Source organism: Marmota flaviventris, chromosome 6, assembly GCF_047511675.1.
Source record: "Marmota flaviventris isolate mMarFla1 chromosome 6, mMarFla1.hap1, whole genome shotgun sequence".
Lineage (NCBI taxonomy): Eukaryota > Metazoa > Chordata > Mammalia > Rodentia > Sciuridae > Marmota > Marmota flaviventris.
This window is the reverse complement of record NC_092503.1, coordinates 76,313,561-76,439,779: the sequence shown is the minus strand read 5'-3', so window position 1 is coordinate 76,439,779 and position 126,219 is coordinate 76,313,561. Positions and strand designations below refer to the sequence as shown.

General features: G+C 35.9%; 1 protein-coding gene across 5 annotated transcripts; it reads right to left on the bottom strand.

Moving 5' to 3' along the window:
* Positions 1-22,513: 22,513 nt before the first annotated feature.
* Positions 22,514-111,581, bottom strand: Cep162 (centrosomal protein 162). 5 transcript variants are annotated; one of them, XM_071613228.1, is made up of 28 exons: positions 111,519-111,581; positions 110,525-110,635; positions 105,750-105,864; positions 101,782-101,928; positions 101,256-101,439; positions 99,097-99,164; positions 87,357-87,475; positions 85,769-85,799; positions 84,982-85,098; positions 80,346-80,537; positions 79,740-79,821; positions 78,049-78,198; positions 75,754-76,033; positions 74,505-74,763; positions 70,211-70,329; positions 69,235-69,462; positions 68,583-68,723; positions 66,730-66,842; positions 64,831-64,936; positions 59,691-59,817; positions 57,720-57,883; positions 56,830-56,934; positions 53,309-53,521; positions 49,554-50,203; positions 46,809-46,950; positions 45,194-45,292; positions 24,946-25,080; positions 22,514-23,888 (listed from the first exon to the last, which is right to left on the bottom strand). In XM_071613228.1, the coding sequence occupies exons 2-28, from the start codon at positions 110,579-110,581 to the stop codon at positions 23,679-23,681; spliced, it is 4,353 nt and encodes a 1,450-aa protein (XP_071469329.1). In that variant the 5' UTR covers positions 110,582-110,635; positions 111,519-111,581; the 3' UTR covers positions 22,514-23,678. The 5 variants fall into 5 exon arrangements, with proteins under 5 accessions (XP_071469329.1, XP_071469332.1, XP_071469331.1 ...); XM_071613231.1 differs by having other exon boundaries at positions 105,753-105,864; XM_071613230.1 differs by lacking the exon at positions 111,519-111,581 and adding an exon at positions 111,399-111,447.
* Between the last annotated feature and the right edge of the window lie 14,638 nt (positions 111,582-126,219).

Sequence of the window (126,219 nt, the reverse complement as noted above, 5' to 3'; positions counted from 1 at the left end):
TTGCTGAGAAAAAACTTTTTAGTTTGAGTAAGTCCCATTTGTTGATTCTAGTTATTAACTTTTGTGCTATGGGTGTCCTATTGAGGAATTTGGAGCCCGACCCCACTGACTGTAGATCGTAGCCAACTTTTTCTTCTATCAGACGGCACGTCTCTGATTTGATATCAAGCTCCTTGATCCATTTTGAATTCACTTTTGTGCATGGCGAGAGAAAGGGATTCAGTTTCATTTTGTTGCATATGGATTTCCAGTTTTCCCAGCACCATTTGTTGAAGATGCTATCCTTCCTCCATTGCATGCTTTTAGCCCCTTTATCAAATATAAGATAGTTGTAGTTTTGTGGATTGGTTTCTGTGTCCTCTATTCTGTACCATTGGTCCACCCGCCTGTTTTGGTACCAGTACCATGCTGTTTTTGTTACTATTGCTCTGTAGTATAGTTTGAAGTCTGGTATCACTATACCGCCTGATTCACACTTCCTGCTTAGCATTGTTTTTGCTATTCTGGGTCTTTTATTTTTCCATATGAATTTCATGATTGCTTTCTCTATTTCTACAAGAAATGCCGTTGGGATTTTGATTGGCATTGCATTAAACCTATAGAGAACTTTTGGTAATATCGCCATTTTGATGATGTTAGTTCTGCCTATCCATGAACAGGGTATATTTTTCCATCTTCTAAGATCTTCTTCTATTTCTCTCTTTAGGGTTCTGTAGTTTTCATTGTATAAGTCTTTCACCTCTTTTGTTAGGTTGATTCCCAAGTATTTTATTTTTTTTGAAGATATTGTGAATGGAGTGGTTGTCCTCATTTCCATTTCAGAGGATTTGTCGCTGATATACAGGAATGCCTTTGATTTATGCGTGTTGATTTTATATCCTGCCACTTGGCTGAATTCATTTATTAGCTCTAATAGTTTCTTTGTAGAGCCTTTTGGGTCTGCTAGGTATAGAATCATATCATCTGCAAATAGTGATAATTTAAGTTCTTCTTTTCCTATTTTGATGCCTTTAATTTCTTTCGTCTGTCTAATTGCTCTGGCCAGTGTTTCGAGAACCGTTGAACAGAAGTGGAGAGAGAGGGCATCCCTGTCTTGTTCCAGATTTTAGAGGGAATGCCTTCAGTTTTTCTCCATTCAGAATGATGCTAGCCTGAGGCTTAGCATAGATTGCTTTTACAATATTGAGGTATGTTCCTGTTATCCCTAGTTTTTCTAGAGTTTTGAACATAAAGGGATGCTGTACTTTGTCGAATGCTTTTTCCACATCTATCGAGATGATCATATGGTTCTTACTTTTAAGTCTATTGATGTGGTGAATAACATTTATTGATTTCCGTATATTGAACCAGCCTTGCATCCCAGGGATGAATCCTACTTGATCATGGTGTACAATTTTTTTGATATGTTTTTGTATCCGATTCGCCAGAATTTTATTGAGGATTTTTGCATCTAGGTTCATTAGAGATATTGGTCTGTAGTTTTCTTTCTTTGAAGTGTCTTTGTCTGGTTTAGGAATCAGGGTGATGTTGGCCTCATAGAATGAATTTGGAAGTTCTCCCTCCTTTTCTATTTCCTGAAGTAGCTTGAGAAGTATTGGTATTAGTTCTTCTTTAAAGGTTTTGTAAAATTCTGCTGTATCCCCATCCGGTCCTGGGCTTTTCTTAGTTGGTAGTCTTTTTATGGTTTCTTCTATTTCCTCAATTGATATTGGTCTGTTTAGGTTGTCTATATCCTCCTGACTCAATCTGGGCAGATCATATGACTTAAGAAATTTATCTATGCCTTCACTATCTTCTAAATTATTGGAGTATAAGGATTCAAAATAGTTTTTGAATATCTTCTGTATTTCTGAAGTGTCTGTTGTGATATTGCCTTTTTCATCCCGTATGCTAGTAATTTGAGTTCTCTCTCTTCTTCTCTTCGCTAGCATCGCTAAGGGTCTGTCGATTTTGTTTATTTTTTCAAAGAACCAACTTTTAGTTTTGTCAATTTAGGTTATTAATAGTGTTATTGAGTTCTATAGTTTCCTTATTCAAATTTTGTTTGGAAGATCTGTCCAGTGCCGAGAGAGGTGTGTTGAAGTCTCCCATGATTATGGTATGGTGGTCTATTAGACTCTTGAACTTGAGAAGAGTTTGTTTGATGAACATAGCTGCACCATTGTTTGGGGCATAAATATTAATGATTGTTATGTCTTGTTGGTGTATGGTTCCCTTAAGCAGTATATAGTGTCCCTCTTTATCCCTTTTGATTAACTTTGGCTTGAAATCTATTTTATTTGATATGAGTATGGACACTCCTGCTTGTTTCCGAAGTCCATATGAGTGATATGATTTTTCCCAACCTTTCACCTTCAGCCTATGTATGTCTTTTCCTATCAAATGCGTCTCCTGTAGGCAGCATATTGTTGGGTCTTGTTTTGTGATCCATTCTACTAGCCTGTGTGTCTTAATTGGTGAGTTTAAGCCATTAACATTTAGGGTTATTATTGAGATATGGGTTGTTCTTCCAGCCATATTTGTTTATTTCTATTACTAAACATGGTTTGTTTTCCTCTTTGATTATTCCCCCCCCCCCCCTTTACTGTCCTACCTCCCACTGTTGGTTTTCATTGTTATTTTCCATTTCCTCTTCCTGTAATGCTTTGGCGAGGATGTTTTGAAGAGATGGTTTTCTAGCTGCGAATTCTTTAAACTTTTGTTTATCGTGGAAGGTTTTAATTTCATCTTCCATCCTGAAGCTTAATTTCGCTGGATACACAATTCTTGGTTGGAACCCATTTTCTTTCAGTGTTTGAAATATGTTATTCCAGGATTTTCTAGCTTTCAGAGTCTGTGTTGAAAGATCAGCTGTTATCCTGATTGGCTTACCCCTAAATGTAATCTGCTTCCTTTCTCTTGTAGCTTTTAAAATTCTTTCCTTGTTCTGTATGTTGGGCATCTTCATTATAATGTGTCTAGGTGTGGATCTCTTATGATTTTGCACATTCGGCGTCCTGTAGGCTTCTAGGATTTGGGATTCTGTCTCATTCTTCAAGTCTGGGAAGTTTTCTCGTATTATTTCATTGAATAGACTGCTCATTCCTTTGGTTTGGAGCTCTGTACCTTCCTGTATCCCAATGACTCTTAAGTTTGGTCTCTTAATGTTATCCCATATTTCTTGGATGTTCTGCTCATGATTTCTTAACAGTCTTGCTGAGCTGTCTATGTTCTTTTCCAGTTGAAATACTTTGTCTTCATTGTCTGATGTTCTATCTTCTAAGTGTTCTACTCTGCTGGTAGTATTCTCCATTGAGTTTTTCAGTTGGTTTATTGCTTCCTGCATTTCTAGGATTTCTGTTTGTTTGTTTTTTATAACCTCTATCTCCCTGTATAGTTGATCCTTTGCTTCCTGGATTTGTTTGCGTAATTCATTGTCGAAGTGATCTTTCATTGTCTGATTTTGCTGTTTAATGTCTTCCTTGATACTCCAGATCATCTGAAGCATGTATATCCTGAATTCTTTATCTGACACTCCATCTGCTGCAGCTGTTACCTCTTCTAAAGTTGCGTTGACCTGCATTGCTTGTGGTCCTTTCTTTCCTTGTCTTTTCATACTGCTTGCGTATCTTTCCTGCAGGCGCGGGCGGCGGCTCTGCTCTCTCCTTATTCCAATTGGGGTGTCGTGGCTACCACGCTGGCAGGTCACTGGGCCTGTTCTGGGCGCTGGCGGCGGCTCTGTTCTGCCCCTACTCCAATTGGGGTGACGAGTGTACCACGCCGGCAGGCCACCGGGCCTGATCCGCCGGTCGGTTGCAGGTTTGCCTACCCTGCAGGCGCGGGCGGCGGCTCTACTCTGCCCCTACTCCAAATGGGGTGACGTGTCTGTCGTACCAGCAGGCCACTGGGCCTGTCCCGCTGGTCGGTCGCAGATCTGCCCACCTTTCGGGCACGGGTGGAGGCTCTGCTCTGCCCCTACTCCAATTGGGGTGTCGTGACTACCCCGCCTGCAGGACGCTGGGCCTGTTCCTGGCACGGGCGGCGACTCTGCTCTGCCCCTACTCCAATTAGGGTGGTGTGTGTACCACGCTGGCAGGCTCCTGGGCCTGATCCGCTGGTCTGTCGCAGGTCTGCCTACCTTGGAGGCGCGGGCGGCGGATCTGCCCTGACCCTCCTACCACGCCTGCGGACCCCTGGGCCTGATATGCAGGTTGGTCACAGGTCTGCTCACCCTGCGGGCACGGGTGGCGGTTCTGCTCCGCCCCCACTCCAATTGGGGTCACGTGACCACCACACCGGCAGGGCCTGATCCGGGCGTGGGAGAAGGATCTGCTCTGCCCCTACTCCAGTTGGGGTGACATGTGTACCACACTGGCAGGCCACTGGGCCTGACCCGCCAGGCTGTCACAGGTCTGTTTACCTTGCAAGCGCGAACGGCGGCTCTGCCCTGCCCCTCCTACCACGCCCATGTACCACTGGGTCGCGGGTCTGCCCACCTTGCGTGTGCGGGTGGCGGCTCCGCTCCGCCCCCTCTCCAATTGGGGTCACGCGGTCACCACGCTGGCGAGCCGCTGGGCCTGCTCCGGGCGCTGGTGGCGGCCCGGCTCCTTCCCTCTGGCTTGACGACAAATTGAGGAGACTCGGGTATCTGTGCCTCACCCCCCCTACCAGGAGACCAACTGTTTCTGTCACCGCTGGTATTGATGAAGTTCTCTCCTCCGCCGCTTTCTGATGACATCAGATCTCTGCCATGTTGGTATCCTATGCGAATGGCAGCATTTCGTTCCCCTTGCCGGGCAACCAAAGCAACGGGTGAGTCCTGACCGGCCCTCAGCAGGACCCGGACCGAGAAGCAGTTTCCGCGGGCTCCTAGCCCCGGGCCAGGGAAGTTCCGGGAGCCGGAACTCGGCCGCTCCGTGCTTGGTGTAAGCTCCTATAAGTGTAGGCTCCAAGAAGCAGTCCCCGCAGGCTCAGTTCTGGGAGCCGGAATTCGGCCACTTAGTGCTTGGTGTATGCTCCGATAGGAGCAGGGTCCAAGAGGCAGCCTCCGCAGGCTCCGCGGCCCTGGGCCAGGGTGGTTCCAGGACGGTTCCAGGAGCCGGAACTCGGCCGCCCCGCGCTCGGTGTTCGCTCCGATAAGATCAGGTTCTAAGAAGCACCCAGGCACTGAACCCTAGCAATCTGTCTGCAAGCCGCAGGCGAATTGCAGCCTGAAATTACCTGTTCTATGGGTGAATGAGCTGCGGTCAGTCGAAAACAGGGATGGTGACGTCAGCTTTCCAACATGGTGGCTGTTGGCCTCCTCTGTGGTCTGACCGGTGTGGAGAACCGAGATGGACCGCTTCCTTCCCCCGTCTCGAACCCAGAATTCAGCCCTAAGTACGGTGCTTGCACGGCTGGCAGAAACTGCAGCGCTGTATCCCTGCGTCGCTATCTCCTCGTTTCCCAGCGCGCGCTGCAGAATCTAGCCGCGGGGTGATTTGCTGAATAAGCAGTGTTACCCTCCGTGCGACAAACCTCTCGCGTTTGAGTCCCCGTAGCCGATCCTCGTGCGATGGAAATCCTTCCTCCAGGTTCCGGAGCACCCCACTATTGCTGGAAATTCCTAACAAGATATCCTTTAGCCGTCCTGACTTGTCATACTCCCACACAGTGAAGCAGCACACGGGGGCAATGCACTCCCCTCGCCGCCATCTTCCGATTTATTTTTTTAAATTGTTTTTATGTATCAATTAATTGACTTCTGGTCTTATTTTAATTATTTCCTGTCTTCTGCTGGTGTTGATTTGTTCTTCTTTACCTAAGGCTTTGAGATATAAGGTTAAGTTATTTATTTGGTGACTATTCTTTTAATGAGCTCAATGAAATAAACTTTCCTCTTAGCTCTGCCTTCATAGTGTCCCAGAGATTTTGATACGTTATGTTGTATTCTCATTTAGCTCTAGGTATTTTGTTTTAATTTGATCCCTGTTATCTGCTATCTACTGTTCATTCAATAGCATATACTTTAGACTCCATTTGTTAGAGTAGCTTCTATTTTTTATTTCATTGTTGATTTCTGATTTCACTCCATTATGAGAGGATGCAAGATATCATCTCTATTTTTTTTTTTTTTTTTTTTTTGTATTCGCTAAGTGTTGCTTTGTGGCCTAAAATGTGGTCTATTTTAGAGAAGGATCCTGTGCTGGTAAGAAGAAAGTGTATTCAGTCATTGATGGATGAAATATTCTATATATGTCTGTTAAGTCTAAATTATTAATTGTACTTTTTAGTTCTTTTTTTTTTTTGAATTTTTTTAATATTTATTTTTTAGTTTTCGGCGTACACAACATCTTTGTTTGTATGTGGTGCTGAGGATTGAACCCAGGCTGCACGCATGCCAGGTGAGCGTGCTACCGCTTGAGCCACATCCCCAGCCCCAACTTTTTAGTTCTATAGGTTCTTTTTTATTTGATTTTATTTTTTAACAGCAGAATGCATTACAATTCTTATTACACATATGGAACACAATTTTCATATCTTTGTATATAAAGTATGTTCACTCCAATTCATATCTTTAAATGTGTAGTTTTTTGCATTATAATTGTTATTACACATATATACCACAATTTTTCATATCTCTGTTTGTATATAAAGTAGGTTGACACCCAGTTCGTGTCTTCATACATGTACTTTGGATAATGATGTCCATCACATTCCACCATCCTTGCTAATCCCCTGCCCCCTCCCTTTCTCTCCCACCCCTCTGTCCTATCTAGAATTCATGTATTCCTCCCATGCTCCCCCTCCCTACCCCACTATGAATCAGCCTCCTTATATCAGAGAAAACATTCGACTTTTTTTTTTTTTTGTCATTGGCTAACTTCACTTAGCATTATCTTTCCCAATGCCATCTATTTACCTGCAAATACCATGACTTTATTCTCTTTTATTGCTGAATAAAATTCCATTGTGTATATATGCCACATTTTTTAATCTAGTTTTTGTTTGGAATATCTGTCCAGGGATAAGACAGGCATGTTAAAGTCACCCAGTATTATTGTGTTGTATTGTACTCTATTTGATTCTTGAAATTGAGAATGTTTGACATATGTAGATGCTCCATTGTTTGGGGCATAAATACTTAACAATTGTTATGTTTTGTTGGTGTATAATTCCATTAAGCAGTATAAAATTACCTTCTTTGTTCATCTTGATTAACTTTGGCTTGAACTCCACTTTATCTGATATGAGGACAGAAACCCCTGCTTGTTTATGAGATCCATGTCAAATGTTTTTTTTCCTATCCTTTTACCTTCAATCTGTGGATGTCTTTGCTTATGAGTTGAGTCTCTTGGAGATAACATATTGTTGGGTCTTGTTTTTTAATCCAATCTGCCAGCCTGTGTCTCTTGATTGAGTTTGGGTCATTACATTCAATGTTATTATTGAGAAATTATTTTTATTCTCTGTCCTTTATTCTGGTTTTAAATTTTAATGAGTTTCTCCTTTGATTGACTATTCTTCTAGTGTAGTTCCTCCCTTTGCTGGCTTTCACTTTTATTTTTCATTTCTTCTTCATGAAATATTTTATTGAGAATGTTTTGTAGTGCATCGTTTCTAGTTGTGAATTCTTTTAACTTTTACTTATCATGGGAGGTTTTTATTTCATCAAATCTGAAGCTTAATTTTGCTGGGTGAGTATTCTTGGTTGGCATCCATTTTCTGTCAGAGTTTGGTATGTATTATTTCTGAGACCTCCTAGCTTTGAGGGTCTGGGTTGAGAAATCAGCTGAGATCTGAATTGATTTCCCTCTAAATGTTTTACTCTGGCAGCCTTTAAAATTCTATCCTTATTCTGTCTCTTAGGCACTTTCATAATAATGTTCCTTTGTGTGGGTCTGTTGGAATTTTATATATTTGGTTTGCCTCCTACGTTTGATTATATATTCCATTCTTAAAGTATGGGAAATTTTCAGATATTATTGCATTGAAAAGATTGTGCATTCTTTTGGTTTGTATGTCTGAGTCTTCATCTATCCCAATAAATCTTAAATTTGGTCTTTTTATCCCATATTTCTTGCAAGTTCTATTCTTGGTCTCTTAACATCTTTTCTCCATGGTCAACATTATTTTCAAAATCATATATTTTGTCTTGAAACCCTGTCTTCCAAGTGGTCTAGTTTGCTGATGATGCTTTCCAATGAATTTTAAATTTTGTTTATTGATTCCTTCATTTGGAGGATTTCTGCCTTTTTTTTTGTCTTCAGAATCTCTATATTGAAGTGATCTTTCACTTCCTGTATTTTCTTTCTCTAATGTCTCTCCTTACATCACCTTTTACCTCGTAAATCAGTTTAACTATGAACATTCTAAACTCCTTCTCTGACATTACTACCAGTGTGGTGTTGATGGATTCTGTTGTTAGAGTATCTTGGTTTGTTTGGGGCAATTTGTTCCCTGGCTTTTTCATGTTGTTCGTGAGTCTATCCATCTAACAGTATAGATTTGAGGAAGTAGAGTTTCTACCTTGGGTTTATAGTGTCCCTGAAGTTTTCCAGTACCTCACATTTTAGGGGAGACAGATAATAACAACAACCAATGCAAACAATTTATAGCATAAAACCAAATAATTCCTGCTATGGCATTTACAATGTTAATTGTCACAATAAACAGAAATGATATAATCAGTTATTGCCATGGTAAAAACAGTAAGTTTATAAAAGTATTTACAGTTTCAAGTGGTGAACAGGGATAGAACAGAAGTGATGTAGGATGTGATGCTTATGAGAGAGGAGGAGAGAAAATAGAAGTAAAAAAATAATTAAAGGAAGAGTGAAAGAGATCAATAGAAATTGATTGTTAGCAGAGAAAGAGATTCAAGGGAAACAGATAAGTAAAATAAAAAAATGTATAAAATAAAAATTTAAAAATACAACAATACAAGAACAAAACTGAAATATAACATTCATTCTTAGTCCCCAAAATACTGACCTATGAAAAATAAGTGTCTTTTAAAAATGTTAGAAATGAGAAAAAAGAAATAGATATGCTATTCTATTATATATGTTTATAATTATGCATGTCCATGAACCATTCAAGTCACAATTGAACAGAGGGGACGGGGAAGAAGGAAAAAAGATCTCAATGAAAAGTTAAAGAATTATTTCTGTTGGAGTTCAAAAGATTCTTGGCTTCCCTTCTCTGCAGGGTAGGGAGGTGGACTATAATGTGATATCTTCTTAACCCTAGGGTGGGGTCTCTGGAGAGTGAGAGAAATTTCCATAACCAGAGCTACTGGAAGATGGGTTGAGGCTTAGGTAGGCTCCAGGTTCTTCATTGAAGGGTCATTGGCCTGAAGATTTTAAATTGGCGCACACCTCCTGGGCCTAGAGGTTGCCGGTCCACACTGGAAGACTGTTCTCCAGGGAGCTCCCCTGGGTTCCACTTCTGAGGTGGAGGAGCCAATCCATACTTCCCACTGTCACCTGGGGACCCCGTGTTTTCTGGTCTTTTGAGTTCAGTCTCCAAACTCATCAAACTCATCCCTTCCCTTTCAAATTCCCAGCCAGGCTTGTCTCTCCCAGCTGGTCTTTCCAGGGGCAGGGATGGGGTATTTCCCAGATCTGTATTCCTCTGTGTGTAACCCTCTATTCACATTTGATTTTCTCCTGGTCACTTAGGCACACTCTATGTCTTGCCGTGTGGGTTTGCCAGGCCTGTTTTTGGGCCAAGCTCAGTTGCCAGGAACCAGCTTCCACAGCTGCTGGCCCCTGTGCTGCAGCTGCAAAGTGGTTCCTCCCTCTGTTCTCCCAGACAGCTGGGAGAGATGTGGCTTATTTTCCTTACAAGGATCATGTGCAACATACCTTTCAGGATAGTTGGGCATTGTCTCTGATCTCAGATCTCTCTGTATGCCTTAGTCTTCCTAAAAATGCTGGTTTCTCTAATTGACTTATCCCTCCACTTTTGTTGTGGGGGGAATTGTTCTGCCAGAGGTTTGCTTTGAATGTTTGTTTTGAATGTCCAAAATTAATTCCCAGTAAAGTGCCCCCCCCACCTTTTTTCACCCATCTTGCTAAAAAGCTGCCTGTTTGCTTTCTTGGTTTCTCACCCTGGAGCAACCAGGAAAGTGACCTTTTCTATGCTACTGTTTTGGTACCCATCCCCAGCTGTTTTTAAACATCTTATTTTAAGACAGGGTCTCACTAGGTTGAAAGGCAGGACTTGAATTTGTGATGCTCTTGCCTCAGCTTTCCAACTAGCTAGTACTACCATGCTTGGCTAAAGTACATGCGTCTTTGATTAAAGATTTTTCTATGAAAACTGAAAGATATTAGTGGTTTCAGATACTAAAATAGAATTAACAGGAAGTTTCAAACATCACTTCTTCCATCATTCATAGCTAATGAGCTTTTTAAAGCAAGATGTCCACCAAATAGCCAAATAACTACATAATATTTATCTTTTTCTGAGTAGGAATATCTCTGTTGAACAGTGTGCCTGCAGATCTTAGACCTAATTAGAGGCGTAAGTAGGTGTGGGTGGGAAAGAGTAATCTCTGTTTGATATTTAAAATTATTTGGTATTTAAAACAAATTTAGGATTTCTGTAATGTGGAATAACACTCTACTTTTAAAAACCTACATTGCTCAGGGTTTATCAGTAAAAGCTAGTTGGAGAATATTATGTACTCACTATTAGAAAATTAAATCAGAAGTGTCTCTGCACAAAAGCAGCAAGTTATTTTACTTGCTAAGTTTCTTAAAGGCAAGAAAGGTGGATGCAAGTGCTTTGAGGCTTGGTGAGGAAGATGAAGTTTGTGGTGTCTTAGAGCTCTCTCTAGAGGCAGAACCAATAGGATATATAAGATAAAAGAGGTTTTTTTTTTTGAGAGAGAGAATTTTTTAATATTTATTTTTTAGTATTCAGTGGACACAACATGTTTATTTTATTTTTATGTGGTGCTGAGGATTGAACCCAGTGCCCCGCACATGCCAGGCTAGCGCGCTACCACTTGAGCCACAGCCCCAGCCCCGAAAGAGTTTTTATTATGGGAACTGACTCACTTGATTATGAAGGCTAAGAAGTTTCATGATGTGTCGGCTGCAAGATGGAAAACTAGGCCAATGGCAGAGCTCGGTCCAAGTCTAAAGGCCTGAAGACCAGGGCAGCCTGAAGTGAAACTCTGTCCAAGGCCAAAGGCTTGAAAAATTGTGGGTCTGCTGGTATAACTCTGGGAGTCTGGTGGCCCAAGAACCTGGGGTTCTGATTCCAAGAGCAGGGAAAGATGGGCTGCTCCAGCGTCAGAAGAACGTGAACTTTTCTTTCCTCTTTCTTTTGTTCTTTTCAGGCTCTCCTGAGTCAGTTGGATGGTATTCTCTTACACTAGATGAGGATAGATCTTCCTAGTGCACTGATTCAACTACCAGCCTCTCGTGGAAACAATCTCATAGACATACCCAGGAATAATGCTTTTCTAAGTATCTGTGTATTGTTTGACCTGGTCAAGATGATACCCAGAAATAACCATCACAAGTCTACCTCTTTTTACCTTTACTCTTTTTATCTCCTTAAAGATCTCCAAATAAAAACAAGATCATAAATCTATTGAACATTTTAAAATTATTCTGTATACAACCAAAAATGCACTAATTCATTCCCCAGAAGTGGAGGTAAAGTCCTCTTCTCCCAATATCCTGAAACTTAAATACTAAGATGTAAAATTAACAATACTTAAATACTGCTGTATAGTCAAGACATCTTAATTTATATGATAAGGAATAAGAAAGGAAACAGATGTCTGTTTAATATTTGTATCTATACACACAAACATATTTATAACAAAATAGTGAAATACTTATGCAATTATACTTGTTTCTATAATTGATCATGAGGTCACAGATGATAATTTATAACTACTTTTTTTTTTTTTTTTACTGCCTAGTCTGTATTCACTTTGCCTTCAGCAAGCACCTCTAGGGGCTGTGAATCTTTCCCAGTCATGGTGACCCAAACTTTCATTCCTGTAGGGTCTGGGCCATATGTAGTCCTGCCTGGATTGGATTGTAGTTTTTCATTTACTTTAATCACAAGTCATGGTTATACTAAGAGAGTCCCAAATGGATCTCTTGTATTCCAGATATAGTCATCATTAACTCCTTTGTGAGCGATCCAATTTCCCTTTGGTGGTAAGGCTCAATCATTCAGTCAACACTATCTCTCATCTTGGCCTGTTGACCTGGCATGAATAAACCAAAGTGTCTGAGTTAACTCTTAACTTCCAGTTCAATGAAATCTTTGTTTCTTGGTGGAAGTGTTCTTTCCTCTGGAACTCAGAAAGACCTCTAGCCAGGAGAGTATTAAGTTGTGGCAATAAGAAGCAAAAATTTGGCTAGTGACCCCAGAGGTAGTGGGGATTGATGCTACTCCCACTTCTACCCCTTAATTTCTAGATCCATGAATCCTACCAATGGGAGGGATGGTACCATATATTGAAAGCTGATCACAAAATCTAATTTACCTCTGAATGTTCTTTTATTAACAGACTCAGGAAAACCTTATCCTAGCTTTGCAAGGTATTATCATCTAGCCAGCACTATAATTACATCTTCTATGAAACCAGCTGCTTCCAGATGTTAGAGAATATGGTAGGTCAGTGAATTTCATGAGCATCAGTCCACTACCACACTTTGTAAAGTGATCTCATTAGAAGCAGTGCTGTGTGGAATACCATGGTGGTGAATAAGTCATTCTTGGATGGAAGTTATGCAGAAGCATCACATGCAGGGATGTGAACTCTATATCCAGAGTAAGTGTCTATTCTACTAAGAACAAAATACTGCCCCTTCCACAATGGAAATGTCACAATGTAACCAACCTGCTATCAGGTACCTGACTGAACATCCTGAGCAATAGTGCCATGTTGGGGGCTCAGTGCTAATCTTTGTTACTGGTGTATTGGGCAGTGGTCATAGACAGGTAGACCTTGGTAAGTAGGAATCCATGTTGCTTACCCAGTGCATAACCTCCAACCTTGCCACCATGGTTGCTTTGTCCATGAGGCCATTAAGTGATGACAAGGGAAAGAGGCAGACTGGTCTTGATTATTAAAAGTTATCCTCTGCTGAGGTCACACTGGTGAGCATTCATATGGGACACAAATGCCTTCATGTATTTTGCATGTTTAGAGAAATCTATACCCATACTTCCTTTCCAAATATCTGTTACCAATGTTCTAGTCCTGTTTCTTCTGATTCCCTGACCATCCCAGCAACCATGGTTACAGCCCATTAACTGGTATGTAATCACACATCTGGTTCTTTCTTCTTCTAAGTAAAGTACACAATCAGTTGAACTCTACAAAGTTCTGCCCACTGGGAAGATTTCCCTTTGCCACTGTTCTTTAGGCACGTCCTAGAAAACAGCTGGATTATTTCAGCTGCCCCCTCTTAGGTGTTGTCTACATATTGTGTAGAACCATCTGAAAGTAAGAGTAGGATTTTGGGCATTTGGGCCACTGCTTCATGTAACATATTGTGCCTTCAGGACCTGCTTAGGTCCAACCACATATATATCCATCATCAAATGGAAGTGGTGATATATATTTATGACTTGGCAGGTTAAATAGCAAGCAGTTCATTACGGGAAGCTCAGGTTGCATAGTAACTTGCTAGCTCACTCTCAAGTGTTGAGCTTCTGCTAAGGTTTAGTAGCAGATCAAGAGTTGTCTTTCAAAAGGACAGGAGTTATCTGTGAATGATGGCAGGGTCTTGCTTCAAAATCCTAAAAGCCTATATTATGTATGATTCACCTATTATTTTAGTCAGCTTTTAGTTACTGTGACAAAAATACCCTACAAGAACAACTTAGAGGAGGAAAAGTTTTTTTGGGGATCACAGTTTCAGAGGTCTCAATCCATAGATGGCTGACTCCATTGCTCTGGGCCCAAGGTGAGGTATCACATCATGGGGAAAGGCCCAGCAGAGGAAAGATACTCAGCTCAGGGAAGGAGAAGGAGACAGAGGAAGGAAGGGGTCACAGGAAAGATGCACCCTTCCAGGACATACCCCCCAGTGACCTATTTCCTCCAGTCAAGCCCCACCTGCTTACAGTTACCACCCAGCCAGCCCATTCAGACTAGGATATACTGATTAGGTTATACTGTCAAAATCTAATTTACCTCTGAATGTTCTTTTATTAACAGGAGATTTGGGGGGACACCTTCTATCCAACCCATAAAAACCATGGGGCCTACCAAATACCCTAACAGCATCTCTATTTTCCACCGAAACCTGGTACCATTGTGTCTGCTGAATCATAAGGCCCAAGGGGCAGAGCAGCCTGGATAGAACCCTGAACCTTTTGCAGAGCCTTCTTGTGTTCTGGGTTCCACTTGAAACTAGCAGGTTTCAGGTCACTTGTGATACTTCAGCCTATTAACCATCTAAATGAGGAATATGTTGCTTCCAAAATCCTTATAGCTCCACTAGGTATTATGCCTTTGTCTTGTTGTAGAGGGGCCAGAAGAAATAACAGCCTTTACCTTAAAGGGACATCATAGCATGCCCCTTACCATGGGGGTTTCTAAAAATTTAAGTCAGGTAGAAGGGCCCTGAATTTTAGTTTGATTTATTGTCATCCCCAGCACATGAATAAGTTTTGAGTTTTTGCTGCTTCTTGCACCCTAGGTCCAATCAGCATAATATCAATGTAACAGACCAGTGTGATATATTGGAGAACAAAAAAGCACCAAGATCCATGGGAACTAAATTTTGACAAAGAGATGAAGAGTGGATAACCCTAAGGTAGTATAGTGGAAGTATATCACTCTTTTTTTCTGGTTGAAAGCTGCTTCTCATGGGTCTATTTTATAGATATGGAGAAAAAGGCATTTGCTATATTAATGCTTCATACCAAGTGTCAGGAGATGTGTTAATTTGCTCAAGTAATAAAATAACATCTGATACAGCAGCTATAGTTGGAATTACCACTTGGTTAAACTTGTGATGATCCAATGTCATTCTCCAAGGTCCATCTATCTTCCACACAGGCCAATTAGAGTTGAATGGGAATCAGTGGGGATCGCCAGCCACTCCAGTGTATTTAGGTCCTTGATGGTGGCACTGATCTCTGCAGTCCCTCTAGGTGTCTGGAGCCACCCTGGACAGGAGCTATGTACACTTATGTAAGCCCTGAGTAAAAGAGCTACTGGATTGGTATTGTACCCATTGCAATGCAAATGGACTTTACCTCAGGGCTTGGATAAGAAAAATGTGGGTGTGGGCATCACTGATGGAGTTGAATTACACCCATCTGTTTGTTGTAACCCTATCCTTTGTCCGTTTTGGATCCAATGTTCCATGGAACAGCCTCTCCCAATAAAACCCAAGTTTGAGGCATGCTCTCTCTCTCCTTGCCTGCCTTGCCTGTTTTGTGGGAGCTGGCTTAGAGGGGCCATCACAGAACCCAAAGGAAAAGGTATTTTCCTGTTTGTGTGTCATTAATTCGTGCCAACCTAGTTCTCCTGGAGTGACCCTGACTGATTTAGTCCTGTGTCCAGGCACCTCCAGGAATGCAGTATTGCTTTTTGTTTACTATTTTCCTGAATAGAGGAATCTCTAATCACTTCCATATGGCCTTTCCTACCATAATAGCCCCATTCCATCAGTTGGGAAACCAATGTATGAATTCGGACAGCTGCTAAGTATGTCCAGTTACGCATTTTGGATTTAAGAAAATAACCATAGGATGGGTCAGGGATCCACCGGATCTATTGTGAGTCAGACCTAAGCTAAAACCCCATTGATCACCTGACCCCATAACTCCATAAACTTACTCTGATTGATGTTTTTGAGTTCCTTATAATTAGTGTCAGAGTCTTGTAGTCCCTGAAATGTTTGATTATTTCCTTTTCCACACTGTAAAGTTACTCTGTTAAAAGGTCATATTTCCTTTGGGGGTAGAATGAGAGAAAGAGTAACAATAGGCATTTTTAGTAGTGTATAGGGGTCTTTCTTCCAAGAAACCCAACCTCCTTTAATTCAAATGTTTCTGGGTCTATAAACTGGCATCATGTCTCGAAATTGAGAAGCCATAATTCTATTTTTATAATTCCAATTATAGTTTTTATGTATTTGACCTGGAAGTTTTCTGCTTATAATAGATCAAATAAGAAGATGGTAGTTTTCTTATCTATTTCACTTCTAGGAAGACCATTATTAGTGCCACAGGTCTTTATGAGTCAGGCTATTCTGATTGCTGCTTTGACTCTACTGTTTAATAAGGTAACTATGCCCCACCTACCTTTGGTGACTGAGTCCTGCCTCTTGGTCCCTGTAGCCCTGGGATCCATTATGATGTTTTCTGGTTGAGTAGCTATGGTTGCCACTTATAAGGTCTGACCTAAAGATATCTTTCAGAATGCTGGGGCTCCCCCTCAGAAGCTATTTTGAGTCCCTTCCTCTAGGTTAAACAGAGAGATTGGGCATCTCCAATTTGCTCACAATGGGCCATCTTTTGATCCATGTTTTAGCTGACTAAACAGGAGCCCTTTATTAACTCCTTAAGGGCTACACTACATATACAATCTCTTCTTAGTGCATATTAATAAATTTGTCTTGATCCAACTTCTTACATTATCCCATACCATTTGTATCCATTCTCACACAAGTTCCTTGGATTTCTACTCGCATAACTTATAAGATTCAAGTAGTTCTTTTGAGTGTACCATACCTCTTTTGGGGTCACACTTTGTAACTCATCTTTAGGGGCTTGGTGGGATGTAAGTGTAATTATAGGTTTAGAAATGAATTGTGTGCCCTGAGGAGAATCATCATTGTCTTGCTTAGCAAATGCCTCAGGGAAGGCCATTTATTATGGTTTAGATATAAGTGCCCCCCAAAAGCTCATGTATTAGAAACATGATCTCCAATGTAGCAATGTTCAGAGATGAAATGATTAGATTATGAGAGGCATAACCTTATCAGTGGATTGATTCATTTTATGGATTAACAATTTGAAAAGATTACTGAGTGGTACCTGCAGGCAGGTGGAATAACTGGAGAAAGTAGGTCACTGGGAGAAAGGCCTTGGGGATTATTTCATGTCCCCTTGTCCCTCCTTCACTCTCTCTGTTTCCCAACTGTCATGAGTTGAGCAGCGTTCCTCTGTCATTCCCTTTTACCATGATGTTCTGCCTCATCTTGGGCCTATAGTAATGGAGCCAGCAGAATGTGGACCTCTGAAAATCTGAGCCCTCAACAAACTTTTCCTCTGCTAAGTTGTGCTTGTAGGGTATATTTGTTACAGCAATGAAAGATGGCTAACATACCATTACTGTTTTTTCAGGTAATGCAGAATTAACCCCCTGAGGCAGATAGGAGAAAGTTGCTAGCACTGGGGTGAGAGGGGCCACTTCTGCTGGCAACTCATCAGAATTTAGGAGTTCAACATTGCCTACTTCATCAGGGCCTCTTCACACTTACTTCCCCATCACAAACTACAGATCTCTACTTTTTCTCAAGCAACACTCTCATTTGTCTATTTTTTATTTTTAGTTAACAAATAATAGTGGATATTTATGGGGTATGTGATGTGATGTTTATACACATACGATGGAATGACTAAAGCTAATTAACATCCCCTCAATTTTTTTGATGGTAAGATATTTGAAATTTACTCTTAGTAATTTTGAAATATACATTATTTGTGATGGTTAATCTGAATCATTACCTGGATTGGCTTAAGAGATGCTAAATATTTTAAGAGGCTTCTGGGTGTGTCAGTGAGGGTGTTTCTAGAAATGATTGGCACATGGGAAAACAAACTGAGGAGGAGCCCCACCTTAAATGTGGGCAGCACAGTCCAATAGGACAGAAGTCTGGATGGAAAAAAAGTGGTAGACAATTAGAAAGCAGAAGCAGAAGCCATTGCAAGCTCCATTCACCTTGAGTGGCTGTTATGATTGGTGCTATGATTGCCTGAGGACATCGGACTCTGACCAGAAACTCTCCAGGAGGTTTCCAGGCCTTTGGGATACACTGGGGTTACGTCATTTGGTCCCTCTTGTTCTGAGATTCCAGCTTCTTGGACTGAGCAGCAACTGGTTCTTTGAGCTCTCTAGTCTGTAGACGACCATTGTGAGACTGTCCAGTTCCCTGTTATGTAGGCCAATTTAATTAATCTCCATTTTATAATTATCCATCTATCCATCCATCCATCCATCTATATCCATCTATCCACCCATCCACCCACCTATCTCCTGTTGGTTTTGTTTCTATAGAGAACACTAATACATTATTGTTAACTCTAAGTCAACATATTCTGCAACAGCATAATGTTTTCCATGATCATCCTTGTCACAAATGACAGAGTATACCCAAGGCTCATTAGTATTCTGTTGTGTGTGTATGCCACATTTTCTTTATTCATTTATTTTTGATGGACACTTATGTGGATCTTGGCTACTGTGACTAATGCTGGAATGAGCATAGAAGTGCAGATGTCTCTTCAATAAATCGATTTTTATTTCCTTTGGATATACTTAGTAGTGAGATTGCTGGATCATATGGTAGTTCTATTTTAGGTTTTTTTTTTTTTTTTTTTGAGGAATCACAATATCATTTTCCCTAATAGTTGCACTAATTTACATTTCCCAACAGTGAGTGTGGTCAGGGTTCCCTTTTCTCCACAGCCTCCCCAATGTTTCCACCTTTTTGATAATAGCCATTCTAGGGAAGTGTGTGGTTTTAATTTGTATTTTCTTAGTGATTAGTGATGCTTAGCATTTTCTCATGAACCTCGTGTTAGCTTTTCACTGCAGACAAAATATCTGATATAAGCAACTTAAAGAAAGATTTATTTTGGCTCAGTGTTTCAGAGGTTTCAGTCCATGGTCTGCTTGCTGCATTGCTTTGGGCCTGAGGTGAGGCAGAACATCATGAAAGAAGAGCATGAGGGAGGAAAGCTGCTCTTGTAGCAGCTGGGAAGCAGAGAGAGAGAGAGGAATGGATTAGGAATAAGATATTGCTCAAGCCTTCCCACTCCCTTCAAACTGTAGGTCCCACCTCCTACGGTTTCCATCACCTCCCACTAACTCATCTGAGTCCATCAATGGATAAATCCACAGGGTGGGTCACGGGGGCATTCTCTGTTTCCTAGCCTTCATGATCTAATCACTTCTGAAAAGTCATACCTCTGAACATTGTTGCTTTGGAGACCAAGTCTTCAACACATGGACCTCTGGGGGACATTTCAAATCCAAATAATCATAAAGCTGTTGTCCATTTCTATCTTTTTGAGAAATGTTTATTTATTTACTTTGTTCAGTAAATTGGGTTGTTTTCTTGGTATTGAGTTGATTTTCTCATATATTGTGGATTGTCCCTTCATTTTGTTGTTTTCATTGCTGTTCAGCTTTTTTAAAAATTGCTTTTATTTTTTAAATACATGACAGCAGAATGCATCACAATTCTTATTACACATATAGAACAAATTTTCAGATTTCTGGTTATATACAAAGTATATTCACAACAATTCATGTCTTTGGATAATGATGTCTATCACAATCCACCATCATTGCTAACCCCCTGCCCCCTTTCTTTCCCTCCTACCCCTTGGCCCTATCTAGCATTCGTCTATTCCTCCCATGCTTTCCCTCCTCCCTACCCTCCCTACCCCATTATGAATCAGCCTCCTTATATCAGAGAAAACATTTGGCATTTTTTTTTTTTTTTTTTGGCAAGGGCATTGGCTAACTTCACTTAGCATTATCTTCTCCAACTGCATCCATTTACCTGAAAATGCCATGATTTTATTCTCTTTTATTGCTGAGTATATATGCTGCATTTTTTTTTAATCTATTCATCTACTGAAGGGCATCTAGGTTGGCTCCACAATTTAGCTATTGTGATTTGTGTGCTGTGCACCTTTTTAGTTTGATGTAATCCCATCTGTCTATTTTTGCTTCTGTTTTCTATGCTTTTGGGGTCATACCCAAGAAGTCATTGCCTAGATCAATGGTTATGAAGTTTTCAGTTTTCTTGAGTGGTTTTAGTTTCAGTCCCTATATTTATCCTTAATGAGATGATTTTTGTATATGGTATAAGGTCCTGAATTCATTTTCCTGCATGTGGGTATCCAGTTTTCCAAATACCATTTACTGAAGAGACCATCATATTTCCTTTGAGTATTCTTGGCAACTTTATTGAAAATCATGTTTGTAAAAGCTAGGTTTACTTCTGAACATTATCCTGTTTCATTGGTCAATGTGCTTGCCTTTAAGCCAATACTATTGTTTTGATTAAGATACCTTTGTAGTATATTTTCATATCAAGTGTTGTGATTCCTTTAACTTTGCTCTTTTAGCTCAAGATTCCTTTAGCTATTTGGAGTCTTGTTCCATTTGAATTTTAGGATTATTTTTTCTATTGCAGTAAATCTGCTTTGGGTAATTTGGTCATTTAACAATATTCTTTCAACTCACGAACACGGGATATCTTCCTGTTGTGTTATCTTCAATTTCTTTCACCAATGTTTCAGTTTTTAGTATATAGACTGTTTACTTCTTTGGTTAGATGTATGCACATCTTATTTATTTAAATTCCTTGATGTTATGGTTTAGATATGAAGTGTCCCCCCAAAGCTCCTGTGTTAATGGAGGAATATTTGAAGGTGAAATGATTGGATTGTGAGAACTCTCACCTAATCAGTTCATCCTAGTTTGCATGGGCTAGGTGGTAACTATAGGCAGGTGGGTGTGGTGAGAAGAGATGGGTAACAGCGGACATGCCTTGAAAGGGTTCATTTTCCCTGTAACCTCTCTTTCTCTCTGCTTCCTAGCCATCATAAGGTGAGCAGCATTCCTCCACCATGCCCTTCCACTATGTTGTTCTGTCTTTCCTTGGGCCCAGAGAAAAGAGTTAACCTACCATGGATGAAATCTTTGAAACCATGAGCCAAAATAAACTTTCCCTCCTCTAAGTTGTTATTGTCAGGCATTTTGGTCACAGTGACAAAAAGCTAACACACTTTGTTAAATTTACATCTTATTTAAGTTGCTCTTCGTCAGTGTTCTCACTTTAACAAGAGACACCCTTTGAGGCTGAGAACTCTGATTCTTATTGCAAAATTCAGCCAATTCCATGACAAGGACTGTGCTTGATTTTCAGTCCTAACTTTAGGGAACTGATTCTCCTTCTGGGCACACCTAGAAGCTCTTAGATTATTTATGTAGCATCTGAGCTCCTATAGGAATTTGAATTTCTGAGTGCATCCTTTCATCATTTTGCCAGAACAACTGTAACTGTATATGTATTTCTCATATACTGAGTCACTATGTCACTTGCCTCTTGTACATGCATGATCAGGAGTATCCAATGTAGATATTTTGTGTATCTCCATAGAGTTCATGCCGTGGCTATCAGGGCTCTCTGTACTGTTGGAAATAGTCTTTAGTGTTTTTTTTATAGTCTAATCACTACAAATTCCAGAAACCCCAAAACCTATTCAAGAAACTCATACTGAAATTTCGGCTCCACAAAACCATTCCTCCTATCAAAACTGTTAGGGTTCTCCAGAAAATAGGAGATCAAATAAATTATATGTTGATTGTTAGATACCAGAGAGGATTTATTACAGCAATTGGCTTATGCTATCATAGAGAACAAGTCCTGTGATATACCATCTGCAAACTGGAAAACTAAATAGGCTAGTGACATATTTCAGTCTAATTTCAAAGACCTGAGAACCAGGGGGCTCCTGGTATCAGTCCCGGAGTTTGAAGGCCCAGGAAGGGGTTTTGATATCCAAGATGGCTGCCCTTGTTCCCCAAGAAAGTGAATTTGCCTTTTGCTCCATCTGGGTTCTCCTCAACTGTTTGGATGGTGCCCTTCCACACTGGGCGAGGGTGGATCTTCCTCCTTCAGTCCACTGATTCAAATACTAAACTCTTCTGGAAAAAACCCTCACATTCATACCTAAAAATAACCTATCTAATTATGGCTTAACCCAATCCAGTCAACACCTAAAATTAACAATCACAGTAGGAGAGGATCAATTATCTCTGGAGCTTTAATCTTCATGAAAGCATTCCTGTTTGAAATAGCCTAAATGTGTCTATCTTCTGTGCTGTCATCCATGCACCCTGAGAACAATGACTAAGACATAGGGTATGGTTCCTGATGTTTTTAGTTGTAACAAATACCTCTGATGATGCTTACAGATCTTTAATCTGAAAATATACCAATCTGTGCAAAGCTTATTCCAAAATAGAACATAGGTTATACTTTTTCTGTAAGGAATTATTTGATATTCTACACTTCTTTGTGTTTCAGAACCAGCTTTTTGTGCTTGGAATAAATGACCCACGTACAAGTGCAGTCAAAAGTGCAAAGGGTGGGATGGGAGCAGCTATATGTAGATAGAACAGGCATGCTGATAAAAGACGACAACACAAAAAAAGCACACACAAGTAATAATGAAAATAAATTATTTATAACTTAAAATTCTTTCTTTCACATAAAAACAATAAACTATAATAATTTTACTATCTTTTTAGGAAAGATACATTAAAAATGTTGAATGTTAAGACAATAATTACATCCTTTATATTTAATAACTTTCATACCTTACACGGGTTGTCCACAATTTCACCAAGATCTAGGTTACCAGTCCTTCATAAAGTATTTACTCTGTAATTATTATTTTATAATTGCACTTATGTAATCACTAAATACTTGGCTGTGGCTTTTCCAAATTGAAATGTGCTATAAATATATATTCTGAAGACTTTCTATGAAAAAAATTCCCAAATTCAATTTTTATTTCTTACCTTTTTAAGTGTTGCTACTACAAAATTACAAATTACACGTATAGCTCATACATATCATTAGTGCTGGTCTAGAACTTTTAGAACAAACTGGCTAAAGCTTTGACTTATCACTCTCTCACATATTTCCTATCTGTTTTAAAAATGGGAATTGTAACATAACAGTGCAGCTACTTTTATGCATATCTGTATTTTTTCTAATGGACAGATATTTTTCAACAGAAAAGATAAAAATTATATTGTTTATAATTTTAGAATTACAAAAAATTAGGACTAGACACAGACTAAAACAATGGAAAATCAAACTCCCCTACTACTTGTTAAATGTATTTTCCACTTTATATCAGGTTAAAGAAAAAAAGCCACCTGGAGGAAGTGGCAGAAAACTAGGAGGACATAAGAATTCACCATCTCAATTAGAATTGTCATCTCAATTACTAGGGAAATTCTAACTTGGCTAGGATCGATGAGATGTCCATGCCACTGGGCTTACAAGCTTTTACTCATTTTCATGAGAAAGAGGAAGTGTTTTTCTGTCACAAAGAAATTTAAGAATACATACTTGGTCAATAATAATGTGGCAGAGAATGTGCAATTTTTTCTTTCCATTTCTAGAATGTGAGACCTTTTATAGTAAATCTTAACTAGTTATAAGCATCTGACATTAAGGAACCTGTCCATAGTCATTTAAAATGTGATTAGTTAATGCTTTTTGTTAAAACATACCATGACGCTTTTATTTACTTATTTTCCCTGTTGGTGCAGATTATTTTGGTGGTGTTTGCTTCTGGCAACAGACTGGAACACTTAATTGTCAAAAGCTGTCTTTCCGACAATGGTACATTTTCATCCATTTTTATACCTTTCAATGAGGTCATATGAATCTGAGTTTCTAGCAAAACTTTGGTGCATTTACTTGATTTGCAAAAGCAACTGGCACAACCACCCCCTGCCGGTGCAGCTCCCGAAGGACATCCAGTATTGAGTCTAATTCTGTGCGAAATTTGTCCAGCTCGTAATTCTTCAACTGTGCGAGTTTTTTCCATTTCTCAATTTCTTTGTTTTGCTCGGTTTCTACAACTTGGTGTGTTTGCTGTATTATCTGCAAATACAAAAGCCTCACATTATTTTTAGTTTACAGTGGGAGTGAAGAACATTTCAGTCATAAAGAGCTAAAATTGGACAATGCTGGCGTTTCTCTGGGATACTCAGGCCAACCATAAAATTATGGATGTATACATTGTTTTCTGTCTCTTAAGGGGTATATAAATTTTCATTGTTATAGACTAAATGTCTGAATTCTCCCCAAATTTTAATGTTTTAAAAAAGTCCTAACCCTTGGTGTGGTTATATTTGGAGCAAAGAAATAAGACTAAATGAGGTGACAAGGGTGGAGCCCTGATCTGATAGGACTGGTGTCCTTCTAAGAGCCATCAGAGAGCTCTCTCTCACCTGTTCTCCCTTTCCTTGGTGTGCATGCACCAAGGAAAAAGAAAAGAGAACACAGAAAAGACTGCCATCTGCAAGCTGGGAACATATCCCTTACCGGAAACCAAACTGACCAGCATCTTGATCTTGGACTTTTGGCCTCCAGAACTAGTAATGGTCGTTTTGGCCACCCTAGTACACACTATTTTTTTATGGCAGCCTGAGCAGACTACACACTGTTCAAGCAAAGATAAATATCAGCACCAAGGCAAGTACCTTAAAACATATCATATCCTTATATATGCTATTTTAAATTTCTATCAATTTATCTGTTTATAATTAAATGCAGTAAATATATTACTAGGTATATTTTAATGATTACAATTTATTGGAAATTTGTTACAAATATTTGTTGAAATCACTTGAATATGGAATATTGTTCCCATCCACATTCCTGTTCCCCGGGTAAGATGTAAAACTTCTTAGGCACTAATCAATAATTAAGAGCACAAATTTTTTCTTTCTCCAAATATAAGGCAAATCAATCTTCAAAGTATTTGAGATAAAGGCTTATTTTCTCTTACAGAGCTATAATTTATTTTTTAACAAGATCAAAATAAAACAAAACACTCTAAGAAGTAACTTTTGGTAAGGGTATCTTAAAACTATAAAAAGTAAGGCACTTAAAAGTTAAGGATTATAAAATATGTAAATGTGATCTACTACTTTACCTGCTGAAGTTCCTGTTCTCTTTGCTTATGTCTCATTTCCATCTGCTTAATTTTCTTTTCTAAGCTCATGAAATGTTTCATCTCTGGTGTATGGTTTTCTTTGGCTTCTCTCAATTCTTCTAAGAGTTTTGCAATCTAAAATTAAAATTAAAGTATGAAGTAATTGAGAAACTATGATCATAAGAAAATAATTCCTTTTTAAATAGGTAATCTTAAAAATCAAGAACAATTGTATAAAATTTATCTAGATAGAGGCATCTTGGATTCTTTCATTAATAACTTCCATTCCTTATGTTCAGGAAGTAAAAAACATCTTGTTCTCACATTTCAAGAAGTTCTAGATGATTAGAGCACCTTCTCCCTCCCACATATTAATCCAGTTTAGGGGCTCAAAATGAAGTTGGGCATTTTCTTTAGTGCATTCATCCTGCTACAAAATATTAACAAGGTGATTACTTTTAGGATAAAAAGGGGGAAAAAACCATGTAAAGCACCCAACCCACTATAGTGTCCAATGTACAGAATTCAACTCCATGTAATTTTATTTGTAATTTTCCTACTATTGTTTAAAAATAATTTTTTTTGTAGATTATTTCACAAGTAAAGATATGTATATAAAGGAAAGATAATGGAAATCTGAGTTCTTTCTGTGTTGATTGCTGTCTTAGGACCTGGGGATGTAGCAATTGATCAAAGATATAGTCCCTGACCTTCTGGAGTTACAATCTACTTCAGAACCTGTGTTTTTATGCCACAGCCCACATAGAAAATGGTGATGTTTAATACCACTTAGGAGTGAAAGAGAGGGGATTTTAGGGGCTTATATATTAGGCTTAGTGAAAAAATTAACTGCATTTTATTTATGCCATATAATCTTGAAAAGAAATTCCGTAAGGAATCAGATTCAGCTAATTGTTAACATCAAAAGGCAGTAATAATAAAAAAAAAAAAAAAAGAAAATGGGTAAAATTAACAAATTCAGTCATATAATATGGAAACACTATTATTACAATTATAGTGATACTAAAAAAAAGTCACAAACCTTACCTAAATTAGTTGGGGGAAAAAAGTGAAAGTAAAGGCAAATTAAATTAGAAGCAAACTAAATATTTTAAATGTCAGCCCTGATGATATCACTAGTCACCAAAGAAACATGCAGTCTTTGAGATGATTTGCAGAAAGTGCAGAGGACTTATAGAACATGCTACAGTGATGGGTTCTGGGCATAAAATTCTTTTGTTAAAAACAAAAACCAAACCCAACGATGATTACTGAACTAAGAAAGTTGATATAGGCCTAGTCACACACAGAATGATCAAATGTTATTTCAATGTCTACAAACTTTTTTTGGGGGGAGGGGGGGTGTTGAAGATTGAATTCAGGGCCTAGGCAAGTGCTCCACCACTAAGCTGTATCCCCAATTCTCTAAACATTTTAGTGGATGGAAAAAAATTTTGAGTTTTCTGTCATATAACATTCTCAGACATTTATATTTATAATATATATATATATATATATATATATATATATATATATATATATATATATATATATTTACACCTGTAACCCCTTCATGGCCTTAACAGTAAAGTGAATGTGAATTCTTTTTTTTTTTTTTTAATTTTTATTGTTGGTTGTACAAAACATTACATAGTTCTTGATATATCATATTTCACACTTTGATTCAAGTGGGTTATGAACTCCCATTTTTACCCCGTATACAGATTGCAGAATCACATCGGTTACACATCCACTGATTTACATATTGCCATACTAGTGTCTGTTGTATTCTGCTGCCTTTCCTATCCTCTACTATCCCCCCTTCTCTCCCCTCCCCTCCCCTCTTCTCTCTCTCTACCCCATCTACTGTAATTCATTTCTCCCCCTTGTATTATTTTCCCCTTTCCCCTCACTTCCTCTTGTATGTAATTTTGTATAACCCTGAGGGTCTCTTTCCATATCCATGCAATTTCCCTTCTCTCTCCTTTTCCCTCCCACCTCTCATCCCTGTTTAATGTTAATCTTCTTCTCATGCTCTTCCTCCCTACTCTGTCCTTAGTTACTCTCCTTATATCAAAGAAGACATTTGGCATTTGTTTTTTAGGGATTGGCTAGCTTCACTTAGCATAATCTGTTCTAATGCCATCCACTTCCCTGCAAATTCTATGATTTTGTCATTTTTTAATGCAGAGTAATACTCCATTGTGTATAAATGCCACATTTTTTTTTATCCATTCGTCTATTGAAGGGCATCTAGGTTGGTTCCACAGTCTTGCTATTGTGAATTGTGCTGCTATGAACATCGATGTAGCAGTGTCCCTGTAGTATGCTCTTTTTAGGTCTTTAGGTAATAGACCGAGAAGGGGAATAGCTGGGTCAAATGGTGGTTCCATTCCCAGCTTTCCAAATTGGCCGCACCAATTTGCAGTCCCACCAGCAATGTACAAGTGTACCCTTTTCCCTACATCCTTGCCAGCACTTGTTGTTGTTTGACTTCATAATGGCTGCCAATCTTACTGGATATTAGGGCTCTATCTGAAGTGTGAGGAGTAAAGATTTGTTCCCAGGATGTAGGATCCCTATTTACCTCTCTTATTGTTTCTTTTGCTGAGAAAAAACTTTTTAGTTTGAGTAAGTCCCATTTGTTGATTCTAGTTATTAACTCTTGTGCTATGGGTGTCCTATTGAGGAATTTGGAGCCCGACCCCACAGTATGTAGATCGTAGCCAACTTTTTCTTCTATCAGACGCCGTGTCTCTGATTTGATATCAAGCTCCTTGATCCATTTTGAGTTAACTTTGGTGCATGGCGAGAGAAAGGGATTCAGTTTCATTTTGTTGCATATGGCTTTCCAGTTTTCCCAGCATCATTTGTTGAAGATGCTATCCTTCTTCCATTGCATGCTTTTAGCCCCTTTATCAAATATAAGATAGTTGTAATTTTGTGGATTGGTTTCTGTGTCCTCTATTCTGTACCATTGGTCCACCCGCCTGTTTTGGTACCAGTACCATGCTGTTTTTGTTACTATTGCTCTGTAGTATAGTTTGAAGTCTGGTATTGCTATACCGCCTGACTCACACTTCCTGCTTAGAGTTGTTTTTGATATTCTGGGTCTTTTATTTTTCCATATGAATTTCATGATTGCTTTATCTGTTTCTACAAGAAATGCTGTTGGGACTTTGATTGGCATTGCATTAAACCTATAGAGAACTTTTGGTAATATCGCTATTTTGATGATGTTGGTTCTGCCTATCCATGAACAGGGTATATTTTTCCATCTTCTAAGATCTTCTTCTATTTCTCTCTTTAGGGTTCTGTAGTTTTCATTGTATAAGTCTTTCACCTCTTTTGTTAGGTTGATTCCCAAGTATTTTATTTTTTTGAGGATATTGTGAATGGAGTGGTTGTCCTCATTTCCATTTCAGAGGATTTGTCGCTGATATACAGGAATGCCTTTGATTTATGCGTGTTGATTTTATATCCTGCCACTTTGCTGAATTCATTTATTAGCTCTAATAGTTTCTTTGTAGACCCTTTTGGGTCTGCTAGGTATAGAATCATGTCATCTGCAAATAGTGATAATTTAAGTTCTTCTTTTCTTATTTTTATGCCTTTAATTTCTTTCGTCTGTCTAATTGCTCTGGCCAGTGTTTCGAGAACTATGTTGAACAGAAGTGATGAGAGAGGGCATCCCTGTCTTGTTCCAGATTTTAGAGAGAATGCCTTCAATTTTTCTCCGTTCAGAATGATGCTAGCCTGAGGCTTAGCATAGATAGCTTTTACAATATTGAGGTATGTTCCTGTTATCCCTAGTTTTTCTAGAGTTTTGAACATAAAGGGATGCTGTACTTTGTCGAATGCTTTTTCTGCATCGATCAATATGATCATATGGTTCTTATCTTTAAGTCTATTGATGTGGTGGATAACATTTATTAATTTCCATATATTGAACCAGCCTTGCATCCCAGGGATGAATCCTACTTGATCATGGTGAACAATTTCTTTGATATGTTTTTGTATCCGATTCGCCAGAATTTTATTGAGGATTTTTGCATCTAGATTCATTAGAGATATTGGTCTGTAGTTTTCTTTCTTTGAAGTGTCTCTGTCTGGTTTAGGAATCAGGGTGATGTTGGCCTCGTAGAATGAATTTGGAAGTTCTCCCTCTTTCTCTATTTCCTGGAATAGCTTGAAAAGTATTGGTATTAGTTCTTCTTTAAAGGTTTTGCAAAACTTTGCTGTATACCCATCCGGTTCTGGGCTTTTCTTAGTTGGTAGTCTTTTGATGGCTTCTTCTATTTCCTCAATTGATATTGGTCTATTTGAGTCAGGAGGATACAGACAACCTAATCTGGGAGATCATATGACTCAAGAAATTTATCGATGCCTTCACTATCTTCTATTTTATTGGAGTATAAGGATTCAAAATAATTTCTAATTATCTTCTGTATTTCTGAAGTGTCTGTTGTGATATTGCCTTTTTCATCCCGTATGCTAGTAATTTGAGTTCTCTCTCTTCTTCTCTTCGTTAGCATGGCTAAGGGTCTGTCAATTTTGTTTATTTTTTCAAAGAACCAACTTTTAGTTTTGTCCATTTTTTCAATTGTTTCTTTTGTTTCGATTTCATTAATTTCAGCTCTGATTTTAATTATTTCTTGCCTTCTACTTCTTTTGCTGTTGTTTTGCTCTTCTTTTTCTAGGATTTTGAGATGAAGTATGAGATCATTTATTTGTTGATTTTTTTTTTCTTTTTTTAAGGAATGAACTCCAAGCAATGAATTTTCCTCTTAGAACTGCTTTCATTGTGTCCCATAGATTCCGATATGTTGTGTCTGTGTTTTCATTTATCTCTAAGAATTTTTGAATTTCCTCCTTGATGTCTTCTATAACCCATTGAGCATTCAATAACCTACTGTTCATTCTCCAAGTGATGCATGATTTTTTCTTCCTTCTTTTATCGTTGATTTTCAGTTTCATTCCATTATGATCAGATAAGATGCATGGTATTATCTCTACTCCTTTATAATGTCTAAGAGTTGCCCTGTGACATAATATATGATCTATTTTTGAGAAGGATTCATGTGCTGCTGAGAAAAAAGTGTAACTGCTTGATGTTGGGTGGTATATTCTATATATGTCAATTAAGTCTAGGTTATTAATTGTATTATTGAGCTCTATAGTTTCTTTATTCAACTTTAGTTTGGAAGATCTGTCCAGTGGTGAGAGAGGTGTGTTGAAGTCTCCCATAATTATTGTGTGGTGGTCTATTAGACTCTTGAACTTGAGAATAGTTTGTTTGATGAACATAGCTGCACCATTGTTTGGAGCATATATATTTATGACTGTTATGTCTTGTTAGTGTATGGTTCCCTTGAGCAGTATGTAGTGTCCCTCTTTATCCCTTCTGATTAACTTTGGCTTGAAATATATTTTATTTGATATGAGTATGGACACTCCTGCTTGTTTCCGAAGTCCATATGAGTGATATGATTTTTTCCAACCTTTCACCTTCAGTCTATGTATGTCTTTTCCTATCAAGTGCGTCTCCTGTAGGCAGCATATTGTTGGGTCTTGTTTTTTTTGATCCATTCTACTAGCCTGTGTCTCTTAATTGGTGAGTTTAAGCCATTAACATTTAGGGTTATTATTGAGATATGGATTGTTCTTCCAGCCATATTTGTTTATTTATGTTACTTAACCTGGTTTGTTTTTCTTCTTTGATTATTTTTCCCTTTACTGTCCTACCTTCCACTGTTGGTTTTCATTGTTATTTTCCATTTCCTCTTCCTGTAATGTTTTGCCAAGGATGTTTTGAAGAGATGGTTTTCTAGCTGCGAATTCTTTAAACTTTTGTTTATCGTGGAAGGTTTTAATTTCATCTTCCATCCTGAAGCTTAATTTCGCTGGATACACAATTCTTGGTTGGAACCCATTTTCTTTCAGCGTTTGAAATATGTTGTTCCAGGATCTTCTAACTTTCAGAGTCTGTGTTGAAAGATCAGCTGTTATCCCGATTCGTTTACCCCTAAATGTAATCTGCTTCCTTTCTCTTGAAGCTTTTAAAATTATCTCCTTATTCTGTATGTTGAGCATCTTCATTATAATGTGTCTAGGTATGGATCTCTTATGATTTTGCACATTCGGCGTCCTGTAGGCTTCTAGGATTTGGGATTCTGTCTCATTCTTCAAGTCTGGGAAGTTTTCTCTTATTATTTCGTTGAACAGATTGCTCATTCCTTTGGTTTGGACCTCTATACCTGTATCCCAATGACTCTTATGTTTGGTCTCTTAATGTTATCCCAAATATCTTGGATGTTCTGCTCATGGTTTCTTAACAGTCTTGCTGAGCTGTCTATGTTCTTTTCCAGTTGAAATACTTTGTCTTCATTGTCTGATGTTCTATCTTCTAAGTGTTCTACTCTGCTGGGAGTATGCTCATTTGAGTTTTTATGTTGGTTTATTGCTTCCTGCATTTCTAGGATTTCTGTTTGTTTTTTATAACCTCTATCTCCCTATATAGTTGATCTTTTGCTTCTTGGATTTGTTTATGTAACTCATTGTCAATGTGATCTTTCATTGTCTGATTTTGCTATCTAATGTCTTCCTTGAGACTCCAGATCATCTGAAGCATGTAAATCCTGAATTCTTTATCTGACATTCCATCTGCTGCAGATATTACCTCTTCTAAAGTTGAGTTGACCTGCATTGCTTGTGGTCCCTTCTTTCCTTGTCTTTTCATACTGCTCGTGTTTCTTTCTGCTTGGTGAAACTGTTGTGTTATTGAATTTTCCCCCTATATATTTATATTGCTCTTCTATAGTTGCAAAGTCTCCCTTGCAGGGGCGGGCGGCGGCTGTGCTCCTCCTCCAATTGGGGTGATCTATCTTGCTGGCGGGCCGCTGGGCCCCTTCTCCAGGTCGCGTGGTCTGCCTACCTTGCGGGCAATGGCTGGGCCCCTCCTCCAATAGGGATGATCTGTCTACCACGCTGGCAGGCCGCTGGGCCTGTTCTCCAGGTTGCAGGTCTGCCTACCTTGCAGGCGCTGGCAACGGCTGTGCCCCTCCTCCAATTGGGGTGATCTTTCAACTAGGCCGGCGTGCTGCCGGGCCCCTTCTACGGGACGCGCGGTCTGCCCACCTTGTGGGCGGCAGCTGGGACCTTCTTCCAATTGGGGTGATGTGTCTACCACGCTGGCGGGCCTCTGGGCCTGTTGTCCCGGTAGGTCGCAGGTCTGCCTACTTTGCAGGTGCGGGCGGCGGCTCTGCCCCTCCTCCAATTGGGGTGATGTGTCTACCACGCCGGTGGCCAGCTGGGCCTTTTCTGCCGGTCGGTCGCAGGTCTGCCTACCTTGCAGGTGCGGGCAGCGGCTCTGCTCTGCCCCTCCTCCAATTGGGGTGATGTATCTGCCACGCTGGCGGGCCTCTGGGCCTGTTCTGCCGGTTGGTCGCAGGTCTGCCTACCTTGCAGGCGCGGGCGGCGGCTCTGCTCTGCCCCTCCTCCAATTGGGGTGATGTGTCTACCATGCCGCTGGGCCTGCTCTGCTGGTCAGTCGCAGGACTGCCTACCTTGCAGGCGATGGCGGCGGCTCTGCTCCGCACCTCCTCCAACTGGGGCGATGTGTCTACCCGAATGTGAATTCTAATATGGTGTGCATGATGGAGAATGGTCAAGGAGCAGTGAGATGGTCAGTGAGGGATACCTAACTCAAAGAAGCAGCAGGCTGGGGGATTCCTAATATAGCTGTAACTGGATTGAATCCTAACTGACAAATCTTAATAGGTAAGCACTAGTGAGTCAGTGCTAGTCACTATGTTAACAACATACAGTTGTGTCATTTAATTTTATTTATTGCCTGATTCCCCAAATAAAATATAAGTTCCTCAAGAACAGGAATTTTTGTCTACTTTGTTCTCCCGAGTATTTGTAGCATCTATAGTTGTGCTAATGCTAACGTTTCTTTCTATATGTTGGTTAGTAACTGGGCAAGTTATTTCATGTTCTTAGCATCACTCTCCATCTAAAAAATGAGAATAAGAGTACCTAGCCTTTTGGGTTGTGGTAAGAATCAAAGTAATGCATATAAAGTATTTGACACAGACTAAACACTAAGTATTTATTACTATTATTATAACTCTTCTATTTTCAAAAATATTAAGTGCTAACAAAGATGTATTCTGATTGCCATGAAAAAATAACTGGATTAGCTATTATGTTAACAAAGGCTTTAAAATCACATACATGCACATATATACAATCATATTTGTTTTTACATGTATGTACACATAAGCATTTAACCTTCACACTATTTGTACCTTTCTATGTATGTATGAATAGAAAGAATTCAAAAGTATATAGCAACATCTATCTCTGAGTAGTGGGATTATGTATAATTTATATCTAATTTATAATACTAATTAATATTAGTATAGGAAAGATTATACTGAATAATGAATATTCTACAGGAATAGAAATTAGCATCAGTAAAAAGTATGAAATCATGTGTTCATTAGTGAACAACAGTCTCAAGTTACCTTCTTAGTAGTTTATTATTTTACTAAGGGGAAAGAGTTAGTCATTTAAATGATGTCACTAAAGGTGGGTGAAACAGAGGTCATTGACTGTTTGCAGAAGGTGGCTCAGGTGGGGGAGTTAAATGATCTGAGTGTAGCCCAGAGATAATTCCCAGATAACCCTTTTATTCTGTACCACAAAATTATTGCTATTTTTATCATTTTTAAAAGAGGCTGGTTTCTTTTGTGTCTATATAATTTTCAATCATTATACAAAGATTTCCTGCTTTATAACTATTGGCATGATGAGTTTTCCTGGTTATTTTGCAGAAGGAGCTGCTAGTGACCATGAGCAATTAGTCCAGATGGTTGAATCTAATCCCAAAGATAATGAAGGAGATACTGGACACTGCCTCTTTAACTGACATTCCCTTCCGTTGCTTTGCTGGCAAGTCCCTGATACTGTTTAGGTGTTCATGTGTCTCTAGGGTAAATTCTGTTTAGTTTAAGCCCATTAATGCTGTCCAGTCTCCCTTGGAAATGATGGGTTTAGGAGTTAGAATGTGACTCAGTTCTAATTCAGAGGAAGTTAACTGGGAAAACATTAATCTGCTGGGTCATTTTTCTTTCTCATTGGCCAGAATACAAGATCCTCGAGGAGCATGCTCTTTCCTTTATCCATGTACTAGGTGTGTCTAGAGTTATGTGAACCTGCTAGTGAGGCTGAAGAGTGATAAATACTACAGTCTGGATCTTAAGTCCTCCTCAAAGGCCCATGTATGTGTTAAAGGCTTGGTATCAAGTTTGTGGTTCTGCTGGGAGGTAGCAGAAACTTAAAAAAAAAATTAATAATATTTCCACATCTTTATGGGGCACACTATGATAATCTGATACAGGTATACAATGTGTAATAAATAGGTAGTAAGTACTTGTATCTCTTCAAATGTGTCTTAGGAGTTTTGTACTCTTTAGTCATTTTGATATATGTTATTTTAGCTAACAGTTACTCTACTCTAGTTCTACAGAAATCCAGAACACATTTCTCTGCATTTTGGTGCCCATTATTGAATTTCATTCTGTCCTCTTTTTCCTTCTCAGTCTCTACTGACCAATATTCTATCTGTTCTTCTGTACAAATGACATTTTAGTTTCCACAAATGAGAATATGAGGTATTAGTCTTCCTGTGTCTGGCTTATTTCACTTAAAATAATGATCTCTAGTTCCATCTATGTTGCTGCAAATGACAGGATTTCATCCTTTTTTAAAGCTGAAAAACATTCCATTATGTAACTTAATTGGTGTGGCAATGAACATGGGGGTACAATTTTCTTTTTGCTGTAATGATTTCATCTCCTTTTGATGATAACCATTCTAAATGGTGTGAGGTGGTATCTCAGTGGTTTTGATTTGCATTCCTAGATGATTAATGGAGACTGAGCACTTTTTTACCCCATATACTGTTGGCCATTTATGTTTTCTTTTATTGAGGACTGTCTGTTCAGTTCTTTCACTATTTATTTATTTATTGGTGCTGGGGATTAAACCCAGGACCTTGTATATACTAGGAAAATGCTGTACCACTGGCTCTATCCCTAGCCCCTGTCCATTTTTAAATTAGAGTATATTTTATTTTTTGGTGTTCAGTTTTTTTGAGTTCCTTAAATATTCTGGATATTAATCCTTCTTAGATGAATAATGTTCAAATACTTTTTTCCCATTCATGGGTTGTCTTTTAACTCTGTTGATTATTTCCTTTGCAACAAGCTTTCCTGTGCAGAAGCTGCTTAGTTTGAGATAATTCCATTTGTCTCTTTTTACTTTTGGTACATTTGGGGTTCTATCAAAAAAAAAAAAAAAAATCATTGCCTACACCATTACCTTGAAGTTTCCCCCATTTTTTTGGTAGTAATTTAACAGCTTCATGTTTTACATCTAGGTTTTTTTTTTTTTTTTTTAATCCCATATAATGTTGATTTTTGTGTACAATGATCTACTTTCATTCCTCTGCATATATACATCCAGTTTTGCCAACTGAAGACACTGTTCTTTCTCCACTACAAGTTACTGGTGGCTTTGTCAAGTAAGTTGGCTGTTGAATATGGTTTAGTTTGAGTTCTCTATACCCTTCCATTGGTCAATGTATATGTTTTTAGAGCTCTGTAGTATGTTTTGAAGTCAGGTATTACGATACCTCTAGCTTTGTCTTTTTCTTAAACTCAGGAGCAATTTGGTTATTTTGGGTCTTTTGTGGTTTCACAAATTTTAGAATATTTTGTTTGTTTGTTTCTGTGAAGAAAATCATTGGTGCTTTGGGAATTGCACTGAATCTATAGACCACAGTGAACATTTAACAATATTAATTCTTCTGATCCATGAACACAAGATACTTTCCAAATTTTTGTGTTATCTATAATTTGTTCCATCAGTGTTTCATAATTTTGATTGTAAAGATCTTTCAGTTCCGTGGTTAAATTTATTGTTAATTTTTTTTTGTATTCATTGAACATGGGGTGTTTTAAAAATTTTTTTCAGTAAGTTCATTATTGGTACATAAAATGCTATTTTTTATGTTGATTTTTGTATCCTGAAATTTTACTAAATTTATCAGTTCTAACAGGTTTTTTGATAGTGTTTAGTGTTTTTTTTTGCATAAAATTATATCATCTGGGAACACAGATAACTTAACCTCTTTCTTTTCAATTTGGATGCCCTGTATTTTTTTTAAACAAAATTTTCTTATTCATTTTAATTAGTTATACATGACAGCAGAATGCATTTATGCACTTGGATATATCATATATAAATGGAGTATAATTTTTAACATTTTTCTGATTGTATGTTGTAGATCACATTGGTCACGCAGTCATTAATGTACATAAGGTAATAATTTCTGTTTCATTCTACTATCATTCCTATTTTCCATATACCCTCTCTCTAATCTAAAGTAACTATTCTTCTCTAGCCACCCCACTCTCATATTGTGAATTATCATCTGCATGTAAGAGAAAAGATTGGGCCTTTGTTTTTTTTGGGGAATTGGCTTATTTTGCTTAGCATAATATTCTCCAACTCCATCCATTTACTGGCAAATGCCATAATTTCTAATTTCATTCTTCTTTAAAGCTGAGTAATATTCCATCAAATATATATATATATATAAAATAATCACTTTTTTTTAATCCACTCATCTACTGAAGGGCACCTAGGTTGGTTCCATCATTTAGCTATTGTTAATTGAACTGCTATAAACGTTGACATGGCTGTGCTACAGTAGTATGCTAATTTTAAGTTCTTTGGGTATAAACCAAGGAGTGGGATAGCTGGGTCAAATGGTGGTTTTATTCCTCTTACCTAACTGCTTTTGCTAAGTCTTCCAGTACTAACTTAAATCACAGTGGTGAAAGTAGATAACCTGTCTTTTTCTAGATCTTAGAGGAAACACTTTCAGCTTTTTCCCATTCAGGATAATATTGGCTGTGGATTTTTCACACACAGACTTTGGTATTTTGAGGTATCTCCCTTATATACTGAATATGTTGAGTTTTTAATCAAGAATGGATTGTTCTGGGGCTGGGGATGTGGCTCAAGCGGTAGCGCGCTCGCCTGGCATGCGTGCAGCCCAGGTTCGATCCTCAGCACCACATACAAAACAAAGATGTTGTGTCTGCCGATAACTAAAAAATAAATATTAAAATTCTCTCTCTCCCCCCTCCCTCTCTCACTCTTTTTTTTTTTTTTTTTTTAAAAAGAATGGATTGTTGGATCTTATTGAATGCCTTTTCTGTTTTTATCGAGATGACTTTTTTTTTTCCCTTTCTGCTGAAGTGGCATGTCGTGTTTACTGATCTGCACATGCTGAACCATCCTCCCATCCCTAGGATAAATCCCACTCGATCATAGTATATGATCTTTTTGATTCAACAGCACTGCTGAATTGTTTCCTAGCATTTTGTTGAGAATTTTTGCACCAATGTTCATCAGGGATATCTGTCCATAGCTTATTATTATTATTATTGTTGTTTTGTATTTGTGTCTTGTTTTCGTGTCAGATTGGCGCTGGCCTTACTTTCCATTTCCTCTTGATTCAATTTTGGTAGGTTGTGTGTTCAGCAATTTAACCGTTTCTTCTGCATTTTCCAGTTTTTTTTTAGCATATAATTTGTTCATAGTGGTTTCTTATTGGTTTTAATATTTTTCATCTCTGGTTTTATTAATTTGGGTCTTTTTTTCCTTTGGTTAGTCTAGTTAAAGGTTTGTCAATTCTATCTTTTCAAAAAACCAATTGTTACATCAAACTTTGTATTTTGTTTTAATTTTACTTATGCTCTGATCTTCAATATTTATTTCCTTTTACTAATATTGGGGTTGGTTTGTTCATGGTAAGTCCATGAGATGTATTAGATGTTTTTGATGCATGCATTTGTTGCTATAAACTTCTTTCTTAGTATTGCTTTTGCTGTATTCCACTAATTTTGATATGTTGTGCTATCATTTTTGTTCAAGAAACTTTAATATCCTTTTAAATTTCTTCAATTACAGACTGGCCATTTAGAAGCACATTTTTCAATTTCCATTGATTTTTATATTTTTCATTATTTTATACTGAAGAAAATTCATGTACTGATGAGAAAATGTATATTCTCCTGTTGAACAGAATGTTCTAAAAATGTCTGTTAGGTCTATTTGCTCTATAGTATGGTTCAGCTCAAGATGTTTCTTTGTTGATTTGTCTGGATGATCTTTCCATTGAGGAATGTGGGGTTGTTAAAGTCCCAAAATATTACTGAATTGATACTTACCTCTCCCTTTAGATCTCATAACATTTGCTTTATATATAGTTGGGTGGTTCAGTGTTGGGTGCATATCTATCAACAACTGTTAGATGTGCTTGCTGAATTGACCCTTTTATTGATATGTAATGACCTTCGTTGTCTAACAGTTGATATAAAGTCTGCCTTGTGTGACATAAAAATAGCGCTACTTGTGATTGCTTTCTATGAGGTGGTGGTGATAATCTTTTTCTAATTCTTAACTTTCAGTATATTTATATCTTTACCAGAGAAGTTTTTTTTTTTTTTTTTTTTTGTAGCCAGCACATGGTTGGATCTTTATTACTTTTTAAAAAATCTATTCAGCATGACTTTTGATTGGAGAATTTAATCCATTTATACTCAAGATTATTGCTGATAGATATGAATTTACTCCTGTCCTTGTGTTAACTGTTTTCTGTTTGTGTATTCCATATTACTTTCACTTTTTCATGTGTTTTCATGATGGTGGTTATTATCCTTTTGTTTCTAAGGTAGCACTCCCTTAAATATTTCTTGTAGGGCTGAAATTCATTTCAGATGAATTTCCTCAAGTTTCTGACTATCTGGGAAAGGCTGTATTTTGATTTTATTCTGAAGGACTATTTTTCTGGGTATATTATTCTTGGTTGACAGTTTTTTCCTTTCATGACTTTGAACATATCATGCTATTTTCTTCTGGCCTGTAATATTTCTGCCAAGCAATCTGTTTAAGTTTAATGGGCATTCTCTTATATATGACTTGACACTTCTGCTTTTAGAATTCTCTGTCTTGTACATGTGACATATTGAACATAATGTGCCTTGGTGAAGGTCTTTTTCAGTTGAATCTAGTTTGGGGTACTCTGAGCTTCTTATGTTGGGAGGTTTTCAATGCTTTTCCCCGTGTTTTCGCCTTTTCGAATTCCCATAGTGTGAGCAGTTACTTGTTTAATGGTGTCTCACAGGCCTTCTTCATTTTCTTTTCATTTATTTGGGGAAGGGTCTGACTGAGTTAATTCAAGATATATTCTTAAGTTTAGAAATTCTTTCCTTATTCTAGTCTGTCTTGGAAGCTCTCAACTGTATTTTTTACTTCTCTCAAGATTTTTTTTTTTTTTTTAATGATTTGTATTTCTGGTGAATTTCTTATTCATACCCTGAACTGTTTTTCTTTGTTCTTTGTACTATCTCTCTGTATTCTCTTGCATCTTACTTGAGTTTCTTTAGAAGCATTATTTTGAATTCTTATTCAGGTACTTCATTGAGTTCCTTCAAAATTGGACTTGTCTCTGGAAAATTATGACATTCCTTTGGAGATGACATATTCCCTTTCATGTGTTAGGTGTGCCTGCTTTGACATCTAAGCACCTGGCATAAGAGTTACTTCTCCTAATTTTATATAACAGCTTTTGTAGGAAGTTTTGTTCATATAGATGGGATAGAGGGTGTCAGCTGGGTAGGTGCTATGGCTTTGATTACAGCTAAGCTCAAAACTGTAGCCGCTGGGGCTGGGGATGTGGCTCAAGTTCAAGCGGTAGTGCGCTCGCCTGGCATGCATGCGGCCCAGGTTCGATCCTCAGCACCACATACAAACAAAGATGTTGTGTCTGCCGAAAACTAAAAAATAAATATTAAAATTCTCTTTCTCTATCTTTAAAAACAAAACAAAACTGTAGCCTCTGATTTCTTCATCTGTATTTTACATCAGCAGTAGCTATGAGTACCTCAATAATCTAGACTCAATAATCATGAAGGCAGCTGCATAACTTTGCAGTGGACCTAGGTTTTCAAAGGTGTGTCTCAGAGTCAAGCACTGATGGTATTAGGGATTGTAATGGCAGTTGCCATGGTCTTGCGGATGTGGATCAGACTGTCCTCAAGTACCACAAGAATGGGTGGCCAGGATTGTACCATCAAGCAGTCATGATTCCAGAGCCACAGGGTGTGAGGGAGACCTTCCCCAGGTCCTTCAGGATGAATGAGGGAGATCCCTGTGGCCACAGTTCTTGAGTTACAGGGTTGTATGGGACCTGAGGAAGGTCCCCCAGGATGAACATAGGTGATGATGAGGTCTGTGGTCTTTGTTAAGTGCAGATCTGAGGTTTTAGGATACAAATAGGATCCTATACAAATAGGCCCTGATTGTGAGTAATGCAGGAACTGGTTAAGAGATTCTCTAGAACCCAAGGGGCAAGTGCAGACAATGCATGGGCTAAAACCTTTAAAACTATGAGCCAAAGTAAACCTTTCTATAAGTTGATTACCTTAGATAATCAATTAACTAACTTAACCTAGATCTTAGAAGCCCCGCAATCATTCCACTGTTTGTTCATAAAATAATAGCAGCTTGTTACAGAATATCTGAAGTAACTTATAATAAGAATTTTGATGAATGGGCCCAGTCCCTCAGAGCTCATATTAGAGATCAGTCTTACATGGTTTCTAAAGATTTTTATATATTAAATAATCACACTAATGACAAAGTTCTATAACCAGTAAAATGCATATATTCAGTAACTGAAAAAATAAGGAATAGTAACATCAATCCTCTCAGTTGTCTCTAGGGAGTGAATAGAGACTCAAATCATTTCAACTGACGTTTTTGCAGTCAACTAGGAGTGGGAAAATAAGATTTGGAATCTAATGAATGCTAAAACATGAAAGATTAACACTTTCAATAAAGTATTAAAAAATCCCCCCAAATCTTGAGAAATATGTGCCTAAGTTTCTGTCAACTGACTGAAGACAAACTAAAGGTTTTTTTTTTTTTTTTTTACCCCACTGCAGCACATATGCTTTTAAAGAGATATGGTCTGAAAACATTTAGTTACTAAAGGCTTGAAACAAAATACAGAGCATAGAAGAAGCTTTCAGGTTTTCATAATTAACATGCTAAGGAAAAGCAGTTCACTTCCCAATGATGAGGGTATTTGCTGTAACTATGTTGGAAACTTCTAGGTCACTGCTCAGTTTTCTCATGGCTCTATACAATATTTTTTAAAATACAGCTAACTACATTGCTTTAAAATTTATAATGTGCTTTTTTACTTGTGGAATAAATGGGACAGGGATTTAACCCTCCTTTCTTAATGCAACTAGCAGATAACACAAACAACAGTTTTCAGACACTAGATAACATGCAGGACTATGATTCCTGCAAGAAGGGAAAGAAACAGGGAGAGCTCTCCAACTGCCCAGTTTGTTGCCTGGTGGCAGTTTTGAAGTCAATGAAAGTAGCCTGAAAAATTCCTGATGCCTCATACAGGCATAGGAACATTTCACATTTCTATCAGTCTGAGACAGAATGCCTCATAATATACAGAATATCCAGGATAGTGCACTGAAGGTTATCAGTAATAGGAATAAATTATTCTTGTTAGAATAGCTACAATAAATTAACACCATATTAAAAGGTATTCAAAGAGTAGTATTATCTTTATTCAAGAGACTCAGTACTTTAGTTTTACAGTAACAAAGTTTAAAACCATGTGGCTGTGTTCCCCACAATTTATGAGTTGAAAAGTTAATCCCTAAGGCAATAGTATTGGGAAACAGGGCTTAATAAGAGGTGATTAGCTCTGAGGGTTCTGCCTTCATGATTGGATTAATGCTGTTATTGCAAAACTGGGATAGTTATCTTGAGAGTGGATTGTTATAAAATGAAGTTTGGGCCTCTTTCTTTGTCTTGCCCTTCCACCTTCTGCCATAGGTTGATGTAAATGAAGACCATTCCCAGATACTGGCACTATGCACTTGGACTTCCCAGCCTCCAGAACTATGAGTCAAATACATTTATTTTCTTTATAAATTACCCAGTCTCAGGCATTCTGTTATAGCAGCAAAACATATTTGAAAATAAAAAAGCTCTTATTTTAGTCTATCTTGAATTCTCTTGACTATCATTATATTGCTAAATTAACAACACTAACTTGACTAAAATCAGTCTTTTAATCTCATAAACATGAACACATAATTCCTTTTATTGCTTGTCCTAAAAATTTCAGGTCTTTGAAATTCTGTAAACTTAATGCTTATGTTAACAAGGTTTTGTGTGCATCTTAAACACTAAACAGGAAGTGCAGTGTTGAACTACATAGCTCTTCAACTACTAAAACAAGACTTAAAAAATTGATTAGTGGCATAATTATAAAGTGTTTTTATATTTATCTCACAATAATGCAATTAACTGTTTCACTTATGTGACTTAAAATATTCTTGAATAATAAAAAATGGTGCATATGGTTCAATTAATAGAATGTACAGGTTTTCTAGTTCTTCATATTTTCTAGAATCAAAAGGATCATAGAGTAATAAAATGGTAGGTTTTCCAGAGACAGCTTCCTTGTAATAATATCATTATTGGTGACCTGGCATGGTTGCTTTATTTCTAATGAAACAGTATCAGTACTAAAGACAACTCGAAAAATATGTCATTCTAAAATACTCTTAATTGTCTTCAACTAAAAAATTTTATGTCAATTAAGAGGCAGAAGCTTTCTTCATCTTTCACCTTTTCCTGTCTGAAGGCAGGGTATAAATTTTTATTGGGCTCTAGAGAGCACTCTTATTAGTGCAGAGAATGCACCAGAGGAATCCTCAGACAAAGCTATACTATTAGTTTTCTCCCATATATTTATCTTTCCACAGTTTCCTACCTTTGGAAACCTGATTTCCTTTCCTGTCATTTCTCTATAAATTTATTGCTCCTTATTGGAGATGCTATGTAAGCTATAGTTTTAAACCACTGCTTTGAGTTATTTTTGATTGTGGTTTCTCTTGCATGATGTGTACTGAATGTGTTAAAATCTGTCATTTATTGCAAGGGTCTGTCTCAACTAGGAACTCATGAGAATTGAAAGAAAAAGATTTTTCTTCCCTGACAGTTTGTGGAGACCCCAATTAAGGACTTTCTGGAATACTCCAGTTGCTCTAGAGCCTATAGATAGGATTGTAGGAAAACTGGCAGAAACTGGTAAAAGGTACGAATTGTCACTACTTACTTCTCCCAGATCTCTGTCTATAGTACCTTGTTGAGAGGGAAGTAAAAATTTCCCTTTGTCCTTTCTAAATTCAGATTAGCAGTGAAAAAAAATCAGTTCTTTGATTTTTTTGTTTTTTGTGGATTTGGTTTGGGTAGCTGCTGGTTATCAATGAATAGCCTCCCAGAGATGGCCTTTTGCATTACTTGCCATAAGGATGAGAATCATAGGGTAGAATATAGACATAGATCTTAAGTCTATTGTGAAAACCAGGCTCAGACTGGTGAGTTTGGATAAACAATGCTGAAGCTATTCTAAGAGCCTCCTTTAGTAAGATTAAAAAATAAACAAAAACAAAAATAAAACGCAAGTAAGACTTGATGAAATTTAAAGCAGGTATAGATTTTAATTTTTTTACTCAATTCCCTGACTTTGACCATCCAGAAGATCTTCTGGATTTCTGGTCCTTCTTTCTCAAAATCTGGTCTCATCCTCTCAATAAACTCCTAAAACTCCAACTTCCTGGGAAAATCCTCTAAATGCTCAGCTGTCCGTTTTAACTTCCCCTTTTCATAAAGATTTACAAAAAGCCCTCCAGCCTAATCATCAGGACTAGGGTATACAGGATATTTATGTAAATGCTGATAACCAGGAAATAAATCTGACATAGGCTCAGGAACTTCCACTCAAATTTATAGATTTGAGGCAAATTCTAATGACAGAACTTTGGTTTATCCTTCCTAATCTGGTGATGCTTTGAAAGTCCAATCTGAGATTCCTCATTAAAAGTTCTAGCAAAGCAGACTTTAACAAGAGCCTGGTCTTGCTGCATTTACGTGGATAATCAAGCTAATGAGACTAGACTTATTTTTGAAAAAAATTAGTCTATGATTATCTTTGACAGAAACAGATGTGATGTAGAGATAAAGCTGGGTTTCAGTAGCAAATTATAATGCCCCCTGTGGTTATCAGATTCATGCCCTTTTCATTTTCTCTTGAGATTTTGTAATCGAACTGCCATCTGGCCTAGATTCTGAATTCCAGTTTACTTTAATATCAGGCTATATACATATAATTCACCAAAATAATATTTCATAGTTTTCTCACCTTTGTGGCTTGAAATCACTAAAACTTAGATTGTTTAAAACTGCATTTTTTTCTAAAGTTCTGAGACTGAATGATGTGATATAAACTGCAGAGAATCAACACAACTCACATGTGGATAATTTTCAGGCCTGTTGCTGCATGGGGCATTCAGACATTTAAACAGCCAGAATCTAGAAATCTTCTTGATTGGCTTGCCCTCCTAGACTCAGAATGGTCTTTAAAGCAGTTTCTAACCATAATCTTTGTTTTTTCTTTTAAATGTTACTTTATAGAGGCCAAACTTTGGGAGCCACCTCATGGGACAATGTACTTGAATTAAGACAAGCAGAGAAGAACAAATTTTTCTTTTCCTCTACCAATCTTTTATCTTACAACTTCTAATCCAAATCTCTCCCAAACTACCAACTTGGAGAGTTCTAAGCCACTGCTTTGAATTGCCTGCGCCGCATAGATTAACAAAAGGAAAAACATACTTATTAATCTCTTGTTACAGGGGAGTCCAAACTAAGAACTCATGAGGACTGAACAATAAACTATCTTTCTTCCCTGATATTACTTAAAGCAGAAATGGCTATTCCATTTTACCTCCTAAAAAACCCCCAAAGAACCAAACATCTCTCATCCCACTGGACCATAAAACTTTAACAGCAAATACAAACATATAAAAACTTACTGCTAATAATTTGAGCTTCAGCTGGGCAAAGCAGACATTATATAGCAAGTTACTAATATTTTTGTGAGCTGTGATAAGTTTCAGTTTATATCTATGTGTACATTAAAGTTAAAAAAATTAGAGAAATATGAATAATTTAAATACCTAACCAAAATAGTATGCTAAGATAAATTTTTGGTATTTCTTACCTCTTTCTGTAGGATTTCTTCTCGAACTTGAGAAACTGTAAGAGATTCTTGATTACCCTGCAGCTCATTAATTTGACTTTGGAAATGTTTTATAAGTACCTAGGAAATTGTTAAAGAGAACTGTTAATAAAGCTCTCCCTTGAGCACTATTTGAAAAATATAAGAAAGCCAACTCATGACTGAAAAATCTTTAAAAATAAACCTCTATAATGTCGGAGCTTTTGAAAAAGAGTGGATTTTGTATTTTGTAATTAAGCAGAATGCTATATTTTTATTAATTAAAAATAATACAAGTCTTACAGTATCTGTAATGTTAGTCTCATACTTTAGGCAAAGAAATAGAAATACAAGAACAGATATACATCAAGAAACTGAAAACATGAAAAATAACTCTAATGATGTATTTTTACTATTAAATGGAAATCAATATAATCTGATCATTAAACTCACAATTTTACAATACTGCATTTATAACTGAGAAAAGAACATATTTATGGCCCCATGGTATCATCACATTACTATTCCCACTTCTTCCAAAATGTTCCTTACTACAGAATCACTTAATATAATTCTTACAACTTACTCTGACACCTACTCTTTTGAAAACAAAGTTAGAGAGGTTATCTGAGAGTTTGTATGGACAGTTACTTTTGAAAAGCACTTTAAATACTTCTGGAATAGTACTATTTATAAGTCATTTGCAATTAAGATGCAGATTTCATTACCCTTCACCCCCTAAATATTTCAACAATGCCTCTTATACTAGGGGCATTTCTCAAGAATCTTAGTAACATCTTTATACTTAAGAAAGTCAGTTTTTTAGTAGCCAGTCTATACACTTCTCTAATTGGAGAATTTGTTTTTTCCTTAAACTTGTTTTATTAAAATTATAAACAGGATAAAGAACAAAACAAACATTCACATATTCTTCATGGATTTTTTTCAAACTTTTTCCCCACTATTTGGGTACACGATTTTTAAGTTGCAGATAAAAGTTCTATTTAATGCTGTTTTTCAACCTACTAACATCATAGAAGATAAGCCACATGGTAAATAAATATTTTTAGATATTATAAGCAGATATACTTATTATCCAAGAAGGAAGTCATTTGTTAAGGAAATTGCTGATGAGTTGTCAGCATTCCTCAGGTTCTTAGACTGTACTTCATAAGGGCTAGAGCTTTGTTCATTATTTTATTTCTAGTACCTGATTGTCCACAGACTTTTAATATTTGCTCAATGAATGAAAGACAATAGGAAGAATGGCTGAGGATAATTACTTGTCAGTTGGGACTTGGGAGGGAGGTAGTTCAACATTCAAGCTCAATTACTAATGTCCCAATCATGTTAGACTCAACCATTTGTTACAAACCTTTTAGAGGAAGAGTTAAGAAATGTAGAGTTAATTTTTAAAAAAGATATATTTAACTTTTCTCCTTTAAAATTATATGATAATGGTATCTTTTTTTTTTCTTAAAAGCCAATACTAGTTTCCCATTTTTATTATCAATCTTCAAAAAGTGAAATTAAAGCACTTACAAATTAAAAATTGTTTTGCTAACAGTCCTAAAAACATCACATTAAAGTAAAAGATCAAAACAAATTTGTCAGGTACCTCTTGAGTTGCTATTTTACGATTCAGTTCAGCTACTTTGGAAGAAGAATTTTCGACGGCATTTTGACAAAGGAGTTTCTCTACTTCCCTCTGATGAGATGCTTTGAGGGATGCAATATGTGCCGCAGTATCTTCCTTGACCCTATGGAGCAAATGCAAATCACATATAAAAGTAGCTCTTCAATCTCTAACTCAGAGTTATGCTATTTTTGTGCTAAGTCTAGAAATTAAAGAAGCAAAGGGTAAGAGGGGATCAATATTGTGCACCATGCAACACGATTTACAACCTGTAAGTTCTTACAGAGACTCCATGAACACACTATTATTTACTGTATTTTAAAAGGGCAAACTTGAGTTTAGGAAAAGTGATATATCTAGGACTCCAGATCAATAAACTTTAGAGCTAGGATTCAAGTCTAGCAAACTGGACTTCAAAGTCTGGGTCTTCTACTTGATCCCCAACCTGCAGTTACATTCTTTGTGGGAATCTAAGGTTCCAAAATATCTTCTTGAATTTAAAGCAAATTGCTTGACCTTTTTATCTTCTAAGGTAAACAGAGTTCTTCCTTAGATTTTTATTTGGATAATCACAGCTGCTTGCTTTAGAATTTTCACTATTTGTGTCCTGATAGCATTGACCAATTTTTGATCCTAGGGCTAGTTGTGAGAATAAAATGATCTTTATGATAATTCTCAGGACACAAGGGAAAAATCTGAATTTAACTTTGACTGTAAATGTGTCTGTCTTTGACAAAATTGATGAATTCCAAAGCAGCTTAAAAGGTAATGACTCACTGTAGATACTTAAATATGGCAATTTAAAAACTACAAATTTAATCGGTTGCTTATTTCACTGTATAATATTTCTTCATGGAATGGTTAGAGTTCTGGGAAAAGCAAAAAATCCTAACTGAATTATTATTTTAAAAAACATCCTCTGTAATAGGAAAGACTATTTCTTGGGCTCCAAGCTATCTGAGGAACAGACTAGGAAATTTAAAAATTATGTACAGGAAAATTTATAAGAAAAACATGAATTTTAAATTATTTCTAAGAAAGTATGTGATTCTTCACAAACAGCTTCATACCACTATCATATTCAAGATTGAAGAAACAAAGTTTCGATTAGGAGCAATATGGCTGTCACAATGATTCAATCGCTGACATGGCTGCCAATCAGTCAATAAACACTTGTTAGGTGCTTCCCATGCTCATTCTGCACCTATACTAGGTTGCTGGCGGGGATGTAAAAGAAGCATATTCTTATATCCATTCTCAAGGAGGCACAAGGCTGTTATGATTAATGCTTCCTTGGTACATATTATAAGTCATGTAGGAGATGGGGGTGGGAGCTGGCAATTTTCAGGAAAGGTCCAAGAAATGTTTGGTAGAACAGTAGGATTTCAAACACAAATGAGCAAAGGCATGAAGAATGTGGCAGGTAAGTCATGTAGAGTAGCATCAGAATGGTGATGGGGCTTGAGATCTGAGGCAGTGAAATTTAGTCTTGATATTTAAGGAAGTGTGGACTCACCGGAGGGCACAGTGACTTGGATATAGGAGTATTTAAAGAATACTAATGATTTTTAAGCAAAATGATTGGGGGAGTTAGAAATAAAGTCAAGGTGATCAGGGTAGGACGACTAGAGTCAACCGCGTAGGCTACTCTGGTTTACTATAGTAAAGAAGCCAAAATGATGAGTATTTATAAGGAAGCATTCTATAGACCATGAACCCAAGGAAAAGAGGAGGTAAAAATGGGCCTGAAAATTGGCATTAGTATGGCTACTAGACAGCGATAGGGAACTTGGAAGGGGGGACTAGTTTTAAGATTAAAAAAACAAAAACAAAAAACAAAAAACGGGGGGGGGGGGGGGTGGAGAGCCTGAAGTAATGTTGATTCTAAGAGGAGCAATCCAATAAATAGGCTTCACATCTGAGAATAAGCTTTAAAAAGTAAATCATGAAGCTATAAGAACAGATAAGCTTAGCAATGGAGAAACAGATTTAGGGAGAAGAAAGTGGAATCTGAAGTCAGAAAAGCCAAGTCACAAAGGTTAATGTGAGAAACCATTTCAGAAAAGGTTGTGTAGTCGACACTTTTGAGGAAAATGGAGAAAGACACTGGGCTGGGAAAGGTCATATTGAAAACAGGTTGAAAAGAGTGAAGGCAATGAGAGCTACATTTTAGAGGTGGAAATAAAAAGTGGCTACTTGTGGAAAACTGGCACTGACAGAAAGAGGACCAGAACGTGGTTTGACTAAGGGAAAGAAACATCTGAGGTTGACGGAATGCTTGGAGGATGAGACCATGGACAGCAGCGGGAGATTCTAAGGAGGAAAGGAATAAGTACAAAAGTTCCCCAAGGGATGCACAGATCACAATGACAGTTTGAAGAGTTATTTTTGAAAACAGAATCTTTTCCTGTTAACCTGCCTATAGTAATCACAAATGATAATTTCTTTGCAAGAAAGGCTCAAGGGGCCAGCTTATTAACATCATTTGGGTATATGCAGAAAGACAAGACTGGTCAGACCAAAGACAGTTTGGGTTGACATGGAGATTTTGGTTTGTCAGAATCTGGTCCACCAGCAGGTAGAAGACCCTACACTGAAACAAATCTTATCACAATTTCTTAAAATTCAGTTATGGATTCAGTTTGGATCCAGAGAAAAATGTTTTTACCTTTTTTTTTTTTTAAAAAAAGTCTTTTATGTTCCCATATATTATAAACAACATTTTACCTCTTCATGGAGTTTTCAAATTGGTTCACTGCTGCTTCAGATTCCATCTTCAGCTTATTTCTCTCCAAAACTAATCCCTCTAGTTCATTTTTTAATCTGTGGTTTTCTTGCAAAACCTCTGAAAGATGAGAATCAGTAAAAGTTTGTGGCTGGTACAACTTCTTATCCATGGTTCCAGAGGAGTTTGCATTTCGTTTATTTGGATGCAAAACATCTTTCTTCAACCTTTTGACATTCATTTCTTCTCTGCCCTTTGAGTTCTGACTAGACAGCATCATTCTTCTCTCCTTCTGAAGCCTCTCCACAGTTTTTGAAAGGTCTTGTATTTCTCTTCCTTTTGCAGCCAGTTCTTCATTGAGTCTCGCCAGTTTAGCTTTAGCATGAGCCTGCTCCACCTGGAATTCTATAGACTGTAAATCTTTATCATCTTTGCTGTTTTTCTTGAGCTCTAATTCAGCATTCTGGTGTTTGAGAACATTTATTTCTGCTTCAAGGTTCCTTACAGTGACTTGATGTGCCTCCTTAATGTCCTCAAGTTCCGTCTCTAGTGCTTTAACCCTTGAGGAGCTGTCTCGTTGGTTTTGGGGTGTTTCTTTCAATTTGAAAGCAAGTAACTGTTCCTGCTGCTCTAGTCGTTGTTCATACTGAATCTGAGGAAAAGAATCTGTGTAATATCAAGCCCTTGCTCAACACTTTAGTTACTGTAGTTCTGCATTTTACCAGGCCCTACCCAGTCCTTCCTTGAGGCACTCATATATTCTGATATCTCCAACTCTAAGTCAAAAATATTGAAGTCCTACTCTCTGAAGGATATAACATTATATATTCTTATATATCTTCAATAATTTCATAATTGAGAATTTGCATCATAAATATTAAATCATACATGTAATTTGTATACCCCCAAATTAACTTTTAATAAGCTCTAAATTTATTTTTAAGATTTAATCAATATTATTAATTTTAATTCATGTAAATAAATTATAACCATTACTAATTTGATATGAGCAAATTAATATTAACCTATTTACATCCTTCTCCATGTCAAACATCAAATAATCTTTGAATTCTTAGAAAAACAGCACATTTTTACTCTTCCAATATCAATTTATTAATCTCATAATGAGTAAGACAGAATTTGTATACCTAAGCTTTAGTATGCGAAACAAATTAAACAGTCTACTCTATGGAGGGAGGAACTAACAGTGTTTGCTCATTCATTCAATATTTATTGAGCTACAATTCCATACCAGGCATTGTGCTAGGTTCTAGAGATAAAAGAAAGTTCAGTTCTAGTTTTCAAATAGACCAAACCCTAGTGAGGACAGCAAAAGACCAAGTTACAATGTACACTGCAGTAATGGGCCTATGAACATGGTGCAGAGTGGGAGAGGCATCCCAGTTCCTGGAAGTCTGAGGAAGGGGGGGAAGAATGCAAAAATAGCACATTTAAGTTTGACCTTGAGGGATGAGCATAAATTTGTGGATGAATAGAAGGGATATTTTGGAAGTAGGAAGAGGATATGTGAAAGTGACTGACTGCTTGGTGTGTACTGAGAATCAGAGAGGAAAGAAGGTAGTGACAGGTAGGGACTGGAGGCAAGAGTAGGATGGTGGATATTGTAAAGAGGGAAAAGTTATTGGTAGATTCAGATACATAAAAATGGCCGAGGGGTTGGAGTTCATAATTGAGAGCCTTCAGCATGGTACTAGGGTGTTACATGATACTTGATCCTCCTAATAGCTCATGACTTAGAAACTAATTAAAATAGTAGTATCAACTCTGCGCCAAGCATCCAATTGAATAATGGAATATGAAAATAAGAGCAGAACAGTCCCACCCATCATAGAGTTCAACATCTAGAATGGGACAGAAACTGCTACCGATCCAATCCAAGTGGCTACAATTGTGGTAAATGACATCAGGGAGTGCTGCATGGGACTGAGAATGCCTATAGAGGTAATTCATCTACCAGGGAATCCAGCGGAGGTTTTGCTGGGATTGAAGGATAAGAACACCTTCACTGTGGGAAAGATGCGGGCTGTAGGAAAATGGGAGAAGCAAGCTGGTGTGAATGAATAGAAACATGGTATTAAAATAAACAAACAACAAAACAGAACACTGGAAACCAAGGAAAGGTCTGGACTTCTGTGGGTAAATGCCATTTACTTACACTAAGAGCAACAGGAAGTTGTTGAAGGATATCAACAATGGGTGTGTGTGTGTGTGTGTGTAAGACGGACATAAAAATATAATTTTTAACTTTAGTGTCAAGAATTAAAGGATAGGGCAAAGTGGTTGTGTGCAGAATAGTCAGGAAGTTATTACAGTAATCCAGCCCCCCCTGCCTTTTAAATTAATGATTGTATAGTGACATGTTATTAAAGAAACTGCAGAACTGAAAGATAATTGAGTAAAAGTAAATAATTGGCAGTAAGTTTATTTCTTTTCCAGACAGGTTATGTAACTAGCAGAGTCATACTGGAACTGGGCCTCAATTGAAGGTCAGTCTGATGCTAACACTTATTTTTCCCTTTATGTTATATTCTCTTGATATATAGGGGACATGGTCTGCTAAAAGTAGAATAGGGGTAGAGATGGGGGGCAATATAAACTTGACAAAAAGTTGGAACAATGACTAACAGGGAAGAAGGAAGGATCAGATACATGCAATAGGCTTGTCAAGTAGCACTGAAAGACTTCCTGAGACTGGACTACAGCAACCCCGCTCTTTCAATTGTGCAGTCTTCAGACATACAAAGTAGCATGACTGAAGGAGATGGGGTAAATGGGGGAACAAGGTGAGGACATTAAGGTGGGTGAAATGGGTGATAAAGAACATATACTAGGAACAGTGAGAAAACAAAGTGAACCAGACAGGGGCTGAGAGATTTAAGAGGGTGGAATAGAGGAAACACAACTTGCTTGATATGACATTAATTTTCAGGTCTTTGTATTTGCAGGTTGTTAACCTTTTATTGTCCCTGGAATCTAATATTCTTTGTTGCTTCTCTCAGGATAGAAATCTGTGAGGCGCAGGACTAGCTTCCTAAAACCATTTGTGGCATAGGGTTTGGGGTTGGAGGCCTTGGATTTGAGCCCTTGCTTTGCCCCCTCCAGCAGTGGCACTCTGGGCAAGATGGTAAAATTGTGAACATCCAATTCCCTCATCTGAAAACCAGGGGAACAATGACTGGAAGAATTGTGCAAGGTGAACTGGCATATTCTTTAAAGCACCTAGCACAAACTCCTGACAAGAACATTGTGCTCAACAAATATTTAAAAGTAAACTAAATACCTCATCCTTGGTCTGTTCAGGCACTTACATTTTGATCCATTCCTACTTCACAAAGGAGTGGAAGATGCTCCCCTGGCCTAACCCACAAAATGTATATTTTTGTCTCATTTTTTTACTCATGGACATAAATTTCAGTGAAAATATTTTTAATTTTGGTAATTTCATTTTACACTGAATATGTATCAGGTGTTTTTACTCTGCTTCATCCTTGACTTACTCTTAATATTCAAACTAATGGAGATTAACAATGAAAAGATTATCCTATGCCTTAAATAAAAACACATTGCTCAAAGAGGACAAGATAGGATGGAGCTGGTTTTTTTGCACTTACTGCCACTTGTGGTAAGGAATTTTGTGGGCAATGATGCTTAGAGCTAATTGTTAAAAAGGATTTAGGAAGGGCCATCTCCTTGGTCCCAGCTCTGAGCTCCATCTCTCCGGCTAACTCGCCCTTACCTTCATTTTCTGAAACTGTTGTTCCATGGTACGCAGGCTTTTCTTTGCTTCTTCATCTTTACCCTCCAGATCAGCTTCTAGATTTTTTATCCTTTTTTCCATAAATTCCACTGTGTTTCTATCTACTGTATCACCAGCTGCTGATGCAGCCAATATTAAAGCAGGTAAAGAATTGGGATATCTTCTCTTCAGAATTCCTTCCATTTCCTTAACCTATTAAAATATTTTTTGAACATATGTAAGGTCACAAATATGTACAAAAATGAAGTAGTTTAATGTATAAACAGATGATTCTCAGTCATTTTTAAATCTCAAGACTGCTTGTAGCAGGCCTCTAGACTGAATCAAAGGCACAGAAGTACAAATTAATTTCAAATTCCTAGATTATCTGATTTAAAAATATCCTATGGTAGTGTCTAATTACTGGTTAATTTACAGAAATCCTTTTATAGTCACTTAAGACACACTTTCAGCCTTTCTTTTAGTAAAAACCAGTCTGAGTGCAAAGTTGTTGTTCTCCTACCTCTTTTCCCCACAGACCCCCTTATGTGATAGTGTTGTTACTAGTCATTGATTGCATGTGCACGTAACTAATATTTCAAACTCTGGCAATAAACATAGAGCTTCTTAAGCATTTGCTCATCAGCAACAATCTTGCCCCTGCTTCAACATCCCCCCCCCAAGGTCCCCTCCAAAAGAAGTTGAATCTAATTTAAAATAATTTCTTTTAATTGAGAATCAAGGCAGATTAATAAAGATTTCATTAAAAATCATCTAAAGACTAAATACTTCTCATTTCATTGATATATTATATGGTCTTTCTATAAGACAGAACTGTATCAAGAGTCCACAGAAGTTACAGCTTGGTATTATATATGACTGTGTGTATATACCTGGCATTTTAAAAGGTATTTTGGTTAAGATATCCTTGAAAAACATACATTAAAACATTAAATTTTTTGTTATTAATTTTCTAGGCTATAAGCATGCAACAAAATACACCTGAGAGGCAGATTAGTACTATGGTTAAAAGCATGTTTGGTTTGACTGTACCACCAGCTTAGGACCCTGGGTCAACTCCTTAATCTAAACCTCTTGCCTTGTGGGTAAAATGAGTATGCTAACAGTATAGTCATAAGGTGATAGAATTAAGTGAAGATTAGATGGTTTTCATCTTGGGCACCTGGGAGAGGGCCCAGCATTTACTGGGGAACTGATAAATGTTGGCTTTTATTATGAATTTTTCTAAAAAACTACCTAAGGCAAGATGAGTTGCTGGTGCTCAAAATCCTGCTTATATACTAAATATTATTCATATTAGCTATTTAAGGGTCATACCATTTGCAAAATTAATAGTAAATGCTTGCATGTTCATTGATGCACTATAAACTGGGATATATCTAGGTACAAATACTAATACCTTATTTTATCTATAAAAATTCTTAAGCTTTGTTTCCTCTGTATTAAAAATCTAGTTATTTGATGAAGTTGTAAGCATATGCAAATATATGCATAGAATACATACCACATATATTAAAAAGAACTAGATTTTCTTAAATGAATTTGTTAAAATATTTATAATTAATGTAGTCATTTAAAATTTTAAGAGAGCTGGGCGAGCCAGGCATGGTGGCACTTGCCTGTAATCCCAGAAGGCTTATAAAGGAGGATCTCGAGTTCAATGCCAGCCTCAGCAACTTAGTGAGACCCTGTCATTTAAAAAGGGATGGGCTCAGTGGTTAGGCATCCCTAGGTTTAATCCCTGGTTTTAAAAAAAGAGGGCTAGGGGAGTAGTTTAGTGGTAGAGTGCTTGCCTAGCATGCATGAAGCTCTGGAAATTATCAAAATTAAATTGAAATTTTTTTCTTTTTTTGTGATATCTTAAATTTTAGTTTTTCCTAAAAATATTATAGTTTATTTCTATCTTTAATTTTGCCTTAAAATATTCTTTGGTCAATGGGACCAATATAACTGGTATACATAGTTTAGTTTTCAGTAAGAGTTTTAAAAAATATACTATGAAATATTCCATTAAATAAAAGTGAACAAATACACATAATTTGAAATCATAAAATGTATCTAATTAGCCCTGTTTTTACTTATGCTCTATTTAGAAAAATAAATATTTATAATTGATCTGTTTCTGAATATACTGTGGTATACCTTAATTATAAAATACATATTCAGGTCTGCAATTATTAAAATGCTAAGAAAACAGAATACATAAAATCTGAAATGTACATGCAGTATTATAGCTACACAAAATACTATTAAATGATGAACGTTTTACATAGATATAATCTAAGGTGATAAAAATCAATGAATATTTTATGAAAGTGTTAATAAAAGAGGTTACTTTTATAAAACAGTGTATTTCTGGTCAATATAGATCACTATTTGAAGTCTTAATTTTGATATTTAGTATGTTTTCTTTCTTTACTGTCACACGTTCAGTTCTACAAGATTTCTCTTTAAAAAGTCATCAAATGGAGAGGTGATTTCTTTGGTCTTTTTTCTCCCATAATTTTTGATTTCTTCTACATTGGCTAATTTAAATTTGAAGCAAAATCTTGGACTACACTCACTCTAGAATATTTTTAGCTTTTCAAACCTCTTTTTTTCCTCTTCGTTTCTTGTCCCCTGAATCAAACTACTAAATCATACCTTTCAATGTAAGCAAATGTCCTGTAAAAGTAACAAAGTTTTTAATTTTCCTCCTGCTCACAAAACTAGGATAATTTTCATCCCACTGATGACCTCACAGTTTGAGATTTGTGATGGAATAATAGCCATATGTTATTGACTACAGAATCATGCTCCTTTATGAACAAGGCTGAAAATTCTTATTTTAATGTTTAGTTAAGAATATAAATGCTATATTAAGGTGTTTTTTAAACAGATGAAAAAAATAATCGTAATTTTTGGTGAAGGCAGAATTATATTAACTACAAGGCTCAAGTCATCCTCTTGCCTAAGCCTTTCCCAAGTAGCTGGGAATATGGGTATGTACCACCATGCCTGGTGGTGACATGCCTAATTAGATCCTCTGTATGATTTTAACATTTTCCAAGCATTATCAACATGTTCCCAACTCAAGGACTTTTCTTCCTGTGCTCCTCTGTCACCTATCTTTCTTTGGTCAGAAGTAGTAGTAATTTGTTTGTTTTGAAAGATATGAGGTCTGGCTATGTTGCCCAGGTTGTCCTGAACTCCAGCCACCTTTTGTCCTAGGCTCCTGAGTAGCTAGGACTACAAGTGTGTACCATTGTGCCTGGTTTATGAGAAGGAATACCTAACTCTATATCCAGAACTTTAAAATTCTGTTTCTTTCTTCTTTTAGATGTCTAATAGACCTGGAACCAAAATAAAAATTCTTTATAAAGCTATAGATTATACAGTGATTTTTAAAAATTAATGTTACTTTAAAACAAGATTCTCCAGGTTAACTACATCTAATGCAGACTCCTCAAACAAAATGCCCTGTACACAAAAATGCCTTAAGATTTACCCTTAACACATACTTGTCGCTCCAGATCTTGAATTTTTTTGGCATCACATGCTCTATCTTTTGAACGTAACTTTTGCTGAGCAGATGAATTCCCAGATTCGGCTTTCAATTTCTCAACCTGTCAATAAAGAAAGAACAGGTTAAGTATTTTTAAAACCTACCAGGAAAGGCCTGGGGGAAGCATAATTTTGGTTCATTCATTGATTAGTTCCTCAACAGACACTGAATGAGTGTCCTCCTTGAGTGCCAAGTACAGCCCGGTGCTGCTGAAGATAAAGAGGGCAAAGAAGACAAACTGGGTCTCTGCTCTCATAGTCTACTGCTTTGCAAGATAGTAGACAAGCTAATAAATCAATCAATTAGTAAATAAAATTACTTCAGAGTGTGACAAGTACTATGAAGAAAATAGTGAAAAAAATAAGAACAAAGAGTCAGAAGGGGTGGGATTACAATACCTAAGTACAATAGATAAGTGAGTCAGGAAAGGTCTTTTCTGGGGGATAGAAATTTGAGCTGAGACTTAAACAGGAAAGAACAGTGAACATGGAAAGACTGAGGCCAGAATATTCCAGGACAAGGCAATAAGTGGAACAAGGCTGGCACATGCCAAGAATGAGAAGAACTCTGGTGTGGCTGGAGGAGAGTGACTTGGGGGAGTAGGTATTAGCCAAGGCTGAAGAGGAAGGCAGGGTTCAAACTACATGGCAATCTGTCAGGCTGTGATGAGGAGCTTGCATTTATTCTCAATTCTAATCTAAAATTGACTATCTAAACCTGAACCTAAACCATCTATTTAAATTAACAGGCTTCAGATTAATAATGCAATGACACAGGGTTATATAGAACTGACAATGAGGACAACAGGGTTCATCTGCAGAAATACATCCTGAAATGGTCTATTACCTCAAGTTTCAGCTTCTCAATTTCTTCATTTGCTTCCTTAAGCCGAGCTGCATCTTTGTCCAGAAGTTCCTGATTTTCAGCATACCACTGTAACCTTTTTTGCAGACGACTGATTTCTTGTTTATGTGTTTCTTCTAAAATTTTTATTTCATATAATTTTTCACCTATAGAAAAAAATAACTCAATAACCTGATAGCAATTTTTTTAAGTATGGAAAAGAGATTTTGAATGAAAACCACTGCCCATTTAATTAAAACATTATGAAGAAATAAGAGACCTAAAATAACTGATATACAATGTAGTGTATGTATCTACTCATTATGGGAGACAAGAAACTGTATTTATAACCCAAATCTTCAATCTCAAAGTTGTTGATATGGAAATTTTGAAAAAAAAATCTATTTTTTTCTCCACTGACTTTTTTTTTTTTTTTAATAAAAGTAAAGTTGTTTTCATGGAAAACTAAAGGTTGATTAAAGAGATAAAAATGAAGAATGCCTACAGTTATATTTAAAAAGAACACTGGCAAATGTTCCTGAGTGCTTAGCATGTATTAATTTATTTACCACAATAAACTTCAAGAAAAAAGTTTTAAAACATTTAAAAAATTTTTTTAAACTCATTATCATTATTCTATTCTACAGAGGAGGAAAGCAAATGTCATTTTCTTACAAACAGGTAAGAATGGATTTCTTTGTGCATACCTTACACTGAAGCTAATGACCCTGTAGAGGAAAGATCCTTACTTTGGCAAACAAGAGTTCTTCTGATTTTTCCAGCCATGTGTTCTGCTAGCCTAAGCTCCCATCCACAGGTGCACTTAACAATGTGCTCAGGGTACACACTTAAGCAGCTTCCCTCACTTTCCAATCTTAATATCTGTGAAAGTCCAGCTCAAATGACACTCTTCTCTGAAAATTTTATTTAGCACTCCATTTCCTCGTTTAAGAAAAAATTTATGAAAAAAAGTTACAAATAAAGTTATCTGCATTCTTATCTTATACTCCCTTTTGACAGTGGAGACTGGCATTCTCTATAAAATACAGTGCAGTATTATGTGTTCATTTGGCAAATACTGAAGACCATATAATGTTTCAAACCCAGGGATAAAAAAAGACAGATCCTGCCACTGGGAAATTTGGTCCCACTGAAATGACAGACATGTAAACAACTAACTATAAAAGTTTATAAATTCAAAATCTTGATTCTTTGATTTTTGTAACTATTCCTGTTAAAGCTAATTAAAAACTTGCTAAAAAGTGTAGTACCTTTAAACATGTTTCTGAAATTACAATATACGTCAAGGAATAGTCTTAATTGTATCATTCTGAGATAGGAGGGCTCTTTGGGAAAAAGATAAAACTCTTATTAGATGGAGACCCAGATCTATACCATGACTGGCCATGCTGTCTCTTCAGTTAGATGAACAAAATCTCCAGTGTATGCTTGTACTAGATCATTTAGGACAAAAACAATCACTTGTCAGCAGATTCAAAGACCTAAGATTCAATGTACCCACGATCAATTTATAGCTAGACTACTTAACCAAGAAGATATATTCTGAACTGCAAATATCAAATGATTGACATAGGGTTTGATTTTTCACAAGTTTGCCTGGGAACCTCCACATTTCTTCCCAGGAAAATCCTATATATAGTCAGAGAGCTCTACTCTGGGTGCATCACTTTGTCTTTTCTTGGAGAGATGAGGGGTATCTGCATCCTGCCTTTGGGATGTGTATACCTTTACTTTGTTGTCCTTTAATAAATCTTTGCTTGTGCCTTGTTTTGATGCATCTTGAAATTCTTTCCAGTTGGCATAAATCAAGAACCCTCCTGGCTCAAGTTGAAGTTCCACTGGCCCCTTAGAGGGACCTCTCAGATTCATGTCCAGTGATAATTAAATTTATACTACTTAAAGATTACATTTATACTCATAATTGCTCTAAACTGTTTCAACTCAGTGTTTTACCAGTGGCATAAGCAATCTGATCTTTGGCTTGGTCCCGCTCTTTCTTCATTTTTTCTAAGTCTACTTCAAGACCTTGTTTGTCTTGCTTCAATCTTTTGATGTCTTCTAATAAACCGTATTTTTCTTTCTTGATAACAGAGAAACACAAAAGTAAATTACTTTCAAACACAACAGATTTTTGTATAGATTTTGCAATCAATCCATCAAAAATAGTGCTGTTAAATTTTTTCTAAATTTTAGTTCTGATTTTATTACTATCACCTGCCCCACCCTGAATCATGAGTAGCTTCCCAGAGCCTATTAAAATTAGCTCTAATCTTCTCAGCATAGTATTAAAGATCTTCCAATCTATTGTTCTAATTACTAGCCATATTGATGCTCATTTGCCTGAATTGCTCATCTCTTGCTGGATTGTTGCAATAACCTCCTATCTAGTCTGCTTCTTCTACCCTGAGCCACTATAGTTTATGTTCCTCAAAGTAGTTGGCAGAATTGTTGCAGTCAGTTCACATTATGGTTTGGATATGAGGGGTCCCCTAAAAGCAGGAATATTCAGAGGTGAAATAATTAGATTATGAGAACTGTAACCTAATCAGTCCATCCTAGTTTGAATGAACTAACTGGGTGGAAACTGTAGGCAGGGGAGGTGCAGCTGCAGGAGGTAGATCACTGGTAGTGTGCTTTCCTGTACTTCCCCTTTCTCTCTGCTTCCTGGCTACCATGATCCAAGCAGCCTTCCTCCACCAAGCTTGTCATGTTTTGCCTCACCTCAGGCCCAGAGCAATGGAGCTGGATGATCATAAACTAACCCTCTGAAATTATGAGCCAGAATAAACTTTTCCTCCCCTAAATTTTACTTATCAGGTATTTTGATCACAGTGAGGAAAAGCTAACACAGTTAATATCATAGCCCTAAAACACTCAGGTGGTTCTTCTTGGGATTAACACAAAGTCTTTAGCATGACTTTCAGTCACATAATCCAGCCTTAACCATGACTGACCAAATATTTTCTCTCCTTTTCCATTCTAGACACAGAGACCTCATTGGTGTTCTTTGAATACCCCCAGAACTCTCCTACCTCAAGGAGTTTGTACTTACTGCCTCTTTTGCCTACAGCATTTTCTCCCTGGATAGCCAGGTAGCTTGCTCTTCATTTTATTGGAATTTTGGCCTAAATGAAGCCTCAGGAAGGCTTACTCTGACCATCCTCTATGAAACAGCAAGCCTTATCCTGGCCCCCAGGTACAGTGTTTCATTTTCTTCACATAGCACTCATTACTTTCTGACACATTAGCTATTTATCCAAAAGCAGAATTTTATTTTGCTACTCTTTGCATGATAAATGCATAAAAAATGCCTGAGACTTTAAAAAAGCTAAATGGATTCTCAATGTCCTGTATTCCTCTCAATACTCAAAGTGCCATGCCCCATTGCTTTGCTTGACAAAAATCATATTTACCCTTCAAAACTTAGCTCAAATTCAGCTAAATGACTAGTGATAATACCCTCTTCTGTGCTTCCACAAACTTTTATACTTTTAACGTGGCATGTATTACTTTTTATTTCATGTAACATTGATTTGTGTACATGCCCCTTCTCTTTACTAGGCTAAAAGCTCAATGGAGATTAATTGCTACTGTTTACTTTATGGTACTAAGCACATGGCATGTAGTCAATAAATGTTTAATGAACCAAATCCACAACTGCTAAAACAACAACAACAACAAAAAAAAAAACCAATAAACTCTTGGGACTCATGGCAGTATACTTGGTAGCAAAATAACAAATTTTAAATTAGTACCACTTTAAAAATCTTGCAAATAAAATGAGTGTATTCATAAAACATTGTATAATCTTTTTTTATAGCTACCTTACAGATTTAACTATCATTTTAATTGTCTATGGATGTCTTTTCAGGAGCACTGATAATTGAGTTTTTGAATATTTGGGTATCTTTTTGCAAATGCCTTGTTTAATTAGTTTAATTTAGAAATGTTCTCTAGGAGTTCTTACTTGATAGAATTACATAATGCTAGAATCCAAAGGATCTTTAAACGTTTCGAGTTTAAGTCTGGCAATCAATGCTTAAATGGGTGTCCACTCTGGGCCTGCATATATCCAGGGATGGAAACTGCCCACCTTCAAGAAAACCTGAATGCCTCAAGTTAATCTTGTGGGCCATAGGTAGGTAGTACTACTTTCCTTCTCCTTTAACTCATTATGCAGACATTCAGAGGTCTTTGTCTGACTTAATCTTCCACGGCTCATATTTTCCCACTCATTTCTGCTTCCCAGAAAGGTAACACATTCCTAACTCAGGGCTTTTTCATTTACTCTTATACCTGGCTAAAGACACCATCTAAAGACTCCACCTCAGCATGATTGGCTGCTGCTTCTCTTAAGCTCTCAACTCACATCTTTTTCAGAGAGCTTCCTTGTCCCCATTATTAAAGGCTGCCTTACCTCTACCTTGCTTCTCATTATTGTTTTAATTTTCTTCAAAGCACTAATTTCTATCTGTAATTATTTGTGTACTTAATGCCTATCTTCTCCATTAGCTTATAAGTTCTTCATGAGAAGTGGAGACAGAAAAATTTTCTTGGCATCTCAGTCTCTAAGTAATGTATGTATATACAGAGTGATTAGATACACAGGTAGATTGATTGGAATTTTTTCTAACTCCACTATTTTGCTTAAAGATGTGGTCCTTTTTTAAAAAATTCTTAAAAAATTATTATTTATTTTTGCATTACAATTCTTAATACACCTTTTAAGATATCCTGAGTATATTGTGAAAGTTGCTGATACCAAGATGAAATTGTTCTTGTCAGGCCCAGACAAAAGTAGTGTCGGGAAATAAATAAAGGGGTAAGGGCTCATGTCTGAGACAAGGACTTTTGCAAAAAATCAAAAACAACCATTAGAAATTCCTTCATCTTCTATGTGTAGCCATGCCTGTGCAAGCCTCACATATATCACATAATTATGTAACAAAGTTTAACTGTAGTATTCTTTAAGACTGCAGAAATTCAGATAAGGTACTTTCCACAGGAGATAATTGCCCAGCAACAGCATCTCCACTAATGAGCTCATGCCTCAGGTCTCCAAGACCAATGAACTTTAAATCCAAGTAAGTTACTTGGATTTCTCCTCTTTGAATTTCAAAACTACTCCTTCCCTGGGTTCAATCCCCAGTACCCCAATCAATCAATCAAAACTTCCCCTTTCCTCAACCTCTTTGAGTAGTCATAGTTTACTATGAATATATTTCCATTGCAATGCTCTGCATGTTCCAAATAAACTTAATTCTTTATTAAGGAATCTTTCTCTGTGTTGTTTAGCATGACAATACTTAGCTGTTAAAGTTCAGGCCTTGACAGTGCAGTGGTGCACACCTGTAATCCCAGAGATTGGGGAGGCTGAGGCAGGAAGATGGCAAGTTCAAAATCAGCCTCAGCAATTTAGTGAGGCCCTAAGCAACTCAGCAAGACACTGTCTCTACATAAACTACATTAAAAAAAAAAGGGCTGAGAATATGGCTCAGTGGTTAAGAAACCCTGGGTTCAATCCTTAGCATAAAAAAAAAAACAAAAAACAAAGTTTAGGCCTTGTGGTTACTGAACCGGAGACCTGAAGAGCAAATACTTTTACTGCCAGGTTTTTACTCCTCTTTATTTTTTGGCCCCCTAGAGATTTTCCTTACTTTTGTGTTATTTACTATATTTTATCCAGTACTTTTTTTGGGTATTTTGGTGGAAATTCAATCTTTTTAATTTGTCATAAAAATGTTCAAAACAGAACTTTTAAAAAGGTCCCTAAACAACAATTTTTGAATGAAGACTGTACTATATTATAGTATATTCTTCCAACCTTTCATCTAAAGTATGGCAAAACTAATTTGTTTTAACTTGATAAATTTTTGAGGCTCACTAATAAAGGGTAGTAGGTATCCAGTCATTTATTTTTTTTTCAGTCATTTATTCTTTACACCAATGTGCCTAATCATTCTATACATGCATGCACATATGCTTCTGAAGTTCCCTCATGAATTCATATATGAAGGTGCATTTTACATGCTACAAAAATCTGTTAAACATCAATTATTAAATTATGTTACATTTAGATTTCTAAGTGACCCAATTGTACAATAAATTTCTTACTAAAAACTAGTACATAATTTAAATTTTTCTATTTACATAATCATTCGAACAGATTGAAAAGGTTTTTTCAGTTTAGTGCTGTGCCTTTTTATGGGAGGGGAGGGGAGAAGTAACTCTACGCAGGATGTTTGAAAAATGTGGCAGAGTGGCTTTGTTAAAAATTATTGGGTGCTATAAGCATATAGTTCCTGGGGACACATAAAGCATGTAAGTATACAATACTTCTGTTTAAAACAGAACTAGTTTTGATATAGTTTCATGTCATAAACACCTGATGAAAGAAGATCCTATCTAAACATACAGTATTATGTTGATTGCGCTAAAGTTAAGGTTACATGTAAACTAAATGCTAATCAAATATTTGCTCTTAATTTTTATTTTATTTCTTTCCGGTACTGGGGATAGAATAAAGGCCTCATGCCTGGTAGGCAAGTGCTGAGCTACATTCCTAGTCTCTGAATTTTAAAATGGCATAAATTTACAAACTGTCTTATGGTTTATACATAAGGTGTCCCCAAGTGAGACAATGCAAGAAAGTCTGCAGGTGAAATGACAGAGTTATGAGAGTTGTTTTAACGAGTGTATTAATCCAATAGGGATTAACTGGGCAGATAGGATGTAGCAGGAGGAAATGGGTCATGACTTTGGGGTATATATGTTTTCCCTGGTGAGGAACTCTTTGCCTCCTGGTTGTCATGTCCTGAGCGGCTTTCCTCTGCTACATCTTCCACCACGATGTTCTGCTACATCTGACGCACACAGCTATGGAGATGGCCATCTATGGACTGAGACCTCTGAAACTGTGAGCTCCAAATAAACTTTTCCTCCTCTAAGTTTTCTTATGCTTACAGTAGTGAAAAATTTAAACAAATACCTTACTCATCTAAGTATTATAAAAACAGGGTTTTTTTTGACACATGTAGGGATTCTTATAATGATCTTTACTGTCACTAATAGTTAAAATCCTTATGCAACTTACCTGTTCCACCCGTAGTTCTGCTAATAGATCTGTAAAACTCTGGTTTCTGGTGGGTTCTGAATCTTCAACTGCATGAGACAGGAATCGACTTCTGTGTATCTGTTCTCTAATTTATTTTTAAAAAAGAGATCTCTTTTTTATAAGGTACTCCTTTAAATACAAAATATTATACTCTAAAAATTAAATACTAACCAATATTGGAATTTACAAATCACTGAAGATAAAAATTTCATTTAATTTAAAGGTTAAAATACTAACCTATAAAAACAGAAGTATACTTTAAGGGAAATGCTTAATTTCATCTAAAATAATTGAAATCCTAAAATTATTGGTTTATTTGTAATACAAAAATATTTTCTCCCAATTTTCAGAGGAAAAAAAAATCAGTGGTGCAAAAAAAAATGTGCTGGCTGTTAATTTTCTTTGGTGTTAAGATACTCTTTGTCCCACTGTTCTACACTCCTTTCTGTGGAACAAAAATTGCCAATTTTATTCATGGAAACCAAAAAAACCAAACATTACTATTTAGACCTCAGATTCAATTTTTCTGTTTTTCCAGATACATTATATAAAGAGTTTAAAAATTTATATAAGACCACCAAGCTCTAGTACACTAAAGAAACTATTTCATCATGAAAGTTCACTTAGAGCTTAGCTTTGGCATCCTACAATAGTTCTTTTTACAAGCCAGGTAGTGTAAGATGTGACAATTTAAAACTCGTTATGGAAACATCTAGAAAGAAAGCAAATATAACTGCTTTCATGTATTAGAACTGTGCTAATCATCATACTTGGCTTTGGTTATACTACCCAGAAAAAATGGGCATTTTTAATTTTTTTAATTTACACAAAGGTGTCCTGTTTTGCAACCCATGTGGCTGCTAGTGTTGTCTGCTATGGGGTGTGCCTTCTTCGACTTTACATGAAAGACCAATATGAGCTAATGGCAGCCATGCCTTTTTTGCCCCAGGCTCATCTAACAACCACTATAATGGAAGAAGACTATGAATAAACATAGTCAACTTATAATATTTATGATCAAAGAAATTTTTCCTAATAATAGTCCTGTCTGAGTGATTTAGTGTTTATATATAATAGTGTACAAATACTAATCATTTGCAAAAAGAAGACAGCATCTTAGCTTTTCCATATTTGTGGGTTCAGCATTTTTACTTAATATTTTAAAGCTGGAAGTAGTAACATTCAAAAGAGCTTATAATCAGAAATATGAGTAGGGAGGTGCTGGTACTCTATTGCCTTCTGTGGTAAGTGTTCACTGATATCAACTCACAGGTGTCTCCTCCTCTGGAGAAATGCCCTCAACCAAATGGTAATCCCTAGCTCAGTGGATATCTCCTACTCCTTCCCAGGGTCACCCAGTAAGTGCCTGAGGATGCCCTCTGGTACAATCTATTCTCCCGAGCTTCCTGGAGGAAATAGAATGAAGCCAGGCTCCATCCAGTAGAAATCATATTCTTACCTACTTTCTCTCTCCCTTTCCCAACTTGTCTCTCTTGTTCCCCTTTTCTTGAGGATAAGTTATTCCACAGCACATCACCTTCACAATGATCTCCATCTTAGGTTCTGTTTCTACAGAGCCTGATTTAAGACTGAAGTGATCTTGTGGACTTGCATCTCAGGCTTAATGACTGATCAAGAGAAACACTATCTTCAATTTTCTGAAAATGATGTCATACTCAAGTATGAATATGTTGAAATAGTACTAAAATATGTACTAGTCATCCAATATGCAAAAATTACTAAACTGGACATCAGTGTATAAATAAAAATAAATGTGAAAATAAGTAAATATTATTTCTAAGTAAAAACTAGTATATTATTAACATACTAATGCTTACAATGAGTATATTTGATTGTAAGAGTTTTAAAAGGACTTACTTTAAGGAGGCTAACTCACTGAATAAACTCTGGTTTTCCTTAAACATTCGCTCTTCATTTTTCTTGTTTTGGTCTTGGAGATCTTTCACTTGATTATATAAACGTTCATTTTCCTTTTGAAAAACAGAAAATTGCATTTTAGTTAAAAGTCAGTAGTACTTATATAATATACTTGTAATAGATAAATCTTTTAAATATTTTTATCTTTTAAATTTCTTTGAGTATGTAAAATCTTTTTCAAATATTTTACATTGTCTTAGAAGAAGACTTTGTGTCTAAAAACAATTATTTCCAAAATGTTTAAAATGCTTGGCTGAAAAGCTGTGAAATTTCATAAAGCTTAAGAGCTCAGTATCTTTATAACACACTGAATTTCAAGGGGTAAGTGAGAGGGTCTCTGAAGGTATCATAACATCCCAACTGTGTTGGCCAGGGAAGGAAGGCCCAGTGGGACACTGTATCCTATTGTTTCTGTCCTGAAAGCCGGGGGTGGGGTAGGGGGATCAATCCTGGAAGACTCTGGAAGGCTAGCTTCCAGCAGTGAGATAATCAGACAGTCGGATGTATCCATAATGGGTATTCATTCCTATATCTGAAACTGATAAGAGTTAAAGACCTAGTGTTTCTGAAAGTTGTCAGGACAAGGCAGAGCAAAGAACAGACCCATTTAACATTGGTGTTTGAGCTAAAGAATGACTCAAACCAGCTGAGATCAGAGGGAGAAGAAAAAGTTCCAACTGGCATTTAAATTCTCTAACTTACCAATCTCTTTAAAATTAAGAATGTGATAAAAACTAAGGGATTTTGAAGATTCAGTGAAAATTATGGACTATCTGTGTCTTAGAATAGTGCCTGGAAGATGGCACTTACATATGTACATAATTAATGATACCCTCCAAGTGCCCAGATAATATTGTATCATCTTCATGGGAGAGATGGTTGACATCCTTTGGGTCTCATGAAATATTATAAATTCCTGCTTTATATGGCAAGATTAGAGGGCAGATAAAGAATCTGAACAGTTTTCACTCACAGATGCAGTGTGTTTGATAAAATCTATTTAGAGTGAATCATAGGTGTAGCAAAGTTTTTGTTAGAATCTGTGTGATAATGCGTGGTTCAGTGCTCATATGCTAGGCATCAACGGAGACAAATGTAATAAATGATGAGGAGATGTGGAGAGGAATAGGGAAAAAGTGGATGGGAGACAGGGAAGGAGGATACAGTTCATGCTAGAGATCACTCAGCCTTCCTTATCTATTAGGGCAGCATTACCAAGATTCCATTACACATCACAGACATGTGCCTTTGTAAACAGGTCTTCTCACAGTAAACCAAAAAAACTGTTACCTTCAGGGCCTTACCAACTGATTTCAGATTCATATTTCTGAATATAAGAGCAAACTAGCCAATATTTTTACAATGAAGCATTATTGGAAACTAAAGAAAAATATGATAGTTTCTAAGGAACATGGCTATTAAGACAAGTAATTGATTACTCTACGCCAGGCTAAAAGTGTACCTACTAGAAGCTAAATTATACTGTCTTATTTGATTTTACCATTACCTTATGAGGGAGTACTATTACTGTTATCCCTCTTTCACCAATAAAGAATCCAGCTTAGAGAGGTAAGGGGATTTTCCCATGTGTGTACTCTTAGTGGCAGAACTAAAACTCAAAACCAGGCACTTTGAATCTAGAACCTATGTGCTTAGCCACTAATTCTGCCACTTTAGTCAGAAATAACTAAATAGTCTAATTATTACATGGGCACAGAAATATTTTAATATGCCTCACTTTTATAATGTAAGGATTAAAAGCAAATCTGCCATATCCTAAAGAATTGCCATACCTGTTGATATCCTTGAAGAAGTGTCTCTTGTTCTTGTATTTCTTTTTGGATTTGCTTCAATTTTTCTCCAGTGACAGGATCAGTTATGTCTCCAAAATGTAACCATCTTTGTTTTCTGTTTGTTTCTTCAAAGCCACTTAACTTTGAGAAAATGCAGAAATTGTTTTATTTGGGAAGGGAAATGATGCAGCGAGAAGTTAAGAAGAATAATAGAAAACACCAAGTGCTTAGACCTAAACTGTTGTAGAATACTGACCACTCTGGAATGTAATATAACTATAGTTAAATCATCAGTGATGTTTTGTGCTGATGTCTCTGGTAAGTGAAGGATCAGAAATGTTAGAGAAATTCTCAGAATCGAGAACTTCCATATACCTTCTTGAAACTTAAGATTTCTCTGAGGGTCACAATGAACTAACAGATTTGTTTTAAAAAGGACTGCTAACAGAAGAAAGTCAATTAAAATTTAGACCCCTCCCTGCTGTGGTTCAATTTACACTCTTGTAAGGAAGTACACTCTGGCACCATTTCCATATCTTCTATAGCAAACACAACAATTTAACAGAGCCCAAATCAAGGATGATAGTGTGTTTAGCAAGGAGTACAGGGTTTTTCTTTTTTAATAAATAAAAATAAAACAATGTGTTAGTACCTTGGCTTGAAGAATATAATTTTCTTGATTCAATTTGAGTATCTCTTTTTCTTGCTCTCTTTTTTGTTCTTCCAACTTACTTTCTAGTTCTTTTTCTTTTTCTGAGAATATGACTTTAATTTGCTCAATTAGGGCCTGTGCGCCCCTCCATTTCTCCTCTGCTTCCTGAACTCTTTTAAACATGAATGATTCTTTCTCCTTGTTTTCACCACAGTATCCTGAAGAATCCTTTTAAGGAAAAACATTACTTCATTATAATGGTTTTACATACAAAATTCAAACACTGGTACTTGTAAAAAAAAACAAACAAAGACACAAAGAATAAAAATAACAGGACTAATAATGCTCTGTTACATAGAATAGCATCAAGAGGGCTTAGAATATCAGTCTTGAAGGAAAAGAAATTTCACATTAATATTGTTATTTTTATATATTAGCACATTAATCATATATAATGGATTCAATGTGGTATTTCCATATATGTATATAGCATGCACTAATACACATTGTTATTTATTTATTTAATTTCCCTTGTGCATACTTATTTGATCCCTCATTTGTATAAATGCTTATTATACTGTAATTAGTCGTTTTTTAATTGTTTTTTAAAATACAACAGCAGAATGCATTACAATTCTTATGAAAAATTATGCTGTATATGTTTAATATCTTTGTATATAAAGTATGTTCACGCCAATTCATGTCTTTATACATGTACTTTTTTGCATTACAATTCTTACTACACATATATACCACAATTTTTCATATCTTTGTTTGTATATAAAGTATGACACCCAATTCATGTCTTCATACATGTACTTTGGATAATGATGTCCATCACATTCCCCCCATCCTTGCTAATCCCCTGCCCCCTCCTTTTCCCTCCCACCCCTCTTCCCTATCTAGAATTCAATTTAGTTTTGAAATGATTTTAGAATGAAAAAGTTATAAATTCAATGTGAAATTTAATACCTACAGTCTGAAGCTGAACATAAGAATCAGCTGCTGTATGATCTTCAGACTTGCAATCTTCACTTTTGTGAGTCAGTTTATTCAAATTTGCAGGCTTGATAAGTTTTGTTCCAGATAAGATATCTAAATATTGCAAACAATGGATAAAAATGCCACAAATGTAAAGTTGATGTGCATTCAGCAATTATGTAACAATAAATATGAAAACAGTAGGAACATTAAGATAAATGGAGAATCTCCAAACAGGCTGATGAACAACAGGGCAACACAGCTGTGTTCACTGATAATTGTGCTCAAAAGAACTGACACCCTTAATAAACATTCTTCTCAATGTGACACAGATGGCTAAATGGCCCAGAACACATCACATAGCAAATGGAGCTAAATAAATGTGAGGAGACTGAACTGGGATAACTTCATGCTTTATTACTTTTAAATAAGTTATTCTTTTAAATATGTACAATAAGGAGTAATAATTTCTAAATGATGAATCCAAGAGCATAAAACACCTGATAACATTAAGAATTTTAGTTCAAATTAATTGTGCCTTTTAGAAACAATATATAACAAGATATTACATTATCAATAAAACAAACTACATGGAGGACTTTACAACAGTTAACCTAAATCTGATTTTAAAAAGTTAATAACACTGCTATAATATCATAGTAACATATCAAATCAGAAAAAAGTGATTAATGTATATTCTGATTCAATATTTGCCTTCAAGTTAACTTATGAAAGCCTAAAGAGCAGAAATAATTCTAAGGCCAATATATCACTCAGCTAATAATTAACAACATTTAGGGGAAATACTTAGACAGGATCTTAAAGCCCATATTCAAGTATTACAGATCCTGAACACTCAATAAACATTATCTGATTGCCTTAGAGGTAAATGAAAAACTCAGAATTTATAAGAATTTCTTCAAGATGCTAATATTTTAAATGTACAGCTTACTTTTTCATTAAATTATTATACATGTGCTTCATATCAGACCAGGTAGCTATGAAGAGGTTGTTGTGTTCACACCTGTAGTCTGCCAGTCTTTTTACATCAAAGGGACAACCTGGATGCCATTAATATTGGAGGTTTGAAAATGAATCAGAGGGCTTGGAAGTCAAATAGGGATGTTCCCAGTGAGATGTGGCTATGAAAATATCTCATTTTAGTAAATAAAAAAATGTGAGTTTAGAACAGCAGGTATACTGTAATTTAGAAAGACAAGGTAGGTAGGTGGGTTAGGTGGGTTAACTACATCAATATCTATATTCAGTGGCTGAGAAGCTCACCTTTGATTGACTGATTTACTAGAAACTGAACCCAGGGGCACTACTAAGCTGTATTCCCAGACATTATTATTATTATTATTATTTTAAGTTCTAGGTGGACACAATATCTTTATGTGGTGTTCAGGATCGAACCGAGTTCCTCACGCATGCCAGGTGAGTGCGCTACCACTTGAGCCACATCCCCAACCCTTCTTAATTTTGAGACAAGATTTTGCTAAGTTCCTGAAGCTATCCTTAAACGTTCAATCCTCCTGCCTCAGCCTCCCGAGTTGCTGGGATCACAGGCATGTGCCACCATGCCGTGCTTCTTACAGATTTAAGTATAAATAAGTCTAATATACCATTTAAAGAGAATGTGTAAAGTGTGATATCTTTCTTATAAAATGTTTTGTCCATTTATCCATGTCTACCTGTCCCCTTCCTTCCATTTGCTCATTCACACTTCTTTTAAGATATCAGAGTGAGAAGTCTGGAATCACATTCACCTGGCATGACACCAGTGTTTCTGAGAAATTCTAAATTATTGCTTCTTCCTTTTTACTTTCTTACACTTTTGAATTTTAAATAGGAAAGTTTTCCTTTCATGAAAATAAAAATTAATCTAAAAATAAAGACACAGGAGTTAAGAGTCAAAGAAATACAGAATAAAAAGAGAAACAACCATATGGCAGTTACTGCTAGTTGCTGATCTCTTCTTCCTTCCTATTAATAGAGACCAGTTTTAGTCCTAGGCAGTAGTGTGTTCAGTTAAACATATATGACTCCTTAAACTCTATGCAACTGAGGGTGGCCACAAGATCAAAGTTCTGGCCAATAGATGGGAGCAGAAGTTTCCTACGTGGGGCTTTCAGGAAAGTGATTATTTTCCCAATTAAGAAGCTGACAATTTGACTGCCATCTATTTTTTCATTCTACTTCATGGACAGGGCCTGAAGGCTAAACTACCATTTTGTGAGAATGAAGATAGGTTCTATACTATGGATTTTCTAATAGGAAAAAAGGGATCTGGTTTCCTATACAGCTGTACTAGCTCTGAACTGCCTATCTCTGTACTCTCTGTTACATGAAAATGAGAACCCTTTTATTTGGTTAAGCCCCATTAATTAGGCTTCTTTTTCATTTTAAATGATGTTGATTCCAACTGCAATTTCTATTCTTTTGGAATATTAATCTCTGAGTCTGCTTCCTGGAGAACTCACCTGTGACAACAACTATTCCAAAAGAATAAAACTTCTGTGTAAAATTAACCAAGTGCTGTAGGCAATTCTTCAATAAACTATAATTATTTTAAAAAGTACTTTTTCTCATTAAAAATATTTAAGTATAATACCAGTCCCGGTCCACCATTATACTTTAATGTATTTATTTTTATTTTGGTATGCACTGTAAAACTTTGAAATATGGAAAAATAAGTTCATTACTTAACTTTACTCATAAAGTATTGTTGCATTCATCTATCATTCCCCTTGTTTCTTTCCCACTCACTGTGATATTACTTTTGTCTTCATTCTTAGGGATGTCAATATAGTAATTGGTGATCCTTTCAGTGCCTTAGCTTTTTATTTCTTCAACTTCTGTCCAATCAGTACTCACTCCCATTGACATAGTCCAAGTCTCTGTATCACCTTTAAGACAACCACTTCCTAATCTGTCTTAGCAGTCTATTGGGCAATTACTTTATCTTTTTTGCTCCTACAACATCCAATTCCTCTTTCCCATCTTCACTTCATCTACTGACATTTTCTATTTCTCAGAGAAAACTGGAGCAATCAGAAGAAAACATCCACATTCTCTTAACCACACAGATCCACTTACCAGCATATATTCTCCCTCCCTGTCTGCTTCCACAGTTCCCAGAAGGTAGGAACTACACACGTTCCTATCTAATGCCAATCCTTTCACATGCACCATTAGAATTCTTCTACTCAAGGATACTGACCTGGCAATTATTCCCTCTCTCTACTACCTCTCTACAATTCTTTCCTTTCTACTTTATCTTTCTTAATAGGATACAAACATACTATCATTTCTCCCATTAAGAACAAAGCAAAGCAAAACAAAAAACATCTCTTGATCACACCTCCCAAATCACCTACTCTCCCATTTTTTGGACTGCCTTTTATAGCAACTTTCCTCCAGGGTGTTCTTTGACTTGAAGCATTAACTCCACTCTCCCTATTCCCTCCTACTGCTATTCAATTTGTCTTTCATAGTAACCTCCCCACTGAAACTGCTCTTCTACTGTACTGAGGACCAGCTCCTTACTAAAATCAAAGACCAATTCTGAGTCCTCACCTTTCTTTACCTGTTGGCAGCAAATGACAGAGAAGAAGCCTTCTTATCTTAATACACTTTCTTCACTTGGTTTTCAGGATTTTCCATGTTGTCAGGTCTCCAACCCCACAGTCTCCTTTGCAGGTTCTTACTCTTCTTCCTGATCTATTAAGTTTAGCATGCCTATGCCTCTGGCCTTGGTTTGCTTTTTTCTTTTTAGTTATCTCTGGTATTCTCACAGTGAGTTTCTTGACTTAAAAAACCATCTCTATTATTTTTTTTGACAACTCCCAAATAATACCTACAGTCCATACTTCACTCGTGAACTCCAGACTTTTATATCTACTTCCTTATCTCTGCTTGCATGTCAAATATACATCTCAAAATTTATCATTTCAAAAGCCAAAACTCCTGGTCTTTTTTTGGCCACAAATCTACTTTACTATAGCTTTCCCCATTCCAGATAGTAACTCCATTACACCAGTTGCTTGGGCCTAAAACTTTAACAACCCAAAAGTAGTTCTTCAGATTACTGGCTCTGCCTTCTAAGTATATCCTTATCTATCACCGTCACTGCCACTAACCTGGGTAAAGTCCTGTAATTTCCTGTACATCACATCTTCCAGAAAAGCAATGTAGATCTTTAACAGTATTTCTCCCATAAGAAACAAGGAAAGTAAAATAATATACGATAGGCACAGAATTCTATTTTGAAAAGAATACACTATTACCTTTTTTCCTAGCTTGACTTGAGGTGGAAATGGATCTCAAATTCTTGCCTCTCCCAATGTCCTTTGAAGTTTTCTTTTCAAAGGTAGAAAACATCTTGAGTGGTGAACTGGGTTTGCCACAGCCTGAGCTCCTAACGGATGCATATAATCCACTCTGGGGTTTTCTTTTAAGCAAAGGAGGTGCACTTCTGGCCTTCTTGTATGGCACTTGTTTACCAGTTACAGTCCCTTCTCCAGAACTGAATTGAGATCTAAAAGTCTGTATACAATGAACACAAACTCTTTAGTGTCTAAATAAACTTCAATTACTGTTGTTAATGAACACTTAACAGATGGCAAAATAATAGTAATTATCAAATAATATAGTTTGCAAAAAGCAAATTAGTAAAGTTCTCTAAAATTCATCAGAATTTAAGCATTTAAAGCATATGTTCAAAGTTAGTATTAAAATGAAGTAATGCAAATAAATAAAACGGATTAGCTTGCCTGAAAGCAAGACATGATTACCAAGATGAAAATAGAAGAACATATTTTGAAATGACATTTGAAAACTTATTTTTCTTTTGTTTAGACTTTCTTAGATGCTTTAAAAATTGTATTAATACCCTCCCTTATTCCAAAAAGAATGAGATGATATATAATACACAATTCAAAATTATAAATAGAATACATGTAGAATATCTGGACCATGAAAATTATAAAGCAGAAAAGATAAAAAAAGAGACAAATGAACAGTGAGGTGTAAATTCCTTTAACTCCTGTAAAATGCCAACTTAGATATCTAAGTGCAAACTATGGAAAAGACTGAACAATAAGCACTATACTGATGAATAAACTTTATTTTCTTAAACTATTCAAATTCTGGACTATATGTACTAACAAGATACAAAAGTATAAAGAATAGCTAAGAAAGCTAATATTATAATTATAATGGTTTTTTGAACTGGGGAAATGGCAGGTGGTGGTAATAAATATCACCCTCACTCAGAATCTTCTGTGGGGGTTAGTATGTAATCAACCCCACTAGCTTATACTTATTTTTAGTATTTATATGCTTTACATAACTTCATTTTTTAAAAAATATTTATTTTTTAGTTGTACACAATATGTTTATTTGTTTTTATGTGGTGCTGAGGATCGAACCCAGGGCTTTGCATGTGCTAGGCGAGTGCTCTACCACTGAGCCACAACCCCAGCACATAACTTCATTTTTCAATACAGCAAATCAGTTTAGATTATAAGCACTTACTTTGTTCGTTTTGTCATCCCGAGGTAATAATGAAGTATCAACAGATATTTTTTTCTTCAAAATATCAAGGTACATTTTATCAATGTGTTCTTCCATAGCAGTTACCACTGGACAGCTATTTTTCATACTTTCATTTGTTGTCTTTTGTAAAATCACGTTCTCATTTTTGTCAAAATATCGGTTCACGTGTCTTGGGTCTTGAGACATAATATTTGCATTCATCTTAAGGGGTAAAGAGCTAACATATTCTGCTTCTTTACTATCAGTCACTTTCTTAGAACTATAAACAAAAACAGGATACAGAGAATAAACTCCATGTAACACAATTCCTCAAATATTAGTTATACACACAGAGATATACACACTATAAGTTGCTGACTATCCAAATTAAGTTACAAATGTTAAATATATTATTTACAATTCTGGTTAACATAGGATACTCACATAGTATCACATAACTGTTTTTAATTTCAGATCATTTTCATGCAGCAGAACAGAGTACTATGCAGTATAATATATAAGTGACTGAGACCTACCTTAAAGAAAGGCCACATCAAACAAGACTGAGATTGTGCTTTTGCTTAAGAAAAACATAATATAAGTTTAAAAATGAACTTTTTGTAATGAACCTTTTGTCCATAGTTTTTTATTAAGTCAGCATGCATTTGAAGCAGAAAAAACATTTACACATTTCTGGAAGAAACTAAAGAGGTAAGTATAATTTATGCCAAGAAGACAGTATAAACACTAAGAAGCATAAAATGTAATCATAATATGGACATTTTTAAAGCAGAACAGAAAAATCACTAGATTTTAAAACCATTTCTGTATTTTAAACTACTTAAATGAAACAATTCAAATGGAAATGTACTAAATTTGGTTAAATACCAGAAAACTATGGGGACTCCAAAAAGTGAGAATTGTTTTTCTCAAATTATTTAATCATAATCATAGTCAATTAAGTCATTTAATTTTATAATTAATGAAATAAGATTCAAGAAAAGTTTAAGAGGCTACCAATTTCCCAAATATGGACTGGCTTCCTAGTAATTGCTAAACTTAATTGTTGAAATCATCAGAATATGTAATAGTGCTTTCCTTCTTCACAGCAGCAGAACCTAATCAAGATTGTTTTCCATTCTTGTTGGGTATTAAGTAAATAATACTTCCTTGCTACTTTTCATCTAGATGGTGCCTGTCACTAGTTCTTGCCTTTGGAAATGTAAATGCTAGGATGATAAGAGATCAATGCAGTGGCTTAGTGGTCAGGTTGTGGGTGGGAGGAAACTGATAGCAGAGTCTGAAGATCTGTTTTACAGTACAAAACACGTGCTAAACTGTCACCTACAACAGCTTATAAAGAAGAGCTTCTTTACCTACTAAACCTGGAGTACTAAGATAAATGGCTGGATAGAACAGATTTTACTCCTGTCTACTACTGGCTGCTTTCACTTAATAAGATATATAAAAAAAACAGATGAGCTCCACATAGACTGGTCTGGTTTATAAGGAACAATATAAGGGAATAGACAAGAGTCTAGAAACTTGGGGCCCACTGGATTCACTCTGTCTGTCTGGACCCATAAAATAAAACTCAGCGTTGATAAATGGTATAAGAAATGAGGTTTTATGAGACATCTCAGTCAAAAAGAATTCATCAGTCTCTTGGCAATGAAGATATCCATTTCACATTTAAGGTTCTATTTCCCAAAATATCCAAAGAGCTGCAAATAAACTGAGAGCAAAACCAAACAAACAAAAAAGAGTTTCAAGGAACCCTAGATGTAAAGCAGATTTAAAACCTTTGTCTAGCAAAGAACTTTAAGTGCAATTACTGGCATATGGATCTAACTGGAATCAAACAGATCAGAAGGTTACTAAAAACTTTCTGAAATCACACAATCCTATTTGAAACAAAACAAAAATGCAAAATGTCAGCCACTGGGAGCACTAAAACTACCTATAGGCAGGAAATGGATTGAGAAAGCAATGTAGCCCCCAGGATGGGCACCCGGTCCTCACAAAACCTACTTTGGTTGGGGCCAATGGTAATAACATACAAGTTGAATCCTCCAAAGATGGGAACCAGGGGCTATACAGAACAATATCTTGCAGACTAGAATAACTTAATCAAGGAAAATCTCCATCCCCAAAGTGGGGGGTCTTTACAAAGTCATTCCAGTGTTTTCAAAGTTGCAACATTGGTTGCTGTGTTTTCCTCATACTTTCCTTTTCTGAATAGGAGTATTTGTTGTAGTTTCATCATTATATACTAAAAGGAAGCATATAACTTGCCTTTTTACTTCATCCATTGGTGGACAAGGTGGAGCCACACCCAAACCGGATGGAGAGGACTGCGCTTCATCAGGAAATCCTGGTCCTTCAAATGGAGGCAGTCCTGAGTGGTACTTTGGGCTATCTGCTTTAGGGAGAAGATGAGTGTGTCTATGTGTGAAGAAGAGTGAAATAGAAATTTCATTATTAGAAGGGTATATTCTGACAGAGATAATTACAAAACTAATTTGCTTTTCTTTCTAGGCACATAAGCAAACCACATTTCTCAAACCTCTTGGAATGGTTAGCTAGTTAGATGTGTTCATTTTTACCAAGAGAATGTGAGCTGACATACTATGGCCCTTCTGTGTTGAGGCCATTAGAAGAAAATCATTCTCCTTCCCTATAAGCTTGCTGGGTGATGCCCAGCAAGATGACAGAAACAGCCTGAGTCATGAAATGACTGTATGGAGCTGAGCCCTACCCTCAACCCCACTAACACACCTCCAAACAATAATACTCAGTGAGCAGTCTCCCCTTTAAAAATACTACCTAGCACTAAAGATAAGTGGAAGAATACTATATTTAGCAAGAATTTTAGTGTAAACTTCACTGTATTATTTCCTCCCAATAGGCCAAATGTGGAAATAATGACAAGAAATCACTTCCATGTACATTTACATGATAAGTAGTGCAGGAAGGGCTCAGATGTGTCTGTTGAACACAAAGGAGCAAGCAAGTGACTAGATGAAAGTCTCACAGAAATATTTCATAAAGATCAAAGATCTGACAACACAAATGGTTAAAGATTGCCTGTGTTCTCTGGTTACAATCATTTGAGCTTGGGTAATTTATTTATTTTAGCCTTCAAACTCAGTTTTCTTGTCTGTCAAACAGGAATAATAATGGACTATGCCCATGGGGTTGCCTGAAAGGTTAAATAATGTATGTAAAGAACTTTGCATTGTACCTGTGCATGGTAAGCATGAGAAATGTGAGCTGTTGTGACCACCATCTGGTTCTTATGAGAGTTCCACCACTAGGTTTGGCTTAATTCAGGTTCATGATTTGAATGATGAGAATAAAGAAGCTTGTCTTATATATTATGAGGATCATGTGACATGGGATGTCACACTGTAAATGTGACATAAAATGCAAAGGTTACTGTAAAGTGCTATTCTGTGTTGAAGAATCACATTGGGTTGCACACTTTTCTATTAAACTGTACTGGCAGTAAAGCATTTTTATGAAGTCCTTTTCTCCTATCATCACAGAACTCACCCTGTGAGATTATGGCCAGTCTATGACTAAGTCAAAACTTACTGGTTTATAAAGAAGCAAACCACAATAAAATTTACTTTCCCCAAACTGTGAATAAACTCCTTCTATTCTATTTAAAGTTGAAGAGATTGTATTTTTCAGTGAGGAGCTTTAGTACTAATTAATGGTAGGAACTTTCTTAGTAGCAAATTTTTTTAGCACTAGAAGAATTTTGATAATTAGCGGAATGAGAATAAATACAAAGAGAGCATGCAGAGGCTTATAGGTAGATACACATGAGTAATTTAGACATTAATAATTCACTAGGAAGGAGTAAGTGGAAAAAAAACGATTGCATAAGTTTCCAATGACAAAGCAGTACACAAATAAGCAACTAAAAACTCAATGAACCAATCAATTCACCTGTGCAATACATTCCAAAACACTCATACCTGACAGGTTGTAAATCAAGACCAGTGATCCCAAAAGAATCTATTCTGATAGGTTTCATTAGCTCCTCTACTGTGGGCAGATCTAAGAGGGGAAAAAGTTAAAGGAGAAACCAAAAATTGAAAGGCAATTACTTAATTTTCATTTTCTCTAATGGACATAGTTAACAAAATGCACAATAAACCCAGCTTCCCACCATAATGTGTTTGTACCAGGAAAGTCTCCTTTGATATTTATCAAATATCAAAATCAAATACATATTTCTAATGTCAATATCAGGTTTATATTTATATGTTTGCTAAGTATGTATTTAGTTGAGATCTTAAAAATCTTTAATATAGGTACATTAAAAGTAAAAAATGTCAACTAAGTTTTAATTTGGTCAAAGCATATTAGAAGAGGAACTGAAATTTTATTCTGTTTGATTCTTTTTAGTTAAAGCAATGATTCTGGATTTCATCTGAATAAATCCTTCAAGTTCAGAAACAGAAACAATCACTTAGACAAATTATTATTTAAATTAAACTACACTGGAAAATATTTAGAGAGGGTTTCAAAGAGTTGAAACTTATATCCATCCATCCATCCACCCACCCATCAGCTTTTACCAGATTCAGTAGTAGAGATGTTTTTTGAAGACTCTTCATTTTCTTGAGGATGATCTTTCACTAAGTTCTTGATATTTTCTACTGTATTACTCTCAGTTCTTTGTTCTTCTGCATCTTCCAAAGAATGAGCTATATGACAATAAGCATGATGTAGGGCTTCAATGTCACTATTGCTGTGTCCATAAGACAGGCCTATTGAAATAAATATAAATTCCTAGGTATAATTACATCATCAACACATGAGAAATATAAAACACTATTACCCTTTCTCAATCCAATTAGGAATGGTGAACAAGGCTGTAGGACAATAGCAACACTATAAAAGCACAGCAAAGTAGAAACCTACATAATCCATGACTATAGCCTATCAATATAAAAATCACAACAGGCTCAATAACTGTATTTTAGCAATTTGAGACCTGTCTGACAAGGTGACTGTAAAGTCTGACCTCACTAGTTACTGCCCTCTCTTCCCATTATCCTTAAGCAACCTCTTTGCATTGTTTAAAACTGGATAAAAATTTCCCAAACTGACACATTCCTTTGAAGGATTCTACCTTTCCCTTACTGCTACCATTCTCTCTCTCTCTCTCTCCTGTTCCAAACCATCTTGTAGTATGCAGTTTTTTCAATTACAATTTATCCTTCTCACGTGCAATCCACTATTTATTCCAACAACTTGCTAAAGCTAATGTAATCCAAAGTAATTTCTTAATGGCCCAATCCATCCATCTTTAGTACTTTTCAAACCTGTGAAACACCTGCCATTGTCCTTTTCCTACTGATTTGTTTCTTCTTCCTTTCTTTGCCTTGGTCTGCCTACAAAGCTGAGGGCTGCTTCTCCATTTCTTAAATTCAGTGGCTTATCCTGGGAAGTGGGGTGTCTATCTTTAGCCCTCTTTTTTAACCTTCTATTTTTTTTTAAGATGACTAATTCCATTGAGTCCCTTAAATTTTTAACTATTACTCATATACTCATGTCTCCCCAATCTACGTCTTTTGTCCTTATCTCTTTTCTAAATAAATTCTTTAAGACCTTTAGATTATCAGATAAGTACATCACATCTAACATCAAATAAATAACATCAGATAAATTTATTATATCCCTCTCCCTCACCAAAACTTGTTCTACTGTATTTCCTATTTTAGCTAATGAGATTATTATTTACTCAGTTACCCCAAATAGAAACCTTAATGTCACTGTTAACTCTTCCTTCTATTAACCTTCTCTTCCTACCAGCTGACAAATAGATTCTATAAGGAATAATTTGAAGAAACGAATCACAATAATGTCAGATATTAGAGTGTTTTCTTAATCATTTTTTAAATTTTCATTCCTAGCAGAAATTTCAAAATTAGAGAATAAGTCATAGAAGAGGGGAAAAAAGTGAAAGAAATAGGGTGACCAGTCTTTTCTTCCCTTGATATTCATAGTTAATTGTTTAAAAATTTATACGTGTGTGTATGTATATATATAGCTTCACACATACAGCTTTTCTTTTTTATATACTTTAAACTGTATAGTGCACACCTCCGAAGGGCTATTTTCAACTCTAAAAGTAAGAAACAGTTGAGTGCCACATATGAGCGTATAAGAATACCTTATGGTGAAATGTCTTTCTAGCTAATGCTTCAGGTCACCAGGGCTATTTGGAATACAGTTCGAACAGAATTAATAAGAGTTAAGGGGCAGAGATTTTCTAAGAGGACATGAGGACAAAGATCTTTCCTGAACCGAACTTTCCCTCTAAACCACCAGTCACACTTAGAGTAGCACTACTGAAAGAATTTTTATGAAAAAAAAAAAAAGAATACAAGCAAAATTTTCTGTCCTTTACAAATATATTAGTTCACTTAAATATCTGCAGAATATTCATAAAAGAAATGACTCTGATGATGAATGTTTGCACCCAATTTAATGGGAATAAGGTGTCAGAGGAGCCTCCAGGCTTTAAAGCAACAAAAGATCAAACATGCAGAAAAATAAATGACCTGAAAGTTAGGAGAAGGAGGATAAAGACAACAAACAAAAACAGCAGGGAAAGGTACTTTTTCCTAACCTGAGTCCTTTATCAATCATATTAAAATTAATTCCATGAACATGAAAATTAACTTTTCTTCAGGCATTTTAGGAAAAAAAAAGTGAGAGGGGGGAGGCTTACTTATATACCTATTAAAAAAGAGAAAACTATGTAATTATTTTATACATATTACAAGTAAAAAGCTTCCTATATTTTTCAAATTTAGAAAATTGAGAAGTGTCAAATCCTGTTTTTCAGAGGAAAGGGCCTAGTTTCATGGAGCAGTAGTATCATTCTGTGACACTATCCAGTCATGCAGCCATAGCACAAAATGGTACTTGCCTGGGAGACAAATGAAAGTAAGGGAAAGGTTACATCTGGCTTGATGCTAAGAAAATCTCATTTTTATATTTGATAATGTCTTAATACAAAAAGCAGAGAATTTCACAAATGATATCACTTATAATAAGAGATAATCTTTGACAATATTTTAATCAAACCATCTACTTATTATTAAGAGAAACATGGTAAACAAAACAACCATCAAAATTATCAGTCTTAATACCAAGTTCAGATGCTCATTTGAAGACTTCGGACGTAATTTTGAAATACACTAAATTTAATAGTTCGCAGCCCCAAAGTGCTTATACTATATCCTTCAGGTTCTTTATTATAGCAGAGGATGACAATCTTAGCAATGTACTGCACATTATCTCTATTGACAATTATAAAACCTCATCTTAAAGAAGAAACAGGCTTAGGGTAATTAATTGTCTCGTGTCACACAGCTGGTAAGTGGCAAAGCTAGGACTATGAATCCATGTCTAAATGATAGAAAATTCATGCTCTACTATCTTCTAGTAATTGACTAATCAAAATATTTCAGTCAAGAACATTTAAGAAACAAAACTTAAGAACTACAGCTTTTTACACATTGGGCCATCTTAGAATTTTTGTGTTTAGCAATACACTTCTCATTTTCGAGTTTTTCTTAACAACCCACAATAGCAGTTTTCCTACTGTTATAAAAATAATCACAGTTTTTCAGGGAAAATCTTGGGCTCCACAGATGTTTGGTTAGCATCACACACAAAATTATGCTTTGGAACTTAAAAATCATAATAAAACCTGATCTTCCTACTCATGTAATTTCCAAAACAGTGGTATTTCGAAGACATAATATTTTTGATAACTTTTGCCTTCTCTTGTTTTTATGCATATCTTAAAATTTCTCTGGCTATCCTCCACATATATGAGCTTCTTATAATTTCTTCTGATTAGAAAAGTTGTAGTTTTGCATTGTTTCATTAAAATAATTCCTGTCTGCTTACTGAATACTGTGCAAGTCGACTATCGTCACATCTATGTGGCATATTTATTCAAATAAATAGCAGCAGGGCTGAGGGGCATGGGCTCTGCACACACTTTCATTATGGTAGAAGAGTCAGCTGGTCAACAAGTGAGTAACATCCTTGATGGAAAAATTCTGTCTCATACAAAGATCTAATTTTTTTACTTTTATATCTATATTTGAAGATGAAAGAAGGTTCAACAAATCCAGACAGTGATGACTTTTGGAAGTACAGTAACTAGAAATAAGAGATTTGACAGGACATTGTGGTCTGGGTCTTCTTTTGTTTTCTGGTCTGGTTGCTGATTACATGAGTGTGTTTAGTATTTAAAAATTCATTAAGTTACACTATTATGATACATGAACTTTTCTACAGGTATACTATACTTCAGTAATAAAAACAAAAAAATAAAATAAAAATGAAATGCAAGCTGATGTTTAGTTTGTGATTCAGTCACTGTTCTTTTATCCAAGTGTCTGAATAAGTTTAGTTCACTAATAAATATCCTGAAAGACTGCAAAGCAAGCTGATTAAAAAGTTCCCATTTGCAACTATTCATGTGGTAAACCAAGAATATTTTTTACTATACAACAAAAACAACATATACACACAGTGGAAGACTGACAGTGTTGTGAGAATATAACAAAATTTTCAAAAGACCATTTTATTGTTTTCACTAATTTTATAGGTAAATGTTACCAATGTATCCTCATATTCTTATATTGAGAGAGAAAATAGCATTTTGCCTATATAGAGAGTTCTATATGAAATTTCAACCAGAGATAAGGGTTTCATTGCTTGAAAATGTTTGAGAAAGCATTATCTCAAAGATCTTTTGAGACCAAAGCTTTAAGAAAGACTAGTTAGTTGTATCCTAGGATTTTGGGACGTAACCTAGTTTTTTACTAAAGAAAGGAAACTTTGGAAAAGCATAGTAAGGCAACGATCCCATTTCTTCTACACATGACAAATTAAACTGAATAGTTTGGAAAGGCACAGCAAATTAATTAATATTCACCTACACTTTGCTTCAACAGCATCATTCTTATAAGTAATTATTTAACCATGCTCAACTTGATCCATCAGCATTAAGGGTCACCATTAGCAAGTTCTGATTAAATTGTTAAATACCATAGAAAAATTTAATTAGAAAAAAGACTTAAAATTTTGTCAATATGGTTATTTTACATGTTTCCCTAGGAATGAAACCAGTTAGTCATAAAGTATTCCATATTTAGAGAATAGACAACTTTTCCCTTTTACCTGTTCCTGTCATTTCATTTTCAGTCTTTTCTGGTAGGGCCTCTGGCTTAGTTGTTGCTTTATCTTGTTCATCAAGGTTTACCTCTTCAATAGAGTCTAATGAATCAAGCAGCACAACTGGAAGAATATAAAAGAAAAAAATATAAGGAACGTAGAAATGTGTGTGGTTCCTTTGATCTAATAAAATTAATCATGTGCATAAAACAAAATAAAATGCGTAAAAATAGATGTTTATACATAAATGGTATATAATTTTTTGGGGGGTAGGGGGTAACCAGGGACTGTACTCAGGGTTACTCAGCTGCTCAGCCACATTCTAGCCCTATTTTGTATTTTATTTAGAGACAAAGTCTCACTGAGTTGCTTAGTGTCTTGTTGTTGCTGAGACTGGCTTTGAACTCTTGATCCTCCTGTCTCAGCCTCCTGAGCCACTGGGATTATAGGCATGCACCATCACACCTTTCTAAATGGTATATCATTTTATATGTATGTGTGTATAAATATATATGCACAAAAAAGTAGGCTAACATTTGCATACATATTTATGATTATATACAGGTCTGATGTGTATTTATAAGTGAAGGCAAAGGGCCTGAGAAAAATAAAAGGAAACATTCTTAAACGTAACACTTGATTTAAGATACACTCATGATTAAGAAAAGTTATGAACTTTAATTCCTTAGAGATATTTAAAAACAAAAGAGTGATTTTTCAGAATTATTTTGATAGAATTTTGAACACACTAATTTTTGGCCAACTAAAACACATGAGTATACATAATATTTACCATTAGCCAGCATACCGGTTTTCTCTTCTTCCTAATTTAAAGGATAAAAATAATTATATAGTTCGTGAAATCAAAAGTAGATAAAACAACTTCAATGCAAACAGTTACAAATTTGAAAATCAGTGCTTTACTCCACTGTGAGAAGAACAGAGACCGCTTTTTAGGTTCCCGTCACCACTCTCATTCACTGATAATTTTCCAAGCCTAAGGGACTATAGTTCTGAAAGAACTTCTAAAAATCTCTTTCAAACCTTGCCAATTACTAAAACTAATTTAGTCCTTAAAAAGCCTTGCTTAAAATATCTAGGTATCATGTGCTCATTTACTTTATTCAAAAATCTGTTTTTTTGAACATTAAGATAATAGAGTTACTTCAAACAACAGCCTGCAATTATAACATTACCATTTTTCCCTTATCATTCAAAATTATAATCAAATATAACATACACTCTGTGTTTCATCTGTTTTAAAAGACAAAACTTTTAGAAATCCAGGCCACCAAATGGAAAGGCAGATGAAGTTCTTCAATATTACAAGTTCCTTAGAGTATGTTTTCTAATTAGTATCATCTTATTGCCCACCGGATTAGGCAGTGGGTATGGTCCTCTCATTAACAGCAGTGCTTTAATTTCTTCCTGTTTTGACTCCTAAGCAGACAGCTCTCTCTAAGCCCTCCATACTTAGGTTGACACATTTTTATGTAGGTAGATTTTCTTGATACATTGTACTACTACTGTGCCTTCTACTGACTTACTAATTTTTTATAAAATATTATAATGGCCATATTTCAAATAAAAATCCATTAAATTGGTCAAGGCCATATCAATCTTTGTGTTATTTCTAAGCTTACTTTTTCCCCTCAGAGTGAGTGACATAAGTTACTCAAGGATAAATTATCAAGTAAACTTGAAGATAGGAGTATTTATGGATACCCCAAATTATTTTTCTCTTCAAGAGAGTCTATGGTTTTGTACATGTTCAAATCATCTAGTTGTAACATACAGTTCCAAAAGAGACTGCATCCAGAATAAGAAGAATAACAATTAGCAATTATCCTACTAGTTAGCTCACTAACTTTTCAAAGATAAATTCTATTCAGTTGGCAATAGCCCTGAATAAATCTTGAAGAACTGAGAAATGAGAGGATTAGAGTATGGTACTGCTTAATGTGAATGAAATAATATACTTCCTTAACAAAGTAAAGTTTCAGATACTAATGTTACCAATAACATATACTGAGAAATGGTATTTATTATACTTCACAAGGAAAAGACCTACCAAAGAGAAGTGTAATTTCAGATACAAGTTTAAAAATAAGTTTTACATTTTAATTGTTTCAATTTCTAAAGCTTGATTTGAGGAAATAATCTGGCAAAAAAAATAATAACTCATAAATTCACTGATACTTTGATTTTGTTCTTTAGATTTTACATTAAATTGATATTCTGAGTTAAGAAAATGTTTGAGTCTCAAAAGACAAATAAGTTTACAATATTGAACAAGACTATGAAGAACCCCCCATATGGCAACAGTCATCCAAGTTGATAAAAGAAGCAGCAAAACTGTCAAATATATAATCAATGTATACCTGTTTGGGTACATTTATTTTTTCTGATTTGAGATTTTCCTTGGAATGAGTCTCTTCATCTTTAGAAATCAAAGGTACACCTATATCCTCTGCATCTTCAAAATCATCCGTGTAATTTTCTGAAGGAAATAATTTTAAAAAGTACAAGAATCACACTGTCAAAAAAGTCAAATTCTGGGGAAAGATTGTTGATTTCCAAAGGCAGAAGTCTGCATGAGAACAATTTATTTGTTTACATAAAGTATGTTTAAAGAATACGTTTTGCAAAGATTTGATAAGAGTTCAATTTATAAGACTATCTTAGGTTTACTTCATTTTTTTGTACTTTCAAATAGTTCTAAGCTTTAAATTTTTAAGCTTTTATATTATTACCCAGTTAAAAATTTATAGAGCTGTCTAAAAAATTTTAATTATCATTTTAAATAGAACTTTCAATTTTGTTTCTTCAAAACTTAAATCTCCAGTTGATTACTTATAAAAGGCAGCACTTTTGTGAAATCTTGACACTCTTACAAAGGTTGGATTTTTCTTATTTTGATCTCAGCAGGTATCCCTGCCTGTAATCCTTTAATATACTTTTGAAAGATCTCTGACCTGTCCCTTAGGTCAATACTGACCCTATATGATCTTTGGTGTTTCCCAATCACAGGCACTTCTTGGCTAAAGACTCAATGTCTCAGTGGCTCTGCAGCAGAAGCAAAGGTGTCTCCATTAGCCTATTTATGGAGAAGATGGTGCATACTTGGCCAGGGTCTCTTCACCGATTTTTCAAGTTGTTTATAGCTCTTAAATCCAAAGGATTAATTACGACTTGTGGGTTGAAGGGGAGCACCCCTTTCAGAGTGGTACCATTTTGAAAATGAATGCCATCTTAGTTGTTAAAAAAAAAAAAAAAAGTACATTACATCACAGTGAGGAACAGGATGGCCTCATAGGAAAAAGACTGCATGGGTCCTATGCTATTGCTTCTGGAATAGTTTTTACTCTTCTCTTACATGCAGAGGACAATGCAGATGCAATTAATAGAAATATGTCTATTTTATATCATAAAAAATGAGTTTGAGAGAGAAGGAAGATGGCAAGCCAGAGGGAGGCAGCATTCTGGGTTACTTCGTAATCCAGATCTACTTCGTAATTCCGATCTCACTAATCGGAATACTGCATCTCAGAGTGTTACAGGAACCTTATGCAGCTGCTTTCGTGCAGAAATCACCAGCACTGTGAACCTGCGCAGGACTCCTGGCTCCCAACACCCAACCCCTCAAAGTTCTAGCCAATGCAGAGCTTGAGAGCGCCTTAGCAGAATCACCTATCAGCACATCTGCAGAACCCCCAGACTGCACTCTGCTCCCACGCAGGACACTCAGCTGCTACCTACCCCCAGCACAAAGCCATCACCCGGCTGCCCCAACCCCACCCAAACACCAGCTGGCCAGGTACCAGTTTTCCAACTTCCCCCTCTTCCTAGTGGTGGAAACCCAATAGTAGTTGCCCAACACAAAACAACTCTCAGTTGTACGCAGTACAACCAGGATGCTGCCCACGGGAGCCCCGGTGTGGGAGTTCCTGCAATTGGGAACTGCTATAGGAGAGGGAGATGGGGCTAAAGTTTGGAGCCTAACAGACCAGGAACTGGGAAATCTCCAAGAAAGATAGGGAGATAGTACCAGGTGCTCAAGTCATATAAGTGGTCCCAAAAAGAGACCTTTGAGGTGCAGTCTCCCTGCAGGGACTGGCGAGTGCCATTCACTGCTTCCAGGCACCCTGCACTAGGACCAGCCATCCCACCCCGGTTACCTCCACCATCCTGAGGGCAGAGACACCAGCTTACAACAGACAACCCACCTATTGGATGAGAAGAGAAGCAGGGACAATAGGGATCTCTAAAACTAGCAACAATCCTGGTTTTTTCCTTCGAGCATTTTTTTTTTTCACTTGTTTCTTATACCTCTCTATCCTACCACTCTCACTTTCCCAACATACGTAAAAACAAGAACTTCGCATGAAATAGGATTTTGAGATCTGGAACATCTGAATAATATAATATAAAGGTGTTGTATATGCCCTTTTTCCTTTTTTCTTCTTTCATTTTTCTTTTCCTCTCCAATTTTTACTATTTTAACATCCTTTTTTTTTCTAAATACATATGTGTGTTTGTTTTATGTACTCTACTGCCTTACCGTGTACTTGCCTACCTTAAATTACTTTGTCTATTCTCTTGCAACTAACCCTCTTCATTAGATTTCTCTTTCACCCTTCCTAAGATATATTAATTCTATATCCTCACATCCTGCCTCCTCAGCATATCGTCCTATGCCCCACCCCCAGGTCATTGTCCACCATCATAAACTGTAAACCCTTTTACAAAACTACTTATTATAGATAATGATCAAATCCAACATTTCTGTACACTGAGACCAAACTCTAAACATCTTAATAGCAACAAATTGTTCACAGATGGTATATTGTTGATATTAGGTTCTGTTAACATTGTCCTTCCACACAAAGGAGAGGTGTTAGAACCCTACAAGAGCACTACAAACATGTAGGGTAAAAACAATAACACCCAGGACCCACAGAGCTAGAAGGGAAGACACACAAGCAACATGCAAAGACAAAGGAAGAAAGTGCCTCAAACAAATCAACACACCACATTATTAGAATCCTTGGCAGCCACAGCAGAATGATAGAGAAGGAGTTCAGGATATACATGATTAAAATGTTCTGTGAACTCAAGGAAGATGTAAGAGAGCAAATACAGGCAGTGAAAGATCATTTCAACAAGGAGCTACATAAACAAATACAGGAAGCAAAATATCACCTCAACAGGGAAATAGAGGTTCTAAACACACACACACACACACACACACACACACACAAACACACATATCAGAAATCCTTGAAATGAAAAACAATAAATCAAATTAAAAGCTCAAATGAAAGCATCACCAAGAGTAGACCACTTGGAAGACAAGACATCAGACAATGAAGACAAAATATATAATCTTGAAAAGAACGTAGACCACACAGTGATAATGGTAAGAAATCATTCAAGAAATATGGGACAGCATAAAAAGGCCAAATTTAAGAGTTACTGGGATAGAAGAGGGCACAGAGGTCCAAACCAAAGGAATAAACAATCTATTCAATGAAATAATATCAGAAAATTTTCCAAACATGAATCATGAACTGGAAATCCAAATTCAAAATGCCTACAGGACACTGAATGTACAAAATCACAACAGATCCACACCAAGGCACACTATAATAATAATGCCCAACATACAAAATAAGGAGATAATTTTAAAAGCCATGAGAGAAAGGAATCAGATTACATATAGAGGAAAACCCATTAGATTTTTCAATACAGACCCTGAAAGCTAGAAGATCCTGGAATGACATATATCAAGCTCTGAAAGAAAATGGATGCCAACCAAGAATCTTGTATCAAGGAAAATTAAGCTTTAGATTTGATGATGAAATAAAAACCTTCCCTGATAAACAAAAGTTAAAAGAGTTTATACCTAAAAATCGGCACTACAAAACATCCTTGGAAAAATATTCTGTGAAGAGGAAACGAAAAACAATGAAAATCAGCTGAGGGAGGTAGAACCCTAAAGAAAAAGCTAATCAAAGAAGAAAATCAAGTGAAGTTAAATAACAAAAATAAACAAATATTGGATTGAAATTAGAAATCAATGACAGAAAATAAAAATTTCTCCAATACCTGGAGATTAAACAATATGCTACTGAATGAGCATGAGTTGCAGAAGACATCAAGGAGGAGATTAAAAAATTCTTAGAGGTCAATGAGAACATAGACACAACATATCAAAATCTCTGGAACACTTGAAAGCAGTACTAAGAGGAAAGTTCATTGCATGGAGTTCATTCCTTAAAAGAAGAAAAAGTCAACAAATAAATGACCTAACATTACATCTCAAAGCCCTAGAAAAAGAAAAACAAATCAACACCAAAAACATTAGAAGGCAGGAAATAATTAAAATTAGAGCTGAAATCAATGAAATCAAAAGAAACAACTGAAAAAATGACAAAATAAAAAGTTGGTTCTTTGAAAAACAACTGACAGACCCTTAGTTATGCTAATGAAGAGAAGGAGAGAGAAAACTCAAATTACCAGCATACATGACGAAAAAGGTAACATCACAACAGACACTACAGAAATACAGAGGATAATTAGAAATTATTTTGAAAACTATACTCCAATAAAATAGAAGATACTGAAGGCATCGACAAATTTCTTAAGTCATCCGATTTGCCCAAATTGAATCAGGATGATATACACAATTTACACAGACCGATATCAAGTGATGAAATAGAAGACACCACCAGAAGCCTACTAACCAAGAAAAGCCCAGGACCAGATGGATACACAGCCGAGTTCTATAAGACCTTTAAAGAAGAACTAATACCAATAGTCTTCAATTTATTTCAGGAAATAGAAAAAGAGGGAGCTCTTCCAAACTCATTCTATGTGGCCAATATCACCCTGATTCCAAAACCAGACAAAGACACATCAAAGACAGAAAACTTCAGATCAATATCTCTAATAAACATAGATGTAAAAATTCTCAAAAAATTCTGGCAAATCGAATACAAAAACATATCAAAAAGATCATGCACCACGATGAAGTGGGATTCACCCCAGGGATGCAAGATGGTTCAACATATGGAAATCAATAAATGTAATTCATCACATCAGTAGACTCAAAGATAAGAATCATATGATAATCTCAACAGATGCAGAAAAAGCATTTGACAAAATACAGCACCCCTTCATGTTCAAAACTCTAGATAAACTAGGAATAAGAACATATCTCAACATCGTAAAGGCTATCTACACTAAGCCCCTGGCCAACATTATTCTAAATGGAGAAAAATTGAAGGCATTCCCTCTAAAAACTGGAACAAGACAGGGATGCCCTCTTACACCACTTCTATTTAACATAGTTCTTGAAACACTGGCCAGAGCAATTAGACAAAAGAAATTAAAGGGATATGTATAGGAAAAGAAGAAATTAAGTTAGCACTATTTGCTGATGATATGATTCTATACCTATAAGACCCAAAAAGCTCTACCAGAAAACTTCTAGAACTAGTAAATAAATTCAGCAAAGTAGCAGGATATAAAATCAACACATATAAATCAAAGGCATTTCTGTATGTCAGTGACAAATCATCTGAAAGGGAAACAAGGAAAACTAATCCATTACAATAGCCTCAAAACAAATAAAATACTTGGGAATCGACTTAACAAAAGAGGGAAAAGATACATATAATGAAAACTACAGAACCCTACAGAAAGAAATCAAAGAAGACCTTAGAAGATGGAAAGATCCACCTTGCTCTTGGATAGGCAGAATTAATATTATCAAAATGACCATACTTCCAAAAGCACTATATTCTCGTAAAGAAATCCCAATGACATTCCTCATAGAAATAAAAAAAAAGCAATCATGAAATTCATCTGGAAAAAATAAGAGACCCAGAACAGCTAAAGCAATCCTTAGCAGGAAGAGTGAAGCAGGCAGCATCACTATACCAGATCTTAAACTATACTACAGAGCAAGAGTAACAAAAACAGCAAGGTATTGGCAACAAACAGACTGGTAGACTAATGGTACAGAATAGAGGACACAAAGACTAACCCACATAATTACAGTTATCTTATATTAGACAAAGGTGTCAAAAACATGCATTGGAGAAAAGATAGCATCTTCAACAAATGGTGCTGGGAAAACTGGAAATCCATATGCAACAAAATGAAATTAAACCCCTATCTCTTACCACGCACAAAACTCAACTCAAAGTGGATCAAAGACCTAGGAATTAAACCAGAGACTCTGCATTAAACAGAAGAAAAAGTAGGCCCTAATCTTCATCCTGTGGGATTAGCCCCAAATTCCTTAATAAGACTCCTATAGTACAAAAAATAAAAGCAAGACTCAATATATATGGGATGGGCTCAAACTAAAAAGTTTCTTCTCAGCAGAAGAAACAATCAGTGAAGTGAGTAGAGAGCTTACATCTTGGAAGCAAATCTTCACCCCTCACACATCAGATAGAGCACAATCTCTAGGGTATATAAAGAACTCAAAAAGCTAAGCACCAAGAAAACAAATAACCCAATCAATAAATGGGCCAAGGACATGAAAAGACACTTCTCAGAAGAGGATATACAATCAATCAACAAATATATGAAAAAATGTTCATCATCGCTAACAATCAGAGAAATGCAAATCAAATGCTACTCTAAGATTTCATCTCACTCCTGTCAGAATGGCAGCTATTATGAAGACAAACAACAATAAATGTTGGTGAGGATGTGGGGAAAAAGGTACACTCATACTTTGCTGGTGGGACTGCAAATTGTTGTAGCCAATATGGAAAGCAGTATGAAGATTCCTTGGAAAACTTGAAATGGAACCACCAGTTGACCCAGCTATTCCTCTTCCTTGGTCTATACCCAAAGGACTTAAAAACAGCATATTATAGGGACACAGCCACATCAATGCTTATAGCAGTACAATTCACAATAGCTAAACTGTGCAACTAACCTAGATGCCCTTCAATAGATGAATGGATAAAGAAAAATGTGGCATATATACACAAAGGAATATTACTCAGCAATAAAAGAGAATAAAATCATGGCATTTGCAGGTAAACGGATGGAGTTGAAGAAGATTCCCAAGTGAAGTTAGCCATTCCCATAAAAACAAATGCCAAATGTTTTCTCTGATATAGGTCACTTTCTCTGATATAAGGTCATATTGTTTAGAAAATAATGAGAATATTAACTTATAACTGACCTTTTTGGCAAGAAGATGGTACATATTCTAGATATTTTCTACTCTTGTGACTTTGAAAATATTTTCATATACAGAAAATATTCTTAGAATTTAGATACAGTAAACCATAGTAAGTGTAAAAGATCCCTTTTGGAGACTTCTTATTATTTTCTGGAAAATTTAGCTTTAAGTATAATGCAATTTAAAGAACTCAGGGTGGGGTAGAAAAGGGGAGCAGGGAGGAATAGACAAACTCTAGATAGGGCAGGGGATGGGCAGGGGGTTAGCAATGATGGTGGAATGTGATGGACATCATTATCCAAAGTACACGTATGAAGATGCAAATTGGTGTGAACGTACTTTATATACAACCAGAGGTATGAAAATTTGTGCTCTATATGTGTAATATGAATTGTAATGCATTCTGCTGTCATTTATTTTTAAAAAATCAATTAAAAAATTAGTTTGGAACAGCAGGTGTACTATAATTGAGGTAGGCAAGCTAGATTAGCTAGTTAATTGCTTTAGTACCTATATTCAAGGACTGAGAAGCTCTTCTTTCTTTTCTGAACTGGGGATTGAAATCAGGGGCATGGTACCAGTGAGCTACATCCACAGCCCAGAGACAGGATATTGCTAAGTTGCTGAGGGTCTCACTAAGTTACTAAGGCTGACCTAAAACTTATGATCCTCCTGCTTCAGTCTCCTGAATCACTGGGATTGTAGGCATGCACCACCATACCTGGCTCACTTTAAGTTTCTTTTTCTCATGAGAAGAGTGATGTTTGGTACTTTCTAAGCAACAGTGGATATAAGAAAATTCTCATAGTAGTAATGACAATTACTTGGTATTCAACATACTTGTAGGTGATAGGCCTAATATAAGATTATTAAAATTTTAATATTCTAATGGAATTGTGCAGTGAACCCAGGGTCATCTTGCCACTGAGCTATATCCTAGTTCTTTTTATTTTTTACTTTGAGACAGGGTTTTGCTACAACATTGCTGAGGTTGGCCTCAAATATGTAATCCTCCTGCCTTAGTTTCCTAAGTCACTGGGATTAGAGGCATGAACCACCACACTGGACAGACCATCAAATTTCAAGTAACCTCAGAGGTTAGAGTTACTTAAGAAAAGTTGAACAAGGAGAGAGGAGATATGGCAGAGTATGATGTTGAAATCAGGTAACTGCTTGGATCTGGGACTCAATGGTAGGAGTTGTAGTGTATAAGCAAGTAGGGAGAGGCAGTGTAAGAAACAGTTCAGACAGTACAGCATAGTGCTTAACAGCATGACCTGGAGGCAAACAGAAGACATATATCAATTCTTTGTTCTACTGCATTTAGCTATAGAATTGATGGCAGGTCACAAACTCTTTTGGTTTCACTTTTCCCGTTGTAAAGTGGGGTGATAATAGTATTTATCTCAAAGGATTGCTGAGAAGGTTAAGCATTACAGTGTTCAGATCAGCAGTTCACATATAATATACCCAAGAGTTAGCTAATAATAGTAATTATTGTTGCTAGCATTATTTAGCTAGGTAGTCTTGTACTTAACAAGTAAATAAAGCCAAATCTTACTTTGTTGTTGTTGTTGTTGTAGTGCTGGGGATTAAAACCAGAGCCTCATACATACTAGGCAAGTGCTCAACCAATGAGTTCTACCTTGATCCCTTCAAATATTATCTGAATGGGAAAACTGCTAATGCAATTTATATTATTCCAAACTATATTTTAATGTACTCATTCAGTAACTGAACAGCCAAAGGCAAATACTCCCATACAACATATGAATAACTAACCCCCTTCCTGGGAGTCTGCCATGAATAAAGTCAGTCAGAAATAAAAAGGAAATGTCATTGACATTTCTCACAGAAATGAGAAAGACAAGATAAAGGGAAAGAAAACAGCATATCAAATATTTCAGAAACAAGAACCAAGGCAAATTAAATTCATATAATAATGAAAGAGCAAAACCAAATTGAGTGATTTTTATATGACAAATATCACTTAGTATTCAGGCTCTTACATATTTAGAAAATAATGAGAATATTAACTCATACACTCTGACATTTTTGGCAAGAAGATGGTACATATTCTAGATATTCTTTACTCTTGTGACTTTGAAAATATTTTCATATACAGAAAACGTTCTTCGAATTTAGACACAGTAAACCATATTCAGTGTAAAAGATCCTTTGGAGACATTTTTCATTATTTTCTGGAAAATTTAGCTGTAAACTTTAAATATAATGCAATTTAAAGAACTTTTTCCTCAGTTGTACTGGAGTTACTTACAGGAACTATATTTAACTTCCTTTGCAAACAATTAGTAAACTGGACAAAATGTATAAAACAGTTGTTTTCAAACACTGAACAACTGGCAGTGAAAATGTGATTCCTAAAGGAATCACAATCCTAAATTATAAACACAAGATGAGCCTCACAACTACCTGAGGGTGTGGATATTCTGCAATGCTAAGCAGGGAATGGGAGGACAGCTCATTGAGTTGAGGAGACAAGAGTTTAGAAAGGCTGAGGCAATCCAAAGTTGTAGGGCAGTAATCAAGAGAGGAGGGAGGTATGTAGAAACAGTTTTGGAACATTTCCCAGTGTCTCCCTTGAGCCTATACTAAATGCTAAGCTGCTAAAGTGTAGGTTGAGCCAAGAACAACTGCAAAGCTGCAGGCTGGACAATTCCCAGAGTTCATAAGCAAGAAGACTCACCAATAGCCTGCTTGAGTGGAAAGTCTGCACTGATCACTGGGGACATTAAGTAGAAACCTCAGAAGGGATACATCTTAAGAGTAGGGTTAAATGATACTTAGAGTGGCTACTCTAAATTTCCCCTAAGAAACATATGCCTCAAAAGGATCAAGTGGCAGGGTCAACTATCTACCAGAACAAAGCTCAAGTTTTAAAAGAAGAAAATACAGTTTAGATATTCAACAATCTAAACCCCACAATATCCCAAAAAATGAAGCAAGTATCCCATAACCAGGGGAAAAAAAGCCAATATAAAACTATCCAGAACTGAACAAATGCTGTAATCCATAGACGATGACTAATATTCAAGACTTGAAAAAAATGAACATAAGGAAGAAATTTTTAAAATCCAAAAGGAATTCCTATAGTGAAAGGGGAAAAAACAAAAACAAAAACAAACAAATGGATATTTGGAATTAACAGCAGATTAAAGAAAAGATCAATGAACTAGAAGCTATAGCAATAGAAACTGTAGAATACAAGGGTAAATGTTTAAAAGACTTTTAAAGATGGAACCATCCCAGTGACCTATAGGGCAAAATTTTGTGTTCTCACACATTTGTAATTAGGATCAGAGGGCAGGTGGCAAGAAGCAAAAATATTTGAAGACGTTTTTATTTTGATGGAAACTATAATGATGCTCAATCAACTTCAAATTTTGAACAGGATAAGTACAAGAAAGACACACCAAGACATAGTATAATCAAACTCCCAGAAAACAAGGAAAAGAGAAAATCTTGGAAATAGAGAGAAGATAATATTCAGCCAGCCTTCTATATCCCTCTTTATCTTTGGATTCAATCATCATTGAATTGAAAAGATAGAGAAAAAACAAACAACTGTATCTGAACTGAACATACAGACTTCTTGTTAACTTCCCTAAATAAGACAGTATAACAACTACTTAGACAGTACTTACACTGTATTAAGCATTGTAAATGAACTAGAGATGATTGAAAGTATATGAAAGGATGTGTATAGTTTATAATGCAAATATTATATACCACTTTATATAAGGGACTTGAGCACCTGCAGATTGTGGTATTTGTAGGGAATCCTGAAACTAGTCCCCGACAGATACCAAGGGACAACTGGATATACAAAATAACAATAACAGGAATTTCAAGAACTTCTCATGAAAACTATGGTCAGAAGACAATAGAATGGAATTAGCGTTCAAAGAAAAAAATCTAAACTCTATATTGAGCAAAAGTATTCTTCAAAGACGAAAGCAAAATATATTTTAAGACGAAAGCAAAATATATTTTCAGATAAAGGAAAACTGATATAATTTCTTCTGAGCAGTCACCTGAACTACAAACAACATTAAAAGAGTTTCTTCATGTTGAAAAAAAATAATTTGAGACAGAAATCTATGCAAATGAATACAATGCACTGGGAGTGGTAAGCAAGTGGATCAATGTAAATCTTTATATAATTAGAACTTATTTACAACAATATAGAAGAAGAATGTTGATAAAAATAGCAAAATGGAGAGATTACTGTTGCTAATGTTCATGTAAAAGAAGTGGAATAATGTTATTTGAAAGTAGACTCTAAAGTTATGCATTATTAATCACAGGGAAACTAAGAAAAAATACAACAAAGAGTCATAACTAAAATGCCAAAAGAAGAAATAAAATGAATGTTATAAATAACCCAATAGAATGCAGGACAAAAGTAACAACAATGATGGAAAAGAGAAAATACTGGCAAAGCAGTAACAACCATATCAATAAAAATGTTTTTATAAAGAGTAGAAACACATCAATTTGAAGTCTGAAGTGGTCATATTAGACAAAAGTACAAAACCTGACCTCTATAAGAAAACCATTTAAACATTAAAAACATAGACATGCTGAAAATCAAATGATGAAAAAAGGTGTATTTCCCACCCCAATGCTTTGGAGGTCTTTGTCTTGGCTTCACACATTCCTAGACTGGCACAGAAACTCTATTTCCAATCTTTCCAATTGGTCCTGGCCCACTCTCAACAAATGAGGCAGCTGTTCACTTTTAATAATAATATGGAACACCACTCTACCTGTTCAAAGCTCTTTCCAAAACACTACAATTCTCCTTTTAATTATTCTCTTGGCAATGTCTTTACTAAAAATTATATTATTTTTTCAAATATTATAAAATTTAAAACCAATGAAATTACCTGGCGATTCTTCATGTTTTGATTCAGTTTCATGTTCGATGTCAGTTAGTTCCACATTAGCTTGGTAACTGGAAAAAATATTTAATTAACATGTAGTATTACTGTTAACAATATATTTTTCAAACAATCCTGTGTGTGTGTGTGTGTGTGTGTGTGTGTGTATTAATTTCTAAAATTACATATATCTTCTCAAGTACTCTTGTCCTACCAAAAGCTAAAAATTTGGGAGTATAAGGAAAATGTTTTGAAAAATCAAGGATCTTCAAAGCCTAAGACTAACTGTTGCTGCATACATTATCAAAGAAAAAATTGCCATTTTCCTAAATTTATATACAAATACATATAATTTTATACATAATGTGTAATGTGTAAATGGATACATTTATCTCATGACTTGTACATACCTTCTTTACTGAAGATTAGAAATTGACAACAAAGCATAAGAACCAGCAACAAGAGGGTGGGGTAGGGTGGGGGACCAAGGTCAGTATTGACATGCTCATTAGCCATTAATTCTTGAAAGAAAGTTGAATAGGAGCCTCAAACCAAAAACACCCCCAACTCCCTGCCCCTCAAAGGGCCAAGTTGTTTGAACATGTTTTAATTAAATTGAAAGAAAACAGTACTGATATATCCAAACTAAGGAATCAGTTCTACTTTTTTCAATCTTGAGGGTCACGAGCAGACCTGAAAAACCATAAGACTATAGTAATGGTAATAGCAGCAACACCTAATATTGCATACTCAATGCTAAGCAGCATTCTGATCAGAATGTTCCAGAGCAGAAATACTAATAGTCGAGAATACTGTTGAAAAATGAGAAAAAGTTAAGGAATATTGCAAAGTGGCAAAAAAAATTGTGGCCAATAAAACCTATGCGTGCTTAATCTGGGAGAGACAATTGCTTTGGTCCCTGTGTGTTCCTGCATGTATGTTCTTTCTAGGTATGCAAAAATTCACAGCTCTGACCAATTTTTACCAAGCCATCTCAGGGTTGTGTTTGCAAGTAAGCTATCTTGAGGCATTAGGCAACGTTTTTACCCAAAAGCTGGCCTGTTTTCACTTAATATAAAAGCAATAGATTTCTCAAGGTCAGTGTTCCTTTTCTGTAAATGCCACCTACCTACTACATGTGGAGACATGGATCCTTGATCTTACCCCAGCAGTATGGGGTATGGAGAAACAATGCAATATTGCTTCTGTTCTGAGAAATAAGGACTTTTGTTTCTGACACAGGAATCTAGTATTTACTGCCAACATCCAAAGATTGAAAGGCTAACTTGTTAATGTACAAGCAGGGTAAAAGTCTCAGACCCTAGGGCCTGGGGTTATAGCTCAGTGGTAGAGCGCTTGTCTCGCACATGTGAGGCACTGGGTTCCACCCTCAGGACCACATAAAAATAAATAAAGATATTTTGTCCATCTTAAAAAAATCTTAAAGAAAAATTCTCTGACCCCCGAACAGTTCATGCCAGTAAATGTATTGCTTTATCCACTATTTGTAAGAAGTGAATCTTCTTGAGACTAGGCACTCTAATAACCAGAGGACCTTATTTCTTGAAATCCTAAATAAAATCATAATTGGATTTCTATTTATAACAAAAACAATAACATGGTTAACTAACTTGAGGAAATTAAAGACCTCAGGTTTCACAAAGGTCTTAAGAATGGCAATAGTCTACTGTGTTTAGGAAAGGACCAGCTCAGCCAACTAGGGTTTCTAGGATGAATGAGGTTTCCTATTATTGTTATAATAAGAGTCAACTGCCATACAGAGATATAAGACACAGACCAAAACTTTGCTTCCTGGTTGCCTGGTTCTTACTTCCCTTTCTGTTCTTTTCTCCCCTCTGCCCCCTAAATGTATAATGTAACTCAAACTCTTTTAAAATCACCTAATATATTTCCTAGTAAAAAGCGTACTATTATTTTCTATAGTATTTTACATATGAAATTTCAGGTATATGGAGGGAGAGTGGGCTTTTAACAACAAATCAACATATTATGTTCATACACAGAAAAATCTCAACTATAAAAATGATAAAGTTTTTTAAAAAAAAATCAAGATTTATTTTATCTGTTAGTAACTATTTGAGTTCATGCACATATCAATCTTCCAAAAACACAAACATAGTTAATAGTTTATATTATTACTTTACCTATGTAAAGCTTTAAAATGCATGGAATCATTAGAATCCAATTCCTTATTCAATCTTGAATAATCAATGGATGAAGTCAAGCCTTTCTCAAGCCTGGCAAAAAATTGTTCTTTTTCCTCTTGTTCTTCTAATGTGTCCAATCCCAATCCAATAATACTATGATTCAGCTCAGAAACTACTAGTTCTAAATAGAGAGCATAAAAGTATTTTATTAATATAAAAATTTTCACAAAATTAATTTGAATGAAGCATTTACTCACATACATATATACATATATAGTTAGTTTAATGAAAGTTTAAAATTTAATGAATCTTTCACCTACCAAATAAATTAATAATCAAAATCAACATGGAAGGTTTAAGGCTTCTGTAGAGTTGCAATTCTAACATCTGGGAAAATATTAAATCTGTCTATATGCTTCAGTAAAGAAGGATCCAAGATAGTTATGAATTAATTTTTATAAAAATTCTGAATATAAGCATATGAATTAATAACTTATTGACTCATATCCCTCAAATTTCTTACCATTTGTTTCTAAGCTGTCAACACTTAAGATAGAGGTTCCACTGCTCTTCAGAAATTGAATTTTTTCAGCAGATTCCTCTTCTGTTTCTACAACAGGTTGAGAAGTCTTCTTTGTTTTCAAATAGCTTACATTTGTTCCAAGCAGGCCTGGGAATAGAATTGAATGTGGCTGGATATTTATGTTCAGAGAACTGTTTTGATCACCATGCCAACACAATAATACTGTTATATTGTTTTTGTACACAGTTGCTACAAAATGAATCTCCTCTGTTAAATAAAAAACCCACCCTAGAATTTTCAAAAGAAAAGTTATTGCTCTATTTGTCTGGTGTACATTTTACTAAAGAGAAAATTTCGAAAATTGGCATGAGATTTAAAAAATTATTAAAGTACTTGAACTCTCTTAAAATCACCTAAGAGATTTTAAGAGAATTCATGTATAAATTAAATACTTAATACACTATGCCATATCACTTTTCTTCTGCCTTATTCCCTGTTTTCTCTTTACTTAGAAATTTGGTTGCTCGACTCATAACACTCAGAAAAAAGTAGAGAGTGGGAAAGGTAGGTACAAGTAAGGACAATTACAGGGGTTAGACAAAATTCTTCATTAGTGTAAACAGCACTTCAAGAAAAATAAAAGGAAACATTAAAAGATCTTTCAAAGTCATCATTCCTACAATGTTGGAAATAGTGGCTCACTGCAGTAGAGATTCTTATACCAGAATATGTGATATCTGTTATTAGGGGAGAGGAAGCTGTTATCTCTCACAGCTTTTGGAATGTGAATTTGTCTCTAAAGCTAATATATATTAAATATATTAAAAGTGTTTTATGACTGATTAGATATCATATCATATTAAGGAATTTTATTGATATTTGTTAAATTTTATATATATTTTAAAAGTTCTCTAATTTTAGGAGATACTTTACAATATCTGTGGACTGAAGTGATACAGTGCCAGTAATTGTTTGGGGGGAGGGTTGTTATGGTTTAGATGTGGTGTCCCCCAAAGCTCATGTGTGAGACAATGCAGAATTTGGAGGAGAAATAACTGGGTTATAGCTTTAACCTAATCAGTGAATTAATCTCTGATGGGATTAACTGGGTGGTAACTGTAAGCAGGTGGGGTGTGGCTGGTGGAAGTGGTTCACTGGTGATATGGCTATGGGGTAAATATTTTATATCTGGAGAGTGGAGTCTCTCTCTCTCCTTTCTGATCATCATGTGAGCTGCTTCCCTCGAAAATGATATTCTGCCTCACTTGGAGCCCTGAATAATGGAGCCGTCCTTCTATGGACTAAGACCTCTGAAACCATGAGCACTCAAATAAACTTTTCTCCCCTAAAATTGTTCTGGTTAGGTTCTTTAGTCACAGCAGCAAAAAAGCTGACTAAAACAAGGGTATAAAAAGAGAGTAGACACAGATGAAAAATGACTGACCATGAATTAATAATTGTTGCATAAAGGTATGTATATGGGGTATGTTCTACTTATTTCTAAATATGTTTGAAATTTTTTACTTTTAAAAATTGTTCCAAGAATCTTGAAAGTTCCAAGAAAGTAAAATCTATGTTTATATACAAAGGTTTTGAATATTATCTATTTTATTTAGATATTTTGATAAACTATGTGCCTATATGTTCATGTCTGCCATACAATGAAGGTCCTTCTCACCATGAAGGTTAAAGTCTAATAAGGGAAGCAGACAATTGTAACAAATATTCATTAGTTTGGTATGTGCTGCACATTGTTTTAAATGCTGGGGATTTAGCAGGGAAGAGGAAAAAAAAAAGACAAAAATCCCTGCCTTTTTGAAACTTACATTCACATTAATGAAGATAGAAGACAGGCAATAAGAAAATAAATAATTACATTATAATTGAGGAGTTTATTAGAAAATGGAGAGTTAAATGCAGACTAGAATTGAATGTGAACAACTCTAGAATTCTGAAAGAAATCTACAAGATGTTAATGGCAGGGGGAGTCCTATCAAGACTGGAAAATCTAAAGAATATTTCTGCAAGGAAGTAACACTTCTACCAAGATGTGAAGAAGAGGAGATAAGTAGGTGAACTGGAAAAGGAAGACAACTCCATGAAGTGGCAACAACAGGTATAAAGGCTTGACAATGGGAGGAATAGGCCACATTTGAAGATGAAATCAATGAAGTTGGACCAAAGAGTATTAAGTGTTGGAGAAGAAAATAAGCCTAGAGCAATAAGTCAATGGCTGCACCAGAGGTATCTTATTAAATAATATTCTTTTCAAGTACTAACAAGGAAGGAGATTCTAAAAACTAATTCTTTAGCTGGGTGCAGTGGCATACCCCTGTAATCCTAGTGTCTCAGGCGGCTGAGCAAGGAGGAGTACAAGTTCAAGGCCAGCCTCAGCAACTTAGCAAGGTTCTAAGCAACTTATTGAGGCTCTAAGTAGCTTAGTGAGGCCCTGTCTGAAAATACAAAAAAAGGGCTAGAGATGTGGCTCAGTGGCAGATTGCCCCTGGGTTCAATCCCCAGTACCAATATAAATAAATAAATAGATAATTCTTCATATGTGTACTTTAGTGTTGTTGCATGGTTTGGGTATTTATGAAAAAAAATGTACTAAAACTTTTTAAATAAGGTGTTCTCTTAATGTACTATAGTATTAAGAACAAAGAAGTGAATCTACTCTAACATTCATTTATTAAACACACTTATTATTTACTGTTGAAGGCCAGGATATAAGGGAAAAAGAGGTATTTCTGCCTACACAAAGCTCCCAACTGCAGAAGCAGTCCTACAGGTTACAATTAGCAACACCTGTGCAAGTGCTATTATGATATTCTCCCCTCAAAACAAAGGAGAAAATAACTGTCGACAAGGGAGCAAGAAGAGTTACTGAAGGACTGCACAAAGTAGTGATGTCAAGCTTTACTGGGTAAGGAGGACAAGAAACTCCTGAGCCAATCAGAGGTATGGGAGTCAATGGTGTTTTAAGGAGATACAGAATAACTGAGTGTGACTGGGAAATATGAGCTAGAAGAGAGTTTCATTTGGGTTATATATAGCCTCAACTGTCACATTAAGAAATTCAGACTCAATTTTATGGGAGATAATAAAAGTCACAGGTAAATCTCCTAGAGAAGAGAGAGAAATTCTATCAGTTCACAAAATGGTGCTTAATACTTATTCACAAATATCGAAAACATAGATATTTAAATAGAAGCACTCTTGGGCTGGGGATGTGGCTCAAGCGGTAGCGCGCTTGCCTGGTATGCTTGCAGCCCGGGTTCGATCCTCAGCACCACATACAAACAAAGATGTTGTGTCTGCCGAAAACTAAAAAAATAAATATTAAAAAATTCTCACTCTCTCTAAAATAAATAAATAAATAAATAGAAGCACTCTGGGTTCTTTACTGACATGGCATTATCATAAAGTAAGTGTACTATATATAGTGCTATATAGATATACAAATACTGCCAAATTACGGGTAGTATACATATGATACATTAGCACAACAAAACACTCATGAAAATACTTTTGCATTTGTAAAGGCATAAATATGTGCCAGAAATAGTGAGTCCTTTACCATTAAGGTAGTAAATAATTTTTATTTTTACTACTATTTAACAAACTCCGATACCCAAAACTACGGATTTGTTAAAACCTTGCCCATGTGATCACTGTAAGAATATCTTATTAAATCACCTTATATCAATTCACTATTAAATACAATGATATATAACAATATTCATCACCTTGAATAAATGATCTCAATGTAAAATAACCTGATCAAAAACAGATTTTCAATTATATAATAAAATGTGAAAAACCATGAAAATCAATTTAAACCTCTAGAAGTCACACTATTAGTATTATTTTTCTTTTATATTTATAGTGCAGAACAAAATCCAGAATTGAAAGTCTTGACTGACCCCTTGTGGTCAAAATATTCAAAACTAAAAATTAACAATATTTACCACCATCTTCAAACTCATCTTCAGTTATCCACCAAGGCACTATATCTTTCTTCTTCATTTCTTTTTCAGGTTGTCTAGGTGTTTTGCTTGAACTTTCAAAAGAATCATCTGAAAGCTGAATCAGATACAAATTATTAAATTTCAAAATAAGTTGTAAATTAAAGAATATCACATTTATCCTAAATGTTTTAGTTCCACAGTTATCAGATATTATCCTCAACAATAATGTATAAATTCATATCCATAAACAGAGATAGCCAAATAACTTGAAGATCAAGCATATGTCTTTTAACATTGATTTCATATATAGAGTTAAACAAGTAAACTCAGAGAACAACCAAAAAGAAAATGATCAATAAACTTGCTCAGGAAAGGAAAAAAAGAATATAATCCTATCTTCCAAAGATTATCTACAGACTGTGGTGGTTGATTAAAAGTACCTGGGGTCACTCTAAGAACGCAGAATTCAAAATTTCCAATTTCAAAACAAGGAAGAACTGAATTTCAGTCAGTGGAGCAGATGGTGTTGACCAGAGAAATGAGCATTTTGTCACAGTGATTAATAAACTTGGATAAATTTGTATTTATCTTTTCCTTTGTAGAAAATGAGTATTTGGTCCAAATACTACATTCTCAAATCTCCTACTCTAATCCCAATTCCCTCTTCCCTCTTAGCCAGTAAGGTGAACTCTTCACTGAGAGCTTAGTCAAACACCACCTATCTTCCCCTCACCCCACCACTAAACTCCCTTAAGGCACTTCCTCTCTCCGAGGAGGAGACAATACTATCCTCCACCCCCAACAGAACCTCAAAGGAGTCTCTAGGGGTTCTTTTTTCCTTGATTATCCACTTTCACTTTTGTATCTTCACTCCCTCTGCTCTCAACTCTCTCTGCTTACCTCAGATTATAAAATGTGCTCAGCAACACATCTCTAGCACCCTGTGTAACACCTGACACTGCTGTGGAGAAAAAGAATGAATACCCTCTACTTTGGGGGAAAAAAAATGCAACATGACAAGTCCCTTTTACTCTATATACCAAATCTTGAATTGACTGCTCAACTCCTTAAAATCTGGTTTCTATCCAAAAGAGCTTTCCTTTGGGCTCCAAAGGCCTCCTAAATGACACAAAGGACAACTGTCAGTCACCCTTCCTAACTGACCAAAACCTAATTTTAAAAGTTTGTGGAACCATGCCCCTAAAAATAAAGATACATAAATACATTTTTGAAAAGTCTTCTTGAAAAATTTATCAAAATATCAAAAGAATTTTGCATGACTCTTAAAATCATGGTTTTCATTGTAAAAACATGAAACACTGCTTTACCCAAATGTCTGTGGGAAATATGAACCCTTCTAGGTCATGCCCCAAGTGACCCACCACCTCCAACCAAGCCCTACCTGTCTTCAAATCAGAATGGGTTGATTAGGTTACAATTCCCATAATTCAATAATTTTACTTATGAATATTCCTGTAGAAACACAGGAGTTTTGTGGGAGATACCCAATACCAAAACCATAACAATAGTGGTGACCAATTCTTCTTGAAACTTACTTAGGCAGCATCGCTTCCCATCAGGTTACTCTGGAGTTCTGCAGTCACTGACACCCTTCTATATCATAAGGAAATGGGCAAAAGAGCCCAAAGCTATTAAAAGAAGATTCTCTAGGACTATGTTCTTGATCCTGTTTCATTCCCATGTCATAAACTTTTTCTGGGGAAGAAATGCATTACATGTCTGTTCTATGTCAGAACCTAACCTGCCTTTAGATTATCTGACTTAGTTTTTTAAACTATCGTACAGACACTTACTGATGAGAAAACTGAAGCTCAGAGATTAAACAACTTGCCCAAGGTGCTAATGTCAGTAAGTGGTACAAAGACAGAATCAAACTTATTCAGGTCTCTGACTGAAAGCCTGTCTACTTTCCGCTATACTATGTAGTCCTCCCCCTACCCCCACAGGATACTGGTGGCCTTTGAAACTTCCAATATGACAACACACACACACACACACACACACACTTACACCTGCCAAACAAAACTACTTCAATGTCTTATAAAGAGTGTCGATTTTAAACATGTTCCAAAGAAACTCTGTCTTCCTTGATAACAGGTTCGAAGGATAGAAGGGGAAAAAATATTCTTTATCTTATCTGAATTCCTGTTAATGGCATCTCTTTCTACTTAGCCTCTAAACATCACTATACCCTTAAAACATTCCATTTCTCTCTCCTCAAATTTTCTCAAGTTTATTTATCTGTAAGTCAGGAGTAGGCCTGTGGAAAGATCAGAAAAATATGGAGAGAATCCATTATTCTTTCTAATGCATTGTGTCTCACTCTCAAAACCTTTCACACTGCTTTCCAGGTTTGTCATTAAAAACAAACAAAAAGCTGGTCCTCAGATAATTAGTGTTAGCAAGGATATAGAGAAAATGGAACCTCATTAAACTAATACACTGCTAGTGAAAATATAAATAGCACAACCACTCTAGAAAATAGTCGGGCAGTTCCTCCAAGGTTTAACCTTGGAATTACCATATGACACGGCAATTTTATTCCTATGTATATATAAAAGAAATGAAAATATACATCCACACAAAAACTCATATGTGTCTGCTCATAGCAGTATTCATAACTGCCATAAAATGGAAAGACTCCAAGTTTCTATCAAGTGAAAAGGGAATAACCAAGATGTGGTATATTCATCCAAAAGCATACAATTTAGCTATAAAAACAAATGAGGTGCTAAAGCATGCTATAACATGAATATTGAACCATGAAAACTTTATGCTAAGTAAAAGAAGGTAGACCCAAAAGAACACTGCATGTCCATTTCTATGAAATGGCCATAATAGGCAAACCTTTAGGGACAGGAAAAAGATGAGTGGTTGCCTAGGGCTGGGAAAGGAGGGAAGAGGTGTTGGGGGAGACTAAGACCTATGGGTTTCTTTCTGGAGTAATAAAAATGTCCTGAAACTGATTGTGGCAATGGTTACATCACTCTAAAAACACTGAATTATATATTCTGAATGGGTGAATTGTATGGTATGGCATATGAGTTATATCTCAATAAACCTAATTGTAAAAAGCTTGTCAAACCACACTTCTAAAAACAAAGAGATATAAACTATACTTTGAATACCTGTTTGAATAATTTATCAAAATGTCCAAGGAAGTTTGCATAATTTGAATAATTTATCAAAATGTCCAAGGAAGTCTTAAAATCATGGTTTTCATTGAAAAAAAATGAAACACTGATTTACCTAAACCTCTAACATGAGACAAGATCTTTTATAATTTGAGAATGGATGTGAGAGGAAGATAGACAAGGAGAGAAGGAGACAATTTTGGAGTATGTGTTTTGGGGGGTGGTCATAAATGAGGGGCAGAAGAAAAATATTTTCTAAAAGGCCTATATTGCACTGCCATTAATCTTTCAAAATAAAAATACTTTCTATATATTTGATTTTTAAAATGTGCCCATATTCAAATTCAAAAATCAGTTTTTCAAATGGAAAAATGAGACCTGTTCTATGTGTCGATTAAAATTCTGGCAATTGATAGATGCTTTTTAAATTCTTAAAACAATTCTATAAAATAGGCATTGCTATTCCTATGAGATAGATAATGAAACTCAGGTTCTTTCTATTATACAAAATTTCCTTTATAAATGAGAATGCTATATAACATTTTAAAATATGGCTCTCCTAAATGATTTACAAGGACTCTTCATTGATGTACCTACATAGGCTGTGGTGTGACCCTTTATTCATTCAGTAGATATTAATTATCTATTAGGTCTATTATTAAGCATGTATAGCAATGAAATTACAACAATCATGTCTCAGAACAACTATTCTTACAATAGAAAGTAGAAAACATCACAGTGCTGTAAGAAGTATACATAGCATACTAAGAAGTTACTCCAATATTTTTTCATTGGGCTAACAAAAACAAAACAGGAAAAAGCCTGTCTTGAGGTAATGATATTTAAGATCTTTACAAGCCAGGTTGAAAACAAGGAAACAAAACAGTTCGTGGAAGAACAGATAGCACAAGGGGGGGGGGGGCATTGTAGAATAAATAAAGTGGATGAAGGGGAAGAGTGACAAAAAGTGAGCGAGGTAGACATGAACAAAATCATGAAGAGCTTCACAACACCAAAAGGAGTTTAGATTTTATTCTACAAGTGATGACAGGAAGACCAATAGCATTTTAAGAGTCAGATTTATGTAACACTTCATCTGGCTGCAGTGTGGTGAAAGGAATACTGGGAAATTAATCGTGAACAGCTCCAGTAGGCCAGGTGAGATGATGGTATTGAAGGAGCAGGTGGCAGTATTTAAAATGGGAGCCAACTACAGAGATAATGGGTAAACTCTAAAGATGGAGGTGATAGTTTGATTATAAGATGAAAGGGAAAATTAAGGATGCATCTTTGTGGGTTTTTTTTTAAAGTTTTATTAAATGTTATTATTGAATAATTTTGCATTTTTACCTTTCTTGACCTAGTAAAAATAAATATGGGGTTGGGGGTGTGATAGAGTGCTTGCCTAACACCCACGAGGTCCTGTTTAATCCCCAATATTACAAAAAAATATACAAATAAATAACTGTTTTGTTTTTGTTCAGTATGCTGTGCTGGTGATCCAATCCGGGGCCTCATACATGCTAGGCAAGCACTCTGCCACCAAACTACATTCCCAGCCCTGAAAAATGAGTCTCATGAGACAAATTTACCAAACATCTTTTAAAAATATGAACTTACCTCCTTCATAAACTGTTCAAATTCTTCATCCAGCTCTTCTTTGGCATATTGAGCCATAATCAGTAATTTTTGCTTCCCAAAGCAAACACACTATTTACAACACTGGAAACACTAAATGACAAGAGAGAGAAACACCTTTTGAGGAAATCCTTCACATTAGCTTCAACAACCTACCTTCTACTTGAGGTCCAAAATTACATTTTCATCTGTTAAGATCTAATTGTTAAAATATTTCAAAAATATATACATATTTGTGTGTTACTTAACACCTCTCAAACACAAACCAAGCCCTCACATATAATCTTAAATTTTATAACAGAACACCAAAGGGCCACTTTTCTTACAAACCTAACAGTTGTGTAGTCTGATTCAACTGATTTCTGCTACTTTACCAATCAACATCAACAGTTTGGCAAAACAGACTTTTCAGATATGGGAATGTTTCCAGATATAGAGAATTTATTAGGATTTGGAATACTTAAAAATTAATACAGTATACAAATCAGCACGAATCATGTTTCTTTTGAAGCAAAGACGACCACAAAAACGGTGCACTGAACCCCTTAAAAAAGAATGCAGTGATTTGCAACACGGAGTTCTTTTCCCATAAAAATCTCAACTTTGGGGGCTTACTCTGCATACCCCAGTGAGAGTGGGGTAAGTGGTTGGAGGCCCGGACAGTACCTTCCCCAAATACAGAAAAAGACCTCCTCCCTTTAGTAGCATTTCGATCAGTTCAGGGTAGGTGCGGTTCAAGTCTTGGCCCAAGAGCTTGATAAGGGGCTGACCCCACTAAAAGGCCTTCAGCCCCGCGGCGTCCAGGCTCCAGAAAGCGCGGATTCGGTAGTTGGCGGGAAGACAAAGACTTGCTTACAGTGGAGTCAGGGCGGAGAAGGCGGATGACCCGAACCACGAAAGCTCCAAGGACCCAGTCGCAGGCACAGCCCGCACCACCCCGGCGTGGCTGGGGAGCTAGCCCTGTATATATACCTACCTTTGCCTCCGTAACCCGCGCTTCCCCAAAGGCCCGTGCGGGTCGGCAGTTGTCAGGGTAACAGACGTCAGCGGCGGGGTTCCGGAGTCACATGACTAGGGCTGGTCACGTGGCTCGTGGGCCCAGCCGGTCGGCCATTTGTTTCTGAGTGCTTTTGCAAGCAAAGATCGACTGCAGCGGCTCACCTGGCTGCGGTGGCCTGTAGGCGCCGTGGCCGCGGCACCAGCACGCAATCCCAGCTGACTCTGCGCCTAGGAATGGTGCCCGGCGGCGCCCCGGTGACCTAGAGCCGGGACACGGCGTGAACAGCCCGCTGCTTCCCGAGAGTCGTGGGAGCTCCCCTGCTGCCGGCACTTCGCTTCTCCTCTTCCGGGCCTTCCCCGCCCTGCTCACTTGAGCGCTGTTTTTCAAGCTGAAATTTTGAAGAAATGTATTGGGTTTACTTCACGTACAAATGGTTGTTGTGAGAAAAACAACTGTAGGTACACTAGGGACTCAGTACCACCACCTAGTGGACAAGGCGCTGAAAATGCACGAGCACGAAATTGTTATTGAAACTTCTTGTGTCCTATATTATAGGACTCCTACAAAAACGTTACAACAAAAAAATTTTTCTGGTGTCCTATATATAAGACAATGGCACATAATGAATTAAGACTGCCCATGTATCTCATACCACCTCTGGTTTCCCGCCACCTTACTGTTCAAAACCCCATTCTATAAGGGCAATTAACAATTATTTCTAGGATTTTTTTTTCCTGCTTCTTTCTTCCTTTCTTTTTAAAGAACACAACAAAAGCTGGAATTTCGGAGAACGACATTTAGGATGGTGAAAGTAAAATCGACAAACAGTTGCGTTTGCTGGGGGCAGTCATAATGTAGGACCTCATCTCTAGTCTGAACTTTTTCATTGAGCAAGTGTTTATCTCTCTCCAAATGTGTTCAAGTCAAGATCTGTGCTCTACTATGAAAATATGAGTAGTATTAGAGACATTTTAGCTACCACTTATTGGACAGTTGATGGGTGCTTCACAAGTATTATTTACCTTAATTTTAACAATTTATGAATCTGTTTCAACTTATACTTTTGTTTCTCCTATGAAATGAATGAACACAGCACTCATAGTCTCTTCCCTAATACAGTCTGTAGAGGAATAGTCAAGTAGGAAAGACAATTGTTTAGGGGGTACAATGAAAAATGACTATGACACTTAATGTACCTGAATTGAGGAAGTCTAGGAACATTCTCTGAACAGAGGCACAATTGGTGATCTAAAGTCAATATTACTCAATATACGATTATGCTATAAAATCATGGTCGTCATTGTTAACTGGGCATTCAAAACTAGTAATCTTTCTCTTTTTTACTAGTGAATTCGGTTCCTACAGTATATAAAGACTATGGTATACCTCCTCCACCCTGTTCAGATTCCAGAATGAGAGACTTAGCATCTTGCTGAGACTTTCCTGGTTTTATTGTTGAAAGTCCTGAGTCACAGGAATTCTCTTGGTCCTTGCAAACCCGAAGGGTTGGTTTGCCCTACCCCCGTTCCTTCCTTCATTGACTTTACACATCCATCATGAGCAGATCGCTTTACCTCACATCTCATTAACAAATACAGATCCCATAAGGCTGGAATTTATTCACCTGTTTTCCATTAAATCTATAAACTGTACTTGTGTCTGTATTTACCTTAATCTGTTCACAGTTCCAATGGAAGAAGTGCCCTGCCTTCTATCAAAAATCCATCTTCCTACATATGATTTGGAACTATTACTCATTCTTCTCACTGATCTTGTTTTACTAGTCATTTCCACTTCTTCCTATATCCTCTGGCTGTCTGTGGGATTTTCCTAACATCATTCAAACATTCCCTGGAACTCTCCAAATAAAATGCTACTTCCAAAACATTATTCACAGTCTATATTTCCCTGTGATTGAACTTGTCTCTACCCTCCTTCCTGCCAGTCTTTTCTGGGAAAATTATTTCTACTTCACCTCCCTTTTATCAGACTTTCTAATCTAGTGTCCATTGACACCAGGATACTAAACCCATTTTTGGTAGTATCACCAATTTTCTCCACATTGCTAGATTAAAGAAATAAAAGAAAATTGGTTTACTTGATCTTCTAATACCATTTGCTATAGTTGTTTACTTTTGCTTTCTTGGTTTTTCTTCCCGGTTTATGGTCTCTCCTCAGAGTTTTTCACTGTCCCTCCATTTATTCTATCTAACTTCTAAATATTAGAATTTCTTAGGGGTCATTTCTGAAGTCATTTTCTGCTCATTTTTTGCATTCTTATCCCAGGCAATCTGATCCTCATGGCTTTAAATATCACATATGTACTTATGACTTTTAAATATAGGCCTCCAGTTCTAAACTCTCTTTTTGAACCCTAGTGTCATAGATCCAAACTATCCATTCTGTCTCCACTTGATGTCTCACAGATATCTTTAATTCAAGGGATTCTTGCTTTTTGCCCTCCTGCCACACTGATTTCTTTCTCTTTCAGTATTTCCTACCATACTATGTGGCACTCCACTTATCGAGTTGATCAAGACAGAAATCTTGGAATTCTCTCCTCCTAATATCCTTTATTAAGACTTTTAATGCCACCTGCAAAATATGTCTCCACTCGGTTCACTTCTTTACATTATATTTGCTAATGTCCTACTCCAAGGCATTATTTTCTCTTGCTTGAACTACCTCACTAGACTCCTAGCTCTTGTTTTTCTCTTTCACATTGTCTATTCAACAAAAAAGGTTACAGTTTGAAAATGTAGGTCAGGTTATCCGTTGTTTAAAGTCCTTCAGTGATTTCTCATTGTACTTAGACTAAAATCCAAACATTTATAACACTTTGTTGATGTGTTCAGTATAGCCTTTATAGCCTCATTTCATCCCCACTCAACAAGGCTTATAGAATTATTTGCAACTGAGCTGCAGCATTTAGTTCTTTGGTCCTATAGAGGTTAATTAGAGCTTTGATAAATTGGGGTATAGTATAAATAGGAGTGTAGTTGAAAGAGTGTTTTTCATTTTGTACCAATGTATAAATTCATAGAACTTAATGTTTAAAGGGCTCAAGAGTTGGTCAGACTGAATTGTAATAGAGGAGTCAATAAATTTTCAATACTCAGTTCAATCATTATACATTTTTAAGAAGAATCTTTTTTTCTAAAGAATAGTTAATATTTTTGAGAGCTTATGCTGTACTGGATATTGTTGTATGCTTTTTTTTACATATTTCAATTTTCCTAGTTACATTTTGAAATAGATAGTAGTATTGGAATCTTTGAGAATTTAAGATTTAAAGAATAACTTTCTGAAGTTCACTTACCTAAGAAGTGGCAGATCAAGATTCCAGCTTGGACATCTTAACTTCATGATCCATAATTATAAACACTGCAAATATTAACTCTTGTGATAAATATGTAGTGAGCTTTAATAAAATGACAAAGTAAGTTGGCTACTTGAACAATTAAATTAATCAAATCACTTCGGATAGGATTAAAGATTCCTACTTTGATAGTTCCTCATTTTTTATAGGTTTCTCATGTATTTTTGTGGTTCCTAGTATGATGTGAACTTTGATATACGTTTTGTGTTTGTCCAGCTCCCCAGTGAGATTCTTGGTGGGAAGAACTGTACTCCACCTTTATTGCATTTTCTCAGCCAGCAGTACAGTATGGGAATTCAGTCAACTTAATGACATAATTACAGCCAAGTCCTGCCGTATTATTTGGGCATGTAAATGCAGGGCATGCTGGGATTGAATTGAGGAGGTGAACTGAATCAGATTCAGTTACACAGTAGTTCAAAATTTAAAAAATCCTGCTTTTTTTAAACCTCTTTTTCAAATGTGGAGATTTTCTTCACTGATGTAGATAATGAGGACGACATTGAAGGAATTATGTTATTCTGGTCAAAAGAAAATTAAATTTAATAACCTAACAGTTTGTCTTTCATTTATTACTGCTATTGTTTACTTTTGCCCATTTGTCCATATCCTGGCTGCTTTTATTTTAATTACTTAAACATTTTTAAATTCTTTTACATATGAAATCTAACGTTCAAAGTTTTAACTGATGTTATAAATTTTCCCCAATAAGAATAATTATCCATAATAGAACATTGAGAAATTGTTCAGTCATTTTATAAGTATTTACATGTTTCTGAAATACAGACAGATGCTCTCTCCTCAGGCTACACAGAGCTGCCAGTTTACAATTATACCAAGAGGACATGATGGCAATTTCTGTTATGAAACTGTTTTTAAAATAATTCTCCAATAATTCTGTAAGTGGCCACTGGGGATACATCAGTAATCATAATAATTTGACTAGGCTTCTAAATAAGATAATTAACAACATGATTTTATATTTATTATTTAAATGAAAAAACATAAAATCAATAAATTCGGCCTCATCAAGTTAAAGGAAATCTTTTGTTCTATGAAAGACCCTGTAAAAGATAGAAAAATAAGCTAAAGACAGGGAGAAAACATTTGTAAACCAGCACTTTGACCAGGGGCTGCTATCTGGAATACTTAAAGAGCTCTCAAAATTCAGTAATTAAAAAAAAGCAAACAATAAAATCAGAAAATGGGACATGAATAGGCATTTCACAAATGAGTAAATGAAAATGGCAAATAAACACAGGAAAAGCTTCACTAGATATTGGGGAAATGTAAACTAAAAGCAAAATTAAATACCACTGGGTGAATGTAAATTTGAAAGAGTGCAGGAAATCCTTGAGGTGATGGCATAGTTTTGTATCTTGATTGTGTTCAGTTATAGCAAGTTACATATGTGATAAAATTTGCATAGACCTACACACTCACATAAGGGAGTGCATGCAAAATTGGTAATGTCTGTAATATTTTCCCCAACTTTCTATGTATATATTACTATTTTAAAATAAAAAGTAAAGAAATAATTGCAAAATATTATGATGGAGGCTCTGTTTCTTAAATTAAAAGAAAAAAGTAACTTTTTATTTTTTATCTTTAATGATTTTCTGTGTGTAAAGTTTGATATAATCATGAAAAATTAAATAGAATGCTTTTAAGTTCACATTAAAACCTATAATACATAATTCCTTATTTTATATAAGTTCAGTATGTAATAATTAATGAATTAGAAAATTATTTTGGTAATGGTTTATATTTTTATCCCATTAAAATTTTCAAACTCTTACGGATGCATTTTGCTGACTTTGCTTCTTAGTCTGCTTGAGCTAAAAGAACCATTAGAACAATGAATAATTATACAATTCCCCCAACTCCTTGTAGAGATTTGTCACCTTTCTAAAAGATACACAACTTTTATTTGTGATCTTAATGCTTTCTTGAGACATGCAGGTAGTGTATATACGTGTATATTAAGATGGTTTTGCCCTTTATCTGTGTGGATACAAGATGAGAGATTTAAGTGCTATCACCTAGTGGGAAGGCCCATAGAGATGAGCAAGTTAAAGTGAATTTGTCATGATATCTAGAAACCTTCACCTGAGTGTGTTCCCTGAGATGACCCCGAGGACATTTTCTTCAGCAAGGCAAAAAGGAATTCATTATTGAGGCGGATGTCAGCATCTAAAAAACTTGGTGATGTCTGTCTTCCATAGGTGAGAGCTTTTAATAGGAGATCCTGCTACGGACTAGTATCCCAAGTATCAGTAGGGTTATAGGATTCCTGAATGACAGAGTCCATATAGCCATATTGAATTGTCAGAGGCAAGATGATCATAATTATTGAAATGTTCAGAAGTCTATCATAGCAATCAGGCTACCTTAACATGTAGTTTTTGTGGGAATTACTAATATTATATGATGGTGTTTTAAGGGATGAGATAAATTGACAGATGATTGGGCAATTACTTGAGTGTGTGTGTGTGTGTGTGTGTGTGTGTGTGTGTGTTAACCAAAAAAGAGATCTGAAGATAATAAGAACATCAGTTATCATAATGGAAAATCCAGGTCCTGTGCCCAGTTTCTAGATTTGTCATAAGTCAAGATCTCAGTGGTTAAAGGGGAAAATGAGTACCCTTGAGAAGGACTCCATAATATCACAAGATTATAAACATTCTCCTTGTCTTTCCAGAGGAGGCCCGTAAACATTTATCAGAATAACATTACACGGAGTAAAGAAAACTAGACTTTTTAAGAACTGTTGGATAAAAATTATGGGCTGACACTAATACCAGAAGATAAGAAAAGCCACCACATTCCTCTAGTTAGAGTGGGGGAGTTGGGGAGATAGGTAAAAATTAGAGCTCTAGTTCTAGTGTGCCTCACAGAGGTTATGAGTCCCCTGTGATTGTTTCCCTAGCCTCCAAATGAAAAATTGGAATATATAAAATTTCCAACTATGATATTGCTTTGGATCTGTGAGGTCATTGGGTAGAAAGGGCCAAATGCTGGCATCCGAAAAACCCCATGCTGAGTGTTTTCATCCCAGATGATGATGGTGAATGGGCAGTTACAGCCACTATAACCTGATAAGGGCAAAGTCAAGCTGGAGAAAAAAAGGTGTTGGTCATACTACCAGGCAAGCACCCTTAGATCAGCTAAGGTACCAGCCAAGGGTGATGAAAATCAGAATGGGTTGCAGATGAAAGTATAATGATCATCCATGAGGTCTTAGAACTAACAGCAGCAGGGACTGTGGCTAATTCCACAAACTCTCTTAAAGAAATGTGGCTGGCCCCACAAAGTGGACTCTATGATAGATTGAATTGAATGAATAGAAAAGATTGATAGGAGTAATGCAAAGAGACTGTTGTATCTGATATCACTCTATCTAATCACATCAATCCTCTTGTCCCCATACCAAATGGTAGTCACCATTTCAACAACCAATTCTCATAGACATTGACCAGCTTCCTTCAGGTGCAATTGGAGAGCACTTTATCTCTGGTCTAGGTGTGAACCTCTCTTCCCTGGCACTTTTCTAACATTGAAGTATGTAAATCCCCTTGGAGGCTTCACAGATGCAACCTACAAGTGATTATGCAGTAGTCATAATGCCAAGGGTCCCTTCTCCACGGGGGTGGCAACCCCTGGAGTAATGAGGTCTTTTTTCCTAATGCATTTCATTGAGGCTTCTCAAAATACCTAGCATGGATTGGCCACAGTGGTTATCATTTGATAAGGCCTTACTATTTCTATCCTGTTTTTCCCTCCCCATTCATTATCCCTGTTCTCTGGGATAAATTAAACGTGGGAAAGCATTTTTTTTGGAGGGGGCAGGGGAGAAATTCAGTCCTCAACACTAATCTTATTAACTAAGTTGAAATAGTAAATAAATCCAAATAATTCAGGTCTTAATATGCAATTATGCTTCATTATTCTTACATACAGAGATTCAGGAAGAATGATGATTTTATAAATTGAAATAATTGTTTCAACTTAAATAAACTTTATTCTTTATTCAATTTACATTTAAGAGCTGGTAGTTATAATAGGAAGTATACTGCTATATTGTTAAAATGTCCATTATGTTTTATAAAGTGCACACACAATTAGAGATTTATAAACTGTGAATAAGAGGGCACGTTTCACACTTTAAAGTAGTATGAAATTGCCCAACATTATTTCTATATTATTGAACAATTGGTGCTATTATATTCTCAAGGTAAAAACAATATGAAAAAAAGGGAATAGTTCTTCAAAAACGAGGTAAATGGAATTTGTGGTATTTTTCATTGTTGGTATTCGTAAAGTCAGTTTACACTTTCACCATCAGAGGTCATGAAAGGACAATGTACAGCAGAAGTTTTGAGCTTGGTTAAAAATAAACTTAAGTTTGAAATCTGAACTGTAGCTTATTCTTAGAATGTTTTTAGAAAAAAATCACAACTTATTTCATTTCATTTAGAAATGAAGAAAGAATTTTTAGGAATAAGATTATCTAGTAGGTTACAGTGGGCTATTCTTTGACTTTGGTGCTCTCAATTTTCATTTTTAGAATAAAATTTAAAATGCAAAGTATTGATGACCACTTGGCTGGGGGATATAGATAGAGTGTTTTGTTTCAGTTGAGTTTATAGAGCTTATAAGTAACAAAAGTATTTATTATTTTAAAAAGAACAGTTGGATTTATAGAGCTTATAATTAACAAAAGTATGTATTATTTAAAAAGAAGTTAAGTGAAGTTAACACTTAGGAGTGCCTTTGAATATTTTCTTAGTAAACATTGCATGTACTTCATAAATAAAAGTATACCTCATATCTTACAGCTGAGAAACTGATAGTGTAAAATGTATCAATTATCTTATTTATAATAATTAATTATATTTTAAATACCTACTATTGATAGGTATTTGGGTTAAATAATAGAAGTATGTATTGATTTTAAAGTATTGATTTAAAGTTTCTCTTGCTCTTTAAAATATTAAAAATGTTAAAGACCAATAAGTTTAAAAAATTTACATTTTTGTGTTTTAAAAACACAGTCATTCATTGTCACTGTTTTTTGTACAATAATTTAAAAAGTTATAAAATAATTATTATTGTTTTTGCATTTGTGTGATTTGCTAGTTTCAAAAATACTGTGGCACATTGAATAAGCAAGTCGCAAAGAGACAAATACTGTGTGATTCCACTTGTATGAGGTACCTAGAATAGAGAAAGTAATAGAAATAGAGAATAGAGTGGTGTTTGTCAGGGGCTGGGAGAGAGGAGAATGCAGAGTTGTTATTTAATACATGTAGAGTTTTGGTTTTACAAAATGAAAAGATTTCTGGAGGTTGGTGGTATAACCAGGTGAGTATACTTAACACTACTAAACTACACTTAAAATGAATAAGATGGCAAACTTTATATGTATTTTACCATGATTCAGAAAAATAGTGGGGCTTTAAAAATATTGTGGCACATGAGTTGACACTGGGCAATCAGAATCCTTCCCACTGGGGTTGTAGCACAGCATTTCTAGCATCTGTGACCTGCCTTGCCATCTTTGAACAGTGCTGTGTCTGGCCAGCCAAGCTCTACCCTGCCCAAGGAGCCACCAGTGAGTAAAAGGAACCCCTGTAGGGCTGGGGCTTAGTTTAAAGCAATTATGTTTGATTTATGCACATTTTTTAAAAATTAAAATGTAGTACCGCCCATTTCAAATATCTCATTGATTCAACAGGTATGATGGCATTTACACCACAGTGTTGTGAGGTCTAAATGAATTCAAACATGTAAAAAAAATTGAGAAATGGTTTATACATAATAATACTTTATAGTTATTATATTGTTGTTCTTTGTGAAGTACATCCTACAGTGTATGTGGTAAGTGTCTGGGTGCAGTGGTACATGCCTCTAATCTCAGCAGTTTCGGAGGCTGAGGCAGGAGTCAAAGCCAGCCTTAGCAATGTAGTGAAACCCTATGCAACTTAGTGAGACCCTGTCTCAATCAAAACCCCAGTATCAAAAATAAATAAAATCAAATAAAAATATAAATAATAAAATAAAAAGACAACTCTGTGACTAAGTAGGGAAATTCATTTTTCTGGTCTGTTTAAATGTCAAACCTTAGTCTTCACAAACATCTATAGGATTACCCCTCTCTTCAATTCTCTCCTATTTTTTGAGTTTGCTCTGTCTTAATGGGTTTGCTCTCTTACCTAGTGGCTCTTAAGTTTTGGAAATCTCACTATGCTCCTAGGTGCAGTCGGCTATTACCCCAAATCACTATCTACCTGCAATGCCCAAGAAGGGTAGAGACTGATGAGGTCTTATCAGGATCTAGATTCGAAAAATTCTTACCAGATATTTTATTATTTTAATACATGTTCCTTTTTTGATAGTAATAACTGTTATAAAGTAATGCTTTATGTATTTAAGAATAGTTTTGGATCTGTGTTTTTCACACGTGGGGCTTACTGATTTTGACATGAAAACATGTCAGACATGAAAATAGATTCTGTTTTTACCTGTGCAAATACTGATACATTCTGTTAGTTGAAAAATATGTTACTTAATTTTTTGTTTTTAGTTATGAAATCAATTTTAAAAGAAAAATATAAATGAATATTTGATACAAAATGGGAGAAAATTTTTAATTTTTCATGAAGTCCTTCTTTGAAGAACTCCTTTATCCAGAAAATCAAAGCACACCTACGTTTTCTAGTCACCATATGAATCTCATTGATGAAAAACAAAGTTTCTTTGAAAGAAAAAGAAACTATAAAGAAACTGTTTCTACAATTCTACCTAACCTTTCACCAATGCTTCTAACAGTTCCAAAATGAATTTCATCTCCATCCCCTCCCTTGTTTGCCCTCTGCAGGAGGTTTTAATGAGCAAAGGACTGGTTCTAAGGGTGGGAACCAAAGGAAGGAAAATCTTGAATAATCCACCACCTACATTATTCCACATTCAGTAGTCAGCAATGCTGAGCAGCACTAGTTCTGTAACACTGCTGCCTTATTTAAGGAGTCCAAATTAACTATTTGGCTGTAACTATATTTTTATCCATTCTTTGGATTAATTTCAGTGATAACATTGATGACCAACAGTCTAAGATAGAACCACAAGAGATGTAGGATTTGTAGAATCTTGTCCATCAGCTCAGTGGTTGCTCAGTTAACCTGCAATGTCTCTGGCTTCACAGGGTTTAGAAATTGGACGCATAAATGGTTAATCTGGATAAATATTGCATCAAGGGTAAAATTCTTCCATTTTGGGTCTTAATTCTACAGAGTTTTGAATAAGTAAAAAGTCTTGACTAGTTAACTACTGCTTCAGAGGATGTTCCTGAGTTGCGTAAGGGTGACTATTGGCGATGTCCTTCAGGAAAAGGTACCTGTCCTCATGTCTTGGGAAGCAGGAAGAAGCCTTGCTTATTTCATCAGTTTTCTCATAAGTTAATGTGAATTGAGTTAAAGTAGCTTTCTTTAGCATTTTCATTTTTTCCCCCTCTTATTGCAATAAACACAGTAAGGCTGTGCACCGACTCTGAAAAGCTATTTTGCAATACATTGGTAAAGGTTCAGGATTCATGCACTTCTCTTTTTCCCCTTAAAGAAGGTGGATGTTAATGCTTTATTTTTCTTAAAAAAAAAAAAAAAAGAGGATAAAACCCATGCAGTTCTGATTTCCATATGTAGAAGTTATTTCTGATTCTTGATACTCTTTTAAAGGAAATAGATTTTATTTAATTTTAGTGAAATGGAGTTTTTATTTAAAGATATGTAACAGGGAAACTGCAAGAAATGAAGAAGAAATAAGATCATATATTAACTTACCAACTTTAATCCTGGGTTTTAAGAACACACTTTTCTGTGCAAATCATAGCTGATTCAGGGGGAAGGCCTCTCAAGGGGGAGTTCCAGCTGTGGTCTAACAGTGGACCTGGGCCTTATTTTATAGAGCTTGGAAATGTCACCATCATGAATATTCCTTGTTTGAACCTAAACATGTAGTGGGTTTGTTCTGATGCTGGGAACATGGCAGACAAGCAACCAGAGGTGTCTGCCGTCAGGGAGGATTAAGTTGGAAGGTCTGAGAACTCCCAGCCCTGCCTAAAGTCCAGTCACAGCCTGGTGAATCACATGGGTGGGGAGGCAGCATTGGCAGAAGCTAAGCAGGAAACGGAATGAAAACCAATTAGGAACAGACTACTGGGAACAGTAGCATCTGAGCTTTAGAAGAAAACTGTGTACTTTTGGCTCAGATCAACAGCCTTTCAAGGTCTGGGTAATACAACCAGAATATACTACTGTTAATCTGAGCTTACTTTACATTTTTTAGTTCTGGCAACTCTTCAAGAACAAAAGGCTATTTTCTTTTTTGAAAAGTTCCCTAGTCTTTACAGACTGAAATCTTAGAATATAATAAAATTTCAAATATCAAGTTTAAATTGCAACTCAAGCCCTGTTGAGTATTTATATATAATATCTCAGGAAAAAATGCATGAAGACATACATCAAAATTACCTGGGCTGGGGAGCATATTTAATTTCTTTGACTTTCTTTGTATTCCCTCATATTATTTTAGTTATTGAACTTGTGATTTTTCTAAAGCTTGAAAACAGAAAAGTACCAAGAGTAATGTGGGAAACACCACCCTTGCTTACAATTTGTTATTTTTGTTTGCAATTTATGTTTGAATAAACAAATTGCTGGAGATTAATAAAGTTAAAGTTCTCTATATTTTATTTCTATTTTAAAATACACTTATAATCAGAAAAAAACAATAAAACCTTTAATTTTCTGAGAAGGCATTATCATTAGGGCTGTGCTCCATATGCTACTCCATGGATAGCTCCTAATGTGAGAGTTCTATATTATAAAAATGCAGAAGAGCAAACTCATAAGGTTATTTATAGGGTAAATGAAAATAAAGAAAGGTATGTTATGTTTGTAATAAAGATTTCATCTCATGGAAAGGAGCCAAAGTAACAATACTCCAGTACTAAAATAAACATCAAAATAAGAATGACAGAGATGAAGGTTGGGACTTGTAACAAAATTCCTCCTTTTATTGTTGTATCTTTGTATAGGTCATAGTGAATCAAAATATATCTTCCTCAGGATGGAATCATGTATTATTTGAATTTTTGGTGTATAGGATAAATGCAGAAGCCCAGAGTGAAGATGAGAATCCAATTGAGACACAAAAGTAGGGCAAGAAGTGAGATTAATCAATAATATTCTTAGTGGCTTATATACTTAAGCAAATAATATGCTTTAATTGTTTCATAAAAATACTGTTCACAACTGGATTTCCAGGATGTATTTTAACAGAACCCAAGAAAAACTATATGGGACACAAAGTTTCTCAGAAACCCAGGTTAGAAACTTCTACCAAAATAATTCTGAGTACTCCTGGAGTGTCAAAGCTTTTATGCACACTAGTGAAAACTGTAACTTGTACAATGAAATGATAGATTTATGTGTGAACAAAAATGGTATCACTGACTCCTATAAGAGTTTGAACATTCCACTTCTCCCTGGATTCAGGCATACTTATTACTCACAAAAATTTCCTATTTCAATTGTTATATCATTATTCTCTTCAAAGTTAGCTATTTGAGTTTTCCTTTTAGCAAGTTTGGAAAATGTTGGTAGAATAATTACAATATTCACCATCTCTTAAATGCCTCAAAAGGCATCTACAAGATATCCATCTCATAACTGACAATTCTCTTTGTTGAAGAATCATATTGCTTTAAAATGTCACCCTAAAGTCAATGAACATCTGGGCTGGGGTTGTGGCTCAGTGGTGGAGTGCTCACCTGGCATGCATGAGGCAATGGGTTTGATCCTCAGCACCACATAAAAATAAAATAAAAATATAGTGTCCACCAAAAACTAAAAATAAATATTTTTTAAATCAATGAACATCATTTATAACTGCTTTGTTACCTCTCAGCTAAAACTAATAATATCAGTTATATGTGGCCTTTCATTATTGATGAAAAGATTCGATACTTATGATGTAATTTGTCTTTAGAAATTTAATGGCCATAGTATGTGCTGAAAATGATCACATCTTATGTTGTTAAACTGATAATACATGCAATATTATTTTAAGGACTTTAAAATTTTATCTCATCTTCAATCTGTGAAATCTGGGTAAAGACAATAGGCTCCTTACTGACTTCATAACACAAGGAGACATATAAATCCTCTTAGAGTTTATGATTACTATCCAACAGGTTAATTGGAATATTTCTGAAATTCCTTTAACCTTCATCTGTAAAATAATGGAAAACTTTTCAGGAGATTGCTACACTATTAACTTATAAATAGTTTAGGCAAAAAAACAATTGTAAGCTTTGGTTTCAACCCAACCTTAGCAGCATGCCAAAGAGCATACCATTCTGAACCTTAGGACTGAAAATAAAGTTGGGAGGTGCTGATTATGCAAGGGCTGGGAGCTAACATTCACACCAGGAGAACTTTCCAGCTTGCAATCGTCTTGTAAAGTTCTGGGAACTACAATTCTTGTTACTGGGCAAGAGGAAGGTGGTTCCTCTGTTTCTAATACTAGTAGCCAGCATTTTTAGGAGTCACCCATATACTCCAACATATTTTTCCAAGGGGAGCCACAAAAATTATTCAGTGAAATTTATTGAGTTCAACTTTTGTCCCAGGCACCCTGACTGATTCTGAAGGCACAGAGATAAAAGATTAACTTTTGCCAAAAGGAATTCTCTGCTGACATGGGACATATTGTGAAAAGACATAATAATAATTACAACTCTGTAACTCATATTAGAATCAAGTGATATGACCACAAACAAAACAGGCACCAGCTCTACCTACAGCCATCAAGCAGTGCTTCATAGAGAAGGCAGTCTTACATCAGGAGTAGATAGGTGCCCCCTTATTAGAGAATAGGAAGCTATATTTTCAAATGTTGTGATATATGTTTAACAATGCAAAAGGATCTTTTCTTTTTGGAGAAAGTCTCATGTAGCTGATGCCTTCGTGTACCTTGTCGATTTTGGTGTTGCCCAGAATCTGATTCCACTTTTTATGACTAGCCTCATTCTATGAAATTGAAAGGTCTTTTGTTTTTGCCACCGCTGCCACCTCTCCTTTGCCTTTAGAGGCAAAAAGTAGATCCTTAACTTCAGCTCCATCAGCATTAAGCAGAAAAAAAGCATTAAGCAGAGAATCCTTCTGTTGTTCACAGCATCCCTGGAGTTGTGATTTCCAGGGGCAATAGTGGCAGGGAGGCCACTAGTCTAGAGACTGT

What these genes read in the sequence shown, in the direction of transcription:
- Cep162 (XM_071613228.1), bottom strand. Translation starts at nt 110,581, where the DNA reads ATGGCTCAATATGCCAAAGAAGAGCTGGATGAAGAATTTGAACAGTTT. An exon ending in CATCTCTACTACTGAATCTG is followed by an intron (nt 79,822 to 80,345) that starts GTAAAAGCTGAT and finishes TTCCCCTCTTAG; the next exon opens with ATCTGCCCACAGTAGAGGAG. An exon ending in CCAATGGATGAAGTAAAAAG is followed by an intron (nt 76,034 to 78,048) that starts GCAAGTTATATG and finishes TTTTGTTTATAG; the next exon opens with TTCTAAGAAAGTGACTGATA.